Here is a 103,820-nt window from a genome sequence, read left to right on the forward strand (position 1 = left end):
ATAGGACTCCAGAATTTCCAGATTTTTGTGCAATAGAAATGAATTACATACAGTACCAGTCAAAAGTTTGGATACACCTACTCATTCAAGGGTTTTAATTTGCTTTACTCCTTTCTACATTGTAGAATAATAGTGAGGACATCAAAACTAGGAAATACATATGGAATCATGTAGTAACCAAAAAAAGTGTTAAACAAATCAAAATATATTTGACATTTTTCAAAGTAGCCACCCTTCTTCGTCTTGATGACAGCTTTGCACACTCTTGGCATTCTGTCAATCAGCTTCATGAGGTGGTCCCCTGGAATGCATTTCAATTAACAGGTGTGCCTTGTTAAAAGTTAATTTGTGGAATTTCTTTCCTTCTTAATGTGTTTGAGTTCTGGGGTGAAGGTAGGGGTGGTATACAGAAGATTTGGTAAAAGACCAAGTCCATATGTGACTCACCACCTGGATTCGGTCATATGTAGCAACAGTTGAATGGTATGTATTGTGTTGGTGTTTTTTACGTTGGATAAAAGAGACTCAGAGCTACAACATTTTATATCATACACTGCATTTGAGGAACAATGGGAAAGTAATTCTGCTTAGAAAGTTGATACACTTGTAAACTCACTTTTGAGAAAATGGCCTTTGAATATTTTGGCATCTAGTGAAGAGCTATTCTTGGTCTACACCCATCCAGCATCGTTCACACCCTCTTAAGCTTTAGCCCCACCCATATCGATTTGCTCTCGGAGCGTTCAGAGGGCACACTTGACGCTCTGGCCGATGATTTGTTTACCTATGGATAACATGAAAACAGCTTAATTAACCAGCTCTGCTGGCAACAATTTCATTACACTTTTTTGCAGACATTTACTGACACCGGCCATATTCAACGGGTGTTGTACACTTTAGCTTAAGACATGTAGCTAGCTAGCTAGGTAAACAACGTGTAAGATCACACACACACAAGTCACGTAACATATATTAGCTAACGAGCCAGCCAGCTAATATTAGCTAGTTAAACAACAATGAACATAGTTCCAAATAATTTCGTTACTACAGTGCATGAATATGCTGGGAGCTAACCAACCAGGATCAATGTTAGCTATCTAACATTAGGCTCTAACTAGCAAAGCAAACAGCTCTGGGATACGAATAATAATGTCAGCTAGGGAACCAGACAGCTAACGTTAGCTAGCTAGCTAGCAGTAAACTTTAGCTTGAAATGAAACCTCTTTCTGTCAAAATTAGAAACTTGTAATATCTTAAAATGTAGCTGGCTTACACTAGACTATCATCATGCATGATGGATGCGTCTCACTGTCACGGATGCCATGCCACAGTTGCCCTTAGTTTGAAAATGTAAAACTTATGCAGCTCCACTACACAATACATAAAAAAAAGCTGCGTTCGACAGGATTACCAACACAGCTCAAATAGACAGAAGCCTGCTATATGGCTGTCACGTCCTGACCATAGAGAGCCTTTTTATTCTCTATTTTGGTTAGGTCGGGGTGTGACTAGGGTGGGTAATCTAGGTTGTTTATTTCTATGTTGCCTTGTATGGTTCCCAATCAGAGGCAGCTGTTTATCATTGTCTCTGATTGGGGATCATATTTAGGCAGCCATTTCCCCACTGTGTTTTGTGGGATCTTGTTACGTTTCATAGAGTTCAAGTAACAGATACATCTCAAAATCAACTGTTCAGAGGAGACTGTGTGAATCAGGCCTTCACGGTCTAATTGCTGCAAAGAAACCACTACTAAAGGACACCAATAAGAAGAAGAGACTTGCTTGGGCCAAGAAAATTGATCAATGGACATTAGACCGGTGGAAATCTGTCCTTTGGTCTGATGAGTCCAAATTTGCGATTTTAGGTGAGCAGATGATCTCCGCATGTGTGGTTACCTCCGTGAACCACAGAAACTATTATGGACAACAAAGGGAAACCCAGCCGTGAGTTGCCCAGCGAGGCAAGCTTACCAGAAAAGCAAAATGCCTTTTGTGCTGGCTTTGAGTCAAGCAACACTGAAGCATGCATGAGAGCATCAGCTGTTTCTGGACGACTGTGAGATCACGCTCTCCGTAGCAGATGTGTGCAAGACCTTTAAACGGGTCAGCATTCACAAAGCCGCAGGCCAGACTGATGTACTCAAAGGACACGCGGTAAGGTCACGGTAAGGTCTAAGCCTGTCGTATTCGGCGCATGTGAGAAATACAATATGATTTTAAATACATCGAAAACCAAAAGCATTGTATTTATTTCAAACCATTCTCTGAGACCTACTGTAGTTGTGCATTAATGGTGTGACCATTGTATAAGTTGAAGAAGCTGAAATCCTAGGAGCAACATTGGAGGTTCAGTTATTATGGTCAAGTCATATTGACAAAGTTGTGGTGATGATGGTGAGAGGTATGTCTAATCTAAAAAGATGTTCTGCGTTTATGACACAAAGACCAACTGTACTAGATGTTCAGGTTCTGATCTTGTCCCATCTTGATTGCTGTCTGGTAATATGATCAGGTGCAGCAAAGAAAGACCTAGCAAAGCTGCAGCTGGCTCAAAACAAAGCAGCACTCCTTCCCCTTAACTGTACACACAGAACTAACATCAACAACATTCATGAAAGTCTCTCATGATGGAGGTTTGAGGAGAAATTGACAACTTCTCATAAGTATTTTTAAGAAACATTTGTGGGTTGAAAATGCCCAACCACTTGTATAATCTATTTGCAACCACTTTGGCAGCGATACCAGCTATGAGTCTTTCTGGGTAAGTCTAAGAGCTTTGCACACCTGGATTGTACAAAATTTGCATATTATTATTTTTAAAATTCTACAAGCTCTGTCAAGTTGGTTGTTGATCATTGCTAGACAGCCCTTTTCAAGTCTTGCCATAGATTTTCACGCTGATTTAATTCAAAACTGTAATTAGGCCACTCTGGAACATTCAATGTCCTCATGGAAAGCAACTCCAGTGTATATTTGGCCTTGTAATTTACATTATTGCCCTGCTGAAAGGTGTATTTGTCTCCCAGTGTCTGTTGGAAAGTATACTGAACCAGGTTTTTCCTCTAGGATTTTGCCTGTGCTTAGCTCTATTCTGTTTTTATTTTTTTAACTCCCTAGTCCTTGCCGATGACAAGCATACCCATAACATGATGCAGCCAACACCATGCTTGAAAATATGAAGAGTGGTACTACGTGAGGTATTGTGTTGCCGCAAACTCTTTGTATTCAAGACATAAAGTTCACTTCTTTGCCACATTTTTAGCAGTTATACTTTAGTGCCTTATTGCTCTGTCATTTAGGTTAGTATTGTGGAGTAACTACAATGTTGTTGACCCATCATCAGTTTTATCCTATCACAGCTTTTAAACTCTGTAACTGTTTTAAAGTCACCATTGGCCTCATGGTGAAATCCCTGAGCAGTTTCCTTCCTCTCCGACAACTGAGTTAGGAAAGACGCCTGTATCTTTGTAGTGACTGGGTGTATTGATACAACATCTAAAGTCTAATTAATAACTTCACCATGCTCATAGGGATATTCATTGTCTACTTGTTTTAAATTTTAAATTTTTACCCATCTACCAATAGGTGCACTTCTTTGCCAGGCATTGGAAAATCTCCCTGGTCTTTGTGGTTGAATCTGTGTTTTAAAATCACTACTCGACTGAAGGACCTTACAGATAATTGTATGTGTGGGGTACAGAGATGAGGTAGTCATTCTAAAATCATGTTTAACACTATTATTGCACAACTTATGTGACTTACGCACATTTTTACTTCTGAACTTACTTAGGCTTGTCATAACAAAGGGGTTGAATACATATTGATTCAAGACATTTCAGCTTTTAATATATATATATTTTTCTTAAAACAGAATTTCACTGACATTATGGGGTATTGTGTGAAGGCCTGTGACACAAAATGTCAATCTAATAAATTTTAAATTCAGGCTGTAACAACAAAATGTGGAGTCAATGGGTGTGAATACCTTCTGAAGGCATCATCTCTGTCTTGGACAAATTGACTTTATAACCAGATAGTTAACAAATCTTCAAGCAATGACAAGAGGACTGGATTGAGTATGAGGGGTCTTGAAGATAGAGCAAGACATCATCCACAAACCATTATATAATATGGTATTCTTTTCCAATTGTAATTCCTTAAATTTAGCCATGTGATCTAATCATGGTGTTATGTTCCTCAGCAAGAACACCATAAAATGGCGCTCAAAACAGAATGGGGAACTAACAGAGTCACTGACAACAGCCAAAATGAAACAGGGGGGATTTTAAGAGGGGTTCTGAAAGACACTCATGGGGGGGGTCCACTGAAAGTTGACTAGCAACAACTGGAACCTAAAAGAAACCAACTAAATTTGCCCAAGAAGAGGAAAACAAAAGAAAAACCCACACCAAACTGAAAGACATTAAACAAACCCAGGGAAATCAGAAAAATGTATATTTTTCTATAAATCAAATAGGGCACGCCAACTAAGGGTGTTGACCCTGCACATCCCTCAAGACAACTGGAGCACTAGGCCAGCCACTCTTAAATAGCACCTGGGCCAGCACAGGTGAAACACCTTCCCACTAACGAGATGGCAACCAGCACAGCTGTAACACATACTGACTAACGAGGTGACACCAATCGGTGCGCCCTACGTGCTAAAGTCCAACCTTAAAACCTAAATAGAAAAACCAAAGCCTATAACAATGGCAGCAACGGGTTCTATGACCAAAGCAAAAAGTCCTGCGCTGACCGGACAGCCTTGCTTTGTCCCTCGAGACAACAGGAAGGGGGCTGAGTATTGGGTGTTGGCCATTGGTGAATTATAAAGAATTTGAATCCAAGAGATAAATATTGGACCAAAATGAAACCTTCCATTCCACTCTGTCAAATGCTTTTTCAGCATCAAGGGAGACTACAACATTTAGGGTATTAAGATCATTAATATGAAAAAGAATGTCAAAATATTTACGTAAATGATCAGAATAGAGAGACGACCCTGCACAAAACCTGTTTGGTCTTTGTCGATGAGATTGAGCAGCACAGATTCTAGGGCAGAGTTAATATTTTATCAATCAACTATAATAGACATTTAAAAGTGACACTGGTCTATAGGAGATGTAAAGTAAAGTAATCGATGCAAGACAAAGTATGAGGAAGCTGTTTTTTGGCCAGACAGTCCTTGATCAAAGGGAGAAAAAAAGGCATCAACCGCTCAGAGAATTGCCTGTAGAATTCAATCACGCATGTGGGTATATATCTCAAAGCCATATCAAATATCTTGGTTGTAAAATAGTTGCTATTGAGCTGAATGTTGAGAGCTGAGAAGTAAAAAGTATACCCACAGAGAGTTGAGACCCTCCTCTATTTGACAGGTACAAGGAGACGAAGCAATCAACACTGTGTTTTTCCAGCAATTGCATTTTGAAACGTTATAAGAACAGAATGTATTTTTCTCTCGAGCGCATGTGGGGAGGAGAGAATGGTTCGCTCATCACAGCAGCAGGCCCCAGCAAGGGCACTGGGGCAGGACAGACACTTTCATTACAGGAATCATGGGGATAATGCACTTTTTTTTCAAACTTACTGTTTGACCAAATCATGGTTTTAGCCGCCCCATAAATAGGACATTTTGATAGAGGTGACAATGTGTTCTTTCAGCGTTTATAGGTACCCTTTCTGTTTTTTATGATACATGATCTTGGCTATTTAACTGATGACAAGTCGGAGCAGGTTCTTTACTGATGCCGTGTTTGACTTTGAATATGAGATTGCGTGACCTCAGCTCAGCCTATCAGAAAACCGAGCCGGCCCATCTTGGTAGAGTGGCCGTCATTGCCCACTGATCAGCCAAAGGCTCACTATAGATTTGAATAACAGAGAAATAGTGCAAATATCTTTAAAACATTTCTTAACAGGCCCATGGACAACAGGCCTTGTCAACCTTTTCATGGTTTATTTTTATACAAAACATTTTTTGGGCGTGCATCAATTTCAACCAGCCCACCCAACTACAAAATGGTCCAGCCCATCTGGCATCTGCCAGAATTGCCAGATGGCCAATCCATCCCTGTAGAACACTTCTGTCTGAATCCTTCTGTCTGACCTGGATTACATTATATACTGAAATGAAGGTTATGAATCAATCACCAACTTTTATGTCCTCATATTTGTATGTGTTGTCTAAATCTCCTGCCCTCGTAATAATATCATACCATTACCTTGCATGTGTTGTCTATAACTGTCATGCTTTTTTAAAATAATCTGTGTTCTATAAATGTGTACAACATTAATCTCAAAACTGTCAAATAGACATTGACTTGAATTGGTTATTGGGTGTCTTAAATCAATTAGTACACTATGCTGTGAAGGCGCACAATATTTACTGGCTAAAGAGAGAAATACAATGCTCATCGGAATAAACTGGGATATCTGAGGTGCGCTCATCTCTCGTGGACAGACTATGTATCGACCATCTGACACAATTAGTTCTGGGTTTCCGTCGTAGCTCAAGTTTACAATAGTGTTGCTGTGTTTTCATAAATAATATTTATATTTTTTATAACTAGGGATGAAAAATTCTGGTAACTTTCCCAAAATTACCAGGTTTTGTGGGAATCCTGGTTGGAAGATTCATGGATCTTCTGCTTAACCCATTTGATTCCAAGAATTTTCCAACTGGGATTTGTAACCTTATTTATAACACAGTATTATTGTTGACGAGTTACATGCCGTCTAGACTGGGCACGCGCGTGTATGTGTACATTTATTTTGCACACGCAACGCGTGGTCAGCATGTTACAATATCGTCCGTTTTAGGAAAATATAAGATATTGTGCTTCACAGGAGATTAACTAAGGACCCATTCCTGGTGAATATCATCTCATACCCAATGGGCACAGACGTCAGTTCAACGTCTAGTTTTGATTTACATTTGGTTGAGTTTAACTAATGTGAATTCATAGCGAAATTAATCAAAAAAAGTCACCATATCATTGGATTTAGGTTAAAAGTTGGGTGAAGAAAATACAAAATTCCCTTAGGTAGATGACTTTTTCCAAATTCAATCTGCTTTCCACATTGATTCAATGTCAACACAGATTTTTGGGGTTGAAATAACGTGGAGACAATGTTGATTCAACCAGTGGGTACCCAACCCGCGAAGGCTGAAAGAACAGCTCATATTTGTTGTGGAGCTCCAGAGAAATAAAAATGTGACAAAATTAAAGAGACTGCTCATAAAACAGGTGAAGTGGAGCCAAGAATCTCTCCCATCTCAAAAAGTGACCTCTCACATTAGCTAATCCAAAAGAACAGTATCGGATGAGCAAATGCAATTAATGTTTGAGCATTCGCTGTGGAGCCAGGGAAATACTTTGAGTTCGGTAATGATTTGACGTCTTCTTGCTTCCCAGACTTGGCATCGACCGTTTTCTCCATCAATACCCACAAAGGAGGAAGTTGAAGAAACAGATGGTGCTGAGGCACTTTTTGAATTACCTGTCATACAGTATGGAGAGAAGGATCATTTGAGTTGCGTTTTGTCTGTCAGTGCTTGTTGTGGGATTATTTATTCATTGAAAAAGCCAATAATCTTTATGTACTATTTTAGGCAGGGAATATGTTAGATGCTTTGAAATGAGAATGACAAAAGCTTCTAATTATCTGAGAAAAACACTCCACCTTCCACTCTCACCAGTGATATGAGTAACCTTGTGTCAGAATGGTGTGTGCTGGTGTATGCAGTCAGGCACAGGAGAGCAGAGAATTGGGAGCAATGTAACTTTACTCAGAATAATGAATGGTGCAAGGTAAAACAATACACTTACACAAACATCAACATTTACGCACGGGCAAGAAACAGCACCCGTCGGAATGACCGCACAACACCATGGGGGAAACAGAGGGTTAAATACATGAACAATCATTAGGGGAATGAAAAAACAGGTTTATAGAAACAAAAACAAAACAAATGGAAAATGAAAAGTGGATCGGCGATGGCTAGTAGACCGGCGATGCCAACCGCCACCCGAACAAGTAGAGGAACCGACTTTGGCTGAAGTCCTGACACCTTGCCAGGGAATCAGTCATGATAAACCAACCCAGTATCTCATTGTGAAATAGACACAAATTGCTTATTCACAAATTGGAAATTCGTGACAGCCACAAAAAAAAGTTAATTTTTCAATTTCGTATACCGTGAATTTCAATCACAGATTAAGACATTACGTAATTTAACACAGAAATGATAGGATGGTGGTTGGTTGAACGTATAACACGATTGTCTAGCAACCCAAATGTTGCTTGTTCGAATCTGATCACTGACAATTTTAGTTAATGAGTAACTTTGCAGCTACTTGCTACTTTTTAGATACTTTGCAACTTAATTAGCATGTTAGCTAACCCTTCACTTTAACCTAACTCCTAACCTTTAACTCCTTAGCTAGCATTTTACCTAACCCTAAACCATAACCCTAACCCTAACCCCTAGCCTACCTAATGTTAGCCATCAACTAGCCTGGCTAACATTTAGCCACGACTAATTGGAATTTGTGTAATGTACACAAAAGAGTTATGAAGAAAGAAAATTGTGTAACACACACAAAATGCGTTGTGAGGAAAATTGTGCAATACACACAAAATAGTTGACTTATTCATGTGCCTGTCATGAATTTTGAAGAAGTAATTTGTGTTTATTTCACACTAAGCTATGTGTGTGTTGCAACATCCTTGCTGCACCTGGGGGTTTGAAACACATTTGGAGTTATTCTCTATTACATCAAAATACCTCCCTAGATCACCCTTCCCTTGAGGGAATGGTCCTGAGTGAAATCTTCCTAGATGAACCCCTCTGAGACCACCTGCTGATTTCACATGACATGGTTGACAGGCAAAAGGGGGACTAGCTGGGGACTACCCACAAAGGGATAGATTGGGCTTCCTCCTCATGCATGGTCTCCTCTCTCCAAAGGCTGGATGGACACAGAAGGCCCAGAGACTGCCAGTCAAGCTTCCCCACCGGACAATCACATCTGTCAGAGCAGCATGAAACGATAGCGCATCAAAAGACACACCATGTCCCAGCATGCTAGTGTCCCACACAACACCACACACAGAAGAGCCATCACAGCTGTCAGTCAGAACTTCCAAAGCCTGACTATTCAGGGGAGAACCAAGTAACATGGCTGTTTATCTATTATTTACATTAATCTAAATCAGGCTTTGTACGAGTACAATCTATTGATTACTTCAAATTAATAATTATAGATCACCTCTGAACCACAAAAGAGGCAGCTGTGCAGTATAAAGCATATGAGATTTGCCATGTATTGGCTAGCTATTATTAGATCCAAAGGCTGAGTGAAGCAGTAATCTGTATGGCTCGGATATTAATAAGTGCTCCACAATGTGCTCTTTCCGGTTTAAGACAGAAAAAGCCTCTTCAGCCATTTCTCGCCAAAATGCTGTGTCAGCTCTTTTGGAAAATGCAAGGAAACGGATGGCAAGATTCTGCATGACTCAACTCCCCCGCCGCCCCACACTTGCTGCTGCGTGTCCTGGCATTTGGTGGAAAATTTAAAAGTCAATTAAGATGTATAGCGTCTCATAAAACCTGTTGAGGGGGGCCTTCCGCTCATTCCGTGTGCTGCTGATGATCCTTGACCCACTTCATGGTACCTGCCAGCTTAATCCAGACCGACTGCCTGTCGCTGCCATTAGTCCAGTCGATTTCCAGGCTAAAAACATTGCCGGCCTATTTTAAGCAACATGGGTGTGTAACAGTCGTCGTATGAAGAATATGTGGACCAAAGCACAGCGTGGTACGTGTTCATGATGTTTTATTTACTGAACACTGAAATACAAAACAACAACGTGAGTAAACAAACAAAAAAACAGTCCTGAAAGGTGCAGAAAACACTAAACAGAAAATAATCACCCACAACCAAATTGGGGAAAACAGGCTACCTAAGTATGATTCTCAATCAGAGACAACGATCGACAGCTGCCTCTGATTGAGAGCCATACCAGGCCGAACACAGAAATACAACAAAGAAAAAAGAACATAGACTACCCACCCCAACTCACGCCCTGACCAAACTAACACAAAGACAAAATAAAGGAACTAAGGTCAGAACGTGACAGGGTGCGAGATGGGGGCATATTTAGACGCATTTAATTACTCAGAATACTCAAGTAATCCAATATCTGGAGTTACATCCAGGTACACCGCTGGTGCTGATGCCTCATCATCTCTCACCAGTGAGTCGCTGGGAGAACTCTGATGCCTCTCTTTTGTAATCCAACTACAACTTGAAGTTATACAAATGCTTGATTTTGTCTGTGATGAGAATAACGAGGGTCAAAAGGGCCTGAGCCCTATTAGGGCTTCAAAAACATATATTCCCCCACCAAAATTGCGACTATTCTTTGGGGTTTGTGGTAACACGTACACTATTGTGCCATTGATTGATAGCTAAGCATAGCCTGGATTTTTGGTAACACATTTAGTTGTGTCATTGATTGATGTAGCTAAGCACAGGTGACAATGCACTGATGTATTTCTTCTCTGAGACATGGTCTGGGTAAGCAACATTACTTTTGTCTTCCCGACCAATACCGCTACACCTTTAAACACCTCCGCCTTCCTCCTTCCCCGCGTGAGGGCCAGCAGCGTGGCTTGGACCCGTCACAGAGTGACTCAGGACACTCTTCCATTTGAAAAATTAAAAGGTGGCCGTTTGGCAGAGTTAAATTAAGCCCTGGCGAAACATGCTGAGCTCAGCACAGCTACTACAATCTCAATCACAAAGGAGGCGCGCTGATGTAATGGCTGCTGCTGCCCACTCTGCCTTGGCAGGGGAGGTCGGCTCGTCAGCACAGCTCCTTTAATTCATCTTCCCCCGGATCAAGGGTACATCCGATATCTTTAACAGGGTCCAGGCTCTCAGTGTCCAGCCGTTTCAACCCCCCAAAAAAACAGACAGTAGGGTGGGCAGAGAAGATAGAGTGAGAGAGGGGGAGAAAGAGAACAAAAGAGAGTGGGAGAAGCTGAGAGCGAGACTGTTGATGGAGACCTTTATAAATGCATAGAAATGTCCCTAGAAAGAGACATTAAACGCTGAAAACTTTTTATGATGAGCCTGAAACACCATGAGTGGTTTGTACAGAGAAATTAAGATTTCTGTTAGCAGAGGTTCTCGAGGTGTGTGACACTTTTTCTGAAGAAAAAAAAACAGGTTACTGAAAGATATTGTGTATTGTTGTTGTTGACATTCAAAGTGCTTATCTAGGCACACTGCAATTATGCCTGTCATTGCAACAAACAAAAAAATGCTATGACAAAATGTTGTTTGCTTGTTTTACTGCAAGGATTTTATTCTAGTTATTGCAACCTCCGAGGACCATGAATGTGAAATAAACTTAAATAATCAAAAATCTAAATGTACTTTCAGAATTGACAGGAATCATGTCATTAAAAGTACATTTAAACATAGATAGCTGTCTTTGGTCAAGTCAAAATGAGTCAAGTTTCCAATCTTTGATGACATTTCGAATTTTCATCGACTGGACAGACTTCTGAGATCTACTGCTTTGCCTTACGTGACAGATTTAGGCATTTAAATCAAACCAAGTCACAGTTCAGCAGCAGAGATGGTAAGAGTGTATAAAGCATGCGTTTTGTTTGAAGCATGAATATTTGCTTAAATAATACAGATTGTTGAATACATTGAATGACAAAGGTGTTTGATGAAGATGCTAGCTATCACTCGTTAAAATAGTTATCTAGTCTATGAACACTAACGTTACGAAACGAGTGCACTGTGAGTAAGCATTAAAACATAGCTACTATAGTAGCGTCTATGGAAGTTTATGATTTTGCACGAGTTAGCTAGCTACTGCCTTATTGGCAATCTAGCTAGCTGTAACAATAGATTAAATAAAGTATCCAACCTAGTTTATGTAGCTAGCTAGGAGCAAACATAGCTAGCCAGGAGCTAACATTGCTAGCTAGGAGCTAACATAGCTAGCTAGGAGCTAACATAGCTAACGGTAGCTAATTTAGATGGCTGGCTAGCTACCTAGCTGTGTTAGCTAGCTAGCTTAGTAAATGTTGAGTGTTTCACTTTCGTTACCCAACTTTTACCGAATGTTCTTTGCAGTCAACCTATGGATGCTAATTGAAAACTTCTAGCTAACTAGATGCTTTCTTCCAACTGTTTGGGACCAGCTACTATGTTGCTTGAACAAAGCTATCAGGTGCACCTATAGCGGTCCTATTCTAATTCTATGGGTGCACTCATGAACCAGAATCTGACTTAACAGGAAACTTTATGGCGAATCTCCTTTAAACCCAGGAAGCAGCCATTCAATTTACCACCAGTCACCAGCTTTTCAAATTTAATAACGTTAAATTTTAAATGGTGTAAAAATACTTTAAAGTACGACTTAAGTACCTTTTTTGGGTGTGAGTAGTGTGTACTTTACTTGACTATTTATATTTTTGACAGCTTACTCCACTTACGTTACATTCCTAATGTAAATCATGTAGTTTTTACTCCATACATTTTCCCTGATACCCAAAAGTACTCTTTACATTTCGAATGCTTAGAAGGACAGGAAAATGTTCCACACATCAAAAGAACATCCCTGGTCATCCCTACTGCCTCATATCTGGCAGACTCACTAAACCCAAATGCTTCATTTGTAAATTATGTCTGAGTGTTGTCCCTGGCTATCTGTAAATATATGTTTTTAAACTAGAAAATCGGGCTGTCTGGTTTGCTTAATATAATGAATTTGAAATGATTTATACTTTTACTTTTGATACTTAAGTATATTTAAAACCAAATACTTTTAGACTTTTACTCAAGAAGTATTTTACTGGGTGACTTTTACTCATTTTCTATTAAGGTATCTTTACTTTTACTCAAGTAGAACAATTGGGTACCTTTTCCACCACTGTAAGCAACTGAAGGAAACAATCCTATTCGACACCTTCAATGCACTGGTTGTAAGTCGACAACAGCTCAATAGACTGGAGGTGCCGAATAGGCCTTTTTTCCATGACATAAAACATTTTATTTACACCTTTTTTGGAAGTACATACCATGATGGCAGTAAATGACGATAGTTGCTAATTGAAACTTAATTTGATGAGTAATAAATGTATTTTGAGATTATTCAAAGCAGGTCAATGGCTGCTTCCTGGGCTTAAAGGAGATTCGCCATATCAACTTTTCCTGTAAGGGTAGATTCTGGTTTAGATGCTCCCCCATGACAGGTGGCTGTAAACAAAGCCACAAGATTGGTTTCTAGCTGGCTCTATAATTTATTTATAGCAATGCAATACCTTTGTCTGGAAAAGTCTAGGGTGGCAAACACATTCTGTGTTGAGGTGCAGTCCACAACAGTTTTTTGGTCGATAACTCATTGCAATGCAAGAGAACTACATAAGTAAAACATTTCATGTGTATTGCTAGACAAATGTACATTGAAAATATTGACACTACTGCCTTTTCTCTCATTCTCTCTCTCTCTCGCGCTCTCTCTCTAGTTCCGTAACCAGTACGACAATGATGTCACAGTATGGAGTCCTCAGGTAAGGGACTTTTTTTGCCATATATGGTCATGATTGCTTGCAACTTTCTCACGTACTCACTAGAGTGTGAACATTAAAATGTATCTAAATGTTTAGGGAATGAGGTTCCCTGCAGTGTCTCCCGAATAAGTTAACGTTATCGATGCACTTGTGTTTCAGGGGCGCATTCACCAGATCGAATACGCCATGGAGGCAGTGAAACAAGGTTCGGCTACAGTGGGGCTCAAGTCCAGAACCCATGCAGTCCTGGTTGCTCTCAAGGTATTCCCCGTTAATATCCCAGTTCTATTCTACACTGACAGTTTTGGTTTTTCAAGAGTTACATAGGAGCTACACTGGGGTATCAGGAAAACGGTATGTCTTTTACCTGCTACATTGGACGTGTGGCGTGAGCCACTCGCAGTGACTGTCATTGGGCTGTTGAGTGAGACTGGTGTTTGTTTCTCCACAGCGAGCCCAGTCAGAGCTGGCTGCTCACCAGAAGAAGATCCTCCACGTTGATGAACACATTGGCATCTCCATTGCCGGGCTGACTGCAGATGCCAGGCTACTCTGGTACCATTTACATTATTATTATATATATTTATTTTAAACATTTGAGTCATTTAGCAGACACTCTTATCCAAAGCGACTTACAGGAACAATTAGAGTTAAGTACCTTGCTCAAGGGCACATTGACAGATTTTTCACCTAGTCAGCTCAAGGTTTTGAATCAGCAACCTTTCGGTTACTGGCCCAACGCTCTTAACCGCTAGGGTACCTGCCGAACACTAGACTACCTACAACACACACACACACACACACACACACCAGGTGTAGAAATAAAATGTATGAAAAACCATGTGTCTGTGTGCAATGTATGTCCACTGTAACTTGTGTCAAGATAACCACTTCTAACCACTTCATTCCCCTTCTAACCACTTCTTTCCCCTTCTATCTTCAACAGTAATTTCATGAGGCAGGAATGCCTGGACTCCAGGTTTGTGTTTGACAGGCCTCTCCCAGCATCGCGCCTCGTCACTCTCATCGGAAGCAGTATCCTTACAGTCTTGCTTTCAATGATTGATCCCTAGAAGCCTGCACCCAGTTTGCCATGCATTAACATTTTGCTTAGTTTAGGACAGTCCTAGGGGACCCCAAAACAATCCGTTTGAAACTTTGATACTCCCAATAAAAATGTATGCAATGTGTCAATGTCAAAAATGTCACTTTCTTGAGATAAGCGGTTCGGTTTGGGAAATGGAGCGCTGTGTTCTCTAGACAGTTGACAAGGTACGCCTTGACCAGTCCCTCAGAAACTCAAATTCCCACACAGAGGTATGGAAGAAGACCCTATGGTGTGGGACTGCTTATCGCTGGCTACGATGTAAGTTCTTTGTAATCTTTTAAGGGAAACTATGTATGCTGATCAAGGTGTGTAAACCTCTGTATATGTGATTCTTAAAGCAATACTTATTACTAATGTGAAGCAACAAAGTCATTTGGTCTCTTCTTGTAGGACATGGGGCCTCATATCTTCCAGACCTGCCCCTCTGCAAACTACTTTGACTGCAAAGCCATGTCCATTGGAGCTCGCTCCCAGTCTGCCCGCACATACCTAGAGAGACACATGGACACCTTCCTGGACTGTGAGAGCATGCACACACACACTGTATTTGTGGTTTTCACAATTACTAACACAAATGCATACCTGAGGGCACACATATGTCTACTACACACACTATAAAATAGATACTGTTTGAGGCTTGTTCGCTGTAGCATATCTCACTCACACACACCTACAGTTGAAGTCGGAAGTTTTCATACACTTATGTTGGAGTCATTAAAACTCATTTTTCAACCACTCCACAAATTTCTTGTTAACAAACTATAGTTTTGGCAAGTCGATTAGGACATCTACTTTGTGCATGACACAAGTCATTTTTCCAACAATTGTTTACAGACAGATTATTTAATTTATAATTCACTGTATGACAATTCCAGTGGGTCAGAAGTTTACATACACTAAGTTGACTGTGCCTTTAAACAGCTTGAAAATTCCAGAAAATTATGTCATGGCTTTAGAGGCTTCTGATAGGCTAATTGACATTTGAGTCAATTGGAGGTGTACCTGTGGATGTATTTCAAGGCCTACCTTCAACTCGGTGCCTCTTTGCTTGACATCATGGGAAAATCAAAAGAAATTAGCCAAGACCTCAGAAATAAAATTGTAGACCTCCACAAGTCTGGCTCATCCTTGGGAGCAATTTCCAAATGCCTGAAGGTACCACGTTCATCTGTACAAACAATAGTACACAAGTATAAACATTGTGGGACCACGCAGCTATCATACCGCTCAGGAAGGTGACACGTTCTGTCTCCTAGAGATGAACATACTTAGGTGCGACAAGTGCAAATCAATCCCAGAACAACAGCAAAGGACCTTGTAAAGATGCTGGAGGAAACAGGTACAAAAGTATCTATATCCACAGTAAAACGAGCCCTATATCGACATAACCTGAAAGGCCGCTCAACAAGGAAGAAGCCACTGCTCCAAAACCGGCATAAAAAAGCCAGACTACAGTTTGCAACTGCACATGGGTACAAAGATTGTACTTTTTGGAGAAATGTCCTCTGGTTTGATAAACAAAAATGGAGCTGTTTGGCCATAATGACCATCGTTATGTTTGGAGGAAAAGGGGGAGGATTGCAAGCCAAAGAACACCATCCCAACCGTGAAGCACGGGAGGGCAGCATCATGTTGTGGGGGTGCTTTGATGCAGGAGGGACTGGTGCACTTCAGAAAATGGATAGCTTCATGAGGAAGGAAAATTATGTGGATATATTGAAGCAACATCTCAAGACATCAGTCAGGAAGTTAAAACTTGGTCGCAAATGGGTCTTCAAATGGACAATGACACCAAGCATACTTCCAAAGTTGTGGCAAAATGGCTTAAGGACAACAAAGTAAAAGTATTGGAGTAGCCATCACAAAGCCCTGACCTCAATTCTATAGAAAATTTGTGGGCAGAACTAAAAAAGCGTGTGTGAGCAAGGAGGCCTACAAACCTGACTCAGTTACACCAGCTCTGTCAGGAGAAATGGGCCAAAATTCACCCAACTTATTGTGGGAAGCTTGTGGAAGGCTAACCAAAACATTTGACCCAAATTAAACAATTTAAAGGCAATGCTACCGAATACTAATAGAGTTTATGTAGACTTCTGACCCACTGGGAATGTGATGAAAGCAATAAAAGCTGAAATAAATCATTTTCTCTACTATTATTTTGACATGTCACATTCTTAAAATAAAGTGGTGATCCTAACTGACCTAAGATGGGGAACATTTACTTGGATTACACTGAGTTTAAATTTGGCTACGGTGTATGTAAACTTCCGACTTCAACTGTACACATTCAGCACCTGCTCTGTGCATTTATCCTTTTGCCCATTGCATTGACTATACTCAGGTAATCTGAATGAGCTGGTCAGGCATGGTCTGCTTGGGCTCAGAGAAACACTCCCAGCTGAACAGGACCTCACCACTAAGGTAAGCTTATATGGCTCAACCAACCTGTCATAGCCCTCATGTTCCCCACAGTTCAGGGCTGTGTTCATTAAGTCACCCAACATAAACGTTTTAAAACGTTTTGCAACATGAAAATAAAATGCAGTCCCTCTCTGTTTGGTGCCTAATGAACACAACCCTGGGCTTTACTGAGTAGCTCTCCCTGCCTTTCAGAATGTCTCAATCGGCATTGTGGGGAAAGACATGGAGTTCACCATCTACGACGATGATGACGTGGGTCCTTTCCTTGAGGGCCTGGAGGAGAGGCCACAGAGAAAGGTAAGAGTCGACTTGGAGTTACTGTGGAAAGTGGTTGGATTAATGCGAGCCTGGATCCACACTGAAACAGAACAATTAATTTGGAATCTAGGCTAGGATAATGCACTCTCAAAGAAATTTGTAGATGAGATTATAATAATATTATAGAATGGTTAACAAACATGACATCACAAATTTCACTTGATGGTCCCGAACAGTCAAAATCATGTTTTTCATGAAATTGGATGACATTTGGATGAAACCCGATCAATCAGATGTATTTATCAAGCCCTTTTTAGATCAGCAGATTAGATCAAACCGAGCCTGAATCCCCAGAGAGCAAGCCATCCAGATCAAAGTAGGCAGCAGAACGTTCTCCACGGCATCTCCAGACTGTCAGGTCTGTCACGTGCTCAGTGTGAACCTGCTTTCATCTGTGAAGAGCACAGAGCACCAGTGACGAATTTGCTAATCAACCATTTCAGGAATTCTTCTTCCGACACACCCAAAATGACTCTTTTAATAGGTGCCCTGTTCTGTAGCTCAAAGCATGACGCATCATATTCTCCAAATGTTGTGAGTTCCAACACCATAGACACACACAATTTGATGAAGCCCACTTCTTGTGATTTATTTTTTTTACATTACACAAAGCATTCTCCACTACTTTGGATGTCTTCAATGGGTTCACCAAGTCGGGCGTCCATCATCTCAGAAAACATAATTCCCCATTGTATCTTGTAGGAGTATCAACACTAGTATCTCACATCAATTTGGACGAAAGTCCATTTTTTTTTTTCATTTCCACCACCAACCGATGGTGGCTCCATCTCCGCCATTGTCCTCTTCCTCGTTGCCTCTCAGTACACACAACTGGTTCGCTATGTCAGAAATACCCGCTCACTTTTTAGACTGGGATTCAGGAGGCGGGATGGAGGCAGGATTATTAAGAGCTTTTCATGACATCACAAAGTCTTAATTTTAATACACCAATGGTAACATCTTATTCTCTAACTTAACCTAACTTAAATAAGTACCACCATGTAACCAACATCGCAGAAGGCGTGTGGTTTACATAGCTAGGTAGCTAGTCTACTGGTGCAGAAATTTGACTGCAGTGTGTCAGTAAATACTTTAAAAAATGTTTTTAATGATATTCTTCTAATGTTTCTGCTTTCATCTGTGTCTGGTGTAAGCTCATTTTTTTATTCCTGGTGCTAGCTAGTAACTGGCTAGCTAGGTCTTCAGCCAGCATGTTCAGATGCGCTGTGGCGTACAAACTGGTATCAAGGAACCTAACGTTTGCCAGGAAAACATTCCCCACACCATTACACCACCGCCACCAGCCTGTACCGTTGACACCAGGCAGGACGGGTCCATGGACTCACTGTTACAATAATAATATACACATCAGTAGTGAAACCATTATGTGGCATGCAATTTCAATGTTGATTTGTGTATCAGCAAATTTGCTTGAGATAATCTCGCTGCTTGACATAAGCATTTTCAAAGAACCTAGTCAAGGTGAGCTTCCCTCCCACTCAGTATTTTTTCAGACTTCCTGGTAGTTTGACATAAGAAAGTACTTTTGTTTTCCATTCTTATCTGAACGGTAATCAAGATGTGATGTGTCCCGCCCTGTGTGTCCTAGGTTATCGGGGCTGCAGATGAGCCTGCGGCAGACAAACCGGATGAGCCAATGGATATCTGAGACTGAGGATGCAGAATGATGACACACTTTGTCACACTGCGGTGGCCAGAAACCAAATCCAGCTCAGCACCCCTCGCTGAACTGCCATGGGTCAATTCTGTGCAGCGACAATGTGCTACTCAATGAAAATAAGTTAATTGTATGCTTTCCGCTAATAAAATTGGATGTTGCTTTTCTATTGTTGGAATGTTACATTCTCTGTAAGTAATATAACTTTTTTTCTGAACTAGGTGCCATTGTTGTTTTTGTTTGTCACACACTTGAGACAAGGTTGTTGTCAAACCAGAATATTTTATTTGTGAGATTCCACAGTAGTTACTTTTTTTGTAACGCTGACATACGGGTATATAGTCATCAGTAGTGAGTAAATGGTGTATAAAAGTGAATGCTTTTTCAATAACTTATACCCATGAAATAAGATCATTCCCATGTATTCTAATTATGGTTTATTGCACTAAGAGGACAACAAGCATACTCTCAAGCCCAGATGTGAATCAAGACCGTAGGAGCACAGTGCCTTCCAAATCATTCAGTTCACTGTAATGCGCATTGTGCCAAAGCTATTATGCGATAGTGAACATCTGAACAAAGCATTGGTACAATACTGTGGGTATGACTTCTGCTTCAGACTGTCACTTAAGGAAGAGATACCATCTTTCTCGGGTGGAGCTTTTTGATCCTATGTTTATAGACTGGCTACTGCTAACCTTCATGCTATGGCCCATCCTGTTTGGAAGCATTGGAGGCTAGGAAGAAATGTTGCTAGACGGGCATAGCCAGACTCAAGTTTGTGGGGGGCACTCTACTTTCCCAATTATAGGAAGGAATTTAGGGGAAGTCAATCAACTCTGTTTTCTTTTGGTCATTTCTTCTGCTTCTTGTTCCTTTTCCTTCTAACACGAGAACGGCTAGTTGACATCTCCGTTGACAGGTTAACACCGTCCTTTTCCTCTCGCTCCAACATGGTGGGCATCTTCAGTGTAAACTCAAGCTCCTCCTCTGCACCACCCCTGTCTTCATCAGCCAGACCCAGCTTGTCATTGGCCCCACCCTCCTCCCTGTCCATTCCTGCTTTCTCCACTTCAGTCCCACCCACATCACGCTTAGCCCCACATTCCTCATTCCCAGTGGCCAAATCAGCACCTCCCTCCTCATCAGTATTCAAATCAGCCCCTGCCTTAGCTACACCTACATCATCCTCAGCCACACCCTCCTCCTGGTCAGCCCTGCCCTCTTCTTGGTCAACCCCAACCACCTCCTGGTCAACTACGCTCTCTTCCTGGTCAAGCCCATCTTCTTTCTGGTCAGCCCTGCCCTCTTCCTGGTCAACTACGCTCTCTTCCTGGTCAAGCCCATCTTCTTTCTGGTCAGCCCTGCCCTCTTCCTGGTCAACTACGCTCTCTTCCTGGTCAAGCCCACCTTCTTTCTGGTCAGCCCTGCCCTCTTCCTGGTCAACCCCAACCACCTCCTGGTCAACTACGCTCTCTTCCTGGTTAAGCCCAACGTCTTTCTGGTCAGCCCTGCCCTCTTCCTGGTCAACCCCAACCACCTCCTGGTCAACTATGCTCTCTTCCTGGTTAAGCCCAACGTCTTTCTGGTCAGCCCCGCCCCCTTCCTGGTCAACTAAGCTCTCTTCCTGGTCAAGCCCACCTTCTTTCTGGTCAGCCCTGCCCTCTTCCTGGTCAACCCCAACCACCACCTGGTCAACTACGCTCTCTTCCTGGTTAAGCCCAATGTCTTTCTGGTCAGCCCTGCCCTCATCCTGGTCAACCCCAACCACCTCCTGGTCAACTATGCTCTCTTCCTGGTTAAGCCCAATGTCTTTCTGGTCAGCCCTGCCCTCTTCCTGGTCAACCCCAACCACCACCTGGTCAACTACGCTCTCTTCCTGGTTAAGCCCAATGTCTTTCTGGTCAGCCCTGCCCTCTTCCTGGTCAACCCCACTCTCCTCGCTTGCCACACCCTCTTCCTGGTCAGACCCACCCTTATCCTGGTCAGCCCTACCTGCCTCCTGGTAGTCCCCACCCTCCTTCTGGTAAGCCCCACTCTCCTTCTGATAAGCCCCACCCTTCTCCTGGTAAGCCCCACCCTCCTGGTCAGCCCCATACTCGTCGGTCCTCTCTGGCTGCTCTTCGGTGCTGGTCGCCTGGGTATGGTCGTATCCACAGAAGGGCTCTTCCCAGCATGGATGGGGATCCTCTGGGAAACCTAATTCAACCATGGATACATAAACAGTATATCATTACGTTTCCATACAGCCCTCAGAGGCACTAAACCCAACTTACTGTATGTTACACCCAAATCTTGTATATCTCCGTATTGTGGAATGTGGATAACGTATTCAGACAAGTCTTGAATGACGTCATAAAAGAGCCAAAGTTTGACTTCCATTGAAGAAGCACAAATGACATGTTGTTTAGAAGAATGTCCACAGTGGTGTGGGGTGGTACAGAAAAAGGGCTTCAATCCCAGTCTACCTTCCCAGTGTTGTGCCCCCATATCTGCGGGGGCAACCCCCTCCACCAGGCGGCCCTCCTGCATCACCCGCGTGATCTCTCTCAGCTGGAGAAGCAGTCTCTCCTCCTGGTCGGCACTCACCCCTGTCACCCTGCAGGGAGAGCAGCAGAAGCAGAGGTAAGTATGCTTAAGGCAGTGATTCCCAAACCAGGTGTCGCGCCTGATGTGAAAATAGGGTCGTGGGAGAATTTCCAAAATTCAGAGGAAGAAAAAGATTCACACATTTTTGTTGTTGATATATATACACACATACACACACACACCTTATAATATCGTCTTTGTATCTCAAAATCATTGTTATGTGGTTAACCTTAAAAAATACATTAAAAAAATATATATATAATCTAAAAGATCAAATTCAACCAGAGCGCGCCCTTAGATCATGGGAAAAGGCCACACTTGACTGTTGCACTTGAATCATTCACACAGTGAATGGCTAGGCCCGTTACTATATGAAACCACACACTATTGCAGAGACTTTGATATTTCCGGCTGCAATTGATAAGGTGAAAACAATGTGTGGTGAGGCAGAGACACATAAGTATTCAGACCATTTGCTATGAGACTCGAAATTGAGCTCCGGTGCATCCCGTTTCTATTGATCATCCTTGATATGTTTCTACAACTTGATTGGAGTCTACCTGTGGTAAATTCAATTGATTGGACATGATTTGGAAAGACACACACCTGTCTATATAAGGCCCCACAGTTGATAGTGCATGTCAGAGCAAAAACCAAGCCATGAGGTCGAAGGAATTGTCCGTAGAGCCCCGAGACAGGATTGTGTCGAGGCACAGATCTGGGGAAGGGTACCAACAAAAATTCTGCAGCATTGAAAGTCCCCAAGAACACAGTGGCCTCCATCATTCTTAAATAGAAGAAGTTTGGAACCACCAACTCTTCCTAGAGCTGGCCACCCGGCCAAAGTGAGCAATTGGGGAAGAAGGGGAGGTGACCAAGAACCCGATGGTCACTCTGACAGAGCTCCAGAGTTCCTCTGTGGAGATGGGAGAACCTTCCAGAAGCACAACCATCTCTGCAGCACTCCACCAATCAGGCCTTTATGGTAGTGGCCAGATGGAGCCACTCTTCAGTAAAATCCATGACAGCCCACTTGGAGTTTGCTAAGAGAGACGAACTGAGTTTGCATTGAGAGACAAACTATTGTCATTCACAATGGATGTAAAAAAGAAAAGACTTGGTTGAATTTCTGCATAATGAAAAGAACATGTCTCCTTGTCTATATGTAACAGACATATTTGGGAAACTGAACGCAAGCATGCAGAGAATACAAAAACATTCTACAGATGAGTGACCGACTCGGTGGATTCAGAGGAAATAATTCTTATTGGAGAGAGTCTTTCAAAAGCCAACCATGCCCCCTTCCATCGGAGGTGCCATGTTTCTAACAACAACAGAAAACAGCATCAGTAAGTGTCCCACACGAGTATTGACTGCTCACCAATGCTGGGAAGAGCACTTTGGGACCTATTTCCTAATCTGTTTGACTGCGATCGTGGCTCAGTTGACATGCAGGTAAATGAAATCGGAACAGCTGATCGAGCTGCCATGTGACCGAATGTGTAGACAATGCATTCACAGGTCACTACGGAGGAGTTTTGGTTTTTGACTCAAAGGGAATACCCTGCCCTCTGCCTCTGAGCATTACAACTTGTACTACCGTTCGCCAGCTCATATCCGTGTGAAGGTGCATTCAGTGCTCTTGTCTGCATTAAAACCAAATATCAATCCCTGTTGGATGTGACAACAGAGATGAGGTGCGCACTGTCAACCATGCCCCCTGACTTTGAGAAGCTCCGCCGCGACATGCATCAAGCACGCCCATCTCATTAGTGGTGGTGAGATAAGAGACATTGTCAGACTCATTTGCAATTGACTGTCATAGCCCCACATTAAATGTATGTGTTTGTGAGTTGAGAAGACAATCAGAAATACTGTTAAAATGTTTTTCAATTGACTGCCATAGCCTCAAATAAAAGTAAACATTAGCTGTTATATACAGTGCCTTGCGAAAGTATTCGGCCCCCTTGAACTTTGCGACCTTTTGCCACATTTCAGGCTTCAAACATAAAGATTATAAAACTGTATTTTTTTGTGAAGAATCAACAACAAGTGGGACACAATCATGAAGTGGAACGACATTTATTGGATATTTCAAACTTTTTTAACAAATCAAAAACTGAAAAATTGGGTGTGCAAAATTATTCAGCCCCCTTAAGTTAATACTTTGTAGCGCCACCTTTTGCTGCGATTACAGCTGTAAGTCGCTTGGGGTATGTCTCTATCAGTTTTGCACATCGAGAGACTGAAATTTTTTCCCATTCCTCCTTGCAAAACAGCTCGAGCTCAGTGAGGTTGGATCGAGAGCATTTGTGAACAGTAGTTTTCAGTTCTTTCCACAGATTCTCGATTGGATTTAGGTCTGGATTTTGACTTGGCCATTCTAACACCTGGATATGTTTATTTTTGAACCATTCCATTGTAGATTTTGCTTTATGTTTTGGATCATTGTCTTGTTGGAAGACAAATCTCTGTCCCAGTCTCAGGTCTTTTGCAGACTCCATCAGGTTTTCTTCCAGAATGGTCCTGTATTTGGCTCCATCCATCTTCCCATCAATTTTAACCATCTTCCCTGTCCCTGCTGAAGAAAAGCAGGCCCAAACCATGATGCTGCCACCACCATGTTTGACAGTGGGGATGGTGTGTTCAGGGTGATGAGCTGTGTTGCTTTTACGCCAAACATAACGTTTTGCATTGTTGCCAAAAAGTTCAATTTTGGTTTCATCTGACCTGAACACCTTCTTCCACATGTTTGGTGTGTCTCCCAGGTGGCTTGTGGGAAACTTTAAACAACACTTTTTATGGATATCTTTAAGAAATGGCTTTCTTCTTGCCACTCTTCCATAAAGGCCAGATTTGTGCCATATACGACTGATTGTTGTCCTATGAACAGAGTGTCCCACCTCAGCTGTAGATCTCTGCAGTTCATCCAGAGTGATCATGGGCCTCTTGGCTGCATCTCTGATCAGTCTTCTCCTTGTATGAACTGAAAGTTTAGAGGGACGGCCAGGTCTTGGTAGATTTGCAGTGGTCTGATACTCCTTCCATTTCAATATTATCGCTTGCACAGTGCTCCTTGGGATGTTGAAAGCTTGTGAAATCTTTTTGTATCCAAATCCGGCTTTAAACTTCTTCACAACAGTATCTCGGACCTGCCTGGTGTGTTCCTTGTTCTTCATGATGCTCTCTGCGCTTTTGAGACTATCTCTGAGACTATCACAGTGCAGGTGTATTTATACGGAGACTTGATTACACACAGGTGGATTGTTTTTATCATCATTAGTCATTTAGGTCAACATTGGATCATTCAGAGATCCTCACTGAATTTCTGGAGAGAGTTTGCTGCACTGAAAGTAAAGGGGCTGAATAATTTTGCACGCCCAATTTTTCAGTTTTTGATTTGTTAAAGAAGTTTGAAATATCCAATAAATGTCGTTCCACTTCATGATTGTGTCCCACTTGTTGTTGATTCTTCACAAAAAAACACAGTTTTATATCGTTATCTTTGAAGCCTGAAATGTGGCAAAAGGTCGCAAATTTCAAGGGGACCGAATACTTTCGCAAGGCACTGTATATATATATATATATATATATATATATATATATATATTTTGTGTGGTTATGAAAATGGGGTCGTGGGACAAAATAGTTTGGGAACCCATGACTTAGGGTCTACCCATTAGAATTTATTACAGGTATGCTAATTCAATCAATGGGACATGCACTAACAGTTAAGTACACACATTAATAGCAATGTAAATACATTGTTCAATTCAGATTGTATTCAACAACATTTTATTCCTAAATATAAAAAAGAATTTATCCAATATTTTGGCTGGCAAAAATGGTGTAAGGTGGAAAGAGACCCAGAATATTTTTTTTTAAAAGTTGAATATATGTGTTTTGGTATGCAAAGAGATACTGAAACGAGAATAAATGACAGATGTCCGTGGAGCAAGACATTGGCCAGGTAAACAACAAACCTTTCAGGACTGTAGCTGGCTTTGGACACAATCCTCTCCATCACCATCTCTGTCTCCCTCAGCTTATCCTGCAGCTGAGTCAGCTCAAAGTCCGCTAGAGAGGAGGAGAGAGGGTCAGTTAAGACCTTTCAGGATGGCATTGTCTGAAGTGCAGCTAAACTATTTGATTGTACAGTAGTGGCCAAATATTAATTTCCACAAAGTTTTCTGCTTTAGTGTCTTTAGATATATTTGTCAGATGCTACTATGGAATACTGAAGTATAATTACAAGCTTTTCATAAGTGTCAAAGGCTTTTATTGACAAATACATGAAGTTGATGCAAAGAGTCAATATTTGCAGTGTTGACCCTTCTTTTTCAAGACATCTGCAATCCGCCCTGGCGTGCTGTCAATTAACTTCTGGGCCACATCCCGACTGATGGCAGAACATTCTTGCATAATCAATGCTTGGAGTTTGTCATAATTTGTGGGTTTTTGTTTGTCCACCCGCCTCTTGAGGATTGACCACAAGTTCTCAATGGGATTAAGGTCTGGGGAGTTTCCTGGCCATGGACCCAAAATATCAATGTTTTATTCCCCGAGTCACTTAGTTATCACTTTTGCCTTATGGCAAGGTGCTCCATCATGCTGGAAAAGGCATTGTTCGTCTCCAAACTGTTCCTGGATGGTTGGGAGAAGTTGCTCTCAGAGGATGTGTTGGTACCATTCTTTATTCATGACTGTGTTCTTAGGCAAAATTGTGAGTGAGCCCACTCCCTTGGCTGAGATGCAACCCTACACATGAATGGTCTAAGGATGCTTTACTGTTGGCAAGACACAGGACTGATGGTAGCGCTCACCTTGTCTTCTCCGGACAAGCTTTTTTCCGGATGCCCCAAACAATCGGAAAGGGGATTCATCAAGAGAAAATTACTTTACCCCTGTCCTCAGCAGTCCAATCCATGTACCTTTTGCAGAATATCAGTCTGTCCCTGATGTTTTTCCTGGAGAGAAGTGGCTTCTTTGCTGCCCTTCTTGACACCAGGCCATCCTCCAAAAGTCTTCACCTCACTGTGCGTACAGATGCACTCACACCTGCCTGCTGCCATTCCTGAGCAAGCTCTGTACTGGTGGTGCCCCAGTCCCGCAGCTGAATCATCTTTAGGAGACGGTCCTGGAGCATGCTGGACTTTCTTGGGCGCCCTGAAGCCTTCTTCACAACAATTGAACCGCTCTCCTTGAAGTTCTTGATGATCCGATAAATGGTTGATTTAGGTGCAATCTTACTGGCAGCAATATCCTTGCCTGTGAAGCCCTTTTTGTGCAAAGCAATGATGACGGCACGTGTTTCCTTGCAGGTAACCATGGTTGACAGAGGAAGAACAATGATTCCAAGCACCACCCTCCTTTTGAAGCTTCCAGTCTGTTATTCGAACTCAATCAGCATGACAGAGTGATCTCCAGCCGTTTCCTCGTCGACACTCACACCTGTGTTAACGAGAGAATCACTGACATGATGTCAGCTGGTCCTTTTGTGGCAGGGCTGAAATGCAGTGGAAATGTTTTGGGGGGATTCAGTTCATTTGCATGGCAAAGAGGGACTTTGAAATTAATTGCAATTCATCTCATCACTCTTCATAACATTCTGGAGTATATGCAAATTGAGGCAGCAGACTTTGAAAATTAATATTTGTGCCATTCTCAAAACTTTTGGCCACGACTGTATGTTTTAGAGAGAAACTATTTAAATGAATGATGCTGTTTCTTTGTATAGAGTTATCAGTATAACTGATTCTTAAAGAGGAACGATTTAAGAATCGTGAGATTACAGTTTGTAACTCACTGATCTTTCTCTTCCGGTTCTCTGCTCTCACTGAGGGAAATCTGGGTTCAGAAGGTACAGCGCACTTCCCCTTTGAGGTTATCTTTTGAGAAGAGAAAAAAACATTCTTCAACAATAGGATTTAAGGGTTTAAACATACAACACGCAGATTATAAATGGGCATTTGATTTGGACATTTTCTGTGAGAATAGGATACAATGGACTGTGTTTCCATGTGTCTCTTCCTAGTATGTGCATGTGTACGCATGTTAGGGCGGGCCAGACTACTTGATTCACGGTTTGTATTCAATACATTTTTGCATGCAAACTTTTTGTCTTCAGCCTCGTTGCACATTTAATACGCTAACATGCCTGTACTCTAAATCATTTTCATGAGAGTACTGGAACACACACATTCTTTAAAATGCTCAGCCCTATTGTCTGTGCGTGTATGTATGTATGTATGTATGTATGTATGTATGTATGTATGTATGTATGTATGTATCCTATGTTAACCCCACAACACCGCACCTTAAACAGGATGTAGAGGATGTAAAGAAGGATCGCAAAGCCGTAGATGGGGATGATCTGCCCTGCCAGGTTGGACTTGCCCCCGGTCCCTACCCCTGTGCCCCCACCCCCCTTAGCCCTGGCGATAGCCTCGGTGTTGTGTGCCCTGGTGGACCCAGCAGCCCTCTGGCCCTGACTGTCCGGAGCCATCTGCCGGTGCACCATGGGAGGAAACCGTCCTGAACCTGCAAAGCAAAGGGAAGCCTACTGTTCAGATGGGTCAAATGGAAACTGAAATCTGGACACTGACTGTAAAACCTATAACCTCTCACAAGTCCTGCAGAATTAAGCATTTTTTTTGCAGTAAAATAGTACACCAAATGTAAACAAAATGTTTACTTGGGAACAGGAGTAGAGAAATATGATTTCTTTATTTCAGCATCTTGAGAGAATGTGAATGATCAGCTAGCACCTCAGATGGTGTCTATCAGCATCAGCATCATAAAAGCTGATAGTATTTCAACCAAAGGTTTATATTTCCTTACAACTGGTCAAACTGATGTAAATTGGAAATTTTACACAGAATTTCTTTCCATCGAGTTTTTGCATTTTCTCCCTGGTCCCTAAACGTCTTTGTTCCATGAAAGATGACAGGGAACACTTTACCAAAGTCAACTAGATTGAAGCCTTCATTTAACGATTTATGGCATTATTCTGGTGAGCATGGGTTTATTTCCTCTTTTAGGGCAACATAATGACAGCCTACATGCAAGCTTCTCTTCTACCTAATTGATAGACAAGTTGACTAACAAATAGCCTACCAAAATCTCGGGAAATTATAGGCAGAAACATATCTAAATCAGGCAACAAAAAAATCCTGCACCCAGTTTAAAAAATCGTCCCCCCGTCTTTGACAGTAACCTGTAGCGCAATTTCTATATTTGCGTGTTGGGGTCGGGTGCAGGACTCCGATTTGAACTTTTTTCACATAAAGTCAGGCTGTTGCGGGTGAACAAACAGCTGACCCACCACTCCTCCCCGGTGATGACAGCGCCCTCTGCAGGGATGTAGCTGGTATTATTCAAAGATAACCAGAAATAAACGACGATGTGCAGAAAAATATATAAAAAAATGTGTTAAAATCCAAAGAAAGGTAAGCCTACGTACGAATCTATAATAGTTAGCTAGAATAATAAAGATATTTAACATTTTTAGAGCGTTAAACCCTTACCCTCGGTCTGTGCACCCTTCCCTCCGCCGAGCAGCATTTTCGGAAGCAGAAGAGCAACGCAGAGCACGAGACAAGACACGAGCGTAACCTTTTGAAATGTTGACATCGACATTGTTACAGCCGCACGGTTGCTTTTGCAGGGAAATGTACTTAAAAGGCAACACGAATACACAAACAATTCAACACAGAGGGTCAAGTGGATGCTGCGTCGGGCTCCTCAGCATCATCCATTTGTGCACACGTCCTTCGATGAATAACGGAAGTGTAACCTTTGTAGTGGATGCACCTCTCCAGTAGATGGCGCCAGAGAACCTTTATTAATTTCGACCAAATAGAAAGGAAAATAGAAAGGCTGTGATGGCACTGCATCCATTTTTTGTAAATATGGTAAAGTCGTTTTGTGAACTCTTTTTACCTGCTATAATTACTGTCTCTGTGTGATAGATTAGATATTGGTAATAACTGGGAAAAGTACCCCCTTTGCATTGGACAAGGCCCCGAAGCTCATCTCATCTGTCCCCCCATATTTTTCAGGCCAGCCACTCCCTTACTACATAGTCTATAGATTAGCCCAGCATACATTGCCCCATAACATGAAATGTGACATGTTATTACTCCTACCATGTAGATACAAGGAAACCACTATCTGTGAAGCTCAGAACTGAACATCCCTTTTCACACCACAGGAGCCAAGACAATATGAGCCAAGACAGGCTGTACTGATTTAGCAGAGGTGGAACCAAGTCACTGTTATTCGAGTCACAAGCAAGTCTCAAGTCACAAGGTCCAAGTCTCAAAACAACTCCCAAGTAGAATGGGTCGAGTCTTTAGTCAAATCCAAGTCGTGCATTTTAAGAACAAGCCCAGTAGAGTCACAAGTTTTTTTAAAGCCATTTAGCCACAACTTTGGAAGTATGCTTGGGGTCATTGTCCATTTCGAAGACCCATTTGCAACCAAGCTTAAACTTCCCGACTGATGTCTTGAGAAGTTGCTTCAATATAGCCACATAATGCCATCTATTTTGTGAAGTGCACCAGTCCCTCCTGCAGCAAAGCACCTCAACAACATGATGCTGCCCCCCCGTGCTTCACAGTTGGGATGGTGTTCTTCGGCTTGTGAGCATCCCCCCTTTTCCTCCAAACATAACAATGGTCATTATGGCCAAACAGTTATATTTTTGTTTCATCAGACCAGAGGACATTTTCCAAAAGTACCATCTTTGTCCCCATGTGCAGTTGCAAACTGTAGTCTGGCTTTTTTATGGCGGTTTTGGAGCAGTGGCTTCTTCCTTGCTGAGCGGCCTTTCAGGTGATGTCGATATAGGACTAGTTTAACTGTGGATATAGATACTTTTGTACCCGTTTCCTCCAGTATCTTCACAAGGTCCTTTGCTGTTGTTCTGGGATTGATTTTCACTTTTCGCACCAAAGTACATTTATCTCTAGGAGACGGAACGCATCTCCTTCCTGAGCGGTATGACGGCTGCGTGGTCCCATGGTGTTTATACTTGCGTACTATTGTTTGTACAGATGAACGTGGTACCTTCAGGCTTTTGGAAATTGCTCCCAAGTGTGAACCAGACTTGTGGGGGTCTTTCTTTTAATTTATTTTGATCTCCCCATGATGTCAAGCAAAGAGGCACTGAGTTTGAAGGTAGGCCTTGAAATACATCCACAGGTACACCTCCAATTGACTGAAACTTTGTGAATTAGCCTATCAGAAGCTTCTAAAGCCATGATATAATTTTCTGAAATTTTCCAAGCTGTTTAAAGGCACAGTCAACTTATTGTATGTAAACCTCTGACCCACCAAAGTGAATTATAAGTGAAATAATCTGTCTCTAAACATTTGTTGGAAAAATGACTTATGTCATGCACAAAGTAGATGTCCTAACCGACTTGCCAAAACTATAGTTTGTTAATAAGACATTTGTGGAGTGATTGAAAAACGAGTTTAAATGACTCCAACCTAAGTGTATGTCAACTTCCGACTTCAACTGTATGTATATATGTTTGGGAGCCACTGGTATGGCCTACTTTTCTAAATGCATTGTGGTTCGACCAGAACACTGACATGTTGCCAAGGCAGAGTTGAGTGGCTGAAACCGAGACGCACGCAGACAGCAGAGGCATTCATTCTGGCCCAATGACAATCGCCGAATGTCTTTACACTTTTTTGGTGTTTTGTGTATCAGATGTCTCTTTTCATTCACCACTGTTTTGGAGGCTGGAAATATGTTGTGAATGGATGAACGTGCGCGGGGTAGCCTAGTAAAGGAGCCCTTTGACCTGGTTGTGTTTATGGCACAATACAAAGTCATACGTTTTAAAAGTGAAATGACAAACCTTTACGACAAGGCCCATGGAGATCCTATCGAGTTAATATGGATTCTATATGTCATTCTACGATTAGGCCCATCATTTTTTTGTTTTGGTGCATGTGTAAGCACGTGCACGTACAGAAGGTCCGGTACCAGGAAGAAATGAATTGTAATTCCACCCCCAATAGTCCCCAGTCCTAAGCAGCAAGCGAGCTCTTATGTGGACTCCTTTGATATATGTGTATTGTGATGTGCTGTAAATCTTTCTATGTTTACACGTGTATGCTTGCTTGCTGTACGACACGGAAAGAATTTCCTAATGAATGCAATCAAGTCATCATCATCATCATCATCAACATAACCCACTCGTTGGTCCAGGCTGGACAGTGTGTAGGGTGTGCCTGCCACCTGGTGGTCTGTCGAAGGGGTGTAATGGTCCTACAGTGATACTCCACCCCAGGGTCTGGGTCACTTCCGGAAAACAATATGCACACCCAGTCCCCCCTGTAGGACAGCGAGAGAGGGTCAGAGTCAAACGTTCTCATCCTATCCAGGGGCTTTCTGTATTACATAAACTGTCGGTACGGTTATTGGTTACATATTTCATATTGTAGCTCTGTGAACATTGTCAACAATGCCAACCCAAGACAGTTTCTGTTTTGCACCACAGTATTCTAGACATTCATTCGATTGTATCCACACTTGTAACATTTGCGGGATGTAAAAGCTCTAATTGATTATTTTTTTTAGATATCATTATAAAATGTTTCTAAACACCAGAAAATAGGATCTCAAGACAGTGGGAAGCTTAGAAGGGGTGGTACATGGCAGGAGAGGTGGTAGACCTTGGGCAGCCATCACAGCACAGCAAGTCGCCCCCATTCAAATACACAGCGCAGAAATCCTCACTCTCCATCCCTGTTGTCCCATACCCCTTCTCAGGCTACTCATTGGACACCCCATAACACCCCTCAATGTCCTCCCCTTCTTCAGTCTCTCAATCAAATTCCAATTTTGTTTCCGATTCTGACTTTGGATCCAACTCTATTGACGGATTTAGTTCTGACTTTGGGTTTGGCTCCAGGTCTGATTATATTTCCAGTGAATCTTAATCAGATCCAGATTTCAGACCTGGATCCCATACAGACTCAGACGAACTCTGATTCAGGTTCAGATTCAGACTCCAAGTCCAGTACTAGATACTGTATAAAGTCAAATGTATAGAATTGGAAAATAAATGCATTACTCTATACAGAACTGGGACAGATCAGCTTTGTTGATGGGCATGGAGGTAAGCCATTTCAAACTAAATCCCAGGCAATTAACAGGGTAATGTGTATCCTCTCTATCCCAGTTTGATTTGAGGTGGCCGAATCGTAACTTGAGAAACATCCATTAATTTAACAAGAAATTCATGCAACTCTTTCATTGATATCGAAAGCACTAATGTATTTGTTTTAAAGCTTAATGTATGTTACACTATCGAAACATAGAAGTTGAAAAATAAGGACACAGCTGATATAACCTAGAGGATTTAGGGAGAAGGAGGAGTGGGATGAAGTGAAGTAGAGAGACTGTTATTGAGAAAATAAGGTCGTTAACGAGACTGTGTTCAACAGGAATCTGTGTGTGTGTGTAGTGTCACCTGGTGTCCACACTAAGTGGCTACAGAGTACTTTATGCTGAAAAACAGACACATGAGGACAAACAATAGAAGATCATGTCATTTACATTACCAGATCACAAATTAATACATAAATACCATTTGAAGCGTGATGATGACTTGATCATTTGAATCCGTTGTGTAGTGCTAAGGCGACAGTTGGGGAGGTGTCAGGTTCGTCTCTGTACTTAAAGTGTGATTATTCCAACTCTCTGTGAAATGCTGCAGATCTGCCCGCAGACGAGGTAAAGACACATATCCCACACAGGAGAGGTGGAGAGAATTTGACAGGTCAAGGTAGCCTTCTTCCTCCAAACTGTGCAGCAAGTTGAAGTACTGACATGTCACAGCACTCCAAACATCTCTCCATAAGCGTTTGTTATTGCAAGGCTAACCCCCAGGGAAATCATGACTTGGCAGCAACAGGGGTTTGATAGTCCAGTGAAAATGGCTGAGTGTTTGTTTATGTGGTGTAAATCTGAAAATCTGCAGCTGACATCTTTAGGGTTTTTTAATTAATGCATGTGAGAAAGGTTCCATGTACAACAAGACAGACAGAGATGGAGGAGAGAAAAAGAACAGCGGACACTTTTGCCAGAAATAAAGCTTCCACGGCCTGTTCCTCGGACAGTGAACATACATCTGGCAATATCGACATTTTTGACCCCTTGATCAGCTCGCACTCTGAATGTAGAGAAAATAGCTTATTTTTTGTAGATATGAAAACTAACAGATTTGACCGTTCAATCTAAAGCAGCAGATGTCATTTTCAGGATACGTCAATACAGCCCAGAAAGCTGAACACCACACTGGTATTGTGGTTGTTCATTAGGTGATGGGAAATATGCAATATGAATACAAAATAATATACTTACCTTCCTTGAAAATCTGCCAAAATTGACAATGTTGTATCTTGAAAAAAAACATTGGAATTAAAAATGAAATGTTTAACATATTAACCTGCTGTCACCCCAGCCCGGGGTCCCCGACGACGATCCGCAGTCCAGAGCCTCAGGCGACGATCCACGGGTCAGTACTACAAAGGCGGAGGGATCAGTGTAAAGAAGGAGGGGCGTCGTCCAGAACCAGAGCCGCCACCGAGGTTAGATGCCCACCCAGACCCTCCCATATAAGGTTAGGTATGCGACCGGGAGTCCGCACCTTTGGGGGTACTGTCACGCCCTGACCTTAGTTATCTTTGTTTTCTCTAGTATTTTGGTTAGGTCAGGGTGTGACGAGGGTGGTTTGTTTAGTTTTTGTATTATCTTGTTTTTTTGTATGTCTATGGTTTTTTGTAAGTCTAGTTGTTTATATGTCTATGGTTGCCTAAATTGGTTCTCAATCAGAGGCAGCTGTTTATCGTTGTCTCTGATTGGGGACCATATTTAGGTAGCCATATTCCTTGGGTATTTTGTGGGTTCTTATTCTATGTTTAGTTGCCTGTCTGCACTTCTCATATTAGCTTCACGATTCATTATTATTATTTTTTTAGTTTGTTCAGTGTTCTTTCTTTAATTAAAGAAGAATGTACGCTTACCACGCTGCGCCTTGGTCTCCTCCATACGACGACCATGACACCTGCTTCATTATTTATGTATTACCAGTTGATGAAGAACAACTACAATTACATACATCATTGAAAATGTGTCTATGAATAAGTGAGAATAAAAAAGTGAATAACTTCTTAGATTTGATGGAGACATTATACATCTTAGTACCTTGTAAATGTATGATTTGTATCAATGTGGACGAGAGACAGGGGAGCAGGAAAATAGTATTTTTGCCGAGCAATGCAACGAAGGTGGATCATTCTGGCAATGATACCTGCACCATCTACACTCTGCAGAGACTCCCTAACTCTTCGCCATTGTACACGATGGCCCATTGCTCTGAGACTTCCTTTGACCATTCTAAAGCCCACATGGGGCATCTTTGCCTTATTGACCCTGACTTTCTGGTCTAACTCTTCATCTGACATATCAGAATAGCATTCCCTGACAGACATATTGCGTTCTTTCATCCTTCTGTGAAATAAAAGCTAACCGTTACACTGTCATGAAATGTGATTACTGTATATATCGACTATGAAACAAATAGGACATGGCCTGCTTATGAGTTGCCATGAAAGTAAGTTAGATGAATTCAACTGAAAATGACAAGAACAGGCGTTCGTAGCTAAATGTTTTTGGTTATCTTGAGAATAATAATTGCATGATTTATCATTCTACGGTATGTATATAATATAGTAGAATGTTATGAACCAACACTGAATCGTAGCAGCTAACTACTAGCTATGTAGAAGCTGGATGGAGGAACGCCCAGCGCTGCTTACCTGAGATGCCATCATCACACAGTCCTTCGTAGGTGTCCACTATGACTTCCTTTGTGTCGAAAAGAAAGGCTGAACAGTATTGGTTGTAGCCAAACTGACACTCGTAAAATGGCCAAAATGGAGGGTGGTTGATAGCGAATTGCCAAGAAACTGAAGATCTGGAACAACATTGTGTACTACTCCCTTCACAGAACAGCGTAAACTGTCTCTAACCAGAATAGAAAGAGGAGTGCGAGGCCCCAGTGCACAACTGAGCAAGAGGACAAGTACATTAGAGTGTCTAGTTTGAGAAACCGACGCCTCACAAGTCCTCAACTGGCAGCTTAATTTAATAGTACCCACAAAACACCAGTCTCAACGTCAACAGTGAAGAGGCGATTCCGGGATGCTGGCCTTCTAGGCAGAGTTGCAAAGAAAAATCCATATCTCAGACTGGCCAATAAAAAGAAAAGATTAAGATGGGCAAGAGAACACAGACACTAGACAGAGGAATTCTGCCTAGCAGGCCAGCAGCCCGGAATTGCCTCTTCACTGTTGACGTTGAGACTGGTGTTTTGTGGGTACTATTAATTGAAGCTGCCAACAATTTTTTCTGTCTGTGTGCCAGCTTATGTTTTTTAAAGTTGGATTAGCTAACACAGCGTGCCATTGGAACACAGGAGTGATGTTTGCTGATAATGGACCTCTATACGCCTACGTAGATATTCCATTCAAAATCAGCCATTTCCAGCTACAATAGTCATTTAAAACATTAACAATGTTTACACTGTATATCCGATCAATTTGATGTTATTTTAATGGACAAAAAAATTGCTTTTCTCTCAAAAACAAGGACATTTCTAAGTGACCCCAAACCTTTGAACGGTAGCATCATTATATCAACTCAGCAAAAAAATAAACATCCCTTTTTCAGGACCCTGTCTTTCAAAGATAATTTGTAAAAATCCAAATAACTTCACAGATCTTCATTGTAAAGGGTTTAAACACTGTTTTCGATGCTTGTTCAATGAACCATCAACAATTCATGAACATGCACCTGTGGACCGGTCGTTAAGACACTAACAGCTTACAGAGACAGTAGGCAATTATGGTCACAGTTATGAAAACTTAGGACACGAGACCTTTCTACTGACTCTGAAAAACACAAAGAAAGATGCCCAGGGTCCCTGCTCATCTGCGTGAACGTGCCTTATGCATGCTGCAAGGAGTCAATGAGGACTGCAGATGTGCCCAGAGCAATAAATTGCAATGTCCATACTGGGAGACGCCTAAGACAGCGCAGACCATGTGTAACAACACCTGCACAGGATCGGTACATCCGAACATCACACCTGTGGGACAGGTACAGGTTTGCAATAACAACTGCCTGAGTTACACCAGCAACGGACAATCCCTCCTCCAGTGCTCAGACTGTCCACAGTAGGCTGAGAGAGGCTAGACTGAGGGCTTGTAGGCCTGTTGTAAAGGTAGGTTGGCGTTTGGAACCAAACATCTCAAATTTGGACTCCAGACCAAAAGGACATATTTTCACCTGTCTAATGTCCATTGCTTGTGTTTCTTGGCCCAAGCAAGTCTCTTCTTATTGGTGTCCTTCAGTAGTGGTTTCTCTGCAGAAATTCAACAATGAAGGCCTGATTCACACAGTTGATGTTGAGATGTGTCTGTTACTTGAACTCTGTGACGCATTTATTTGGGCGGCAATTTCTGAGGCTGGTAACTCTCATGAACTTATCCTCTGTGGCAGAGGTAACGCTTCATGGTTTTTGCGACTACACTTGAAGAAACTTTCAAAGTTCTTGAAGTAATGATGGATTGTTGTTTCTCTTTGCTTATTTGAGCTGTCCTTGCCATAATATGGACTTGGTCTTTTACCAAATAGGGCTGGCTATCTTCTGTATACCACCCCTACCTTGTCACAACACAACTGATTGGCTCAAATGCATTAAGATGGAAAGAAATTCCACAAATGAACTTTTAAGAAGCCACACCTGTTAATTGAAATGCATTCCAAGTGACTACCTCATGAAGCTGGTTGAGAGAATGCCAAGAGTATGCTAAGCTGTCATCAAGGCAAAGGGAGGCTATTTGAAGAATCTCAAATATAAAATATATTTTGATTTGATTAAAACTTTTTTGGTTACATGATTCCTTGTGTGTTATTTCATAGTTTTGATGTTTTCACTATTATTCTACAAATGTAGAACATTTTTAAAATGAATGAAAACCCTTGAATGAGTTGGTGTTTCCAAACTTTTTACCGGTAGTGTAATAGCTAAACTGTGGTGAGCTCTGACTGTGATGAGGTTCTGTACATGGTCCAGTTAGTGGCAAAGGGCTACATCCTGTTGCAGTTACATATACAGGTGTTGCCTGTAACTGCTGCAAACGCTTCTGTCATGGACAGAGCAAAAACCCAAACAGGTCTTGTTTTTCAGACACAAAAACAATAACAATAAAAACAAGCCACAAATCACTTGGGGCGGCAAGTAACCTGGCGGGTAGGCGCATTGGGCCAGTATCTGAAAGGTTGCTAGATTGAATCCCTGAGCTGACAAGGTAAAATATATGTTGTTCTGCCCCTGAGCAAGACAGTTAACCCATTGTTCCCTGGGTGCCGAAGACGTGGATGTTGATTAGCCCCCCGCAGCTCTCTGATTCAGAGTGGTTGGGCTAAATTGGTAAGATATATTTCAGTTGTACATAACATCAATAACCCAAACAACAGTACAAGAGACACAGAGACACAGCAACTCAGATCCCACTGACCTTTTTACTTATCTGTGAAACAGATGGGGAGGGGGGACTATTTCACATAAATGGGATACTGTACCTCAAATTCCTTGTTTAATTGGCTGATGCCTTTATCCAGCTCCTATGAAATAAGTATCTTCGCCATTTTGATCTGGTCCTCTGGCTTCCACTTCATTGTCTTGATGCTTTCTAACCTACATAAATCACTGTATTACACACTAAGGCCCTCAGATTTACTTAAGTTTTGTTTTTTAATAAGGGTATTAAATATTGCTAACCAAACAAAAATATAAAATGAAGGTGAAAAGAAAGAATAAGACAGGTAAAAGTACATGTATATAAATCAAGACAGTTTCATGTATAGGCGACACAAACCACAACGTAGCATTTCCATATGAGGCAGCTAAGCTTCAGCTACCAATTTGACCTCTGCTGGCATCTCTTCTCTACACTCACTCCAGCCGTGTCTGATTGACAGAGTTCTCCACAGCAGACATTTTCACTTCCACCTGCACTCTTCGGTTCTCCAGAAGCCTTCGCTGCTCCCGAGGGGCGTCTCTCGTGTGTATGTTGGCAGTGAATTGTCGTGGTATGGCTGCAGCTGTATGTTGTTCGGGACACCGTCCATTTGGTAAGGCTGACATGTGTTCATTTGTGCATCGTCTATAAGATGTGCCTGCTGTATGCCTACAATGGTCCAAGCCATCATGCGACTATTTAAGTGCGATTGGTCTATGTGAGTGATGGTACTACTCTTTGCTGGGGTTGGTGATAATGCTGGTGCATTTTCACAGAGCCACACACCTACAGGTAGGATTGTTAGTTGTATGATGGGAATGGTGTTTGTTGGTGCACTTTTTACACAACTACCTCTTCTTGCAGAGGGCACACACACTCTGGACTTGACTTGACATGACAGTCTGCACAGCACGGCAAAAGTAATAGTACATTCACCTAGTGTAAAATTGATTTTTGTGAAATCAATAACTCACAGGCACCTCCTGTAGATGGAAATGTAGTAGGCTGCATGTGGCTTACCGTAGAATGACATATTACAACTTACATTTTAATAGGATCTCTGTGTGGCTTACACCTTTGAACTGCTTGTGATGTAATACGACTGAGAACAACATCACAATAAGATAAATATGCTATACTGTATGTTAATCTTAAACAATTACAGGGAAGTAGGCGACAGCATCACATAACGGAGCCTTAATATGAAGCCATCATCTGAGACGGGCTACTACTCCTATTGTCCCCTCGTCAAAAAATATTTGTAACATGTCCAAAAAAGCAACCTCTTTAAAATGCATTACAGAGAAAATCACTCACGTGTTCCATCAAAGATAAATAGAACCAGTGGTTTCAGTGGTGCTTGGAGAAGTAGACAGACTCTCATTTTGCTAAAAATGTCCTTGACAGCCCACCTGGCAAAGGAAGGCGCCCCGTGCAAAAAATTCTATAAGAAACAGTGACACGTATTCTGAAGGACCTAAAATGATAAATCTTATATTGGTCTTTCACAGTCAGGCCAACCCAAGATGTACTGTGCAAGTAAGCTAATAGTAGGCCTATTATTGAAATAGAAAATGAGGCTGTCAACGGAGTCAGAAATTCACCGGTTTCTGTTTTTTATATATATTTTTTTCCAGGTTTTTGCTCTCAAAGTCACACTTTATTATAAGTCCACAACAATATTTAAACCACATCAGGTGACCACTTTTGAGGTCTGAGAAGAATCTAAGACATTTAGATTTTTGAGTGTAGTTACCCTTTAATTCATGTCTGATAGCACCAACACTGTTGTTTGGTTAGCTGTCTTTCTGTAGTGCACATGAGATGGCGTTTGCAAAACAAATGGCCACTGGATTGATGCAAATAATCATCATATAATTCTGCCAGGTAGAATTTGACTCAATCATGGACACTCTTACTGACAGTTGTGACTGCTTCACGTGATGTATTGTTGTCTCTACCTTCTTACTCTTTGTGCTGTTGTCTGTGCCCAATAATGTTTCTACCATGTTGTGTTGCTACCATGTTGTTGTCATGTTGCTACCATGCTGTGTTGTCATGTGTGCTGCCATGCTATGTTGTTGTCTTCGGTTTCTCTTTATGTAGTGTTGTGGTGTCTCTCTTTTCGTGATGTGTATTTTGTCCTATATTTTTTATCCCAGCCCCTGTCCCCACAGGAGGCCTTTTGGCTTTTGGTAGGCAGTCATTGTAAATAAGAACGTGTTCTTAACTGACTTGCCTAGTTAAATAAAGGTTAAATAAATACAATTTTAAAAAAGGTATTCATAGGCTACTTTGTAGCTAGTTAACATTTAATTGAAGGTTTTTGGGAAAGCCTTTCCAGAAGATTAGGCCTATCATTAGCATCGCTATATATTTTCCCTGTTCCTTAATTGTTTGAAACCTTGACATTTTACTTCAGATTATGAGGCAACAGGTAAGACATGTATTTACCTTGCTTCAAAGTCCAACCATAGAAATGTTGAGGGAAATATTTTATAAACACTTCCTCTTATGCGCTCTCCTTTTCTATTGGTTTTCAAATCAACTTGCTTTCATTGTCTAGCATCCAAAGACATTATCCCAGTCATATTAGTAACCCATGATGATTGCATCTCCCCTCTCTAATTTTCTAATGGATATGTCCATCTCTGTTAATGAAACAGCTCACGTGAATTGCGCATTTTAAAATGTTGTTTTCCCACATCAATGGGGATTAAGAAGTGAGTACAGTATACACCATGCCTAGGCTACTGAAAAGAACGGGGGCATACCTGCGTATACCCTGCACTACACCACTGAGTGGGTTCTTCTTCAATGCAAAAATAACTTGGGTTGAATTTGGTGTGCGTCTTCTTCTATCATATCATGGCGGTCGGTAAACAACCGTTTAAGTGCATGCCGCCACCTACTATGTACTACCATGTACTACCGAATTATGTACTACCATGAAAATGCCTTGATAATGCCTTGATAAGCTCCTTTCCTGAGGACGGCTCACCTCTCACAGTTCTGGGCGACTTTAACCTCCCCACGTCTACCTTTGACTCATTCCTCTCTGCCTCCTTCTTTCCACTCCTCTCCTCTTTTGACCTCACCCTCTCACCTTCCCCCCTACTCACAAGGCAGGCAATACGCTTGACCTCATCTTTACTAGATGCTGTTCTTCCACTAACCTCATTGCAACTCCTCCAAGTCTCCGACCACTACCTTGTATCCTTTTCCCTCTCGCTCTCATCCAACACTTCCCACACTGCCCCTACTGGATGGTATCGCGCCGTCCCAACCTTCGCTCTCTCTCCCCGCTACTCTCTCCTCTTCCATCCTATCATCTCTTCCCTCTGCTCAAACTTTCTCCAACCTATCTCCTGATTCTGCCTCCTCAACCCTCCTCTCCTCCCTTTCTGCATCCTTTGACTCTCTATGTCCCCTATCCTCCAGGCCGGCTCGGTCCTCCCCTCCCGCCTCCGTGGCTCGACGACTCATTGCGAGCTCACAGAACAGGGCTCCGGGCAGCCGAGCGGAAATGGAGGAAAACTCGCCTCCCTGCGGACCTGGCATCCTTTCACTCCCTCCTCTCTACATTTTCCTCCTCTGTCTCTGCTGCTAAAGCCACTTTCTACCATTCTAAATTCCAAGCATCTGCCTCTAACCCTAGGAAGCTCTTTGACACCTTCTCCTCCCTCCTGAATCCCCCCTCCTCCGTCTCTGCAGATGACTTCGTCAACCATTTTGAAAAGAAGGTCGACGACATCAGATCCTCGTTTGCTAAGTCAAACGACACCGCTGGTTCTGCTCACACTGCCCTACGCTATGCTCTGACCTCTTTCTCCCCTCTCTCTCCAGATGAAATCTCGCGTCTTGTGACGGCCGGCCGCCCAACAACCTGCCCGCTTGACCCTATCCCCTCCTCTCTTCTCCAGACCATTTCCGGAGACCTTCTCCTTACCTCACCTCGCTCATCAACTCATCCCTGACCGCTGGCTACGTCCCTCCCGTCTTCAAGAGAGCGAGAGTTGCACCCTTCTGAAAAAAACCTACACTCGATCCCTCCGATGTCAACAACTACAGACCAGTATCCCTTCTCTCTTTTCTCTCCAAAACTCTTGAGCGTGCCGTCCTTGGCCAGCTCTACCGCTATCTCTCTCAGAATGACCTTCTTGATCCAAATCAGTCAGGTTTCAAGACTAGTCATTCAACTGAGACTGCTCTTCTCTGTATCACGGAGGCGCTCCGCACTGCTAAAGCTAACTCTCTCTCCTCTGCTCTCATCCTTCTAGACCTATCGGCTGCCTTCGATACTGTGAACCATCAGATCCTCCTCTCCACCTCTCCGAGTTGGGCATCTCCGGCGCGGCCCACGCTTGATTGCGTCCTACCTGACAGGTCGCTCCTACCAGGTGGCGTGGCGAGAATCTGTCTCCTCACCACGCGCTCTCACCACTGGTGTCCCCCAGGGCTCTGTTCTAGGCCCCTCTTATTCTCGCTATACACCAAGTCACTTGGCTCTGTCATAACCTCACATGGTCTCTCCTATCATTGCTATGCAGACGACACACAATTAATCTTCTCCTTTCCCCCTTCTGATGACCAGGTGGCGAATCGCATCTCTGCATGTCTGGCAGACATATCAGTGTGGATGACGGATCACCACCTCAAGCTGAACCTCAGCAAGACGGAGCTCCTCTTCCTCCCGGGGAAGGACTGCCCGTTCCATGATCTCGCCATCACGGTTGACAACTCCATTGTGTCCTCCTCCCAGAGCGCTAAGAACCTTGGCGTGATCCTGGACAACACCCTGTCGTTCTCAACTAACATCAAGGCAGTGTCCCGTTCCTGTAGGTTCATGCTCTACAACATCCGCAGAGTACGACCCTGCCTCACACAGGAAGCGGCGCAGGTCCTAATCCAGGCACTTGTCATCTCCCGTCTTGATTACTGCAACTCGCTGTTGGCTGGGCTCCCTGCCTGTGCCATTAAACCCCTACAACTCATCCAGAACGCCGCAGCCCGTCTGGTGTTCAACCTTCCCAAGTTCTCTCACGTCACCCCGCTCCTCCGCTCTCTCCACTGGCTTCCAGTTGAAGCTCGCATCCGCTACAAGACCATGGTGCTTGCCATGTGAGGGGAACGGCACCTCAGTACCTCCAGGCTCTGATCAGGCCCTACACCCAAACAAGGGCACTGCGTTCATCCACCTCTGGCCTGCTCGCCTCCCTACCACTGAGGAAGTACAGTTCCCGCTCAGCTCAGTCAAAACTGTTCGCTGCTCTGGCTCCCCAATGGTGGAACAAACTCCCTCACGACGCCAGGACAGCGGAGTCAATCACCACCTTCCGGAGACACCTGCAACCCCACCTCTTACCCTATCCTAGGATACCTAGGATAGGGTAAGTAATCCTTCTCACCCCCCTAAAAGATTTAGATGCACTATTGTAAGTGGCTGTTCCACTGGATGTCATAAGGTGTATGCACCAATTTGTAAGTCGCTCTGGATAAGAGCGTCTGCTAAATGACTTAAATGTAATGTAAAAAAAAAATGAACTTGGTGTTACTCCAATTGAGATCTTTGCTACAGTCTCTCTCTCTCTCTCTCTCTCTCTCTCTCTCTCTCTCTCTCTCTCTCTCTCTCTCTCTCTCTCTCTCTCTCTCTCTCTCTCTGCTACATGTGTGACATAAACAGAACATAAACAGAGCATAGAGGAAATACCCCATTCAATATTTCTGATTAATTAGAAATTACAGACTGCCTATTGACTTTTGCTTTCACTTCAGTTTGATGCAGGCCTACAAAGGTTAATCATTTGGTTTTGGTTGGGTAAAAAAAAAAAGGATTCTCATTCAATCGAATTCAATAATGAATATCACTGTTTCATAAACGAGGTCAAATGATCGATGTTTATTCTCTATTCCTCTTGGTGTCCGTCTGATGTCGCTGTTGGATTCCATGAAAGTTGTCGGGCAGTAAATCTCGTACAAAACCGTGAGATTTCAGATTCGCGTTCCTCTTTCAACTCTCCTCCAAGATGGTAAGTGCCGTCGTGCATACTTCTGCTGTAAAATTAGGTTGAAATCTATGTCCATCCTGTGTTGTACGAGTAGAAAAATCACAAATTTGTTTAGTTGTCATATGTGTTATAGACATTGTTCCTATCCATTGTCATTATTAAGGAGAATACGGTAGAAAAACGTTGTAAACAGGCGAGCTCTCCCGAATATTGGATTCAGGCCTTTGCTTGGTAGCGACCCACGTTTACTGACAATGTTACAATTTCGTTCATTCTTAATTCTGTCACGAAACTCAAATGGACAGTCCTTGTAAAATATTTTATATCGAAATACTTGCAACATCAGCCATTGTTACCACATATGTTGTGGTAGTTTAGTTTACTAGCTAATCTATTAGTCGCAAACGTTGCCTGCCATAAGTAGGGTCGCGTGAAAGCGAAGTGGAAGCTCGATCGTATGTATGTGTTCTATTTATCTCGTTCTTGCAACCCGTCATGAAGTATTCTGTTTGGTTATTGACATGGATAAATGTCTCCTACATCTTGTCCAATCATGATATTTATTTTGTTATCCTAAAGTAAATTATGTCTTGCAGCCTACCAAGAAGACCAAGACCAGGAAGCTCCGTGGGCACGTCAGCCACGGACATGGTCGTATCGGTGAGTTGAGCATGGTCAACATTGGTGATACTTGTGGACAGTAATGGTAGCTATTGCAAAACGTGTGAGAACTGTTTCTCTCTCGTCCTAGGCAAGCACAGGAAGCATCCTGGAGGTCGTGGTAATGCCGGTGGCATGCATCACCACAGAATTAACTTCGACAAATAGTGAGTAGAGTACTTTTACATTTTTGTTTTAGTAAGGAACAATGAAACATATTCGTTGTGAACCTTTACTGTAGGTGTACACTATTGTTTGGTGACATGAGTAATAAGAAAACATGATCAATGTTGTGTTTTTTAAGAGTGAGTGATCCTCAGCATAGTGTGTGAGGCTATCAGAGACTCAGAGTCTCATCTTGACAAACACCATTGTCTTGGTGTGCTAGAGTTCTCTAAGAGTGAAGACTGGTCCTATTCACCGACTGGCCTCTCTCATAGGCTAGTCACCCACATGGGCAGTTACAAGTGTTGATATTTTTGCCAACACCTCTAGTACTATAAGATGTTTTTTTGCTCACTTTACTTTCGGCTGTAGGATGAAATAATTCCTTGTCGCGTTCATTTTGTGCGACAGATTGTCTTGTCATGCTGTGAAGTTACTATTGACAACACATACAAAGTCCTGTGTTTATTTTTTGTTGATGGGTTTTGCTTTCTGGTTGAGGTTTCAGTCCCACCACTTCTGATGTCATCTGTTGATTACATTGTCATGACAGTGTTAAGACTGCGCTTCAACCTCATCACCAGTAAGAATTTGGTTTAATACAATATGCTTGGTGTGTCCTGTCTGGTCTCTGTGCTTCCACAGCCACCCCGGGTACTTTGGTAAGGTGGGCATGAGACACTACCATCTCAAGAGGAACACCGTGCACTGCCCCACTGTCAACCTGGACAAACTGTGGACACTCGTGAGTGAGCAGACCAGGCTCAACTATGCCAAGAAGCCCGAAGGCCCTGCACCCATCATTGATGCCGTGCGTGCTGTAAGTATTACATTTCCCCAGAGCACCATATGTCTGGTCCCAGGTGCTGGTTCATGCATATATTCCCCTTTAGGTGTCATGGTTGTTAAGGTAGATTCGGCTTTATTTTAGGAACCATTCGACTTGCCTCGTTATGGCAATGTAGAATTTTTTTTTTTTATATGACCAGTCTACTCTACAGGCCTTTTATTTAGCCCAGTGCTAACACCTGATTCAGGTCATCAGTCCCCTGGTTAGTAGCTTATAAATAGCTTTGTGTTCAGTGTGCCACACTGGGTGATGCTGTCAGAGACTCAGAGTCACATCTTGACAAACACCATTGTTTTGGTGTGCTAGAGTTCTCTAAGAGTGAAGACTGTTCCTATTCACCGGCTGGCCCTGTAATAGGTCAATCGGCCACATGGACAGTTACAAGTGTTATACGTTGCCAGGACTGTTCTAGCCATGTTTGAGCAGGAGCTCTTGGCCTTTACACTCTGTCATGCATAATTATCTGACTTTGGGCTGTGGAGAACTTGCTTGTGTACTAGCTGGCCATTCAAACTATACTGATGTAATGAAATACTAATTGGAGGCTTGCACAAATGACTGCATGCTGCGGTTGGTGAATAACATGGGCTTCTTGACCAGTAGCTCCAGGGTGTCAATGGTTTAGACTTAAAAATCAGGTTTGTTGTAGCCATGCTGACCTCTGGCACTGAATCTTAGACTTGCATTGGTGTGAAAGGAGCTGCTATGAGGGTTTATCAAGTGGATATAGATGGTAGCTAGTAGTTTGAGATGGCCATGCATGTCTTTATACTTGCGTAACTGGAGCTGCTGCCTATTGTTTGGAATCATTAATTTAGCAGATGCAGCATGTGGGGCCATGTACTTAATAGGACTGACTTTGTGGGAAGGTGGGCGACTCAATGAAATGTCAAACTTTTTGTGTAGCTGTGTTAAGCAATTTTGATTCTGTCTCCACAGGGCTACTTCAAAGTGCTGGGCAAAGGCAAACTGCCCAAGCAACCTGTGATCGTCAAGGCAAAGTTCTTCAGTCGACGGGCAGAGGAGAAGATCAAGGCAGTGGGAGGAGCCTGCGTGCTGATGGCATAAGCTCCTGTCAATGTTTTTTGCAAGAATAAACTGTATAAATTGGATTGGCTTTGTCTTGTGGTCTGTTGAAGATGTAAATGTTGTCTGAAGCTCATCTCACACATTGTCAGGTAAAAGTTGTTGCGCAAGGAACTGAGAATGTATTGATTTGCTGCATAGAATGCCTTTGCCATTGGTCACTAACCCTGTTCCTGGTAACTACCGGGTGTGTGGACTTGTTCCAACTCAACATGTACTAATCTGACTATGCTAATTAAGGTGTTAGAGCAGTGGTTCTCAATTGGTTTTGCCTCGGGACCCAAGTTAAACAATTTCACCCAATATTTGCAGCACTTTTTTGTCGCCTAAATGCAATATGGGAAAAAAATATTTTTACTGCTGTATTGATAGTACCTAGCAGTTATATAAAATGTAATTTTTGCCCATCTTGAATGTTAAACTCACTGGTTTGGAACTACAAAATCTGCTAAATGGTGCTAATGGCTCTTGAAAACGGAGTGAAATTGTTCAGAGATTAAGTTATTCAATAATGCGTAGTCTCGGTTTTAAATTCAGATGTATTTTTTTCATTACATTTATACTCCCACTGTGACACCAGTTGAGAATCGCTGTGTTTGAGAGATTGCTGCCTGGACAGATTCACTGATTTACAAATTGCCTTGAATACATTAACTAGATAATTGGATGAATGAGGTGTCAGTGTTTGGCTGTGTCAACCTGTACCCAAATGGTTTTGCAGGACCAGGGTTTGATTACTGGTGAATCAAATGTGTTTATTTGAACTTTTATCTAGGCAAGACGGTTAAGAATAATTTGTTATTTACAATGATGGCCAAACACGGATGACGTTGCCCTATCCCAATCACGACCGGTTGTGATACAGCCTGGATTCGAACCAGGGTGTCTTGGCTCCTCTAGCACTGAGATGCAGTGCCTTAGACGGCTGTATCACTCTTTTGGCAGTTATTTTGATCTCTAGACTTGTCTGCTATAAGTTGGAATACCTATGTCGTTTGGGTATTTGATATCTTTGTGAAAGTGGTCTGTTACATACGTATATTAAAACAACATAAAAGAGAACATTCTTTAACTATTTTGAGTCTAGACATTATTACATCCAGCATTCTAACCATTTCACAGCACATCAAATGACGATTCAGGCCATGAACAATGCCCATTTTTAAATTAATGTTCAATATTTGAAAAATTATTCGAAATATCGTGACACTTACCATAATACAGGACTAATTTGCTGAGAGAATGAGCTGGTTTGAGCCAATTCAGATAAGGGCGGTGCCCTAGACCGGAAATGTGACGACGTAATCTTTACGGCAAATTTAGTGCGCACAAAAATAGCCAAAACAGGCCCAAGTGTTTGGGTAAGTAACTTTACGTGAATAAATTGTTCGTCTCGTCCATACAAATTCACAGGATAAGATGGAATTAATTAATGTTAAACATATTTTCGAATTTCTAGGGATCTAATGGAGTGGTTGCTGCTCGTGCTCTGTCATATTTATGATACGCAACCACATAATTAGAGCGCACCACAATCCAAGGGAGGTTGTGACGGCCGCGTTATGTCACGTTAACATTATGCTACCATTTTAGTCCTTGTCATAAAAGGGTCGTTTGTCAGTGTCTCGGGTACGGCAGAGATTTGACTCCCCGTATTTTCGCATGGCAACACAAGCCTGGCAGCTGGAGTCATCCCTGCGCCGCTCCGCCAGACTAGGCCTGGAAGTACTGGGGCGAGCGTCGAGACGGAGCGTAGACTGGACGAGTCCGTCTCCCAATACAACACCAACGGATGGCAATGCCGGGAGTGAGGTAGGCCTACGTGTAATTGTTTTTCTGTCTTCGCTATCGTCTTTTCTCTGATCTCTGAACTATATGGGCTAATGAGTATTTTTGGAAACGGTGTCTTTATTATATCATCCCCAACTGTCCATATTTTAGGTTCTGGGAAACTCAGCCCACACAAGCCTGGATGATGCTTTTGAGACCATAGCGGAATTCATGGGCCAGACAACATATCAATGCAAGGTATTGTATGTGCTCCAACCCAATCCTATTGCCCTTATTTGGTGCATGCATTTGTGAATGCTGGGTGGATTTTTGTTTGTATTACAGAACTTTTACACGTCGGAGAATGAGCCTATGGAAAAGGAGAGAACCCATGTGTGCAGATACCATTCTCAATCTCACCAATGCCCAGGGACCTCATTGCAGATCAGGAAACATGTAAAGCAAAGTTACAGCCTTTTAAGTGCAGCAACATTTCATATTGTACATTTTAGAAGTTTAGGACAGATCCCATACATTCAAATGGAGAAAGTCAACAAAAAATTCAATTTGAAATGGCTTTACTTGTCATAGTCATGTGTTTGAGATAGTAAGGTATGCTTGTGTTTCTCCAGGCACGGTCATCACCTGAGGATTTCCACATTGAGGTGTCACCAGGTACCTATGCGATTACCGCGGGAACGCAGGACTCGCAGCAACAGACCCGGCTAGTACGCATTAATGCAGGAGAGAGTATGAACCTCACTTTTCACCTCTAACCCCTAACCAATCCCCTTTGACCGTTCTGCTACGAATAACAAAACCGTCCAATCGGAACGTTTACATATGTATTTTCAAGTGAGTCTTGTCTTCTGGATGAATTTGTCGCTTTAGAGCGACAGTAATACATTTATTAATTTGCTGCTAAATGAGAAGTCATATTTTGATGATCTGATCAGGATTACATTTTTTATATTAAATGATTTATTGTCAAATGTCTGCCTAAATGCATCACGTAATTATGTATTTTTTTTATACCATATCAGTATAATAAAGTATATTTTATATCAAAGGTAATTTGTTTTTGGCACAGTTTTTCTTGTCAACTCAAGCAAATGTTTAAAAGCCACCACCGAGGAAGTTGTTGCCCCTATTTTGCGTAATTCCTGTCCTAAAGTGTACATTCTTGTTTAGGTTCCACCTCGAAGACTGACGCAGGCTGCTAATATGCATTCAGGAATTGGGGATGGGATTGTGGCGATTTCCACTTGTAGCAGAGAAATATCAACAAATGGGGCACTGACTGACAGCTGTCAGTGTAACTAGCTAGCATGCTAACCTTAGCCAGCTCATTAAAGTTATGTGAGCACCATTTCAGTTGTGACAGGCAGACTAGCTCAATAAGTGAAATGTATCGATTATGGTAATTTGCTGTTAAAGGGGGAGGTGTGAACTTTTTGCATTTTAATTTGCTCCATGGCAAGGCGGTCAAGTGTAGGGTCGTCACTAGTTAACACAGCCACAGCCATAAACCCTGTCTATTTCTACATTTTATTTTCTTAAAATCAGATTTTAAACTGAACTCTCATTTTAACCTTAACCACACTGCTAACCTTAGCCTAACCATAACCTTAAAGAACAAAAAGCTCATTTGTTTTCATGAAGTTTTACAATGTAGCCAATTTTGACTTTGTCAAGTGGAAAACCCAAGTGTAGGCTACAAAGAAAAGCTGTTTAGCTCTCCGACAACTCTTGAATAGGGAACTTTGCAGCAAGTGTTTCTGATTAATAGACATTTGCCATGCTAGTGGGTGGTAATGTTGAATTAAAACCCAGCACTGAAATGAAACGTAGGCTGGAAGTAATTTGCACGTCATCTCCATAGGAAAAGACACGTAAGACTCACGAAAACATCCGAAGTCACACGTTTGGATCTGGCACTTCAAGTTCAAATATATCATACTTTGACTAAAACTATGACTTATTGACTTACACTGTTGTGCAACATCAAGGGTAAGCTCTGGGCATTGTCTTTCAGTTTGAAAATGTGTATTTCTACAGGTGTGGGAGTTAAGACCCCACAAGATTCGTCTTCAATAGTCAAAACCATCATGTATAAACACCTGTGATTGTGTTGCCAGCGGTTAACTGCAGTCTCGTTTTTGGTCGAGGTTTGGAGTCTGTCAGGCCAAACGCATCCTTGATGGTCACCCTCCTCTCACAGCCAGGAAGTGGCTGAAACATGGAGCTGTGATTAGGTGAGCCACTGATCTCGACGTCAGGGTAGCTGATTTCCATAGACTGGAATTTCCCCCTTGGTACTTTCTCTGAAAAATCAACAGACATTGGATCATATGTATGGTGTAAACATGCATGTTTTTCTTTTGGTTTGTTTGATCAGTCTTACGTTACTCTGCTTTTCCAATATACAGCTATTTTCAACATGCCCAGTAACTGCATGTGCATAAAGAATCACTCAGTTTTAGCTGAGTATATTCAATACCTGGTTGTCTGTGCTGTGGCTCTGGATGGCTTCTCCTCCAGTACCTCCAGGCAGGTCGGCCGTGTTCTGGCCACAGCTTGTCCAGGGGAGAGGGCTCTGTGCTGGCCAACAGGCTGACAGACTTTCCCCCTATGGCCCCAGCTTCCTCATCACCCGACAGGGATGAAGAGGACGAAGATGATGTCTCAGGTTCGACCTCTTTAGTTTCCTTGAGCTCTCCCAACTGGAGGTCCACCTTCTTCTCTAGCTCTGCCCGGTCTTGCCGCTTTTTCCTCTCTAGCCCCTCCCTCTCTCTCAGGCCATGCACATGAGAAGGCGGAACTCTTAGTGGCCACCATGGATGCATGATTTGACAATGGCATGGTCCACCTGCTGATGGACAGCACTGTGTTCCAGTGCAGTACAGATAGGGAGCCCACATGGTGCTGTGGACGTGGAGCAAATTGTCATTGTAGCATGGCGGCAGAGGAATTCGCTGGAGCTCCCTGACGATCCGCTCATGCTGAGAAGCAGGGATCCACACAGCTAGATCCCCAGGCACCTGCATCAGCCTACCATTCCACAGCAGCACCTGGAGCCCCTTCCCACTCTCTACTGCAAGGGCAAATACAGACCTCAGCTTAGAGTGCAACGTTTAATATAGTGCCACACACTGGTCTTCTGTGCAGCCCCTACTTTGAGCATTACTGATATGAAAGGGGTGAAACATCTGTCATAATTCTCATATCCGGAGTCATGACTCTTTCACAGTGGGAGACAATGTAATAGTCAACCCTTCTGATCAAACCGCACCTTACCTGTCACTGAATCTCGTGTCTCCATTCCGGAGACCACTCTCCCCGGACCGTATCTCCTCAGGTCAGGTTCCCACGGGGACAACACTGCATCCCCAGGGACCAGACAGTGTGTGTGAGCCCGAGTGTGGTTCAGCATGTCTGGAGAGCAGACTAGCTGCTGTTGCTGGGACATCCTCATAGCGTGATCGTCTCCCCCTTCGGGTCTCCTCGTCCCCGGCCTGTCAAACTCAACCACGTACACTCCTCTTCGACCCTGGGGGACAGAAGAAAATATATTTTTGCTCATGGCATCGGGAGGCAAGGAACCAAGCTCAATTGGAGCATTGATACATCATTACAGTATATTCACTGGTAGGCTAAAGATAGCAACCCAACATCTTACATAAGCCTCTCATGGTGTTTGGTGCTTACATTTTTGAATGATATTGTGCTTTGGTGATATGATAATAATATTCAATATCTTTTAAAAGATGACATGCGTGAAGGGATGTCTGCTTGTTACCTGGACTAGCTGTGTTACAGTGCCCAAGTAGTAAAGGCCATCCAGCTCCCTCCTGGCCAACACACGGCAGCCTGGGAGAAACTCTGTGCTGCATACGGACAGGGCCCTCCCTGACAACACACAGCTACTAACTGGACAGAAGGGATTACCAAGCATACACCTGCAGCACAATCACAATAAATATGTTTTTATTTTTTACCTCAGTGGGAACCAGAGTGCAGAGTTGTAGCCAATAACATGTCTATACACATCTTAGATACCGTACATAAATCCGGTCCATAAAAGCTTAGATACTGTACACACAATAGACAAATTGTCTGGAAATGCTTGATTATTTTGTGGTTATAGCAAGTGGTTTACTAGCCTGGGTACCAGTCTGTTGAGCTAATATTCAACTCCTTGTACTCTGTGTGATGTGCCAAAGTGTGTTGAGCATGATGAGTGAAATGTTTGCTAAATCCAGGAGACCAACCTGAGAGGAGATAAGGGCAGTAAAGGCTGTAGTGGAACAACAGAGGTGGACTGACTGCAGGACTTCACTGGAGGACAGGTCGGCACTGAGGGCTGGCTCTCAGCAGTGTACAATGGAATCACCTGGAAGCACACACCCAAGACTTTAATCATAACTCTCCCTATTCAATGTTTTTTCTTTTTGTGACTTAAACTTAGAGATTTGGGAATTCACATTCCTTGTTAAATTCAAGACTTTTTCTGGGCCAGCTCACCAGTTTGTTATAGATGTAACGGTTGCTAATGTGTTTAAAAAATAAAATAAAAATCTGGCTCTACAGATTTGTGACCGGCCACAAACAACAGGTACACTACAAAGACAGCCTCTCAGACTGGCAGGAGCTGGTGGGAGGTGTGGCTCAAGGAACTCTTCTGGGCCCTCTCATCTTCCTATCAGTCATTGGCAGCACAGCCCGGGATGTCAACAGTAGGTGGAAACACACTATGTGGCCAAAAAGTATGTAGGCACCCCTTCAAACTGAGAGGTGTATAAAATCGAGCACAAAGCCATGCAATCTCCATAGACAAACATTGCCAGTAGAATGGCCCGTACCGAAGAGCTCAGTGAATTTCAACATGGTACCGTCATAGGATGCCACCTTTCCAACATGTCTGTTCATCAAATTTCTGCCCTGCTCGAGATGCCCCGGTCAACTGTATGTGTTGTTATTGTGAAGTGGAAATGTCTAGGAGCAACAACCGAAGTGTTAAGCCACACAAGCTCAGAACGGGACTGCAGAGTGCTGAAGCGCGTAAAAATAGTCTGTTCTCAGTTGCAACACACTACTGAGTTCCAAACTGCCTCTGGAAGCAACCTCAGCACAAAAACTGTTCGTCAGAAGCTTCATGAAATGGGTTTCCGGGCCTCCTGAGTGGTGCAGTGGTATAAGGCACTGCACCGCAGTTGCTAGCTGTGCCACTAGAGATCCTGATTCAAGTCCAGGCTCTGTCCCAGCCGGCTGCGACCGGGAGACCCATGGGGTGGCGCACAATTGGCCCAGCGTCGTCCGGGTTAGGGGAGGGTTTTGCCAGCAGGAATGTCCTTGTTCCATCGCGTTCTAGCGACTCCTGTGGCGGGCCGGGCGCATGCACGCTGACACGGTCGCCAGGTGTACAGTGTTTCCTCCGACACATTGGTGTGGCTGGCGTCCGGGTTAAGCGTGCATTGTGTCAAGAAGCAGTGCGGCTTGGTTGGGTCGTGTTTCAGAGGACGCATGGCTCTCGTCCTTCGCCTCTCCCGAGTCCGTACGGGAGTTGCAGCGATGAACATGACTAACCACCAATTGGATACCACGAAATCGGGTTTCCATGGGAAAGCAGTCGCACACAAGCCTAAGATCACCATGCACAATGCCAAGCATTGGCTGGAGTGGTGTAAAGCTCGCCACCATTGGACTCTAGAGCAGTGGACAAGAGTTCTCTGGAGTGATTAATCACTATCTCCTATGGAAGAATCTGGGTTTGGAGGATGCCAGACAAATGCTACCTGTCCGATTGCATAGTGCTATCTTAATGCTACAGCATACAATGACATTCTAGACAATTCTGTGCTTCCAACTTCGTGGCAACAGTTTGAGGAAGGCCCTTTCCTGTTTCAGCATGACAATGCCCCTGTGCACAAAGCGAGGTCCATACAGAAATGTTTTGTCGAAATCGGCGTGGAAGAACTTGACTGGCCTGCACAGACCCCTGACCTCAAACCCATCTGCGAGCCACGCCGACTACGAGCCACGCCTAATTGCCCAACATCAGTGCCCGACCTCACTAATGCTCTTGTGGCTGAGTGGAAGCAAGTCCACCGCAGCAATGTTCCAACATCTCGTGGAAAGCCTTCCCAGAAGAGTGGAGGCTGTTATAGCAGCAAAGGGGGGACCAACTCTGTACTAATGCCCATGATTTTGGAATGAAATGTTCGACAAGCAGGTGTCCACATACATTTGGTCATGTATTGTATGTTGATGATCTAAATCTGAGCCACACCATGTACAACAGGAAACATCAGAACACCACAGCAGGCTCTTAACAACTTTGACACATGGGTTCAAGCAAACAGAATGTCACTGAACCCTGACAAGTGCAAGGTCCTATCATTTCACAAGAAATCCACCCTGTCCCGTGCCCTTTCCGGATGGAGGGCCAGAATCTCAAAGTGCTGTTAAGGCTTTATGGTTAATAGTACAGAAGGACTTATAATGGGGCGAGCAGGTTGCTACTATGGTAACCAAGAGCAATAAAAAAAAAAATTCTCCTTTCGCCTCAAAAAGGTTCCATTTGTTACAGGAAGCCCTTGTGAGCCTTTAAACTGGCTACAGTACATATGCCCAACCCTGGAGTATGCAGCTCCTGCTTGGCACCGCTCACTGACCCAGGCCCAGTTTGATAACCTGGAGCATATTCAGAAGAGCGCATGCCACACCATCCTAGCAGCATACTACAGTATCCTGCACTTCTGACCCCGTCCCTACTCCGGCTTAATTAGAGAAGGACACCGACTTTGCTGTCAGCCTCCTAAAATCTCAATTCAGAGACTGGCTAACCCCTGACTGAAACACAGTGACAGGCAGGAACACACGCAGGCAAAACCCAACTGACTATACCAGAGTCTAGAACTGAACAGTGCAATGAGGTCACCAATCCCATATTTCTGCTCATTAATGAATGAGTCGCTTTAAGACCACAGGACATTTATTATTCAATTTTTTAAAAACTAGTATTTAAAAAAAAATGTATTTGCTCTTATCCATGAATATTTTGTATGCTCATGGATTTCAGTGTGTATAGACTGCTATATGAGTGTAATAATAACGAACTTGGCTACTGTCTAAAATCACACTGATACAATGAAATCCGGTGGAGGTGACCTTCCTTCTACTAACCCCGACAATGACTAATTAATCAAGTAAGTGCTCAATGATGAGGAGTGGACACTCAAATTCATTAAGACTCAATCACTGTAAATTAATCACCAACTCTCATGGTCCCCCACCTGCTCTACTGCCCCATCCATCCCGACAGGGAGAACATGACAGCTCCCTCTTGTGGCATGAGTCAGACACTGGATGAAGTCCTGAGTCCTGCCGTCCAGAGAGCTGCTGCTGCTGCTGGGGTTAGATAGCGACAGGTGGAACACATGGACTGGCCTCTCCCCTGCCATGGTTGACAAGGCCCGGAGGAGCTCCTCTGGGTGGTCAGGTAGACCGGTGGTGACCAGGTGGACGGCATGACAGGCTGGGTCGCTGAATGCTGTACTCAGGGCAGCCATGAGGTCCCTACCTGGGCTGGAGCTGAGGGAGTGAATCCAGGATAGAGCCTCGTAGACAGTGTCTGGAGCACAGGGCACCATGTGCTCAGACCAACGGGTTACCTAGGGTTGGGCAACATGGGACAACAATGGTAAAACCCAGGAAGGAATGTATAAGGTGTTCATAATGCATCAAAATGCTGAGCAAAATGTGACAAACCGTTAGCCATACGCCAGGGTTGGGAAAAAGGCATTTTGCTACAACTCGGTATTGAACCACTGCATTATCTTCCCTAAACACACTCCTCACATGTAAAACACTCACACAGGCATATTAGTCACCACTAGCCGGCCTCCGCCTAGTACCCTGCCCTGAACTTAGACACTGTCACTAGCCGGCAACCACCTGGTACTCTACCCTGCATCTTAGAGACTGCTGCCCTATGTACAGTTGAAGTCGAAGTTTACAAACACTTAGGTTGGAGTCACTAAAACTCGTTTTCAACCACTCCTCAAATTTCTTGTTAACAAACTATAGTTTTGGCAAGTCAGTTAGGACACAAGTAACTTTTCCAACCATTGTTTACAGACAGATTATTTCACTTATAATTCACTGTATCACAATTCCAGTGGGTCAGAAGTTAACATACACTAAGTTGACTGTGCCTTTAAACAGCCTGGAAAATTCCAGAAAATGATGTCATGGCTTTAGAAGCTTCTGACCTAATTTGAGTCAATTGGAGGTGTACCTGTGGATGTATTTCAAGGCCTACCTTCAAACTCAGTGTCTCTTTGCTTGACATCATGGAAAAATCAAAAGAAATCAGCCAAGACCTCAGAAATAAAATTATAGACCTCCACAAGTCTGGTTCATCCTTGGGAGCAATTTCCAAACGCCTGAAGGTACCACGTTCATCTATACAAACAATAGTACGCAAGTATAAACACCATGGGACCACGCAGCCATCATACCGCTCAGAGAGGAGATGCGTTCTGTCTAAATATACTTTTGTGCAAAAAGTGCAAATCAATCCCAGAACAACAGCAAAGGACATTGTGATGATGCTGGAGGAAACAGGTACAAAAGTATCTATATCCACATTAAAACTAGTCCTATATGGACATAACCTGAAAGGCCACTTAGCAAGAAAGAAGCCACTGCTCCAAAACCGCCATAAAAAGCCAGACTATGGTTTGCAACTGCACATGGGGATAAAGCTCATACTTTTTGGAGAAATGTCCTCTGGTCTGATGAAACAAAAATAGAACTGTTTGGTCATAATGACCATAGTTATGTTAGGAGGAAAAGGGGGGAGGATTGCAAGCCAAAGAACACCATCCCAACCGTGAAGCACGGGGGTGGCAGCATCATGTTGTGGGGGTGCTTTGCTGCAGGAGGGACTGGTGCACTTCACAAAATAGATGGCATCATGAGGAATTGAAAATTATGTGGATATATTGAAGAAACAAGACATCAGTCAGGAAGATAAAGCTTTGGTCTTCCAAATGGACAATGAGCCCCAAATATACTTCCAAAGTTGCTTAAGGACAACAAAGTCAAGGTATTGGAGTGGCCATCGCAAAGCCCTGAATCCTATAGAATATTTGTGGGCAGAACTGAAAAAGAGTGTGAGTAATTAGGCATACAAACCTGACTCCGTTACACAAGCTCTGTGTGGAGGAATGGGCCGAAATTCCCCCAACTTATTGTGGGAAGTTTGTGGAAGGCTACCCAAAACGTTTGACCCAAGTTAAACAATTTAAAGGCAATGCTACCAAATACTAATTGAGTGTATGTAAACTTCTGACCCACTGGGAATGTGATGAAAGAAATCAAATCTGAAATAAATAATTATTCGGACATTTCACATTCTTAAAATTAAGTGGTGATCCTAACTGACCGAAAACAATTTTTACTAGGACTAAATGTCAGGAATTGTAAAAAACTGAGTTTAAATGTACTTGGCTAAGGTGTATGTAAACTTCCGACTTCAGCTGTACATAGTCATTGAAGACTGGTCACTTTAATTAATCATGTTTACACACTGTTTTACCCACTTCATATGTTTATACTGTGTTCTAGTCGAGGCGCATCCCATAGAACTACTGCTGTACACACCTTTTCTATTCATATACTGTCTACACACACCATCATATACATATTTATATTCCGGACTCTGACATTGCTCATTCTGATATTCCTTATTTTTGAGATGTGTGTATTGTTCGGTATTATTACACTGTTGGAGCTAGAAACAGAAGTATTTTGCTACACCTGGGATAACATCTTCGACCAATAACATTTGATTTGATGATAATGCTTACAGCATCAACATTGTGAGTTGTACAGTACCTTGTATGAGAAGCCTATGATGTTGAAGAGTGAGTCTCTGAGGGATGCCTTGCTCAGCAGGGTCTGGATGAGCAGGCGCTTCACTGACCCCAGAGCAGTGCTCATGGCCTCTGAGGTGTCCAATACAAAGGACACATTCCTGTTCCTCAGGCCCAGGAACAATGGAAGGAGCCTCCTGTGAGGCTCACCAGGTGACTGGGAGACGGACACCATACTTGCCCTTGATGTCAAAGTATTAATGAAGTAGAGGAAAAACAAAATACCTATTGAAATGTCTCATATTAGGCCTACATATTGTGTATACTGTATCCTCAAAGTATAAGAGACATGTTAACCAAGATCTGTAAACAAACAATGAAAGGAATAAATGAAGAACTCCCTCCTAAAAACAATTCTGCAGTGACAGGGATGTTTTCCATATATGATTAAAAAATATATATGAATTTGAGGCAGAAATTAAATATACTTTCATTGTTATACATTTAACTGTTTAATTAATAGTATCAAATGATAGGCTACTGTACCTCTGTGAATCCCCAAGAGTGTTCCTGCCTGTCTCTAGTCTGCAGATAGCCACTAAACTCCATTGTTTACTTGAGTTGCCATGAAGACGTCTGGGTGAATGTTATCGTGGCCTCATTGGGCTGCATAACTGTCAGTCAACTAGTGAAAGCTGAGTATTCTGGTCCCAGATCTAGTGCTGCATAGCCAACTCCTAGGGTCTTTGTCACAGGAACAAACATACGAGTTGCCTATACAGCACAAACAGATCTCGGACCAGGCTAAAAGCAATGAGATGGTAACGTTATATAACACAGACGTTACAACTTGGTTGCTTAGTCTTAAGGTAAATATATGGCAAATATGTTGTGTCTCTGTGAAAAGGAAGCCCTGAGAGATTTGACTGGCCTGTGTTTGTCTTTGAGGATTATGCTATCAAAGTAAAATACAGCCTTTATTGGCTTCATGTTAGGAGCCCCTGGATACTTCTTGTTCCCCCACCGACTCTTCTTGGGCACTTTAATTACGTGAAATGACCTTTAATCACTTCTTTAACTCACTTAGATTGACATTTCATGAGCGTGGCTGCCAATGTTGAGTGTGTTAGATGTGTTAAGAGGTAGCACTCAAAAGATGTTGCATCCATTTTAGAAAATGAGACCTTGTGTCAAATAAAAATATTACAAAAATAGAAAAAAAAAACATGAGTTGGTCAACTTTTAGTTCTAAGTGCTGCCTTACTGCTACATACAAGTGACAGGAGACAATGTACAGTAACTGTAACGTAATGACAGAAAAAATAACTTCCACTTGGATTTCTTCACATTTTATTGTGTTACAAAGTGGGATTAAAATTGATTTATTTGTCATTTCTTGTCAACAATCTACACAAAATTGTCTGCAATGTCAAAGTGGAATAATTATTTGATATAGTCGTTGCATAACTATTCAGCCACTTTGTTTAGAGAAGCATAAATTAGCCTAAAATTTGTCTGAACAAATCACATAAATTACAATGACTCACTCAGTGTGGAATAATAGGGGTTGACATGATTTTTGAATGACTAACCCTTCCTCTGTCCCCCATACAGACATCTGTAAGCTCCCTCATTCAAGTATTGAATTTCAAGCACAGACTACAAATACCAGGGAGCTATTTGAAAGCCTCATGAAGAAGGGCAGTGATTGGTAGATGGGTAACAACAACAAATCAGACATTTCTTATATTTTTAAACATGGTCAAGTTAATTATTATGCTGCGGATTATATATTAAACCACCCAGACGCACTAAAGATACTGTTGCCCTTCTGAACTGAGCTGCAGGACAGTGATTTTAAAACAGCTACAGAGTTCAATGTCTGTAATGGTAGAAAACTGAGGATGGATCAAGAATATTGTAGTGATGCCGCAATAATGACCTAAATGACAATGAACACAAGGCCAAATCTACACTGGAGTTGCTTACCAAGAAGACAGTGAATATTCCTGAGTGGCCAATTTACAGTTTTGACTTAAATCTGCTTAAAAATCAATGGCAAGACTTGAAAATTGCTGTCTGACCATGATCCCCAACATCGAGACAGAGCTCGAAGATGTATTTTTTATAAAACTGGGCAAATATTCCACAATCTAGGTATGCAAAGCTCTTATAGACTTACCCAAAAGGAATCACAGCTGTAACCGACACCAAAGGTGTTTCTAAGGGACAGAGCTAAATGTACTGTGGGGGAGGGGCTGGTCCAACTGGTGTCATAAAGTTACAAATATTACAAATATTCACACATAACCCTCCCCTAGTACTGTAAAATAAATGGAACACCCTCCCCCTCGTAGTATTAACTCAAAATAATGTTTACGACCACATATAATAACAGTAGCGACCCTGTGTTTATAAACCGGGATGTTGACTTTGCCACTTCAGCATGCTTTTGGGGCACAGTCGATACTAAGCAGGTTGAGGGTTCACCGGCCACCACAAAAGAGCTCACTCTCCCTGCCTGTTTCATTACACTATGATCAGAGCAGGCTGCAGACAATAATGAGCTAGAGGGAAATCTGATATTTATAATTATATAAAATATATGCAAAAAATCTTAGATGGTCATTACACTTTTTGGTGTTTTGTAATAGATGTCTCTTTGCCGATGACACAACAGTTGTCACACCCTGATCTGTTTCACCAGTCCTTGTGATTGTTTCCACCCTCCAGGTGTCGCCCATCTTCCCCATTATCCCCTGTGTATTTATACCTATGCTCTCTGTTGCCAGTTGATCTTGTTTGTCAAGTCAACTAGTGTTTTTGTGTCTCAGCTCCTGCGTTACCAAGGCTCTCTTTTTCCTCACCCTCCTGGTTTTGACCCTTGCCTGTCCTGACTCCCGCCTGCCTGACCACTCTGCCTGCTGACCTGTACCCCACCTCTGGATTTTTGACCTGTCTACCCTGAGCCTGCCTGCCGTCAGGTACTGTTGCCCCACCTCTGGTTAACTGACCCCTGCCTGCCTTGACCTGTGTATTGCCTGCCCCTGTTGTATTATTAACCTCTCCAGCACCCTGACAAATAAACAACGATTCATTTAAAATTGACTTTGAGTGTCCCTGTGTAAGAATTTCCACGACAGAAGAAAAGACAACACTTCTACTAGTCAGACTCAGAGGCACAAACATGACTTGAGTCACATTACTCCAGTAACATGAACATTTTTGGGGTAATCTGTAATATTTTGGTTAAGACTCAGGTCCCAAAAAAATGAAATTAAACAATTATAACACATGACTTCTTACTAGTAACACATTTGTTTTGGAAACATTATAAAGCATGCTCATCTGTTTTCTGTGTTTTGATGGTGTAATTTTAGCACAAAAAAAAATATTTTGGCTGAGTGGCTGGTAGATTTTTACATTTGTAACATATCATACGATTGTAACATATTATACAAAACGGATGATAGACATGCAAAAATGAATACATAGAAAATGTAACATATCATACTAAAGGGAGAGCTCGGATTTACCTACAGAATAATCCGATATGCTCTCAAACCATGTTGCTCATTGGCTAGATAGAGATGGTCCTGCCTGCCTACCTACCTACCATCTTGTCAAAATATTACCTCATCTTTGGTGACACACAGCGGAACGCTCATTTTTTGAAAACTCATGGGTCGTACCCATTGGCTAATGAGTAGGTCATCTCAACGGTCGCGGGGAAGTACTGCACGATGCGCGTGATATGAGGAACATTAAAACTATTTTTGTAAACATAGCTAGCTAGAAAATACATGTTTTCTAGTTTGTAATGTTTTAAAAATAGCCGATTCTTTTTGGGGGGTTACTGTTTCTGGACAAGGAGTTGCTTTGCCGCGCAGCTATTTTCTGCCGTAGTTAAAATAATTGGTTAACAAAGATTTTTATAACTAAACCAAGAGACCGCAGCTTTTCGTTTCCAATGGGAACAAATGAGTCATCGTGGGTAGAACGAGCAAAGAGGTGGGAAGAGACAAGCATGCGCTAGCGATACCCTATTGGCGCGTGCAAGTATATAACTGCATATTTCCGTTAGGGAACGCCTACTCTGGGAAGTACGCATGTGCAATTACTCCCCCACCCACGAACAGCGCCATTTTAAACACTTTTGTAAAGGCTAAGGTCTACAAAACGCATTCCACCCTTGCTCATAACACATTGGAGTTTTAGTAACAGAGAACTATTTGGAGAATGTCGGCCAAAACCTATCTAGTTTCCACTTCTCCGAGTGGGCTTCCTCTCACTACCATATTTGTTTCCACTTCTCCGAGTGGGCATCCTCTCACTACCATATTTGGTAGTGAGTGGAACCGAAAAACGGATGCTTCACATTTATACATCCAGTGAAATATCTGTCTCATTGTGTTATCTGTGCTTGTAACGTTAGCTAGTAGGAGTGGCCACGGCATGGGCGTCAAGCTGGATTTATATTAACGAACGTAGAAATGTATATACACGTATTCGGGGAAAATTTATCAGATGAACATAGCTAGTTATGTAAAATAGCTAGTTGATGTGCGATACGTCAAGTTAATGACAAAGTGTTCGGAATGTAAGGTCTAGGAGATCTCTGAGCAAGTGTGTTTACTTTTTGCCATACTTCTCGTTTGCTGCAGTAGCTAATTTACTGTAGCTTGCTAGCTAATGTCAATTTTGCTGCGCGGCTAGCCGACGTCGGGTTCTTGACTTTTCTGGTGCACAGTGACTATCACACGCTAATAATCGTATTGTGATATATACTGGTGGGTAGATAATTTAGCTAGCTAACGTTATAGTTGCATAGTAATTTACGCGGATCAGATAGCAGTTGAGTTGGTGACAATTGTTTTGTTAGCTAAATACAAACAACCCACTTTTTTAAGAAGTGATAGCCAGGGTTTAAATGAAAAAATGCAGCGTTACAGTTATCGTCGTCCTGGAAATGTATCTCCCAACGCCCGACTAATAGGTCAAAAGTTACCGTTCGCACCGAACGACGAAGAAGACGTCCGGACTGATGACGGCAACAGTACAGGAGACGTATCGGGTTTTACAGAAATTGACCCTCCTATGCGACTGGACAGTGTCGATATTAAACGACTGGAGGACGACAGCCCTTTGAATCGGACTGCGGATGATGTGGAACGGTGGGGCGAAGAAGGATTCAGTCATCCGTTTCACCTTCAGTCCCCCAGTAGCGTTATTTCCATGAAAGGCTCCCCGGTGTCACCACGGAAAAACTCTCGGGTGTACGGGAGTTCACCGGAGCGGTCATGCATTCAGGAAGACGGGGACTGCTCGAGCTCACCTATTCCAGACTGCCCCGACACACCGCCACACAAAACCTTCAAAAAACTACTCCTTTTTCATACTCCACACACACCAAAGGTTAGATAACTTTTCATGCAGAAAACCTGCAACCTATAAGAAGCATACCCACTATTATTGGCTAATATTGTTTTGACAACTTGGTGCAATGTAGCTAACATTTAAGGAGTAACTAGTAGTAGCCATTTTATGCATTTTCTGATATTTTCAAGAATATATTTTTCTGATGTGATTTGTGCACCATGTGCCAGCCACCCTTGTAGTAAGGAATAATGTAACTATTTATATTGCAATTAACGTTGGAGTAGCAATGTTTGCCAGTTTATGCATTTTCTAATATACATTTCATGAAATGCATGATTTTTGCACCAATTGCCACTCTCTTTATAGAAAGTAAGAAAATAAAACAATTAGCTTTTGAAAGAACCCACTTTTGTAGTGGTGTACAATTACATACACAACAGTCAGTCAGCCTCATTGACCACGTTTACATACACACATATCCCGTTATGTTCTGTTTTGAGTTGACGTGTATGAACATCATATCCTGTTTACAATAACCCGAAGAAGCTTGTCCCAGTTATGTAAAACCCGAATAATATGCCTGAGATGCTGATCTTAGCTGGGATACTGTTGCATGTAAACATCTTATCCCATTTACTGGTGTCTTTTGCTGCACAGGCTGTTTTGCGTGTCATGGGTGTTGTGATGTTTTCATCTGATTTTTGTCAAACAAATCACTTCAGAAAGTAGGCTACAATGTGATTTTTATGGATTTTTTTTTCTCGTTTTGTCTGTCATAGTTGAAGTGTACCTATGATGAAAATTACAGGCCTCTCTCATCTTTTTAAGTGGGAGAACTTGCACAATTGGTGGCTGACTAAATACTTTTTTTGCCCCACTGTATATCTCGTCAGTCAGATTCCAAATCAGACATCAGTATTTACATTGAAAGGCATATTTTGATTTTCACTTCAATTTCCCTTCAACTTTACTCAATTAGTTATTTATGTGATAATGTTATTTCAATTCATTAAGGGTATTTTAACTTTATCAAAAGGCTTGTCTAAGTGTCTCGACATGTCTTGAATATGTTAATTATGTCATTTGCAGAGTTTGCTGAACAAAGCCAGAACTGCCAGCTCAGCGTCCTCAAGTAGGAGAGTAGCCCTCTTCGGGAATGTAGAATCCACAGGAACACCTGGTCCGGACAGCAGGAGAAGCCAGACCCCTTTGGTCAACATCAACCCCTTCACCCCCGAATCCCTCCTCATCCAGTCTACAACTCAACTCAGGAACAGCAGAAAGAGGGCACACTGTAACGAGTATGTCACTCAGTAAGCATTGTTAGAATGTAGGACTGACTTTATTTTTTCCCAACTAAGTATTGGATTTTCTAGCAATATAACTTAGTCCAATTTTCAACAGACAATAATTTAACACTTTTAAAAATGTTTTTATCTTACTACGTGATACCTGAATGAGTTTGTATGTCAGGACACACAGATTGTAGCCCATTGTTATTTCTAGCCTGGTTCGTTAAATCCGTTGACAATCATGAGTACGGCAAAAGTCTGGCAGGAAACCAAGACCCCATCATGGTCACTAATGAACTCTGCTGTTGGTGTGTATAATGTGCGCTAACAAGCTCTTTGTCTCGTCTTATTCAGCTCCTGTGGTGAGGACATGGAGGTGAGTGATGCTGAAACAGAGGAAGAGGTCCTTTTCCCACCAAAGGTAGTTATTTTCTTGTCCTGATTTCTTTACAGCATTGTGGTCATGTTATTTTGTCCCATCAGCAAAGCTCTCAACCTGATGTGCATTTGCGCGTATGCAGTTAAATAGTCTATTGTGAGATAACGATAACATGGTGTAACTATATATTATTTGGATTAATATGATTTTCTATTCACTCTCTATCCTCAGAGAATAACCATGATGGAGAGCGACATGAATTCCAGGTATGCCTCAGAGTTCCACGAGCTGGAGAAGATCGGCTGTGGGGAGTATGGTGCAGTCTTCAAGTGTGTGAAAAGACTGGATGGCTGTGTGTACGCTATCAAGTGTTCAAAGAAGCCCCTGGTCGGCTCTGTGGATGAGTAAGTTGGAGTTGATCTATTGCACATGGACACTTGCTGAAGTCCGTCTCGAGACTTAAAGCTGGCAGTAGCGAGATGTCATATCCACAGTCTTAACAGGCACGGTAAACATCAAACTTGAAGAAATGCTCAATCTTCCCACATCTGTACTTCCCTCCTCCCACCATAGGCAGAACGCCCTCCGGGAGGTGTACGCCCACGCCGTGCTGGGCCAGCACCCTCACGTGGTGCGCTACTACTCGGCCTGGGCTGAGGATGACCGCATGCTCATCCAGAATGAGTACTGCAACGCCGGCACCCTCTCGGACGTCATGGCCAAGAACTACCGGCGGCTCGGCTTCCTGTCGGAGCTGGAGCTGAAGGGCCTTCTGCTGCAGGTGACGCGCGGCCTCAAGTACATCCACTCGTCCTCGCTGGTCCACATGGACATCAAGCCTAGTAAGTACCACTGAGGGGAAAGCATGAACCTTTTGTATCAGGAGGTAAATTGGAAGTACAACAAGTTGTTTAACTTTTTAACAGCAAATAAGAGAAACCAGCACACTGCTCTTGCTCGTGTCATTGTTTTCAAGTTTACAGCAGGAAATCTTGTGATTCACATCCCTAATTCAATGCTTAATGCAATTTGTTTGGTGTGTTTATGTCTTAGTCATTGGCTAGTTTCTGTCCAATTGGCAACAGATTTTCATGCAGTTATTCAAAAATCTGCATAAAAACAATATACTCGTTTTCCCACCAGACATATGTTTCCATCAAATTGACTTGTTGCAGATAAAAGGCTGTGCGTGATGATGTAGTGCACATAAATACTTTTTTGGCGTTAAATTACCATTTACACACACAAAAAATACAAGTTAAATGGGTTTATCACATTTTCAATTCTACTGATGGTTTTGTCACAATCTGTTTTTTTTCCCGTTATATAGCGAGTGAGACCACTCTGGTATTGGTACATGCTCTTCTAGCCAACAGTGCTATCTGCACGCTGTTGGCTAGAGCGCACGTATAGTTTACTACATGAGATTATTATTATGATGGGACAAAAGAGCGAGATTATTTTTGTTTGTCAAACGGCAGCCAAGCGTCTGATTGTCACTGGAATAAGACCCTTAATATTTATTGGAAAGGACCATCAAGATCATAACCTTGCACTTTCACCACCCACTGACAGTCTGAGCCTTCACCACCCTGTGACCATCATCATCCTTTATTTAATCTGTAGCCTAATAAACTGCATGCTTTTCCCAACGAGTCATAGTAGCAGAACCACACGTGATTGTGACTCCAAGTTTACTTTGCATAATTCATTTTACAGATAAGATCCCACCTTCTCTAGCGTATTTTATTTTGTCGACATTTGGAAGTTTACCGGGAAATGTTCTGTTGTCATCAGGCCTTGTCATTTTTTATTATTTTTTTATCCATGTACTTTACCTGCATAAAAAGGTTGGATGGAAACCTGGTTAGAAAACTAATTTGCGTATTGTCTCTTTCAGGCAATATTTTTATCTCACGAAAGACGGTTGGTAGTGTAGTAGACGCGTGTGACGAGGAGGACGAAAAGGATGGACTGGCCACCAGTGTCGTGTACAAAATAGGTGACCTTGGCCACGTGACTAGGTTAAACAACCCTCAAGTTGAGGAAGGTGACAGCAGGTTCCTGGCAAACGAAGTCCTTCAAGAGGTGAGTGTTCTCTCCAGGAGAAACTTAACAGATTCTCCCTGGCTAAAGTGTAGTATTTGATCATTAAAATGGTTCTCTACAGCTTTCCTGATCACGTCAATCTTTTCTCCCAGGACTACAGTAACTTGACAAAGGCAGACGTCTTTTCCCTGGCGCTGACTGTGATCAGTGCCTCTGGGGCGGAGCCAATGCCCAGCAATGGGGACAAGTGGCACCAGATCCGTCAGGGAAAACTTCCACCCATCCCACAAGTTCTCTCTCAGCAATTCCTGAGTCTACTCAAGGTAAGAACTATATTAGCCTTTCCTAGTCTAATCGGCCCTGCGCAGCCGGAAGTCCATTTAGAGCGAGTGCACTGTTGCAAGCCGGCGATGTACCGCCGGCTGGACTGCATCTTGTTAGCTACCCACTCATGCTGCATATAGGTTGGCTTGTGTTTGGGAGCTCCTGGCCTAAGCACACTTGAATAATAACACGTGATCATTAATTTACTGGTAAAGTGTCCATATACAGGCTACAGATCTTAACTGTCTCGCTAGCTAGCAAAATAGGTTGCATTCAGCTAGCATAACTTTGCCTGCTAGCTTACAGCTGAAGTTCACTCTCCTAAAAGTTTATTTGTTTTAATACTCAAAGCAAGATGATTGTGTCCAAAACCGTTCACTGTTGCATGTGAGAGGAGTGCCTTGAGTGACCGGTCTGCTCCAGTTTTAGAGACAGTTCACCTTTTTATGAAAGAAGAGATTAGGCTGCTTCTATATACATGTTGTTGATCAGTAGGCTAATGCAAGTCCCAAAATGGAAGGACAACTGATTGCTTGTCATCTGTAGCACTACAGACTCTACTGAAATACGCCAAAACAAGCTCAAAGCATGCTCACACACTTGTTGAATATGCGTTCACCTGTATTGTGAGTAGGCCTATGCCATCTTGATTTACCCAGTTTATCGAGAGCTTTACCATTATGTTATGTAGTTAGATTGGTAAAAACAAAGTGAAATCTATTGTTTCTTTTTAAAAATGTATTCATTAATCCTTTACACTTGTGGGAATGGGCCTATATGGATAGGGCTAAATTGAATTGTTTCATACAGAAGAAATATGAAACGCATATGCATTACCATGGTAGCAATTGAAAGAGAACAGTTTGGGGATTATGGGAACATTATTAGACCAAAGGTGAGGACACAACAGTTCACCTGACACGAGACCGAGTCCAAACATTATACTGTTGATTCTATGTGCATTTTACATTTACTGCTGCATTTGTTGATGCGAAATCTGAAAATACTCTGGATAAATTCACTAACATAAGACTATTCCTGGAAAATGTAGGGTAGGCGTAACGTAAGACCAAAAAAATCACAAGGGTTTGAGGAATTGGACTAACTGGTGTCTCCAATTGGCCACACACCGCTTTCCAAAGTGTGCACAGTTCTTAAGCAATTTCAATGCACTTTTATGACTCAAAGAAGAGTCTTCAACTATAAAAGTACTTTTTTTGAGCTCCTAGCTGTGCTGTTGAGGAACTAGAGCACCCATGTAGGGCGGTGACGGTAATTGAATAAATAAGGGTCAAAACTGTTTTAAATAGGCTGACTTTCATGGTTTATTTTTTTGATCAACTTTGAAAACAAAAGGCTTATTTTTGTCTGAAATAAATACTAGAATGTCTTGTTTAAAACTCTGTTCACACCAATTGCGGAGTATCGTCCTGCCACAATACGTCAATTATTTATTTGGGAACAGGTTTGATTGTCTTTGCCTGTCTTTTCACATGTGAAAATAAGTTGTTGACCAATATAAATGATCTGATACACTGCCACTAACAGGTCAATTTTTTTAACGTTTGCAATGCAGCACCGTATCAATTTGGCCAATGTGATCACATCACAAATAAGTTTCAAACTATATTGCTGTTTGTCTATATTCATTCGGGAAAGTATTCAGTTTTTCCATATTTTGTTACGTTACAGCTTTATTTGATAATGTATTAAATACATTTTTCTCATCAATCTACACACAACACCCTATAACGACAAAGCAAAAACAGGTTTTTAGAGGCACAGATCTGGGGAATGGTACTGAAAAATGTCAGCATTGAAGGTCCCCAAGAACACATTGGCCGCCATCATTCTTAAATGGAAGTTTGGAACCACCAAGACTTTTCCTAGAGCTGGCCGGGCCAAACTGAGCAATCGGTGAAGGGCCTTGTTCAGGGAGGTGACCAAGAACCCGATGGTCACTCTGACAGAGCTCTAGAGATCCTCTGTGGAGATGGGAGAACCTTCCAGAAGGACAACCATCTCTGCAGCACTCCACAAATCAGGCCTTTGTGGTAGTGGCCAGACGGAAGCCACTCCTCAGTAATAGGCACATGACAGCCTGCTTGGAGTTTGCCAAAAGGCACCTAAAGGACAAACCAGTTTTTGGTTTGTCATTATGGGGTGTTGTGTGTAGATTGAGAGGGGGGGACTATATGTAATCCATTTTAGAATAAGGCTGTAACGTAACAACGTGGAAAAGTCAAGGGGTCTGAATACTTTCCGAAAGCACCGTATAGGCTACTCATTGAAGAGATTTGCCAGCAGAGATGTGTGGATTGCGCAAAAAGGGAACAGTGAAGAACGATGTGTTCGTTTGAATTGAATATATTCGGCTATATATTATAGGCCTGCTAAAGGGAATCTAGGCGACCACCTGTGCTATAGGCAACCCTAAAATACAGAGGGGGGAAAAAAGGTTAGGCCGAAGTTCACCCGTATCAGTAAGTGGTGCCACAGATAACTCACTCAAATGAAAATGTTGTGTCAACATTGCCACCCATACCACAAACCTAATTAGTCATTTGAAAGTGCATCACCCCCAGATGTTCAGTGACTTTAAACAAAAGCAGAAAAAAACTAATCGCACACTTCCAACAAGTTCAAGTCGAGCAGTCATTTAAATGCGTAAGAACATTTTTTTCCGCGAGACAACTCAAAGACGAAATCCGTTAACGCCAAGATAATGGATTTCATTGCAACTGTTCTCTGTCGTGGATGATGTTGGCTTTTGCCGACTGGTCGAGCCCCAGTACACTCTGCCAACTAGACCGTTTTTCAGATGTTCCCCTTCTGGAGTTACACAGTATTGTTGAAACGCACATCCATGACCTACTTGCTATGGGCATCACTGCTATTAGCTTCGACTGACAAAGCCGTTATTGCACGCTCAAGAATGTGCTGGTTCTCATACCGCTGCTGCCATTTCAATGGCATTTGAGAGCATGTTTGAAACTAGGAAAATTCTCAAGAACAAAGTACACGCTGTGCTATGTGATAATGCACTTAACATGACAAAGGCTTTGGAAGAATGCGGAGATGCCAGTTTGCCGTGCATAGCACACACACTGCAACTGGCTGCGTTTGGCTGTGAACTACAGTGTTTTGACCCATCTGACACAGTGGCAACCGGTAGGAAGATAGTGGGTCTTTTTTTTTAACACTCACCGCTAGCATAGCCTGCAAGCAATACAGGAGTGGGTTCGAGTGAAAACGAAAAGGCAAGACATTTCCACCAGTTGGAATAGTACTTGTTACATGATGGAGAGCCTTCTGGAACAAAAACAAGTAATTGGCTTGTACGCAGCCGAATATGAGTTACCTGCAACAATCAGTACAAACCAGTGGACTCTCATTGAAACCATGAACACACCTCGCTCTATTCGAACAACTGACTGGAGAAATAAGCTCATCAACTGCGTCTGCAGCAGACGTGATACCCTCTGTCATGGAATTGAAATGCCTGCTCAACAAAACTGCTGACAGACCGTGGGGTTAACTTGCAAAAGTACCCTAGCTGTGAACAAGTGATTCGGTTGCATTCTGAGCCTCTGTGTCGCCACCATGCTCAACTCTAGGTACAAGGACCGCTACTTCAATGTAGACAAGAAACCGAGTTGACGTGAAATGTTACACAGCTGGGCAAGATGGAAATGGACACAGTGACATTTAGGGCTGGGCGGGATACCGTATATTATGATATACCAGTATTGATGAAGGGACCGGTTTGGGTTTTTACTTTACCTTCTATACTGGTATTTGAATGTTTGGTTTGTTAAATGTGATACGCCATGTGTAATATACATTTTTATAGTTTACTTCACTACTTGAGTCCTCTCTCTCCTCTCTTTCTCGCTGTGCCACTTTCCACACAGACCTAGCCACGCCCCCTGTCACTCAAGGAGCGCATTTGATGTTCCTCAACCACTAGACACTTGCGTTCAGTCTGGTCAATGCAGCACATGCAACAATGTTGATGACGACAATGCTGTTTTCACTTTGCTTCTTAATATAAATCTACTAGCGTTCTATAATGACACCATTTGAACTAGTTGTCATCTCAAACAACACTGTGTTCAAAGTGCCCACTATTATATTCTAACCATAGAATTAGAATAGTCATTTTATTTCCATGATTCCAACAGTTGCTTCAATTCGCAAGTCCAATCGCAATTGCAACATTTGGTTAAAAGGAAGTCCTAGGTTATTTCCCCATATCGTGCAGCCCTACGTGGCAGTGTGGAAATTCTCAATTGAGCAGTGGTGTGTAGTACTTGACGGTATTTTTATTTCTGACAACTTTTACTTCACTACATTCCAAAAGAAAATATTGTGAGGTAATAAATAACATGAATGACTTTCTACTGATGGCTAAGTGTAATAGTAAAGTCACAGAACAGCCATGTTTCTTGTATACATGGGAAATGTTGTCATTAAAATCTTCAAATGTAATGATATAAAATATCGGCGTCCTTGACCCCCGGAAATCGCTATTGGTATCAGCCCAAAAAAAATCCACATAATTCGTTCTCTACCTATACACTTCTGTACCACTGCCCTTCAGTGGTGCTCACTGTCCTTGTGTAAGACAAACTGATGAAGCTGTGTGATATTGAAAGGGATATAGTTAATTTGAAGTAAGCATTCACGTTCAAGTCTACACCTGTCGTATTCGGTGCATGGGATAACAATTTTATTTATTTGAACTGTGCTCTCAAACATCCCTTGGATTGTGTTAGCCTATTCATTATTGCTAGCTAGTACTCATCTTCTTTTTTTTCTCCTTCACCCTGCAGCTGATGATCCACCCTGACCCCGCCAGGCGGCCGTCCACCTTTGACCTCATAAAGCACCCGGTGCTGTTGACGGCAGCTAGAATGAGTGCCGACCTGCTCCGTGTGGAACTCGACGCAGAGAAGTCCAAGAACGCCCAGCTTCAGAAGTAAGTACAGAATGGCACTGAAACAACGATCGACTGTGTAGCATAATGTTTTTCCTGGAAGGTTGCTATTTTTGTCAACACACTAAAGGCAGTGGTTAGCTCTTTTTTTGCTCTTGCTTTTACATCGGCATACAGAGGCAAGTTTGAAGTGCGGAAATAGCCACGATATTTAAAAATAGCTAATATTTTATATTTCTTAATCGCGACTCATAATTAAAGTGCGCTTTCCATTCGAGTGTATAGGCTATAGTCAGTGGTAGGCAGGCTATCAGCGTGTCACCCACCACCGGTAAGAGCTTGAGGCAGTATAATTGTTTTAAACCTGAACGGTTTACTTTACTTCAAATAATGAGGCGTGTCTTACCTTGCTTCGTAGTAGCCTAGGCAAAATCCAACCAAAGCAACGTGGAGGGAATTATTTTATAAAGACTTCCTCGTGCCATTAAGCAGCATTTCTCTCCTGTTCTATTGGCTTTCATATCAACTTTTTCTCGTTGTCCAGAAGCCAAAGGCACAATCCTAGTCATATTAGCAACCCATCCTAGTTGTTGCTATTGGATTCCCCCTCCTAAGTTTCTAACACAACTCACATTAGGGGAATTGTTTAAAACAGTGTTTTCTCGCTAATTGCATTTTGGCAAATGTTTGAAAATGAAGTTATATTAGCTGCTTCATTACTGGAGTTGCATGTTCAATAATAGGCTATATAGACTTTTGAATGTAAGACGATGGGTTTTCTATTGTTGCATGTTTCCATTAAACTCTTTAATGAAACATGTCAGTTCCTTGTATGCATGCATAGTATTTTCTGTTTGTCACCTAATTTTACTGTTTGGAAAATGTTTTTACCGGTTAATGAGGGTCGGTTAGTCTGCAGCAGAATTGACAAAAATGTGCATCCCTAATTCAGGGTTTGTCTAACTGTTCTACATTGCTTTCCCCAGGGAGCTGAAGAAGGCCCAGATTGACAAAACTGCAGCTGAGGAGAAAGTTCTGACCCACTCCACTGTCCAGTCCAACCCCAAAACCTCCAGACTTGTCGGCAAGAAGATGAACCGCTCAATGAGCCTGAACATTTACTGAGACTGACTCAAACACAGATCCCCCTGAGTGGGGAGCAATAATGGTGCTGGATCATGGACTGAAAACAAATATCTTGAGTTTCCGACTACGTATTCTGTTCGATAAAAGTGGCAAGGATTCTACTTAAGGCAGTGGTCACCAACCTTTTCTGGGTCAAAATTGCAAGCTGCGATTTTCTGTGCAGATGTATTATTATTTTTAATTTAATTTATTTTTTAACTAAAAAACGTATTAAGCCTGTGCAACATTAACCAATTGAAAACAGTTCTGTAACAATGAGGTTTGTGCAGTAGTCTATAGGCCCAATTCATTATCACTGCAAATTGGTTATGCTTGAATTGCCCTGCCAATGTTCTCAGACCATTTTAGAAATTATATTTTTAAATGTGGTATATCATCATGCTGGTAATAGACAAGCTGTAAATTTGGCAAGCTTATCAGAACACTTTGCTGCACTCGTTCATTGCAGCATGAATGGAAGTAGGGAGAACGTGCATTTTATGGTTTATAAAAATGTGGAACAAAGTGTTGACGGTGCTGAATAACAACTTAAACATAGAAACAACAGATCTGATGTATTCGTTCTCTCTAGTCATGGTTTTAGAACTTCAGAAATCTCACAGTATCAACTTTGGTGTGCGTTCAAGGTTTATTTTTACAGTATGGTTCGATGAAATGGCAGACAGTGATCTGGGCTATCTGCTTGGCCAGCGGTAGGCCTATAGGTGCTGTTGATTTGTTCTCTGGGCCTGCCGGGTAGGCGGAGTTCTACCTCTCACACATGGGAACACGTCGCCTTCCCGGCTCTATGGCTGCTGAATCAAGTGCACCTACTGCCAACAGCGCAAAACAAATAAAAAAAATAGGAACGCAGGGCTTTATAGTTTTTTTTTTTTTTTACAGAAATGTTTGGCGCTCTACTAGGAATGCCTTTGAGATCGACCAGTCGTTCGCCCGGTTGGTGACCACTGTACAGCCAAATGGGCCTCATTTCCAATGGTCCCAGGGGACTTTACCCTGTCTCAATGTTGTGGGTGGGCCTTTCTTGTCCAACTCTGAGACTTTGTCGTTGTCAAACAGTCAGTTCTGTAGGAAGACTTGGCCCTTTCAATCAAATTACCAATAATCCTGGTGGTGGACTGTACCTATTCTTTGTCAGCCCCAAGTCTAAGTAGATTGGCAAGGCTCTCCACTGTAGTCCCTGCACTTCCTTGAAAGCCCAGTCTGGCTCTTTGTTGGAGAGGGGCACAGATAAGCCCTTCTCAGTGTGTGAATGTAGCAGACCACAGATGTGCGCACCTTACTGCCTGATGTCAGCCATCCGAGGGTCTGGATCTGACCACGCTTTTAATTAAGAGCACTTTGAAGGCAACGGGGGAACTTGCCACACACAACCTGCTGCTATTCATGTTTGTCTGTGTTCAAGGGGGTTGATGGATTTTTGTTTTCCAATTGGGGTAGTTTTAAATCATTGTTATTAAGGTGATCATATTTTGTGTACCATAATTATATACTTTTGAAGAAATGTTCACTTTTTTCTCTTCTGAGTCTAAATGGATCATGCAATACATGTAAGAAAAGTGTGTGTATCAAACCTGTTTTAAAAAATGTTTTACTTTCAATGCCAATATTACAACTGGTACATTTATAGCCGCCAACCCTGCCTGTGTTGCATTAAAACAATCATTGTTCTGTAGGTTCACCTGTTTTGTGATGAATTGCCTTCTTATTTTACTGTCACTGCAAGGAGCCTGTTTAATATTGCTAAAGGGTATTACTTATAGCCTGTTTTATTTTAATAAATTCTTATCAAACGCATTCTTCAATCATCTCACTTTATATTACATAAACCTGTGTATGCCCCTTAAGTACTATAAAACCATGGACAGGAAAAGGGTAAGTTATGGTCTTGCCTATTGATAAGGTCTGTGGAGGTGTGGTATATGGCCATGGGTAAGGGCTGTTCTTAAGCACGACATGGCTTGTTGAATAGACACGGGCTTGAATGCTGTTTTAATACCACAAACGACTGAGGTGCCTTATTGCTATTATAAACTGGTTACCAACGCAATTAGAAGATTAAAAATGCATGTTTTATAACTTTAGTCAGGGGTTAAAGTAAGGCATGGTCTGGTACAGAGTCCTGGCAAAAATAAGTAGTGGGTGTATGCGGTACCGGTGTTGTGTGCCCCCCCCCCCTGTAGCGTTAACTTGCGACTTGCTTGCAGCTATGAAGAATTGGCTGTTTCATTTTCTTTTTTTGTTGGTTTGACTCCGGGGGAGGCACTAGTAATGTCTGCAGTTTATGGTTTGGCTATTTGTTTAAAGTGTATTAGACTATAAATAAATCGCTGCCATAATTCGTCATCTCCCATGTCTTATTCGACTAGTAGTTCTGAAATGAAAAATGTCCCGAGCTAAACTGTCCAAGACGCTTCTCCAACAACACCCTGTGGCATTAGGGCTATAGATGAGCGCTCACGCGGCCCTATGATAAGCAGTGCACAAAATATTTAGCTTGTCCATGGCCAGCGTGCCTCTCCAATGGTCTTTCAATGGTCTTTTGGAGAGACCCGACGCTGGGGCGCGCCATCAACGCTCCATCCAATTCATTTAATATAAATGATGTAGCCTATGGTAATAAGAGTAATGCCCTGTGTGTTTTATGAAGCCCATAGACCAAATATATTACAATGTCAAAGAGACACTTTTTTTAAAGCATTATCTTATTAATTGGGCGGCAGGTAGCCTAGTGGTTAGAGCGTTGGGCCAGTAACCGAAAGCTGCTAGTTCGAATCCCCGAGCTGACAAGGTACAAATCTGTCGTTCGGTCCCTGAACAAGGCAGTTAACCCACTGTTCATAGGCAGTCATTGAAAATAAGAATGTGTTCGTAACTGACTTGCCTAGTTAAATAAAGATTCAATAAAATTAATGTGGAGAGAGAGTGCAAGAGAAACTCGAGTGAAAAGGCCAACGGGCAGACACCAGCTTTGGAACGGCTGCGGCCTAATCAAAATGGTCCTGAAAGTAATTAATTTCAACAATTGTCTTCATTTTTATTTGACTTCACTAACAAGAGGGAGCGTATTTCTTCATGTGAAAAAAAGAGGTAGGCATACCTGTTTAACAGACGCAATTATGTTATCCATATAGATGTAATTGTCAGCATAGCCAGTATATGTCAGTATAGCCAAATCCTCCAATACTGTTACCATGCAGTCTTCATAGCTTGGTTAAAACCAGGGCTCAAATTGAGTGAGGGTATGCCATACCCTTTCATAAAGAAAAGGGAAAATGGTTAGCATAATTTTTTTAAATAAATAATTAAGTAACCAGATAATATGAAGCGTTTTATAACAATTCATCCTTAACTCCGTGATGCCTAATACTAGAAACAAACTTTAAAATGCCCGCAAAAGACCTGACTCTGATACATATGCTGGGCTGGGCTGGATAGGGTTATTAAAGTAGTGAAGTAAGGTGTTGCGATTTAATGAGTGTCGGGTTAATTGGTTATATATTAAAATGTTTCCTGTTTCCCATGTTGTATCACAAAGTGTAATGGATTTATACTATAGTTCAGTTTGGGTCGGTAATGTTAAATATTGGATGCCAGCCGCGGTGAAAACTCACCGAAGAAGAAGAAACGTTTGCGCTCTCCCTCGGCGCTGAGCGGTGCTACAAGCAAGCATTTTCATGACATTGCTGTGGAGCTTGTCAGGTGACTGACTGTCTCGTTGTGTCCCAGTATGATCAACTTTCCCATATACTAACTGCGGCAGTCAACCAAGTAGCAAGCGCAATGGCACTACGGGACGAACTTTTAAAGTCAATATGGCATGCTTTCACAGCGTTGGACGTGGACAAAAGCGGGAAAGTGTCCAAGTCGCAGTTAAAGGTATGGAAGTATATTTAAATACTGTGTTTTTGTCAAACAAACCCAGGCACGTCGTTTTCTTTATTTGACTTAACAATGTTGACATGCTCAAGCAGGAAACTCGTCCTGAACAGTGAAGTTGGTATCAAAGTGAAGGCCATCTGATTTTGGACGGACCCTTTTACTAGTCGTAGAGGATGAGTTTGGGATTATTTAATTTTCGCCTAAATAATTTGCCAGTCTGTTACAGCTCAGATCCGGTGGTAGTCTGCTTAATCAGGCTGTAATACACAATTAATTGGTAGCCTATATACAGCCTGAAACGAATGCCTGCCAAATCGTGTAAATGTTCCTTACAAGCTAGAATGTAGAATGAGGTTACATTTAAATGTACTCTTATCGGTTGTCTGCGTGGTCTGTCCTTCAGCTAGCTGGTCGAAATACTTTAGAGACAAAATAAACACAGGAAATCAGTGTTGTACTACTGGAAACCGGCCAAATATACACACTCCTTTCTTGAAACATTAATACAGTAGCCTTTATATATATTGTAGACATGTTTGCTCAGTGGCGAACCTTTCGGGGTTCAGTGTGTGACATCAACCGTAATAGCGTCGTACTCGTGAAGGAGAGTACACTTTTTGTATAACACAAAGGGCCAGTGGTGTAGTGGAGGGTATATGCAGGTATAAACCCTATACCCACTTTGTAATACCTACTGATGTGTATCAAAGTAAAGTAATGGGGGTATACGATGAATCAATTATGTAGCACAATAGAGACATGCACAAAGTAGTTTGCGATTGTAATTATCATGCGCGCTGCGCACACTGCCTAGTTTTAGCAGAAAATCATTAGCAGGCAGCAAGAGTGTGCATGCAGCGCTCAACTGGTTTTGGCATAGAGCAGCTCACAGAAAAATAACATTGGTAGCTGGTAGGATAGGAAATACGTTTCAACTTATATCTACCAGTAAATGCTAACTAAGGCAACAATGGGTATGCAAACTAGGTATTATACAAGTTTTTAGTCCAAAGTGTTGGTTAGTAGGCTATTTGTGATGCGCAATTGTCATCATGGGATGTATGCATGAGTGGCGTAGACATGGATGGGCCTGGGTGGACAGATGCCCGCCCACCCAATCAGATTGATGTGGGTTAAGCATTGTTGTAGACTTAGACCGTCACATTTTGGTATTTTTTCTATTTTAAAAAGTGTGATTTTGAGAGTGAAAATATTAATAATCTATTGGAAAACTTGTAAACCATTTTCCACAAGGGGTGCCTTTCTTTCGCTGGGCGGGCTGTTTGGGAACCTTTTGGCATATCCACTTCTCCAGGCACCAATACGCCACTGCGTAGGGCCGATGGAAAGACGGCAGTCACACTGCATGATGTTAAAGTTAAAGGATAAGCAGTCCGTAAACTCAGACATAATAATAATAATACAAAAACACAACAATTAAGCATTTCCCAAGTGAAATGTACAACTATTACTTCCTATTGCAGTGTTTTTTTCTTCATGTTTAAGCACACAAAGTAACCGGTGACCTAATTAAAGTGGAACTGACAGTGTTTTAATTACGTAGCAGATATGAAACAATCATATCAGTCATAAATATCAAATTCCCAATTTATGCTACAAAACAAACTTTATTAGAGGTTTTAAAAATAGGTTTTATTTGACTCAACGTTCCATGACGTACACTAAGGCATTGTTGGCGCAATAGATGGATACAGTTCAATGCACGATTAATATAATTCACCAATACATTTCTTGGTAGTCCAAAAAATATTGCACACAGGTTGTAAATCACAGCTGGCTTGGTACATTTTTGCTGCCTCCATTTGGGATGCACTGTTTCACTTTCAATGACTCAATATTCTGGACAAAAACAGACAAAAAAAAACAATATATTTATGTAGCAAGCTAAAAACCCGGAGCCTAACATTAGCTACATAGCTAGGTAGCTGCTAGGAGGATGTCATGCCATTGGAGGAATGGGTGAGCGACTGACTATTTCCCCTCATATCATTTTTTGGTGGCTATACACAGTTAGAGATGCAGGTGTTATTTGGTCAACTAGCAATAACTGGAACGACTTTTATCCAGTTAGCATATCTCTCTTACTAATGTGCAACACCCTTGAATATGACCAGTGTCAGTAAATGTAGGCAAAAAAAGTAATTAATCAAGAACACTCTAGATAACATGTATACAGCCTAACCAGCTCTGCTACGATGAGTAAAATGGTCAGAGTGAGGTGTTCTCTCATTTGTTTCTGGGAGTAGCTAGCTAGTAAACTAGCCAACTTTAGCCAGTTAGCTTGGGTGCTCAAATTCCAGCCCATTAGATTGGAATGGTCTACAGTATCAAACGCTTTGGCCAAGTCAATAAAAATAGCTGCACAACATTGCTTAGAATCAAGGGAAATGGTTACATCATTTAGTACCTTTTAAGGTTCCAGTAAGAGAATACTATAGACATCAAGAAAGCCAAGTTTTCCCAACACTTTTGATAAACAGGGCAAAATAGAAATGGACCTACAACAGTTAGGATCAGCTTGATCTCTCCCCTTTAAATAAAGGATGCATCGTGGCTGCCTTCCAAGCAATGGGAACCTCCCCAGACATGAGACAGACTTGGCGGTGATGGTGGCAGCAACCTTAAAGAAGAAAGGGTCTAAACCATCAGACCCAGATGTTTTTTTGGGGGGTCAGGTTTAGGAAGCTCCTTTAGCACCAACGGACTCAGTGACTGCCTGCAGGGAGAAACTTTGTAGCGGGGCAGGGGAAAAAGAGGGAGAAGCATCGGGGATCGTCGCATTAGAAGGGGTGGGAGATGATGAAATGTTGGGCAGGCAAAGAGGCATGGCTGGGTCAAATAGGAATCCTGACTTAATTAAGTGGTGATTTAAAGAGCTCAGCCATGTGCTCCTTGTCATTAACAACCACATGATCAACATTATTAAGGGACATGGGCAGCTGTGAGGGGGTGGGTTTATTCTCTGTTTTTAACTGCTTTCTAGAACTTCTTGGGATTAGACCCACATAGAGAGAACTGCTCCTTAAAGTAAGTAACTTTGGCCCGGATAGCCCGAGTGCACTTATTTCTCATTTGCCTGAACGAGAGCAAGTCAGCCTGAGTATGCGTGTGCCGAGCCTTTCGCCACAGGCTGTAAAACAGTGATCACTGTCATTGCAGAAAACACCAGACTGATACCTGTCAGGATTATTTGTGAGGATAACATCAAAAAGAGTAGCCTGTTCTATGTGTTTGGAGTCATACCTTGTGGGATTGGTGAGAATCTGAGAGATTTATGGAGTCCCATTACTTTTGGACTTGGTCAGGTGGTTTAAGCATGTCCCAGTTTAGGTCACCTAGCAGGACAAATTCAGACTTTGTGTAAAGGGCCAGGAGAGAGCTTAGGGCATTTAGGGTACAGGCCGGTGCTGATGGTGGACGATAACACCTAGCAAAAGTCAACAAAGAGCTATTTAAAAGTTTAATGCTTTAAACCAGCAAATCAAATTATTTGGGGACGGACTTTGTGGAGACAACCGAGCAATGAATGTGTTCCTTGGGAAAGATTTCCACTCCACCACCTTTGCGGGTTCTGTCTTGCCGAAAATGGTTATAACCAGAAAGGTTAACATCGGGTTAACAATACTTTCCTGTGGATATTTTGTCTCCAATTTAAATTTTTACAGGGACAGTGCACATAAATCAACGTTTCAGTAAAAGTGCCGGTTTTAGCCAGCCGGCTAATTTTCAACCGCAGTCCCTGGGCAGGTTATTAAAAACAATTACAATACAGACAAGCAATAAGCAGTGAGCACACACAGAGCAACATAGGACAAGTGAGACGTAGCATTCAGACAGTACATTGGATTTAACCAAAGATTTTTGCTATCCGTTACTGGGAGTTTACAGGTTAGGTACTGTTTGGTGTAGCATAAAGAATATTAGACCAACCTTAACATGATGGTACTATTTTCGTTCTCGATTCTGCCAAACATGTATTGTCTAAAAATGTCCGTGTCCAGATGCAGGTGGTGTGTTTGACTTTAGAAAATGCTCCGTAATTAAAGAGCCACTGAATACGCCGATTGCCACGTTTTGTTCTTCTGCTGCTAATTAGAAAAACGAGATTTTAGTCTTGGAGGTCTGTTTCCTGACAGATTCCACGTTTGGTTAATATTTGTGCCGCATGAGACAATGTAGACATGGAAGCCTTTTTGACTTCCTCACAATTAATCTGTGACGCAAGAAATTTGTAATTAATTTAGATGTTTTTGTCATCGAATTAAGGTGTTTGGTACAGTATATCTTAAGTAAGAATTTTTTTTTGCATAATACAGAACATTCGAAGTCGAGGACTATCTTTGTGAGAAGGGCACTTAAAGGTATTTGTATCCTAGTGCTGAAATCATTCAGGGCACTGTCACAGACTCTGATGGGATAAATCAATAGTTTCCTTTTCTACTCAGCCCATCAGTGCCTCAAGTGAGGTCAGGTGTAGTTGACTAGAGCCCTTCCAGTGACCGACGTGTTCAACTGACTCACTACGTAGAGGGAGAGGCATGTTAATTGAGCGTTGTTGCTGGATTGAACATATATTTATCAGCTCTTAGATGTTAATAAGTAGTGACAAATAAAACTTGACTCTGTAAAGAATAATCTCAGCCCAACACATACAATCTATAAAGCGTAATACATGTATACAAATGTCTTTGCTTTCAGGCCCACGGGGAAGGAATTGTATGGGGAGTTTTTTTCTCTCTGGTTGCCTAGGGGATGGGATGGGAAGTTTGGGGTGGAGACTCACTACTTCATGTTTATAATAGTTGTATATGGTACCTGTAAACCCCTCCCCCAACCAAAACAATGACAAAATGAATTTAAAATAATAATAATAATTTTCACCCATTGCAGGTGCTCTCTCATAACTTGTGCACTGTGATGAGGATCCCCCATGACCCAGTGGCCCTTGAGGAGCACTTCAAAGATGACGACGAAGGCCCCGTCTCTACACAGGGCTATATGCCCTACTTGAACAAGTTCATTTTGGACAAGGTGAGCCCCACATATAGTAGTTTTATTAGGATCCTCATCACCAATTGCACATGCAGCAGCTACTCTTCCTGGGGTCTACATAAAACATACAAATACATGACAAAGTAAAGAACAGTTTCAAACAAGAACAACAAGATATTACATTCAAATATACTGAACAAATATAAATGCAACATGCAACCATTTCTAAGAGTTAGAGTTCATATAAGGAATTCAGTTAATTGAAATACATTAATTAGGCCCTAATCTATGGATTTCACAAGGGTACATCCATGGGTGGGTCTGGGAGGGCATAGGCCCACCCACTTGGGAGCCAGGCCCACCCACTTGGGAGCCAGGTCCACCAACTGGAGAGCCAGGCCCAGCCAATCAGAATTAGTTTTTCCCCACATGGCTTTATTATAGACGGAAATACTCCCCAGCACCACCGCGGACGATCCCGCAGGTGAATCAGCTGGATGTGGAGGGGCTGGCAGGCAGCATGTGTAACAGTACAACTTTACGTCCGTCCCCTCGCCCATACCCGGGCGCGAACCAGGGACCTTCTGCACACAACGACAACAGCCACCCCCGAAGCATCGTTACCCATCGCTCCACAAAAGCCGCGGCCCTTGCAGAGCAAGGGGAAATACTACTTCAAGGTCTCAGAGCAAGTGACGTAACGGATAGAAACGCTATTTAGCGCACACCGCTAACTAAGCTAGCCGTTTCACATCCGTTACACTCACCCCCCTTTTGACCTTCCTCCTTTTTCCGCAGCAACCAGTAATCCGGGTCAACAGCATCAATGTAACAGTATACTTTTAAACCGTCCCCTCGCCCATACCCGGGCGCGAACCAGGGACCCTCTGCACACATCAACAACAGTCATCCACGAAGCATCTTTACCCATCGCTCCACAAAAGCCGCGGCCCTTGCAGAGCAAGGGGAAATACTACTTCAAGGTCTGAGCAAGTGACGTAACCGATTGAAACGCTATTTAGCGCACACCGCTAACTAAGCTAGCCGTTTCACATCCGTTACACATGCCAATTGCACTCTCACTCAAAACTTGAGACATCTTTGGCATTGTGTTGTGACACAATCACATATTTTAGTGGCCTCTTATTGTCCCCAGCACAAGGTGCACCTGTGTAATTCTCATGCTGTTTAATCAGCTTCACTGGCAAAGGAGAAATGCTCATTAACAGGGACGTAAACATATTTGTGCAGAAAATTTGAGCAAATGAAGCTTTTTGTGCTGATGGGAATTTTCCGTGATCTTTTATTTTAGCTCATGAAACATGAAACCAACACCTTTTACATTTTGTGTTTATATTTGTGTTCAAATCTGTTTTTGTATTTGTTTTTTAAAGCTAAACTAGATTTTTGCCTGAGCAACCTCTTGAATAGATATGTATTCAACCCCATGAGACATGTTAGAATCACCTTTGGCAGCGATTACAAATAAGTCTCTCTGGGAAACGTTGTAACAGCTTTCCACACCTGGATTTGCCCATTTATTATTTTCAGAATTCTTCAAGCTCTGTCAAATTAGTTGTTGATCATTGTTAGACATCCATTTTCAAGTCTTGACATAGTTTTGAATTAAATCTGCTTCAAAATCTATCTCTGCCACTCAGGAACATTCATTGTCTTCTTAGTAAGCAACTCCAGTGTAGATTTGTCCTTGGGTTTTAGGTTATTGTTCTGCAGAAAGGTGAATTCATCTCCCGGTATCTGGTGGAAAGCAGTTTTATTTTTTTATCCTGGAAAAACACCCTAGTCCTTAACGATTACAAGCATTCCCATAACATGATTCAGCCACCACTAATCTGGACGCTTATAAGAAATCCCGCTATGCCCTCAGACGATCCATCAAACAGGCAAAGCGACGATACAGGACTAAGATTGAATCCTACTACTCTGGCTTTGATGCTCGTTGGATGTGGCAGGGCTTGAAAAATATTACGGACTACAAAGGGAAGCCCTGCCTCTCGAGCCTACCAGACAAGCTAAATTCCTTTTATGCTCGCTTCGAGGCAAGCAACATTGAAGCATGCATGAGAGCACCACCTGTTCTAGATGACTGTGTGATCATGTTCTCCGTAGTGGATGTGAGCAAGACTTTTAAACAGGTTAACATTCACAAAGTCGCGGGCCAGAAGGATTACCAGGACGTGTACTCAAAACATACGCGGAACAACTGGCATGTGTCTTCACTGACATTTTCAACCTCCCCCTGACCGAGTCTGTAATACCAACATGTTTCAAACAGACCACCATAGTAACCTGCCTAAATGATTTCTGCCCCGTAGCGCTCACGTCGGTAGCCATGAAGTACTTTGAAAAGCTGGTCATGGCTCACATCAACGCCATCATGCCGGAAACCCTAGACCCACTCCAATTCGCATAATGACGCAATCTCAATTGCACTCCACACTGCCCTTTCCCACCTGGACAAAAGGAACACCTATGTAATCCTTTATCATCTGCAAGCCCTGCCACATACAATGAGCATTGTATCTACGTCGTATCCGATGTAGCGCTATATTCTCTTCTGTCACTTCCTCAAGTTCTCATTGCTCAAGTACTTAGACAAGGTTTCAGGAACCAATGTATGACATAGACAAATGTCAAGAGCCCCCCCCCCCCCCACCCCCTCACCCACCCAAGTGGCTATGACCCTACCACACAGGTTGGGGGCACTGCCCCCACTCCCCAGGGATACTCCACCCTAAAGGTCGTGTGTGTGTGTGTGACGCTCTTCCTCACTGACTCACTCCACTTGTCAGACAATGACCATGACTCAGCCGGAGAGACAATCAAGTCCATCGCTGACTGTTCCACAGAATTCCCCATTCTCCCAAGTGGACCTCTGCAGTCGCTCACTATGTGGAGCACAGCATTCCTTCTAGTCGACTAACCCTGTAGAAACCTGGAATGCATTGTTCATTGGGCGCACTGATGTCAGAAGGGGAATGAAAGAAAGCAAGGCTACACAAACATCAAGAGCACCCAAATAGTTCAAGGCTTTTATTCAACATTTTAAGGCTGCTGTGGCAGAATTATTTCCTAATTTCATGTCTTGCTTCTGTATAATTCTGTATTTATAGTATGCTGACGACGTTGTTCCCCGTGTCATTCTGCTTTGTTTGCGAAGTTAGTATGATGATTCAACTTCTGTCCCTTTATCAGTCAGATCCAGCTTTCGTGATCGAGTAATCCATTGGCGCTATCATATTTTTGATGTACTTTTTTTTGTCATTTAATTCCACGATTACATTTGTTCCATCTCTCTTTTTTTCCCTTTTGACTTCAGTATATAAACGGGCATCTCTGTGTGGTGTGATCATTTAATGATAGGATGTCTCAGCCTCCTGGAGGACCCAAGGACAGTGATAAGACTGTTTGTAAACCACTTAGGATGTTCCACTGCAGAGAATACTAATGAACACGTGTATCGGCAGTGGAGAGGCAGCGCTGGGTGCTGGAGGGGCCGTGACAAAGCCCCCCATTGTTGATGTGCAGAGAGTGGGAGAATGGCAGGGATTGAGGTAGAGGGAAAGGGAGCCACTGCCTCAGTCTGGACCGGCTAGTACGGCGAGAGAACGAGCCGAGCAATGACATGACATTGTGAGGACAAAGAGTGAGAGCTGCTAGTTCATACTTTCACAACTTTTCTACTGCTCCTCCCTCCGCCTCTATCTGCTAACCTCACTGGTGTTACTGTGAAACTATCCAACAGATTACTCAACAATGATAGAAATGTATGAATGTATGCCATTGTTTTGGATATATGTCCATCTATTCATTAAGGAGGATGTTTTAAACACTCCTTAAGATGTCCAGGCTCCTGATGATGATGATGATGATGAGACACATGCAGCTTGCATTTCGATAGCATCTCTGTTTATCTGCTGTTTTGTTTATCTGCTGGTTATCTCTTGCTATTTTTACATGGCTGATCGTCAATATCAGGCCCATCTCTCTGTTGTGTTTTAGCATGACTGCTCCGTTTATGCAGATGAGTCCTACATCTGCATAAACGGCTAAGTGAGCTGAGGTTAATGCGAATGTGGTGTCAGGATGTCTGTCCTGTGTTAGAACAGTCTTCTAGTCCAGTGCCACTGTGGGTGCTGCTAATCTACATGATTCTGCAGAACACTTGCCAAGAGTTCCCATGGAAACGCCAGTGTATGTTCATTCACTGCTGGAAGAAAACATTTCCCCTCTACAGCACTGATTGTACTGTTTTCAAGGGTTTTCCTCCCTTTCTGTTGTAGAATTTGAGTTAAAGGGGCAACCCAAGATCCATTTTTGGACTTTTAAATTGATGATAGTGTGGCATGAAGAGAACATTGAAGATGTCCTGAGTACAGGACCAGCCTATTGTCTAATTTGTGTTTTTTCTCATGAAAAATGTCTGTCTCCATCCAAGTGAACTGAGAAATGTTGCCTGATTTCAGGTCCAGGACAACTTTAATCGGCAGGACTTTAACAGAATGTGCTGGACCCTGTGTGCTCGGAAGAACCTCAACAGGACACACCTCCTCATCTCGGATGAAGACGCCTTCAAGATCTGGTGCATCTTCAACTTCCTGTCCGAAGACAAATACCCACTGGCCATAGTCACTGAGGAGGTAAGATTGGACAGGGGTCGTGTTCATTAGGCACCCAATGGAAGAAAAAGGACTGAAACGGCCAGGCACTGTCCAATAAACGCTCATTTCTGTTTTCTTTTGCAAAATGTTTTAAAACATTTTCGGCGCGTGTCCTAATGAACATGACCAGGGCTCTGATGCTGGCACAATTAGCCCCGACACAAACCTCACTTTGTGTAAAATCTGGGTTGATCATTACCAGCTACATCAGTCATCAGTTGTAAAGCTAATTAGTCAAACTCATGATACAACATTATTTTCGTGCTCTGTAGTGCACATCAATGAAACCTCTACCTCCTGTCACAGTGGACTACAGAAGAAGGGAGTGGGTTATGGGAAAAGAAGTATTGTTCTGATCCACGGTTGCATTTTACATACCGTTTTGGAGAAACACCCTCGCCACTCCCAATCTGCTCTCACAGAAAAGGAAGTTAGCAACTTCCTGTTTTTTATTATTTATTAATTTAATTGAAATAGGCCGGTCAGTTGAGAACAAATTATTATTTCCAATGACGGCCTACCAAACGTCCTCCTGCGGGGGCTGGGATAAGAAAAAAATATATAAATTAATATAGGACAATACACTCATCACGACAGGCGAGACACCATAACACTACACTACATAAAGACAGACCTAAGACGACGACATAGGATGGTAGCAACACAACATGGTACGATCACTATTGGGCACAGACAACAGCACAAAGGGCAAGAAGGTAGAGACTTTGAATGAAGAGATTGAGATAAAACTGTCCAGTTTGTGTGTTTGTTGCCGCTCGTTCGTCGCAAGCTGCAGCAAAATGAAAAGAGGAGCGACCCAGGGATGTGTGTGCTTTGGGGACCTTTAACAAAATGTGACTGGCAGAACAGGTGTTGTATGTGGAGGATGAGGGCTGCAGTAGATATGTCAGATAGGAGGGAGTGAGGCCTAAGAGGGTTTTATAAATAAGCAACAACCAACTTGCAACGGGTATACAGAGATGACCAGTTTACAGAAGAGTATAGAGTGCAGTGATGTGTCCTATAAGGAGCATTGGTGGCAAATCTGATGGCTGAATGGGAAAGAACATCTAGCCGCTCGAGAGCACCCTTACCTGCCAATCTATAAATTTCGTATGGTTATGATTGTCATCTGAATCAGGGTTAGTTAGGCAGCTGAGGTGAAATAGGGCCGATTTTAAAATAGAGGAAACCAAATCTATATTTAACTTTAGCCTGCAGTTTTGATATGTGCTGAGAGAAGGACAGTGTACCATCGAGCCATACTCCCAAGTACTTGTATGAGGTGACTACCTCAAGCTCTAAATCCTCAGAGGTAGTAATCACACCTGTGGGAAGAGGGGCATTCTTCTTACCAAACCACATGACCTTTTGTTTTGGAGGTGTTCAGAACAAGGCTAAAGGTAGAGAAAGCTTGTTGGACACTAAGAAAGCTTTGTTGTAGAGCATTTAACACAAAATCCGGGGAGGGGCCAGCTGAGTATAAGACTGTATCACCTGCATATAAATGGATGAGAGAGCTTCCTACTGTCTGAGCTATGTTGTTGATGTAAATTTAGAAGAGTGTGGGGCTTCTCGACAACAATAAGAAATCATAAAAGATAAGAATACGAACATGAAGTAAATGGCTGACTAGAGTAAACATTTTAGCATAAGTATAACACAGGAAGGAACAATTTCTTTGCACGTGTTTTGGGGAAGGGGGAATTGGGGGAGCAAGTGTTTTTAAATTGTGCACTATTTAGAAATCCCAATAATAGTATGGTAGCAGCAGTTGTGATGTGTGCGCGAGCGCTTGTGTGCTAAGGTGTGGAGAACCAGAGCAGGTAGTCAGTCCAGTTCAAGTGTTCAGCAGTGTGATGGCTTGTAGGTAGAGCCTGTTGGTATCAGTCCTCATCCTCCGACACCGTCTGCCTGACGGTAAGGGAGTGAACGGCTCGTGGCCGGGGGTGTGTTGGTTCCTTGATGATGCAGCGGGGCTTCCTCAAGATGTCCTGGATGGGTGGGAGCGCCGTCCTATTAATGTACTGGGCCATCTTCACCACCCACTGCAGGGCCTTGCGGTCGGGAACATAGCAATTCCGGGACGCTCTCGATGGTGCAGCGGTAGTATTTGGAGAGGACCTGAAGTAGTAGTGGTGGTGGTAGTAGTAGTATTTATTGGGATCCATGCCGCTGCTCCTGTCCTAATGAGCTGCACCGGCTCGCATAAGCCAAGGATTCGTGCAAGTCCACCCACCTACGTAACACAATAAGCGTGCCCGTGCGTGCTGACGTATGTCTGTGTACTCACCTGTGTTTCTTCCCAACCCTCCCCCTCAGATCGAGTACTTCCTGCGCAAGCTGACGGAGGCCATGGGTGGCAGCTGGGTGGAGGAGCGCTTCGAGGACTACAAGCTTGAGCTTTGCACCAAGCAGCAGTGCCTGAGTGCCTGGGAGATAATCACCCTGGTGGGCATTGGCACGTTCAGCAAGGGCATGGACCGCCAGACCCTCTCTATGGGCATCACCGAGGTCTTCCACGAGCTCATCCTTGACGTATTCAAACAGGTCGGCCTCAGAGCCATTTAGATCTCCATGCCTTGGCAAATATTGATGTCAACCAAACTACCGTCATGTGACGTGTCGATGGATAGCGTTGACCAGTGTTATGTACCAGCAATACTGTAGCATGGATTGAGCTTTTAAACACCACGCACCAAAACGATGTTTGGCTGAGTGTAATGTCGCTTTTTTTTATAGGGACCACATGAATATTGCCGATTTTAGAATCTCAAATGCAACACCACAAACTCATCATGGTGGCTGTGCGGCAGTCAACTAAGCAATTATACTGAAACGTCTCCTGCTAGTTTTTCAACACCGGTATTAACACAAACCGACAAAAGACAGAAACACAACTGTCTGAGCCTTCCTGTTTTTCGCTTGCTGCAGGGCTACATGATGAAAAAGGGTCACAAGAGAAAGAACTGGACAGAGCGCTGGTTCCTCCTGAAGCCCAACTCCATATCCTACTACGTGAGCGAGGACCTGGCAGAGAAGAAGGGTGACATCCTGCTGGATGGAAACTGCTGTGTGGAGGCAAGGAACACTAAACGACATCAACAAACACAAACGACAACGGTTAACGACAACGACCAATGCTCATTCATTCATTTGAACCCTTAACCAAACGATGAAATGCATGTTGTTGGAAGAGTGTAAAAAATGTCAATGAAATTGTCTTTACAGTCGTTACCGGATAAGGAAGGGAAGAAGTGCCTGTTCTACGTCAAATGTTCCGACAAAAGCTATGAGATAAGCGCGTCGGATAAGAAGAGGAAACAGGAGTGGATACAGGGTAGGAAGAGGACGCATTTCATTTGTATTTAATCAGAAATGAAAGCACTTGTACATTGCTCATACGGTATTCATAGATTACAAATGTATATAGTTTTTGTGTTTCGAATCCTGTTGTGTAATGTAACTCTAGTTTGCAATTCTCTCACCATGCATTTGATCTCCTGTTGTTATTATGGAAAGTATAGGACTGGACATCTAGACTTTATTCATGGGTATAAGTACAGGGGCACGTTCAGCAGAGCTCAACATTGTGGAACATTCAGATAGAAATATGTTACGTAGAATAGTCATGCGCTTCTGACAATAAGTAGTCATATCAGCGTTACTCATCACATTTCTACCTGCAACATTCCACAACCTTTTCCTATACTGAACATGGCCCAGCCTTGGACCTGACCCCTGTCTTGGTGTCTCTTCTCCATTTCAGCCATCCAGACGTGTATCAGTCTGCTGAAGCTGGGCCGGCCGGCGCCGCACCGCGAGTCCCGCCAGAAGCGGAGGGAGCTGAGGCAGAAACAGCAAGCGGAGCAGGAGGAGCTGGAGCTCAGGATGAAGGAGCTGCAGACGGCCAACGAGGACAAGCAGCAGGAACTGGAGGCCATGAGGAAGGTGAGCTCACTCACACCGGTCAACGTCCTCCCTTTTCAAACTACTGAGTTGAGCTGCCCTGTGCTGGCCTAGTTATGCATCCACAATGTGAAAAGAGAACCTCGAAGTCAGCACAGTCAGGTAGTGTGAAAATGGGAGGTAAACACTTTACTTGACACTCAGTGTCGTAACACATTATGACATGTTCATAACCATGTCATACGTCATAACAGCTGACATAACTTGTCATATAACCTGTTATAGTTATAATATGTTATAATATGGTCCTAACACTGTCATGACACATATATTTAGACCTGTTGCGACACGTATTGCGTTATTTTATGGCTGGTTAGGACACCTACATAAGTGTCAAAACCCCAAAAACGTTCCATTACACAACAGCCTACTATATATATATATGTGTGTATGTATATATATCATCAGCAACAGTGCATTGGGGTAGGTGCATGTCTGATATCATTGTGTGAGCAATTACAATGATAATTTTACAGGGTCTATATACAGTGGGGCAAAAAAGTATTTAGTCAGCCACCAATTGTTCATGGTCTCCCACTTAAAAAGATGAGAGGCCTGTAATTTTCATCATAGGTACGCTTCAACTATGACAGACAAAATGAGAAAAAAAAATCCAGAAAATCATATTTTTAATTCTTTTTTTTTGCAAATTATGGTGGAAAATAAGTATTTGGTCAATAACAAAAGTTTATCTCAATAGTTTGTTATATACCCTTTGTTGGCAATGACAAAGGTCAAACGTTTTCTGTAAGTCTTCACAAGGTTTTCACACACTGTTGCTGGTTTTTGGCCCATTCCTCCATGCAGATCTCCTCTAGAGCAGTGATGTTTTGGGGCTGTTGCTGGGCAACACGGACTTTCAACTCCCTCCAAAGATTTTCTATGGGGTTGAGATCTGGAGACTTGAGACCAGGACCTTGAAATGCTTCTTATGAAGCCACTCCTTCGTTGCCCGAGCGGTATGTTTGGGATCATTGTCATGCTGAAAGACCCAGCCACGTTTCGTCTTCAATGCCCTTGCTGATGGAAGGAGGTTTTCACTCAAAATCTCACGATACATGGCCCCATTCATTCTTTCCTTTACACGGATCAGTCGTCCTGGTCCCTTTGCAGAAAAACAGCCCCAAAGCATGATGTTTCCACCCCCATGCTTCACAGTAGGTATGGTGTTCTGTGGATGCAACTCAGCATTCTTTGTCCTCCAAACACGATGAGTTGAGTTTTTACCAAAAAGTTATATTTTGGTTTCATCTGACCATATGACATTCTCCCAATCTTCTTCTGGATCATCCAAATGCTCTCTAGCAAACTTCAGACAGGCCTGGACATGTACTGGCTTAAGCAGGGGGCACGTCTGGCACTGCAGGATTTGAGTCCCTGGTGGTGTAGTGTGTTACTTTGGTCCCAGCTCTCTGCAGGTCATTCACTAGGTCCCCCCGTGTGGTTCTGGAATTTTTGCTCACCGTTCTTGTGATCATTTTGACCCCACGCGGTGAGATCTTGCGTGGAGCCCCAATTGAGGGAGATTATCAGTGGTCTTGTATGTCTTCCATTTCCTAATAATTGCTCCCACAGTTGATTTCTTCAAACCAAGCTGCTTACCTATTGCAGTTTCAGTCTTCCCAGCCTGGTGCAGGTCTACAATTTTGTTTCTGGTGTCCTTTGACAGCTCTTTGGTCTTGGCCATAGTGGAGTTTGGAGTGTGACTGTTTGAGGTTGTGGACAGGTGTATTTTATACTGCTAACAAGTTCAAACAGGTGCCATTAATAAAGGTAACGAGTGGAGGACAGAGGAACCTCTTAAAAAATAAGTTACAGGTCTGTGAGAGCCAGAAATCTTGCTTGTTTGTAGGTGACCAAATACTTATTTTCCACCATAATTTGGAAATAAATTCATTAAAAATCCTACAATGTGATTTTCTGGATTTTTTTGTTCTCATTTTGTCTGTCATAGTTGAAGTGTACCTACGATGAAAATTACAGGCCTCTCTCATCTTTTTAAGTGGAAGAACTTGCACAATTGGTGGCTGACTAAATACTTGTTTTGCCCCACTGTATATTTGCTGAAGACTGGGATGAATGCAGGAGCAGATTTCAGGAGCAAGACAAGACGGATGACTGATAGTAAGGGGATGTATGTGATAGGCCTTTCTGGCTTATATGATTAGGATGGTCATAATTCTTATTGGCAGTGTCATAAAGTGTATTTTCTTAGTCCAAGTAAAGTGACACAGGATGGTCATAATGCTTCATGACAGTATCATAAAGTGTATATCTCTACAAGTTATTTAAAATATGAAATTTTAATGTATATTTTTAAATGAAAAAGGATTTTAGAAACAAACTTTCAAACAAAAGGATACTTATTGGCAAGGATTTTTATGGGGGGGAATAAATGTGGGTTTTGACACTCTAGTGTAAGGTGTCATAACCAGCCATCAAATAACACGTCACAACAGGTGTAAATATATGGGCAATGACAGTGTTATGACCATATCATGACAGGTTATGTCATATAGTCTAGTTGGTAGAGCATGGCGCTTGTAACGCCAGGGTAGTGGGTTCGATTCCCGGGACCACCCATACGTAGAATGTATGCACACATGACTGTAAGTCGCTTTGGATAAAAGCGTCTGCTAAATGGCATATATTATTATTATTATTATTAAGTCACGAGGGTAGTTGCTGGAACACGTTTAAAACAGGGGGGAAAAGTCGGGGGGGAAAGTGGTTCATCACCGTCATCGCTTAAATGAAGAGAAGACCTATGAAAGTGAAAAGACAGTGCTACTTCGGGATGTAGGTCACCTGAAAGACTAACTTTACATGTGTGAAGTTCCTCCCACAGAAACCGTTGGTGGTAGATTCGTTGCCACGTGTGCTTCTGAATGTTAACAATAGAATGGCCCCACTTTCTGGTTTCCTCAATGGTTTCGCAATGTGAGAGTGTGGATTGTGCTGTTCAGGGGAATGTGTGTGTGTGTATGCTTAGCTTTTTGTCACTTTCACTTTTCCCAGTCAACTCTTAATCCTGATTTGAAAGTTATTTTAGTCTGTCCTTTTGATGCCGTTTATTCACAGTTGAAGTCCAATTATCACTGCTCAGTTGGGTCTTTTAATTACAGATGAAATGTCACTTAAATGAGATGTTTCCTCATTTCACTCGCCAGCAGAAAACAACATGGACAGTTAAAATCAAATACATGATGGCAATATTCTCCTATACATGCGGTGAAGAGGTTAAATGGAATGCAGGCCATTGGCGACCATTCAAAAACTTGGATCTAAGAAAGTGGATATTCGTCATAATTTGTGTTCTAACAGGCCCACAATGTTGTAGATTGTATTTGGTTGTTCTCGCTGCATAATATTTAGAAGTTGTTCTTTTCGGGTTCAGACAAAATGGTTGCATAGCTAGCCATATAGAAATTGGTGGTGGTATTTGAAGCCGTTTTTTAAAAGTATAATGCCGTTGATTTGTGACGACATCCATACTAGTATTATACTTTTTACCCTAACATTATGTGAAATACACAGGGACTATTGTTTAAATTGTAGGTTGATTTTGATGGGCGGCAATGAGGAGATTCTGAATCTTTCCCCCTCGTGGCGTTTCCATTGTTTTGGTTGAATTCCATTGATCTCTTTAACACGTATTGAGCTGATTTTTATATTCACAAAGCAGTTCGGGTTATGTGTGAAAAAAACATTTGGAAATGTTATTTCACTGGTCGGTGTTATTGTACTAACAACATTTCATATTCAATATGTTCACGCCCTCTATTTTCTGTAGAGATTGGTAAGGAAGATGGCGCTCTCAGTTCCAGTACATACCAGTGCTTCTCTTCAATACCCATTGTATCAGAGCTCTTATAGATGAGACCCATGACTAGTCATCTGGACAAGCTCAAATGAACCATACGACAATACCATAAAACTTTATTGTCCAATGTAACACATGCAGTGTAGCTGTGGACAATCATTGGATTTATTGGGGCAACAATGTCCCTGTGTCTGAATGTTCATTGTGCCCCTAGTACTCAATGCATAATGAATGAACAACAATCTCCCATTGAGGTGCAACAAGTTCCCGTCTCTCAAGCTCCCCAGTCCAGGACAGGTCTGTGGTACACACTGCCTTATTATTATTCGACCATGCTGGTCATTTATGAACATTTGAACATCTTGGTCATGTTCTGTTATAATCTCTACCCGGCACAGCCAGAAGAGGACTGGCCACCCCACATAGCCCGGTTCCTCTCTAGGTTTCTTCCTAGGTTTTGGCCTTTCTAGGGAGTTTTTCCTAGCCACCGTGCTTTTACACCTGCATTGTTTGCTGTTTGGGGTTTTAGGCTGGGTTTCTGTACAGCACTTTGAGATATCAGCTGATGTACGAAGGGCTATATAAATAAATTTGATTTGATTTGACTGGAGGGTGAGGGGTCGGCGCCCTTTATTAACCCTTTAACCCTGGGTTCACTTGTACACGGTTGCAGCCTGAATTAAAAATGGCTTCAATAGATGTTTTCTCTCACCCCATCTACACACAACACCTCATGACAAAGTGATGGGAATGTTTGCAATTTTATTTGAAAATGAAATGGAGAAATATCTCATTTACATAAAGGTTTAGACACACCTACTCAATCCAGGGATTTTCTAAAAAGAAAATGTACTATTTTCTACATTGTAGAATAATAGTGAAGACATCAAAACTATGAAATAACACATGGAATTATGTAGTAACCAAAAACGTGTTAAACAAATCAATCTATTTTATATTTGAGATTCTTCAAAGTAGCCATCCTTTGACTTTATGACAGCTTTGCTCACTCTTGGCATTCTCTCAACCAGCTTAATGAGGAATGCTTTTCCAACAGTCTTGAAGGAGTTCCCACATATGCTGAGCACTTTTTGGCTGCTTTTCCTTCACTCTGCAGTCCAACTCATCCCAAACATCTCAATTGGGTTGAGGTCAGGTGATTGTGGAGACCAGGTCATGTGATGCAGCACTCATCACTCTCCTTCTTGGTCAAATAGACCTTACACAGCATAGAGGTGCTGCAGAATGCTGTGGTAGCCATGCTGGTTAAGTGTGCATTTGAATTCTAAATAAATCACAGACAGTGTCACCAGTGGGAATCACACATGCGGAGATCATCCATTCACCTACTCTGCGTCTCACAAAGACACGGCGGTTGGAACCAAAAGTCTCAAATTTGGACACATCAGACCAAAGGACAGATTTCCACCGGTCTAATGTCCATTGTTCATGTTTCTTGACACAAGCAAGTCTAATTCTTATTGGTGTCCTTTAGTAATGGTTGCTTTGCAGCAATTTGACCATGAATGCCTGATTCATGCAGTCTCCACTGAACAGTTGATATTGACGTCTCTGTTACTTAAATTTAAATTCTTTGAAGCATTTATTTGGTCTGCAATATCTGAGGCTGGTAACTCTAAGAAACGTATCCTCCGCAGCAGAGGTAACTCTGGGTCTTCCTTTCCTGTGGTGATCCACATGAGAGCCAGTTCCATCATAGCGCTTGATGGTTTTTGTGACCGCACTTGATGTAACATTCAAAGTTATTGAAATTTTCCGGATTGACTGACCTTCATGTCTTATGATGAATAAGATGAACTGTCGTTTCTCTTTACTTATTTGAGCTGTTCTTGCCATAACCCTATTTGGTAAATATTATCTTCTGAATACCACCCCTACCTTGTCACAACACAACTGATTGGCTCAAACGCATTAAGAAGGAAAGACATTCCACAACTGAACTTTTAATAAGGCACACCTGTTAATTGAAATGCATTCCAGGTGACTACCTCATGAAGCTGGTTGAGAGAATGCCAAGCGTGTGCAAAGCTGTCGTCAAGGCAAAGAAAGGGTGGCTACTATATGCTATGTTTTACATATTGAAACCATGAAATTGTTTATTTTAACCTTTTATTTAACAAATTCTTATTTACAATGACATCCTAGGAACAGTGAGTTAACTGCCTTGTTCAGGGGCCGAACTGCCTTCTCAGATCCGGGATTCGATCTCGCAACCATTCTGTTACTGGCCCAATGGCTCTAACCACTAGGCTACCTGCCGCAATAACTTAGAACAATGTGGAATGCAAACATGTTCAACGTATTTAACAAAGATGGGATATGGCCTACATTTTGTTTCTGTAGGCTATTTAACAAACTAGGCTATAATGGACCAACATTCAGATTGGAGTTGAAGACATAAGACCGTAAATACACAATTTGAAGCAACCACATATGTAGCCATGGAGCACGTTTTGATTGGCCAGTGTGGAGCAAGCCTCTAACTTTTATTCATCAAAACCCAGCCCTTTCGCGCTACCATCAGCTGCAGTCCCATAATTCATGCAGTGAAAATGATTCAAATATATATTTCTGACACAACCCTGGACCTATAGCCCTTCCACCAGTGCAAAGATTTACCATTGCGTCAGGTGTATCTGTCGTCAATTATGCTCAATTATGTAATGACTGTTCCCTCCGCTATTGGTCAGAAACTGGAGGAGGCGGCGGCCAACGCGGCAGAAGAGGAGAGGAGACTCTTGCAGACGCAGACTGAACAACAGGATCGCTACAGGGTGGACCTTGAGAGGGAGAAAATGGTACCTGCCTACACACAATTTAGTGACCAAAAGAGATTGTTTAGACTGTGGCCAGCTAATTAATTGACTTCAACAAATTGGGCCGCACCCCTTTAGTTGGCTACTATTTCATTACGCTGGCTTTTCAGCGACCCACTGCACCCTGTAAGACTTCAAGGAGTAGGTACAAGTTGTCCCTAACCAGTGATACAGCTTTATCAGCCGATTCTCTTCATTTATTCAGTCAATTCTTGGGTCCATGAAAAAGGATTTCAACTTTCTAGTTATTTTATCCCCCTGTTTATGCTCTTAAGCTCATAACCTTTGACATTTAGTCCAAACATCCTACTGGCAGACTTTATAAAGGACTTCTGTTTATAGGACCATCTATCAATCTATTTTATTCTCTCAAGTCTATGTCTGCTCTGTTACAGGATGTACCCACAAGGGTTGCGTCCTTTTTCTTTCTTCCTGTTATTAAAAAAAAAAGAAAATGAACGTCATTTTTACAGATTGGCATTCGCAATGGCAAGTGTTTCCAATCATTAACTGTCATAGCCTGAATGGTAGGGCTGAATGATAGGACGTTAGTGGGCTTAAGATGGGTTAAATGGATGATTTTAAAGGGATAGTTCACCCAAAGTAGAGTTTAATACATTTTAAGTAAGTTAAATGCCTACTAAGCGCTGACTCCTAGTGAATGGGTCGTCCGGTCCAAGAGCACCACTAGATTTAGTCTTGGATACCTGTAGTGCTCTTTTTATACAATTGTCTTCTCGCCGGTCCTCAGGTGCGACAGGAGATGGAGGAGCAGGTGGCTCAGAAGTCCACTGAGCTGGAGCAGTACCTGCAGCGCGTCCGTGAGCTGGAGGACATGTACCACCGCCTGGAGGACGCCCTGGAGGAGGAGAGAAGCGCGAGGCAGGACGAGGAGACGGTTCGCAGGCTCCAGGCCCGGTCAGTGCTCCACACACAGAAAAGCAGGCATATACGCATGCACTCTTGAGATGAATGTACGGTGATGGACTTCATTGTCTCTCTGGCTGAATCACTGTAATTGTCTGACAAGTGGAGTTTGTCAGTGAGGAAGAGGGAAACGCGTGCACACACCACACACACCACACACACCACACACACATACATACACGCTGGCAACAGTCCCTCCAGTACAGAAACACTTCCTTCCTTCCTCTCTGCTGACACTTGTGCTTCTCTGGGCTCTAGCAATTTCTCACATTGTGTTCTGGAGTAGGGAATTTGTGCGGGTGCGCGTGTATACGCTACGGGTGGATTTATGTTTGCAGCGTAATTGTGTTTTTGATCAACGCATCTCTTGTTTTGAATGTGACACACTATCTGTTCCCTGGACTTTTCTGTCCGCGTCCTCTCTCCAGGTTACTAGAGGAGGAGGCGACCAAGAGGGCTGAGCTGGAGCAGATCCACCTCCACCAGCAGAGGGCCATCTCTGAGACGGAGGCGGAGAAGCAGGAGCTGGAGAAGGAGGGAACGGCCAAGGAGAATGCCCTGCAGGCCGCCATGCTGCAGCTGGAGCAGCTAGAGAGTGAGAGGCAGGGGGCACTGGAGCAATACCAGGTGAGGCATGCATTAGGGGGTCGGTTTCCAGGATTGAAGATTCACGGCCTGCTTCTGGAATAAAATGTACTTTCGACAGAGGTTCTTCATTGAGCCTGCTTTTCAGTTCAGGAGTAGGGACTAAATTTGGGTCTGTTAGAACTAGGGTGCTTGAGTTGTGGTGCTAGAACAATGCCTAATTAGATGTTTAGGGGGTGCTAGAGCGGTGTCTTGGCAACTACTACCAGACGGCAATTGTAGGGGGTACTAGAGTTCTACAGGTGAGCCGTGGGTTGTCCTGTTTCAGTATTAAAAACCAACTTCCACATAATTTGAAAATGGCATGACTTACTTGTACAAATCGACTGAGATCGTCTCTTCTTTGTTTGTCACAGGACGTAATGCAGAAACTGGAGGACGCAGCGAACAACACCAGGACCTGGAAACATAAAGTGGCCCACCATGAGGGATTGGTCCGCCTCATTCAACCAGGTAACACAACACTATATTACTGCACACTTTCCCTCTCTCCTCCTTTTTTATCAATACTCTCTTCATTTAGTTATCTTCCCTCTCTCTCTGTTCTGGTATTTTGCTTTCTCACCGTCTGTGGCCTGGGCACATCTCAATAATCTAAAGTGGCTTCCTTATTTCCTTTCCTTTGTCTGCAGTGATGCGAAAGACCTTTATGATTTTTGTTTTCTCAGGTTCAAAGGGGCCTCAGAAGATCACTAACTGGGGCCCAGCAGCCTTCACTGATGCAGAATTAAGCCTTAGGAAGAAAGATTGGCAGGAGAGGAAGAACCGACCCGCCCAGACCCAGTAGAGCCCCCATTCAACACACTCATGGTTGCTGAATCATTGATAGAACATTGATGCAACTTTGCCCTCAGTGTGCAATGTTGCGTCTTCAGCATTCATTAACTCAAAAGGGAACAGGGAAGGCAGGCTCACTCTTACAGATGCCAGGGTTGTGTTCATTAGGCACCAAATAGAAGTCAACAAACTGAAACAGAGAACCTACCTAGGCTTTTTGTCCAATAGGAAAGGCAAATGTTATTTTTCCGTTGCAAATCGATTTGAAACGTTTTCTGTTTCGTGCCCTAATGAACTCGACCCAGGTGCTGCACAGATCTTGATACTACCTGCATAGCCTGAGAGTAAAATTAACAGCCAGATTCAAATTGCTCTCATATGAAGGACTGAAGGAGCTGCGCACTTGACACTAGTAATTCAATGTCTGAGGAAGGTGGAGTGTGATTCCTTTTATCAAAACGTTTTTGACCGTGTTTTGATTATAAATTTTTTTCCTAAGGGATTTCACAATTGTTTGTGTCTTTTGTAAATGTAAAACTACTGCTTGCATAATTTTTATCAGTTTGTGGGTTATCGTTTTTGGTTCCATTGCCAAAGTGATAGCACTTAATAACCCATAAAGTAGTATGAACAAAACTCCATGTTAACATCATCAAATTTCATTACTTATGAAAATAATAATCAAATAACTAGCCATCATAGTGTACTACTCCCATTTGTGAGAAATGGGACATTTGCAGTGTTACACTTGAAACATTGCTGCTACACTGTAATGAAAAACTGTACAGTAATCGGAGGTATTATCAACATTAAAATAAACGATTTACGGCAACATACTGTACATTATGGTGCATTGTGGGAAAATGTTATGGGCTAGGAAAGAATTGCTGTATTTCAAATGTTCCAGTAATTTCACCACATGGAATACAGTACCATATCTTTGGCACATCAAAACCCCCTTTATTTTTTTAAACCTTTAACTAGGCAAGTCAGTTAAGAACAAATTCTTATTTACCATGACGGCCTACTCCGGAAGACGCTGGGCCAATTGTGCGCTGCCCTATGGGACTCCCAATCACAACCGGTTGTGATACCGCCTGGAATTGAACCAGGGTCTGTAGTGACGCCTCTAGCACTGACATTCAGTGCCTTAGCCCACTGCGCCCCTCGGCCACTAGTGGATGCATGGTATCGTTGTTTCTGGCTCATTCAAATATTTTGTGGAATGCCTTGTAAAGGCTGTATTTGTTGCACGTGGTGAGTAAGAGTGCCCTATCACTTTAACTCCTACGTGGTTATAGTTCCCCATCAATAGAACTCCCCATGTTGTAGTCCTAAAAACTGAAAATTATTTACTGCCATCCCTATGGGGGAAATTAATGGGGTTTTGGGATAAGGTCTGACGTTAACACAGGCTTTGGAGATCTTATATGTTTTAATCTATGAGATATCAGTCAGGTACCATAACCTATGTGCTTTCATGCTTGTTTTGATTACAGAAATGCTTCAAAATTCACAGCGATGTTTCCCGATGAAGAATATCTCATAGAACAAAACGTGTAAGGTCGTAAACCTGTGTTTTACCACAGACTTTATTTTCAGCGTTTATCAAAAAACCCCTACAAAAACCTGATTTCATTTCCCGAAAGACTTTGGCCAACGAGCCATGGCGGAGTTGGCGCCTACTAAAAGACACCATTCCTATTGCTCTCTATTTAAATTTTATAGGGGACAGATTGGAGTGGCACAAAAATGGTTAAGCGTTGTATCTTCATGTGCTTTTGGTCTGTTTTGCCCTGTAGTTCCGGCCAGTTTAAAAGCCTTTGTTGGCCCCTAGAAGTATGTGTGATATAAGACACCCAAATATTCATTAATATGCTGTAATGTGTAAACATTTCACCTAGTAACCACCCGCTTGCACCAATCCTTTGTAAATACCGTTAAGTAAATACAAACCCCTCCCTTCAATCATCCATTCATTCCGATTACAGTAGCATTTCATTTATTTTATAATAGTACATTTTAAGGTATTGTACTCTGTCATTACACAGTACTTGATACCGTATTTATATTACTGTAGGTGTACTGGAAAATGAAATGCAGAATTTCTTTTCCTGCCACTGAGCTGCCTGTAACTGTCAAATTCACAGCAACCCCTTTACAGTGTAGCAAATTACAGGGCTTTGTAGCACTGTGCCAGAACCACGCTCATGGTGGGGGATGGAGTTGGCATTTGTGAAATTGTCAGTATACAACCTTTTGTGTTTTGTAGTCGTTAATGTGTTTAAATAGCTGAAGACTGGTGTCATGTTTTATTACAGGGTTCAGTCTTAAACAATAATTGTATGCAGTTGTTGCAAGGATGCACACGTAAGTAGGGAACTGATTGTTGATATATCATGTAACAATATTCACAATAGAACATAATAGACACAAGACCCCAGTCTCTAATTGATATGATGCTGCCATTGAAACAAGAGAAATGGTATGGTACTTTCAAATGATGTACTCCAGGGGGCACTATAGTTTTAGAAAACGCAGGTTATCCTTCATTTGTTCATCTCCTAAACATAATTTACTTATGTCATGGATAATACAACATGTTATGCTGTTAACGGTGTGTGTTTGGGGTCCCTATTTCCATTACTTCACTGCATAAACCCTCCACTTTCTAAAATAAAATATAATCTACAGTGAGATGTAAACCAAGATTATCTGCATTGTTTTGTATTTATCTGCCGAACAACTAACTTTCGTTCATATTGAAATAAATCGTTTTTATAGCTTTTTTTGCCAAATCCAGTGGTGAAAAGTACTTAAGTAAAAATACTTTAAAGCACTAAAGTATTTTTTGTGTATATCTGTACTTTACTTATTATATTTTTGACAACTTGTACTTTTACTTATCTACATTCTTAAAGAAAATAATGTTATTTTTACCCAAAAGCACTCGTTACATTTTGAGTGCTTAGCAGGACAGGAAAATGGTTTAATTCATGCACTTATCAA

General features: G+C 42.4%; 7 protein-coding genes and 2 non-coding genes across 23 annotated transcripts; 7 read left to right on the forward strand and 2 right to left on the reverse strand.

The window, feature by feature from the left end:
• The first annotated feature begins 11,530 nt into the window (after positions 1–11,530).
• Positions 11,531–19,295, forward strand: LOC118396426 (proteasome subunit alpha type-1-like). Of its 2 annotated transcripts, none has more exons than XM_035790627.2 (10): positions 11,531–11,658; positions 13,559–13,603; positions 13,763–13,864; positions 14,055–14,158; positions 14,550–14,638; positions 14,899–14,969; positions 15,102–15,231; positions 17,053–17,132; positions 17,325–17,429; positions 19,060–19,295. In XM_035790627.2, exons 1-10 carry the CDS (start codon positions 11,656–11,658, stop codon positions 19,117–19,119), a joined length of 789 nt encoding a protein of 262 aa, XP_035646520.1. In that variant the 5' UTR covers positions 11,531–11,655; the 3' UTR covers positions 19,120–19,295. The 2 variants fall into 2 exon arrangements, with proteins under 2 accessions (XP_035646520.1, XP_035646521.1); XM_035790628.2 differs by lacking the exon at positions 11,531–11,658 and adding an exon at positions 11,715–11,825.
• A 253-nt stretch (positions 19,296–19,548) lies between these two features.
• On the reverse strand, positions 19,549–29,497 carry LOC118396425 (protein RIC-3). 9 transcript variants are annotated; one of them, XM_052465470.1, is made up of 7 exons: positions 29,244–29,497; positions 28,034–28,257; positions 27,524–27,605; positions 25,701–25,794; positions 21,597–21,727; positions 20,987–21,327; positions 19,549–20,671 (listed from the first exon to the last, which is right to left on the reverse strand). In XM_052465470.1, exons 1-7 carry the CDS (start codon positions 29,353–29,355, stop codon positions 19,982–19,984), a joined length of 1,674 nt encoding a protein of 557 aa, XP_052321430.1. In that variant the 5' UTR covers positions 29,356–29,497; the 3' UTR covers positions 19,549–19,981. The 9 variants fall into 9 exon arrangements, with proteins under 9 accessions (XP_052321430.1, XP_052321432.1, XP_052321431.1 ...); XM_052465472.1 differs by having other exon boundaries at positions 19,549–20,584; positions 20,984–21,327; XM_052465471.1 differs by having other exon boundaries at positions 19,549–20,584; positions 20,900–21,327.
• Positions 29,498–44,255: 14,758 nt separating this feature from the next.
• Positions 44,256–47,123, forward strand: LOC118396432 (60S ribosomal protein L27a). The gene is made up of 5 exons (XM_035790639.2): positions 44,256–44,357; positions 44,933–44,996; positions 45,088–45,163; positions 45,807–45,981; positions 46,951–47,123. Exons 1-5 carry the CDS (start codon positions 44,355–44,357, stop codon positions 47,077–47,079), a joined length of 447 nt encoding a protein of 148 aa, XP_035646532.1. The 5' UTR covers positions 44,256–44,354; the 3' UTR covers positions 47,080–47,123.
• Positions 45,334–45,465, forward strand: LOC118396785 (small nucleolar RNA SNORA3/SNORA45 family). Its single transcript, XR_004828267.1, has one exon. It is a non-coding gene; the product is annotated as a small nucleolar RNA SNORA3/SNORA45 family (small nucleolar RNA).
• LOC118396784 (small nucleolar RNA SNORA3/SNORA45 family) lies at positions 46,267–46,397 on the forward strand. The gene has a single exon (XR_004828266.1). It is a non-coding gene; the product is annotated as a small nucleolar RNA SNORA3/SNORA45 family (small nucleolar RNA).
• Positions 47,124–48,344: 1,221 nt separating the features above from the next.
• On the forward strand, positions 48,345–49,941 carry akip1 (A kinase (PRKA) interacting protein 1). 3 transcript variants are annotated; one of them, XM_035790636.1, is made up of 5 exons: positions 48,345–48,458; positions 48,691–48,909; positions 49,039–49,125; positions 49,213–49,323; positions 49,500–49,941. In XM_035790636.1, the coding sequence occupies exons 2-5, from the start codon at positions 48,760–48,762 to the stop codon at positions 49,641–49,643; spliced, it is 492 nt and encodes a 163-aa protein (XP_035646529.1). In that variant the 5' UTR covers positions 48,345–48,458; positions 48,691–48,759; the 3' UTR covers positions 49,644–49,941. The 3 variants fall into 3 exon arrangements, with proteins under 3 accessions (XP_035646529.1, XP_035646531.1, XP_052321433.1); XM_035790638.2 differs by having other exon boundaries at positions 48,395–48,458; positions 48,773–48,909; XM_052465473.1 differs by having other exon boundaries at positions 48,397–48,909.
• A 728-nt stretch (positions 49,942–50,669) lies between these two features.
• c17h11orf16 (chromosome 17 C11orf16 homolog) lies at positions 50,670–78,011 on the reverse strand. Of its 2 annotated transcripts, none has more exons than XM_035790629.1 (8): positions 77,871–78,011; positions 58,771–58,990; positions 56,163–56,540; positions 53,139–53,260; positions 52,667–52,826; positions 52,165–52,417; positions 51,368–51,961; positions 50,670–51,191 (listed from the first exon to the last, which is right to left on the reverse strand). In XM_035790629.1, exons 1-8 carry the CDS (start codon positions 77,933–77,935, stop codon positions 50,974–50,976), a joined length of 2,010 nt encoding a protein of 669 aa, XP_035646522.1. In that variant the 5' UTR covers positions 77,936–78,011; the 3' UTR covers positions 50,670–50,973. The 2 variants fall into 2 exon arrangements, with proteins under 2 accessions (XP_035646522.1, XP_035646523.1); XM_035790630.1 differs by lacking the exon at positions 77,871–78,011 and adding an exon at positions 59,295–59,384.
• LOC118396428 (wee1-like protein kinase 1-B) lies at positions 63,164–76,053 on the forward strand. 2 transcript variants are annotated; one of them, XM_035790631.2, is made up of 9 exons: positions 63,164–64,163; positions 65,217–65,440; positions 65,774–65,840; positions 66,030–66,202; positions 66,372–66,640; positions 67,699–67,886; positions 68,000–68,170; positions 73,007–73,152; positions 74,097–76,053. In XM_035790631.2, the coding sequence occupies exons 1-9, from the start codon at positions 63,687–63,689 to the stop codon at positions 74,233–74,235; spliced, it is 1,854 nt and encodes a 617-aa protein (XP_035646524.1). In that variant the 5' UTR covers positions 63,164–63,686; the 3' UTR covers positions 74,236–76,053. The 2 variants fall into 2 exon arrangements, with proteins under 2 accessions (XP_035646524.1, XP_035646525.1); XM_035790632.2 differs by having other exon boundaries at positions 65,217–65,428.
• swap70b (switching B cell complex subunit SWAP70b) lies at positions 77,212–101,313 on the forward strand. 2 transcript variants are annotated; one of them, XM_035790634.2, is made up of 12 exons: positions 77,212–77,346; positions 83,050–83,190; positions 87,639–87,812; positions 90,156–90,383; positions 90,768–90,914; positions 91,065–91,173; positions 91,603–91,784; positions 98,337–98,444; positions 99,214–99,380; positions 99,818–100,016; positions 100,391–100,487; positions 100,703–101,313. In XM_035790634.2, exons 2-12 carry the CDS (start codon positions 83,077–83,079, stop codon positions 100,819–100,821), a joined length of 1,644 nt encoding a protein of 547 aa, XP_035646527.1. In that variant the 5' UTR covers positions 77,212–77,346; positions 83,050–83,076; the 3' UTR covers positions 100,822–101,313. The 2 variants fall into 2 exon arrangements, with proteins under 2 accessions (XP_035646527.1, XP_035646526.1); XM_035790633.2 differs by lacking the exon at positions 77,212–77,346 and adding an exon at positions 77,995–78,135.
• The last annotated feature ends 2,507 nt before the right edge of the window (positions 101,314–103,820 follow it).

This window comes from Oncorhynchus keta, chromosome 17, assembly GCF_023373465.1.
Source record: "Oncorhynchus keta strain PuntledgeMale-10-30-2019 chromosome 17, Oket_V2, whole genome shotgun sequence".
NCBI lineage: Eukaryota > Metazoa > Chordata > Actinopteri > Salmoniformes > Salmonidae > Oncorhynchus > Oncorhynchus keta.

What these genes read in the sequence shown, in the direction of transcription:
- LOC118396426 (XM_035790627.2), top strand. An exon ending in CATGGACACCTTCCTGGACT is followed by an intron (nt 15,232 to 17,052) that starts GTGAGAGCATGC and finishes GACTATACTCAG; the next exon opens with GTAATCTGAATGAGCTGGTC. An exon ending in AGGAGAGGCCACAGAGAAAG is followed by an intron (nt 17,430 to 19,059) that starts GTAAGAGTCGAC and finishes TGTGTGTCCTAG; the next exon opens with GTTATCGGGGCTGCAGATGA.
- LOC118396425 (XM_052465464.1), bottom strand. Translation starts at nt 29,355, where the DNA reads ATGTCGATGTCAACATTTCAAAAGGTTACGCTCGTGTCTTGTCTCGTG. An exon ending in GAACCGGAAGAGAAAGATCA is followed by an intron (nt 25,795 to 27,523) that starts GTGAGTTACAAA and finishes CCTCCTCTCTAG; the next exon opens with CGGACTTTGAGCTGACTCAG. An exon ending in GGGGGCACAACACTGGGAAG is followed by an intron (nt 21,328 to 21,596) that starts GTAGACTGGGAT and finishes TGGTTGAATTAG; the next exon opens with GTTTCCCAGAGGATCCCCAT.
- LOC118396432 (XM_035790639.2), top strand. An exon ending in AGAATTAACTTCGACAAATA is followed by an intron (nt 45,164 to 45,806) that starts GTGAGTAGAGTA and finishes GTGCTTCCACAG; the next exon opens with CCACCCCGGGTACTTTGGTA. An exon ending in TCATTGATGCCGTGCGTGCT is followed by an intron (nt 45,982 to 46,950) that starts GTAAGTATTACA and finishes CTGTCTCCACAG; the next exon opens with GGCTACTTCAAAGTGCTGGG.
- akip1 (XM_035790636.1), top strand. Translation starts at nt 48,760, where the DNA reads ATGGCAACACAAGCCTGGCAGCTGGAGTCATCCCTGCGCCGCTCCGCC. An exon ending in AGACAACATATCAATGCAAG is followed by an intron (nt 49,126 to 49,212) that starts GTATTGTATGTG and finishes TTTGTATTACAG; the next exon opens with AACTTTTACACGTCGGAGAA. An exon ending in CATTGCAGATCAGGAAACAT is followed by an intron (nt 49,324 to 49,499) that starts GTAAAGCAAAGT and finishes GTGTTTCTCCAG; the next exon opens with GCACGGTCATCACCTGAGGA.
- LOC118396428 (XM_035790631.2), top strand. Translation starts at nt 63,687, where the DNA reads ATGCAGCGTTACAGTTATCGTCGTCCTGGAAATGTATCTCCCAACGCC. An exon ending in ATACTCCACACACACCAAAG is followed by an intron (nt 64,164 to 65,216) that starts GTTAGATAACTT and finishes TGTCATTTGCAG; the next exon opens with AGTTTGCTGAACAAAGCCAG. An exon ending in CTGGTCGGCTCTGTGGATGA is followed by an intron (nt 66,203 to 66,371) that starts GTAAGTTGGAGT and finishes CTCCCACCATAG; the next exon opens with GCAGAACGCCCTCCGGGAGG.
- c17h11orf16 (XM_035790629.1), bottom strand. Translation starts at nt 77,935, where the DNA reads ATGAAAATGCTTGCTTGTAGCACCGCTCAGCGCCGAGGGAGAGCGCAA. An exon ending in CTGTAACACAGCTAGTCCAG is followed by an intron (nt 52,418 to 52,666) that starts GTAACAAGCAGA and finishes TCTGTCCCCCAG; the next exon opens with GGTCGAAGAGGAGTGTACGT. An exon ending in GCCACAGCACAGACAACCAG is followed by an intron (nt 51,192 to 51,367) that starts GTATTGAATATA and finishes TTGATTTTTCAG; the next exon opens with AGAAAGTACCAAGGGGGAAA.
- swap70b (XM_035790633.2), top strand. Translation starts at nt 78,040, where the DNA reads ATGGCACTACGGGACGAACTTTTAAAGTCAATATGGCATGCTTTCACA. An exon ending in TGGCCATAGTCACTGAGGAG is followed by an intron (nt 87,813 to 90,155) that starts GTAAGATTGGAC and finishes CCTCCCCCTCAG; the next exon opens with ATCGAGTACTTCCTGCGCAA. An exon ending in GGTCCGCCTCATTCAACCAG is followed by an intron (nt 100,488 to 100,702) that starts GTAACACAACAC and finishes TTGTTTTCTCAG; the next exon opens with GTTCAAAGGGGCCTCAGAAG.